Consider the following 144,179-nt stretch of genomic DNA (forward strand, 5'->3'; position numbering starts at 1 on the left):
TTTCTGGAACAAGCAAATATGGTGCATACAAACATATATGCACGTACACATACATATGCACATACAAACAAAAACAAAAAAAAAAAAAAAAGAAAGAGGTAAATAGAATGGTAAAAAAAAAGTAATTTCCCTTGTTCAGCTTACTACTATACTATGCAGTATACTTATAAATGCATTGCTCATAAAGAGATGTACTCGCATGAAATTAAATAAAATTGTGTAAAATAATTAATGTAAAAATTTGAATGAAACAGAAATGGGGAGTGATAGGATAAAAATAGTGTTTACAATAAGTGTGCACTTATGGCGCGTACTCGTGTAGTGGGTTATCAGCATTTCCGCTTACCCGTACCTACGCATTTCACGCATTTTATTTACAAAGAACATATATTCATATATATATAACACCATCAGGTGATAGGCGCGGTATATTTAAAAAGAAGCTTTTTCTTATGCAGAAGAAAAAAAGGAAATAATCGAAATTGTTTTATAAAACGAGGAGTTGTAATTGATACGCCTTTAGAAAAGATGAAAAACGTGCGTACCGTCAGGTATATGTATATATATGTCCATATTTATCCCTCAACCCCATTTTCCCAATTTCGACGGGACCCTATGAATACTCATTTTTCCATTCCTCCATTGACACATACGAAACTGAGAAGTTACAATTATTTAAGAACCACTCTCTCATTGACTCATACGGTTTTAAGCAAGTGCTTACTTGATTGTCATAAACAAACATTTCTTTTTCCTCCTGAACAGTATTAACTGTGTTCTGTTTACCCTTTTGGCTACTGTTCCCTCCTACCACTGCTTTGTTCTTTATTGAAGAATAGCGGTCGAAAAAATTAGTTACTCGAATATTTTTTAAATGCATGCTTTCCAATTTGTCAATTATGAATAAAGCCTTTTTTATTCCCCCATCGGTGCGCGTTTGTGTGTGAACAGCATTTTTATTATCGCTTCTCGTTATTACAATGTCAATTAGGTAAGGGGAATTAAAATATTTTAAAAAATGCGCAATTTTTTTTTTCCTGAGCAGGTCAGAAAAAAAATAAATAAATTGTTGGCTAGCTCTTGTCTGATCATTTTTAATATTTTCCTTTAAATCATTATTATGATATTCTTTTTTTATATATTTACAAAAATAAAATAAATCGTCAGGTAGTCTTTTGTCCATTTTTATATATAACATTTGCATTACCTGAGAAATGATAATCAATAATTCAAAGCTTCCTTTTTTCTTTATTTTTTCATTTTCTTCATTTAACACTTTCATTCCTCCTTTCATTTTATTGCAAAACATGACCAACATATTTTCCAGTAAGTCCGTATTACTCTTTTTATTTTTTAAAACAATTTCTACAAAATAAAAAGAGATGACTGAAAATGCACAATGTGGTAAATAAAAGTCAGGTATATTTGTTATATTATTTTTCGCTATTGTTAACAAATAGCTATATGTTATTCGTATTAACGAGTCAGGTAAATATGCAATATAAGAAGTCATATGGTCAGAAAAAAACTGAATAAGAATTATTACATGATTTTCATTAAATAGATTTAAATTTTTATGCACAAAGTTTATGGCATATTGTAAAAATTCTAAATTTGTAAGTTTCATATTTATAAATCCTTTTAAAAGGTATACGAACGTGTCAATAGGAAGAGATAATTTGGGGATATTCTTATTCAAAGAAGTTATTTCACTAGTAATAAAAAGGGGGATGTTTACTACTCCGTTTGCTATGCCAATTTCATTGTTTATTACAGTTTGTCCATTCGATGAACTGGCGCCACTATGTATTATATCTGTGCTACACGGCTTTTCCTTTTTTTCATTCGCTTTTTCTTTCCACCTGTCCGAAGCAAAATTATGGGCAATTTTTTTTACCTCCTTTGTATCAACTTCATTTTTTGTAATATGTAAGGACTCAGTGTTTTTACAAATCGAATGGGAATATAGTATCTCACCACAATTTATATATCCTGAAGAATTGTTATGATTTTTATGTTCCCCCTCCATGCCCTCCTGTTCAAGCAAAAATTTATTATATTTATGGGGAATTCCTCTATTAGTGTCTACCCTCTTATCAGACAAGTCAAAAGGAAAATAATAGTTTTCCCTATTCAGTATAAGATATAATACATACTCTGTAAAAAATGCGAACATGTTAGTTTTTTTTATGCACACATCGTGAAGACACGTTTCACTTTTTGGATCCTTTAAGAAATGATTATAATGATAAATTAAATGGAAAAAATGAACCAAATTTTCATTTGATAGTTGACCAATTTGGTTAACTACATTTTGAAAGGATAAAAAAAAAAAAAAAAAATCCATATCTTTGTAATTTAATGCAGACATATGTTTTAACATGTAAATGACGTAACTTATATTATTCCTCGTTTTGATATACTTTTTAAGATAATTAATAATTTGATGAAAAACTGTAAAGTTAATTTTGTTTATTGGAACTAATGCTTGTAATAAGTTAATTATAACTGTTGGATGAATACAATTCTTTATATTATTTTTTAAATAAAGAAATAAATTCTTAAAAACCCTATCCTTGCAAGAAAAATATGAACAAGCAATAATTACTTCTATAATAAATTCAACAGGCCACGAAAAGTTTAACATATAAGAAATTCTTCTAATTAATCTCCTAACCGTTTTTTCGTTTTCTATTTCTAAGTATTGTCTGTTTAAACTAAATAATATTAAAGCTCTAGCATGGTAACCATATTTCATAATGTTAATATATTTATCTGTTTCGTTAATAAATCTTTTTATCAGATTTTTATTATTTATATTAAAAATTGTGTAGAATTCAAAAACGTCCACTAAATTATAATATTTAAACTCATGTAAATTCTTCTTCAATTCTTTATTCAGTACAGCAACGAACGAGCTCTTTCTTATTAAATCCTTAAAATTTGCTTGCTCTTTGCACTTTTCACTCATATCAGATTGTAACATACTTCTCTTTACGTCCTCTATAGACCTTTTCAACTTGTTACTATAACACCTCTCTCCGTGAATATATCCAGGTATTTCTTTCTCCTTTTCGGTTTCTTTCTTCACATTATGCAGTTCCTTACCATTGGATGCCCCCACTGAGGGAATGTGTTTTCCCGAAATGGACGTCTGGGTAAACTTTTCCTCGTGCGGTAAATGGTGTAAGGATAGGGGGTCAGAAAAGATAACACTCTTGCACACATACCGCTTGATTAGCCTAACCACGTAGCTGTTACAGTTTCTGTTACTACTACTGCTGCTGATGCTGGTAACAGCGTTGCATGAGAGGGAAAGGCGGAATAGAGTCTTACTCAAATATTTGCATATATATGTTATATCATGCTCAGTAAAATTATGGTAGTTCACTGATATTGTATCATCAATGTAGTTGAAAATGTACTCATTAAAATATAAGTATTTATCATTTATGCATAGTATTTCTATAATTTGTTGTTCATTCAGAACTATTCGATTTGTCAAATTGTTAAGCACTCTGTTGTATTCATCTCTTAATTTGTTAAACTCCCACCTGGTACCACTAGTGGGGCTAGAGTTACTAATGTTATCATTGTCGCTGCTATCTGCACTTCTATTAATATTATTTTCCCCCCTTCGAGGAAATGCTAAACAGTTCAACCCGATATGATGAAAGAATTCTAAAATATAGATGAAATTGGACTCATTCAGAATGAGACTGCCCCCTTTTCCATCGATCGAAGTCTGATTTACTCTGTTTAAAAAATCCTCTTCAATTGTGTAATTCCTAATATTCTTTTTGTTCATATAAATACATAATTTTAAAAAATTAGAACTGTTCATATATTTTACTAAACTTTTATTTTCTTTTTTGTTAATGAAATAGTATAGCTTTTTCATATGTATAAAAGTTAAGGGTACATCGTCCAACATATATATGTTTCGTTTCAATGTTTTATTGTTATGACTGTTGTTCATATATGCTCCTTCTATTTCACCCTTTACAAATGGGAAAGGATTTTCCATTGGAATGTTCTCCTTGTTCTTGTTTTTTAAATCAAAAGAAAAGTAATTACCATGGGCTTCAATTTCTTCATATGGATGGTGTCCAACAAGATTAGCAGCTCTATCTACAAAATCATCAAGTAGGAGTGCATCCTCTGTTGAAGTACTATTTCTAACCAGGGGATAATATTCCTTAAAATGTTTGTTCCTTCTATTCAGATGAAGAATTTCCATCTTCATCTTTTTATTTAATTTCTCTTTTCTAAATTTTGCTCGACTCTTTCTTTCATAAAGGGGAATAGTATGCTCTACTCTAGAACTAGAACTAGAACTAGCGGAATGATAGCATTTAATGTTTTTCATAAGGCACAAAGAATTGACTAAGAGGAGCTTCATCTTTTCCGCTTTGCAAGAGGGGGTATTTATAATACCCACGCGTGTGTGTAAATATACGTAACATACATGCGTACGTATATATTTATACATATGTAGGTACATGTATATGTACGTATGTATATGTACGTATGTATATGTACGTATAATGCGTGGGATAAAAGTCATAACAATCTTTTGCAAAAAAATGTAGAAATTAAGAAATTAAAAAAATAAACAGGGAGAAGCGGAAGCATTTTTTTTGCATTTTTTTCAATTTTTTCTTTTAAGTGGATTAAATGTTTTGAAAATTGTTCACAAACGGGGAATACAAAAAAAAAAAAAAAAAAAAAAAAAAAAGAGCAAAAAAAAAAGAGGTTCAAAAGAAATCATAAAAATGATAATGTAAACATATTAAAGTAAAACATATGATGACATGTGCAGGTAAATTATCCTGAAAAAAAAGGGAAATATGATAACAACAGTAATTGCCAGAAATGCACGTGAAATGGCTTGAGGCAGTTATATACGATATGAGTATTATGTGATATAATATGCATAAATGAAATGGTAAAAAAATAATAAAATATAGGTAACAAGAAAAATAAACGCAAAAAGGCAATAAACGCAAAAAGGCAATAAACGCAAAAAGGCAATAAACGCAAAAAGGCAATAAACGCAAAAAGGTAATAAACGCAAAAAAGTAATAAACGCAAAAAAGTAATATAAGCAATAAAGATAATAAATGCAAGAAAGCAGGATTGGTTAACTACAAAGTAATTGTATGTTGATAAAAAAAAAAGAAGCAAATAACACAAAAAAAAAAAAAAATATAAAAATAATAATAAAATGCTACACTTTTAAAAGGGGGTTAAATCTAATTGCTGTTGTCGACACTCTGAAGGATGTTCTCCTTCGACGTCAGGTCCGCCAAGTCCTCGCTGTCGTTTTCGTTCTGCATTAGGGGGGGAGGAAGGGAAATACATGAACATGTATGTAGAAATAAAAAAAACTAATGAACCATGAGCAGTACGTTGTTAAGCATATAAGCAGTTGAACGAATGAATGAGTAAAATACTAACATATTATGCGCACACCTTTCTGATCTCTAAAATACGTTTAGGAATCGTATTAAAATTTTTTTTTTTTTTTTTTTTTTTTTTTTTTTTTTTTTTTTTTTCTCTTTTTTTTCTTTTCCTTTTTACCTGTTCTTCCTCGTCGTCGTCTCTCATCGACTCCATTTCATCCAAACTTGAAAAGATGTCAACACTATCCCCATTCTTGATATGCTCAAATATTTCGAGGTTTTTTTTCGTGTTTTTCATTTCGTTGTTCTGAAAAATAAAGAAGCGAGTAAAGGTGTACAAAGCAATGTGTTCATCAATAAGTGCTCAGGAATAAGAACTTATATATATTATACACATATATAGAAGAAGGAAAGTATAACAACTTGTGTGTGTATATGTGTATGTAGAGAGAGAGATAGAGAGAGAGGACGCATATGTATTGTTATTTGCACAGAAAAACATGTAATGGATGGAAACGATACAATATAATACAATCAAAAAATGAAACGTAGTAACAAGAAAAGGGAGTGTGTATTACAAAAAGTAATACTACAAAACTGAAGGGGTATTGTAACAGGGACACAAAAACATGGGCTGCACTATCAACGGTGCAGTATCTGGGCTGCAATATCAACGGTGCAGTATCTGGGCTGCAATATCAACGGTGCAGTATCTGGGCTGCACTATCAACGGTGCAGTATCTGGGCTGCACCATAGGATGCACTAACCTGGTCGTTTGGTATTCCCTTCTTATCCGTAAAGTATCTCCTGTGCACGCTTGGGAAATTGCAAAGCATGGCGTTGTTCTGCATAGTTGCATCGTCATTCCCGCTGTGACTGCCGCTGTTACTTTCACCGTAATTAGCGCTGTAATTGGCGCGATCATTTTGCGCACCCATTTTCAAGTGCGGGTGGGCATTCTGCAGATCTAGGAGAACAGACTGATTTGACAAGGAGTTGAATAGGACAATATTTTGATTTTTAATTTTTTGAATATTAAGGCGTTTATTTGTAATTTTGTTTAAATAATTTTGTTGATGTAATATATTTTTAATTAACATTTGATGATCAGAGTTTGTAACATCATATCTATTTTTTAAATTTTCTTGTAATTTAATAGCTCGACATTTTTGTTTTCTTAAATAGTCAATCATATTTTTCAAAATTATTAAATTGCGTTCATCTTTTTTTAAATCATTTTTTTCCTTATCTATTAATATATTTAAACTTTTTCTTTTATAATCAGTTGTTTTTATTTCTTTTTCTTTATTTATGTACTCTTTATTTATATTAATATTTTCAATATTTATTTTATTAATATCATCGATTAATTCTTTTATTTCTTTTTTTATATTTCGTATATTTTCTTTTTTATGTTTTATATCTTTATATAAACATATATTTAAAAATTCTAAATTTCGTCTCTCTTCTTTTAAACATTGATATCTCTTTAACTCATTTTCATAAACATAAGCCAAACATTTCATTTGTTTTTTCTTCTTTTCAATATTTTCTTTCTTTTTCTTTATATCTTCCTCCAATTTTCTATTAATCTCTTCTATTTTATACACATCCTTACTTTCAATATTATAATTTTTTAAGTCTGAATAATTAAAATCAATAAGTTTTGTGAAATATTTTTCTGACTGGATCATCTTTTTTTTCATCCTCTTCTCGTTTTCTTTTTGATTGTCTTTTGACTCATTCATATTGCCACTTCGCGTTTTATTATTGTGCACTTGTTGCTGATGCTGTTGATGCTGCTGCTTTTGATGCTGCTGCTGTTGATGCTGCTGCTGTTGATGCTGCAGCTGTTGATGCTGCTGCTGCTCTTCCTCCTTCTCCTCCTCCTCCTCCTCCTCCTCTTCGTTGTATTTACCATCTATGCCTTCCTTCCTTTTTTTTTTGTTTTTGTATTTTCCCCTGTCACTAGGAGTCGACCTTCTTCCTTCTCCTTTTCTTCCTTGTTCTCTCTCATCCCCATTCGCTTCTTTCTGCCTTTCACCTACTTGATTTCTTCTGCTTTTTCTTTTTTCCTTTTCGTCCCTCTTATTGCTTACATCTCTTTCTTCCTTGCTTTTTTTCTTCTGTGCATATTTTTTTCTTTCTGTATCCTCTTCTCCTTCACTTGGTTCCTCCTCCAACGTTTGTATAAATCGTTTTCCATGCTTTTCGCTCTTCCTTTTGATTTTCTTTTGGTTGTTTGCGTCCGCATTATCATCTACATCATTCGCATTGTTTATTATATCAGCCGAGTAGTCTATATCATTTACATGCCCCTGGTCGATTCGTCCATAACCATTCGCCCCCTTTGTGAAGAACTCCCTTCTGTTATCACCGCTAATATTATCATTGCCATTGTTACTACTTTCCGAGAAGACCTCCTCCTCCTCCTCATCATCATCTTTTTTTTTTTTTTTTTTTTTTTTTTTTTTTTTTTCCTTTTCTCCTCGGAGTTATTACCAACATCCATATGTGATATATTATCCTCTTTTTTGAACTCAAAGAAGTCAAATTCTGCATCCAATTTTTCATTTTCGTTATTTCCCCCCCCTCTACCTCCTTCTCCTCCTCTGTTTTCATTTTGTGCTATAAGTAAATCTCCAAAGGACATTTTGAATGAGTCCCGTTTATCTTTGTTGTTTTCCATTTTGTTGAAGGTAATGTTGTCTAAGGGGTTGTATAAAAAAAAAAAAAAAGCGAAATAAAAATTTGTTAACATACATGTGATCATGTATATATGCAGATCATAACTGTATACATATGTAGTGCATGCATCTGCTTGTATTTTCCGTTAAAGCTTACCGTCGAGCATCACCTCCTTCTCTGTTTTTATTGACTTCAACAGTTCAGGGGGAATGGTCAAAGGAATATTGATTTCTTTCTCCTTCCTCATTTCTACCATCTTATTCATAATACAGAATTGCTCGAAATTTAAAAATCCATCATTGTCCAGATCCGATATACTCCATATTTGCATCAATTCACAAATGGACAAGTTGGATGTGTTTAAATAATATTCACGTATAACTGTCCCTTCTATTTTTTCTTCATTATTTATATCTAACGTTTTAAATATTCTTTTATAATTTTCCTTTTCCCTTCCACTTATTTTCCATTCTACATTTCCATCTAAGTTTGATATATCGGAAAAGGATTTGTGTCGTATAATGTCGAAGCTTGGCAGGCAGGGGGGACCTGATAAAAAAAGGGGTACAATCAACAGAAAACAAAAAAAAATAAAATAAAATAAATAAAATAATAATAAATGGACAGTACTAAATATGATAAGAAAAATATGCAAATGAGGTCATATCCCACATGAACGGGGGCCTCCCACGAGCATACACCACATACACGACGTATGTAAATACATATGATTGCTAATGCACACGAGATAAGACCGCATGACTGAAAGACGGCATAACCTCGTTGCACATATAGCTGATCATGCCCCGTGGATGAGGTTCAAAATGAATGGGAGCAATATGTATATATAATATAAAGCAGCGGTTTTTGGTCCATTTTTTATAGTGTACTGCTTTCTTTCTTGCTTGCTCGCTTCCATATTTCTTTCTTTTTTTAATTCCTTACGTATATTTATTATTTCGGAGCTGAGGCTATTTCCGTTCTGTGCATGTGCAACTAGTCGACAACAAATGAAAAAATCTTCTAAAGTTAGATACCCCTTATTTTCAATATCGCTGTATTCCCAAATCTGTTAAAAGGAAAAAGGAAAAGGTGTATACGTTTTACCAATGTGCAAAAAAAGTAGGATGGCGTAACGGAAGAACACAAGCACAAAACATATTGTCCTTTTCACTTCCTCCATTCGTACATACATGTACACATATATACATACACACACATATGTATATATATATATATATATATGCAGTCTGTGCTATTCTATATCATCTATGCACTTCTTTATTTCCTTCCCCCTATTACTGAATGCAAAACGGCTATAGATAGGCCAGAATTTTGAAGAAAGGACGATGCAGTCTTGTTGTCAATAAAATGATTGTCAAATTTATCGTTCAAACTGCAAAGAGGAAAATATTTCAAAAGTTGAACAGATGATGAATATGTTAGAGAATACTAATGCAAGCTTTTGCATCGATTTATTACTGAACGATGTTTATTTATTTTTTTTTTTTATTCTTTCTTTCTCTTTTTCGTACTTGAACAAGTTGATGTAATAGAGATACTCCTCCGATGATAGAGTAATTCTATCCGTCGACCAAGCGTTATCAGAAACATTTAAGGAGTTGTTCATAACCATCTTTCTTACGTCATTACTAATACCACTGAAAGAACTATTCATTAATTCGTTTGTTTTACTATTTGTAGTAAACTCCTTTGAGTTGTTATATATCATGTGATACTACAGAAGAAGAAGATTATACAGATGATAAAAAAAAAAAAAAAAAAAAAAGTAAAACATATATTTATAAGTTTCACACTAACAGTTGTTGTTAATTTTTAACAAAGAATAAACAAACGATAAAATCGTATCGAATGTGATTGTGTACACATTTATACATAAAAAAAAAAGAAAAAAAAAAGTATATAGAACTTAAACATATCCTCATCAGAGTATTAAATGCAACAGTCTTATTTCGTGTAAACTGTAGTATGTGCTCTATCTTTATGTAGTTAAGTATTGTAGGTAAATCTTTTTTTTTTTTTCTCAGTCGTACATACGGCGTTCTATAGGTATTGAGGGAAACTCCAGTCATGTGTGCTACAAAAAAAAAAAAAAAATATATATATATATCAAAATAAAATAGTAATAATATAGTAACAGAATAGTAATAATATGGTAACAGAATAGTAATAATATGGTAACAGAATAGTAATAATATGGTAACAGAATAGTAATAATATGGTAACAGAATAGTAATAATATGGTAACAGAATAGTAATAATATGGTAACAGAATAGTAATAATATGGTAACAGAATAGTAATAATATAATGATAAAATAAAGCATGTATAAAATTAAAAAAAAAAAAAATAAAAAGCCCATCTTTTTACCCTATGCACATACATTCATGTATGTAACAAAAAATAAAAATAGTTTTCTAATATTCATGAACAAACATATACATGGGTAAAAGTCGTTCGCATGTTTTGCATATGCATTGGGATTAGAAATAAGAAACAAGTGCAAAGTGTAAGGAATTTGTACAACCCCTTATAACAGTATAGTTGTTGTATATATCATAAGACTAAAACAAAATAACGAGGGTGAAAGTTAAACGAAAAAAGGGGAAGAAAACGTACAATGTTTTACAATATGGTAAAAAATAAAAGAAAGGGGAAAAATAAATAAATTTACTCGCACAATCCATTCTTACACGTTCACTCAATTTTTAAAAACAATTGTTGCAAATATTTCATGTATGAGTAGCATACATATTATGTGTATATATATCTATAAATATTTGCATAAGTACTCGTACACATGTAATAATAAAATATGTGTATGAATACATATAGGCAATGGAAGCAGTCTGTGTTATTGTGCCATCAAAGCAAATCCATAAATTCTACACAATTTTATATTTTGTTTTTAAAATATTTCCAATTTTTTGGTGCATTACATTTTTTTTTTTTTTTTAATGGTTTGTAAACCTTCGGGAAAACTTTGATTCATCCAATATGGGATGGTTGTATAATTTGAAAATTCATACAGTAGTCAGAAATAATATTTATTTATTTTTTTCCAAAAGGAAAAATTAAAAAAGAATAATTTTGCTAACTGAATATTAATGATTAAATAAAATAAGATATACAACTTTTTTCAGGTTTTTGTCAAAAATAAATAAAATTGTGTATATAAACATGGTAATTCTATTAAAAATCTAGGCATAAAAAAAAAAATAAAATAAACACTCATACATATATAAACATATACATGTGTATATATTTATATATAAGTATTTATGTATGTACACATACATACATGAAAACATAAACATAGACATCTAAATGTATCGTAATAGTACGAGTAAGCGTAGACATGTATACATATAAGTATGCATAATCGTAAATGTAAACAAAGGCGTGCACACATAAACGAAAAACACACTACTTCCAATTTTTCCCAAATTCTAAATATATATGCGTATGTATGTATATGTTTGTATATATAGGTATATATATGCATATATGTATATGTATGTATATATATGTATATATGTATATATGTATATATATGTATATATATGTATATATCCTTAACAATATATTATAAATGTAATATCGAAAACACAAAAAAAATAAAACAGTCATAATAAAAACTAATCATATAACTAAAATGAATAAAAACAAAACAAAAAAAAATTCATTAAAAAATTTTAAAATATGATATATATAGAAACTCAAAATAATAAACAACGTGAACTGATATAATTTTTTTTTTTTTTTTTTTCCTACTCTTTATTATTTTTAAAATATGTATGTATTTTATTTTTTTTTTTTTTTGTTAATATTTATGTATAATTCTAAAAAATAAAGAAAAAAGGAAAAACAAAAAAAAAAAAAAAAAAAAGAGTACACCCAAGGGAATTATAAACTATATAAACAATATCGTTAATATTCTGTACACAAGGAAATGAAAAACAAAAACATAAGGAAGTAAACATAAGGAAGTAAACATATGGAAGAAGTAAACATATGGAAGAAGTAAACATATGGAAGAAGTAAACATATGGAAGAAGTAAACATATGGAAAAAGTAAACATAAACGTGAACGTCAATATAAACATGAGCGTAAATATAAACGAACTGTTAATTTAATGGTAAAATAAACAAAAAAAAGTATATAAAAGAAATATATGCGGGTATTGTGCATACGTTTTTAGACTCCACTAACATGTATATATATATAAATAAATGTATATATATTTATGTACGCATATATGATGTATGTATATGTACTCGGTTTTGTACACTTCTTACAAGTTGTTCATCAACATGTATATGCATTCATTTCTATATATATAACAACAAAATAAAATATAAAATACATAAAATTATGTACAAACTGAAAAAAAGGAAAAGGAAAAAAATATATCACCGCAATCTATACACATATATATATAAACATGCATACAGACATATATACAAGTACATGTATATTATGGTCGTACTGCGTTAATGAACGAAAAATATTGCATGTAATTAAAAAGAAAGGTCTTACGATACATGTACAATTTTTTACAAAATATTCGGAAAATTATGCACATAAACATAATATATATTATATACATACGCACGATAAGTATTTACATAATCATAATGTATGCATCTTACTGTAGCTGCAGGAGCATAGTTAAATTATGCGTTTGAGAAAACCTTTTTTTTTTTTTGTTCAACGTATGCATTTAATTAGACATACATATATATATATATATATATATATTCATATATATATGCATATTCATACATACATATATAATATAGTAAAGACAGATAACTGCTACAGGAAACATACAAAATGTAAATAGTGCAAACGCTCAAAGATTAGATATGATTTATACATAAAAAAGAAAAAGACAAAATATGCAAAATAAAAAAAATAAATAGAACTTCGAAAATCCTACGACGGGGGTACAGCTGTAGCTTGCATAATTATCGTCCATGGATACCAATAAAATTATTCAAGGACATACATGAATAAACATATATATATTTTTATGTTCATATGTTCATAAGCTTATATATTTATGTATATTCAAAAACTGGATATACCAAAATTGCTTATATATAGTAAAAAAATATTAAATAAAATAAAGCAATAGTAGTAATATGTCTAAATGAAAACAACTGTTATAATATAATATACAAGATAAAATAATATACGTGGTAATTATTATTATGTAAAAATTATGTCGTTTTCGAGCGAGATAAACTCTTTAAAGAATGATACTAAGGTTAAAAAGTAAAACAAATAAATAAAAACATAAATACATATATACATTTATACATTTATACATATATACATACATATATACATATATACATACATATATATATACATATATACATATATATATATATATATATATATATATATATATATATATATATATATATATATATATATATATATATTTACATATTTATGCACAAAATTAAAAATTCCTTTATACAAAGCAAAATAAAATACTTTTAAAAAAATTTGTTTTCACTATTTTGACAATCATATATATAATATATGTATATATTTATATATACATATTTATATATATAAATGTATATAAACAAACATGTATAAAGAATTATAAAGGAATACAAAAACTCGCTAGTAATTATTTTAAGGGGAAATTTTTTTATAATTTTAGGATAATTCGTTAAAAAAGACTAAAAAGGTTTTATATATATATACAATATGTATATACAAGTAAGTATATACATGTAAATATATACATATAAGTACATACATATACGTATATACATATAAGTATATACATATAAGTATATACATATATATATAAATATATAGAAGAATAAAATTTTTTAAGTTTCAGTTTTTAACAAATATAAAAATATATTTTACATTTTATATTTTAATTTTAATTTTAATTTTAATTTTAATTTTTTTTTTTTTTAAATAATTTTTCCTCTCAAGTTAAATATTCTTACTGGCTCATATTATTACATGTACGGGTTCATATTTTTTTTTTTTTTTTTTTAAATAAATAGTACTGCGCGTAGATACAAAAATATATATGCACGTATACATGTACATGTACATATAAATAATTTATGAACGCATAAATACATTAAAGATTATTTATATATAAATATATATTGTAGAATTTTGAACCTTTACATTTTCGTAAATTTAAAATAATTAAAAATTATGTATTTATTTTCTCATAAGGAATGCTGCTATATAATAATATGCATAGAGAATTCGAAAATTTAAAAATATGTTTATGTTCATATTTTAGGAAATTCAAAATAAGGATAAGAAAAAAAAAAAAGAAAAAAAAGCATATATAAATAGTATGTTTATTTTATAGAAAAAAATAATGTAAGTTTAGTTGAAATCGTTTTTTTTTATTTTTTTTTATTTTTTTTTATTTAAGCTAATGAAAAATGTAATATTCTGAATTATTTTGTGTTAAATTCGCATTGAATTAAGGGAAGAGAGTATTTATTTAAAAAAAAAAAAAAAATATGAACAAAGACAGCTTAATTGTTTTGTAGTTTTTTTATACATCCCTTAATTTTTTTAGCGTCGTATATGCAAATATGTATGTACATATGTATTAAATACGTTTGTGTTATATGAACATGTTTACCACTTGCGAACGCGCCATTTATGCGTAATAATTTTTTGCATTCCCATAATTTCCCTTGTTTAATATTAGAAGGGATAAGCAAATTATTACATAAAAATAAAGAAGTATATTGGGTCTTACAACTATAAAAAGACATAAACCTTAAACGCGCAAAAATTTAAAACGAAAAATCGATACAACCCGTAATTAGTAGAATAAACGTAGATCCAACTGCTACATATATGTAATATGCTAGTATAATAACGATTAAATAAAAAAAAAAAAAAATGAAAAATACTACAATGATAGGAATACTTTAAGCATATGTATAACGTAAAACAGTGAAGATTAAAAATTAAAAAAACTACCAAAATTGGGAAAAAAAAAAAAAAAAAATTCAAATGAACAAATCTTTTTCATATTTTATGTATGCACGTTTGGCAAAAAATCCAATTGAACAAATCTGTTTCATATTTTATGTATGCACGTTTGGTAAAATATCCAATTGAACAAATCTGTTTCATATTTTATGTATGCACGTTTGGCGATTTATATTATCTGCTGGCTATGAGTTTTCATTTTTAGTAATTTTTCACGTTTTAACATTCATTAATGCGGATCTCTTGTATCTCCCAATTTTGTACAATAAAATTTGTTCGTTGCGTTACGCATGTATGAACATGTACATGTTGTTCATGCATAAACGTATGCCTATGCATATATATTTATTTTTCTTATATATACATTTCATTTATACGTTAAAAGGGGGGAATCCTGCAAAAGGATTTTATATAGCTTATTTCCCCATATTCATTGCTAAAAATTAAATTACATATATATAATATATATTTCATAATCCTTATCATATTAAAAGGATAAGAAACTTATTTTGGATAGCTGAACAAATTATAAATAAACATGTACATCCTTCAAATCAAAAAAAAAAAAAAAAAAAAAAAAAAAAAAAAAATATGAACATGCAATGTTTGGTAAATTGTAGCCATGCTGAAGAGGGAAGTACAAAAATACAAATGCATAAAAGTATTTTTGTATGCTCATGCATACATATACTCTTACACATACACACATACATGTATATTATTTGCTAGTGGGTATACGTATACATGAATATTATAGCAAGATATGGAATTTCCCAAACGGAAATTATTGTTCATATCATTTGCTTCTTTTTATTTTTGTTAAACTTACAATATTTTCCTTGTTCCCGATACTTGTGTATTAAAAGGAATTCTTGGTCGAAAAAAAAAAAATAAATAAAACTGCAAAATGTATTTACTTTTTGTTACATTATTATTACTGATTTAGTTTATTATTTTTGATAAAACTAGAGCGAAAAAATAAGCAAAAATCGTACAAGAATAATACATATAATGGGGAGGGGGAGGAAAAAAAAAAAAAAAAAAAAAAAAAATGTTCACTTGAAAAATAAAGGAAAATTGTACCGTACCATAAAAAAATAGAAACACGTTAACCCATTAGCATTTTAGCAGCCGTTAGAAATGTTCATAAAACGTCTTATTATTTTTTCTTACTTTTATAGAAGATTATAATATATTCATTAAGAGGAATTTTAAGATTATATTTAACTATACATTTGTATATATATATATATATATATATATACATATATGTATACTTGTGTATTATGTGTGTGCGTATGTGACTTCATAATTTATGTACAACTCATATGTAGAGGAAAATTCTTACTGGGACTTAACATTATAACAAAACGTAGCTTAAAAAAAAGAAAAATTCAAATTTGAGTATTAAGCAGAACAAAACAAATAATAATTGCGTAATATTAAGCAGAATGGAATTATATATAAGCACGATGGGTAAAATATAGCATAGGAAAAAAGCAAGGAAAAAGAAGAGATAGGGAAAAACCAAACGAATGTTGTGGCCTATGCTTGTACATTAGTACATATATATATATATGTATATGTATACGCACACACACATATCCGCCCCGTCCATGCATATTTGCGCGTGTACATATATGCAAACATACTCAGTAGTACATGCAAGCGAACTTACACAATAGTATATACATATCCACGCTCATTCACCTTCACACGAGCATTTGCGTCGAAGCAGTGAATACATGACTGAAAGAAAAAAAATAATAAAAGGCGCAAGCAATGAACTCCAAATTTAAAGTGTTACTAAACAAACTGCTGAACAAAATAGGAAATGATTGTGCATCATATAAAAGAAAAACATCGTTCAAACATTTTAAGGATAGCTTACGTAGTATTGTTAAAAATAATAGCATCGAAAAGAGAAGTACATGGGGAGTAAATGCTATTTATTGCGCTAATATAAAACCCATTACGCATAGTTGTAGTAGTCGTAGAAGTAGTAGTAGTAGTAGTAGTAGTAGTAGTAGAGACAGCGATGGTGAAATGAAAGAAATTACAAATAAATGTATTATGGTGGACATGAGGAAAAGATGGAAAAATAGCATATTACAAAATTGTGTAGGAAAATATGGAATATTAAACGGAAGGTCTCTTTTTATATTGATAGCTATTTGTGGTTTGTATGAAATCCTGAACAGTTCGGAAAATAAAAACAAGAACAGAAACGATAACGAAAATGAAAAAAAAAAAAAAAAAAAAAATGTTCCTCCTTTTGGTTTGTTGAACAAGGCCGCACATTGTTGTGGGATTATGGCATATGTAGGTAACAGAGATGCCTCTAAAATTTTAATAGACGGAATTGAAATATTACAGAATAGAGGATATGATTCATGCGGTATTTCAACGATAAGTAACAAGAATGTATTAAGAACAACAAAATATGCAAGTAGTTCTACATCTGACGCTGTTGAAAAATTACGAATAAATTACATGAACAATCATAAAAATGATAGTATCGGAATTGCACACACAAGATGGGCAACACATGGGAGTAAAACAGATGAAAATGCACATCCACATATGGACTATGATGAAAGAATTAGTATTGTACATAATGGAATAATTGAAAATTATAGAGAACTGAAAAATTTTCTATTAAAAAACAAAATACCATTTAAATCAAATACAGATACAGAAGTAGTAGCAAATTTAATAGGTTACTATTTAGATCAAAAGGAAAATTTTGAAAATGCTGTTGTGTCTACTATTAAACAGTTAGAAGGTACATGGAGTTTTTGTATAATACATAAAGATTATCCGGACCAAATGATTTTAGCTGCTAATGGATCGCCATTACATATAGGTTTTAAGGATAACGAAATTTTTGTTGCTTCGGAACATTCAGCTCTTTTTATGTTTACAAATGAATATATATCTCTAAAGGATGGGGAAATACTTTCGATAAATAAAAACAATATAGACGATTTGAAAATATTAAAAAAGGTAGAGAGTATACCAGAAGTAATTATTCAGAAAACACCTCATCCATTTCCTCATTGGACTATTAAAGAAATACACGAACAGTCAATTAGTTTATCAAAATCTTTAAATAATGGTGGTAGATTTAGCATTCTAAATAATTCGGTTAAATTAGGTGGTTTAGATCCATATGTTGAAGATTTATCTAAAATTGAAAATATATTATTAATTGGATGTGGGACTTCCTATTATGCTGCTTTATATGCTAAATATATAATGAATTACTTGAACTGCTTTAATACTGTTCAAGTTATAGATCCAATTGATTTTAATATATCTGTTATACCCAAAGAAAAAGAGGGGATTATATTCATATCACAAAGTGGGGAAACTAGGGATGTAATAAAAGCATGCAAATTAGCAGATGATTTGAATTTAAAAAAATTATCTGTAATTAATTCTGTTGGGTCAACTATTGCTAATATGACTGGACGAGGTGTTTATGTAAATGCAGGTAGAGAAGTTGGTGTTGCATCAACAAAATGTTTTACATCTGAAGTATCTGTATTAACATTAATAGCTTTATGGTTTTTTCAAAATAAGAAAAATTATATATCTAATAATAAAATTAGTTCTCTAATAAATTCTTTACATAGGCTACCATTATATGCAGATACGACTATTAAATCCTGTGAAAATATATGTAAATTATTATCATATAAATTGTCAAATGCTAAATCTATACTTATCATAGGAAATGGTTTAAGCTATCCTATAGCTTTAGAAGGAGCCTTAAAAATTAAAGAATTAACATATATACATTCGGAGGGATTTACTGGAAGTTCACTAAAACATGGTCCTTATGCACTACTAGGTGGCGAAGATAATATACCCGTAATTATGCTTGTTTTTAATGATAATACAAAAACTGTCATGATTAATACAGGAGAACAAATTAAGTCAAGAGGTGCACATATCATTTGCTTAACTGATGATGAGAACCTGTGTAAACATTTTGCTGACGATATTATCCTAATTCCAAATAATGGTTTGTTAACTCCCCTACTGGGTGTAATACCACTGCAGATGATGGCATATTACACTAGTGTGAACAAAGGCAATAACCCGGATAAGCCGCGCTGCCTGGCCAAAACAGTTACAGTTTCGTAGGAGTTTGTGCAAGTGTATGTAAGTGGTCTGTGCGAAGTCCAAACTGAATGGTTTTAGTTGCATATACATAAAGTCATATGTATGTAAGTTTTACGCGTGTACCTTTTACTTTTTTTTTTTTTTTTTTGTTAAGTATTTTTTCCCTCTTTACAACAATTTGTTTCCAATTTTTTGGTCAAATATTTTTTAGTTCCCTTTTGTGCCGCACGCAATTTTGCATCATGCAACCCTCTGGCATGTTTTCTTTATTTTTTTATTTTTTTATTTTTTCGTTTTTTCTTTACATTTTTTCCCGTGCATTTTATCACCCCCAGTAATGTATCTTTTTTTCATTTTTGTGCTTCTCTTCTCCTACAATTTGTGTGTGTTTAATGGGCCTTGAAAAAACGTGCGATAAAATATATCCTAGCAGACATGTCCATGTACAGGTTTATTAAGAAACACAGTTTCGTAGTTACATTTTCACGAAGTTATCTTTGCTATCTTTGCGTTCAAAGGAAATTATGCACATAGTCATAAAAAAAAAAAAAAAAAACAAAATAGTGAGCACGATTTTGCAAAGTTAATCGGACTGATATAAGCTTTATTTTTTTTATTCTATCACTGCTTGAACGCTCCACCATCTGTTCTTTTTGGCCAACTCTCAGTTTATCATGTCAACGATCTAGCTACATTTCGGCGCTTGCCCATTTATAATTTTGTTAATCAAGCGCAAGGAGGAGAGGCGCAGTAGCGTGCTCGCGTCCTTTTCACTGTTTACATCAAACACGTATCCCCATTTAAAATATTGATATATATATTCTAAATTACAATAACGATATGCTTCTTTATAATCTACATAGTTATTCAAAAATAAATAGGTAAATATAAAAGAATGTAAAATTTGTGAGCATTTGTAAAAAATAAAAACTTCTGAATCGTTCAGGTTTTTAATTAAATTCTTCATTTTTTTCTGAACATTTTGATCTTGTTCAGGTGTTTCAAAATTTTTCGCAATATTTAATTTTACTTGATGAATGCGTTCAAAAATGTTTATAAATTTGTTATAAACAGTATTTTCTTCCTTATATAAATTTTTTATTTTATAATTTTCCACATAATTAAGACTACTTGGCAAATTTATATTTTTTTCTAAATCCTCTTTTTCTCTGTGTGTGTCTAAAATGTTTATTTCGTTGTTCCCGTAAAATATTAAATCATTGTTAAAGTGTTCATAAATTTTATTTTCCATAAGAATTCTTTCTATTTCGAAGGAGTTCATTCTGATTTGGGCCTTACTTTCGATGTTTCCATGGCTGTTACTACTGTTACTGCTGTTGCTACTTCTCTTCCCTATATTCATTTTTTCATCTCCCACTTCATTTTTACTTCTGCAAATAACCTTGCCCTGTTCAAAAAATTGAAGAGGCGTTCTCTTGTTCGGCTCCCCCTCCTCTTCTATATGGTAGAGCTCCCTTTTGTAATTAGACCCTTCCAATGTTTTGTGTTCTCCTTCTTTTAAATTTATAAAATCTATAAGATTATTTACAGATAATGTTAAGGGCATTTTTAATATTTCCATTTCTTTTCTATTTCTTAGTAGCTCCAGTTTTATCAAAAAGCACAAATCATAGTTTTCCAACGCAAAAACATTTTTCTTGTTTGTTAATAATATTTTGTCATCCACAAAAATTTCAATTTTATTTGTTTTTTCATTTTTCCGCAGATCAATGTTTTTTAAGTTAGCGAACTTTTTTAAATTTTGTTTGTTATCATTGAAGCAAATGTGCGAACAGAACCGCTTCTCAGGACTAAGAGTGTTAAACGTGTTAAGCCTGTTATTCATGGAATGCATGTTAAACGTGTTAAGCCTGTTATTCATGGTATGCATGTTAAGCCCGGTAGACCTGCTTAGAGTGTAACATCTTCTCAATGTACTGCATTTGCTACTAATGACAGAGCTCCATTTCATGGTATTAAATAAATAGCGGCATAAAAGTAAAGCTAAATATAAGGTATGAACCGGTTGAGGAGATGAGTTAAAGTCAACGATTAAATTATATATCTTATTTATTTATGCTCCTTTTAATTTTTGAGCAAAAAAAAAACATTAACGATAAAATAAAGTTTAAGTTCAAAAAAAGGGGGAAAAAAAAAAAAAAAAAAAAAAGATTAAAAAAAGGATTTAAAAAGAGAGTATAAAAGAGATTATAAAAGAGATTAAAAAAAGCGTGGAGCAGATATATGTATGCTCCGTCATGTTAAAATTTTTTCATCTGACTTTTTTACACAGTAAATTAAAACCCATATATATAAGTACATTTACGCATATGGTACATATAAACATATATGCACACAAACAACATTTTGTACGCATAAAACAAACGTTGCACTGGTTGAAAATGTCGAAATTAAAAAAATTTAGATGGGAGAAGCACATACGCGCGCTATTCCTATGAAAATGCTATATAGGAAGGGGGAAAAAAAAAGAAAAAAAAAAGGTAGGTATAAAATGGAGTGAAAATGAAGTGAAAATTGAGTATTAATGACGTAAAAATTGAGTATTAATGACGTAAAAATTGAGTATTAATGAGGTAAAAATTAAGTAATAATGAGGTAAGAAAGATAAGCACATATATATATGGTTCCTTAAACGTATACACATGGGACATATTAGAAATTCACGAGAGACATAAAAATGATTGTGTTATTAGTAGGCTTTAAAAAAAAAAAAAAAATATTAAAATAAAAAATTAAAATAAAATATTAAAATAAAATAAAATATTAAAATAAAATATTAAAATAAAATATTAAAATAGAAAATTAAAATAAAAAAATTAAAATAAAAAATAAAAAAAAAAAAAAATTAAAATAAATTAATAAATAATTAACTTGTGTAACATAAGAAGCATAAGAAACATGAAACGCATATAACAGCTCAATGCAATATGAGCAACATACAAAGATTAAAAAAAAAAAAAAAAAACTTCAAATTGAGCTAAAAATAGACATAAAAATATTTCGATGAGAATTACAAAACGCACATCAAAAATGGAAACAAGAATATATACATACACATATATGCACATACATACATATGTACATGCGTGTGTTCATGTTCATTTTTGCACATGCAATCCATACACATGAGTAACATCCCGATACAACCCTTTGTCATGGTTCACCTATAAGGAGGGCCTACAAAATGCTACGAGAGTAATAATGAAGGAAAAAAAATCATGTATATTGATGTATATCCTTATAAGGGAGAACTGTCAAGTGGGATGATGATATCTGAACATGTATTATAATACTAGTGGGTCAACGAGTGAGCAAACGACGTAGCCCATAACTGCGCACGCACCATTGGTACTCTTCTTAACCGGGAGAGAACCGATGGGAGAATCAAAAAATTCCAGACTGCTTCAACATTTGGAGCAAATACATGCTTTTGTTGTCATTTTCCTTCCTGCACTGTTCATAAGTATTGTGATACCCTTTTTTAAGCGCATCGACTAAAATTTTTCGTACATTCTGATTTTTCAAAGACTGTACGATAAAATTTTTTAAATTTATATCATTTAACTTTTGAACCTTATTTAAAAGGTAAATTATATCAACATCTTTTTCTTCTTTTATTGCCTCTGATAAATTATCAGTAGTGTTACCATCTTTATTGTCAATATTAGTGTTGTCAGGTTCTTTAGTTTTAAACCCAATAACACTTTTTTTTTTTTTTTTCCTGAACATATTTTCCCCCATATTACCTAGTCCAAAAAAATTATTTAGTTCTGAGAATAAATCATTCTGACCCTCTTCATCAGTTTCATCTTGATTATTTTCATTTCTATTATCACCAAAAAAATTTTTAAAGATACCTGAGAAAATAGAATTAGGGAAAAGGTCATCCATTTTATCCATATTTCCGTACTGATAATCATTGTTTCCATCATTTTCATCTGAAGAATCATCATTTGAGTCTATTCCATTCCGTCTGATAATAATTTGTGTATGTACATTGTTATCGTCATTAGTATATCTCCTTACTATAATGTTTTTTCTCTTTTTATTTTTATTACCATTACCACTGTTATTGATGTTACTACTGATATTTGCAGCTGCTGTGCCTTCATAAACACGACACTTTGAAACTCTCTTTATGATTTCCTTTTCATCCTGGCAATCATCATATTTTATCCTTCTTGATAATAATTCTTTTTTAAAATCGTTCAACATTTCAAAACTGTATTCAGGATGAGACGTGTACAAATTGTACAGATGGTTGTATTCATCATTTAAAGATTGTTCATTCTTTTTATTTACATTATTCGACTTGAACCGATGTAACGAATATAAATTATTCTTTATCTCGTATGTGACAAATTTTTCCAATATTTCAGATGCTTTTTCATAATCTCTTATATCATTTTTCATCATAGCTACTATTTTATGTAACATGTTTTGTTTTTCATCATTACTCAATTTTTTAAAAAAATTTATCATTTCGTTATACCTTATGTCGAATTCTTTATTTCCACTAGTGCTTTCATTTTTTTTTAAAAATTCTGAACCGTACAGAATTTTTATTGCATATCTCTTTATTACATCATTCGTAGTTTTGCAATCTTTTATGTATATATTTTCCTTCTCTAATTCATTCGTTATTTTTAAAAAACTTAATTCTTTCCTTTTTAATTTTTCAAAAATTTCTTGGCATTTGCGCTCAACTAGTAAATCGTCAATGTGTTTATCACTTTGCTTACTATTCCATTGACTCCCATCCTTAGCATCATGCTGACTGTTCATGTTGTATGTATAACTATCCTCCCTTTCTGATATACTGTTTTGATTGTCCTTGGACATATCTACAGAAGAAGCGCTTGACATATTGTAATAATAAAGAATTATATTATTTTTTAAATCAAAAAATATTTTTTTATTTTCAAGGAAGTCTAACCCTAACAGTACTATATTTGCATCCAAGTAATCAAGTTCGCTTTTATAAATGCTTTTCAGTTCAATTGGAATAAGTTCATTCAACTTAGATATAATGTTAATATTGTTTACTTGCACCCTTTGTGCTTTGCACTTGTTATTTAATATATTTTCAATTATAACACTGTTGTATTTCTTTTTTTTTTCTTCTTCATCTTTTTCGTTTCTCACTATCCCTGTGTTTTCGCTGTTTACAATCATTGTATTTGAACTGCCGGTGTCTATTATACCTTTGTGCATTTGCCCCTCTATGTTTACATGGAAATATTTAATATTGTTGGAGTAGTCATATAACTTAATTTCATGCACTTGTTCATTATTTTTAAAAAAGGCATCTACCGCGTTATTACTACTTCTATCACTAGCATCGACAGTAGCACTGATAGTACTACCTGTAACAGCATGCCCATCTTCCTCTTTTAATACTATATTCATACTGACCATGTCTAACATAAAACCGCTATACCTTTTGAAGAAGTCAAAGCCTATTAGACCATCAAAATTTTTGCCCAACTCATTGTTTCTTATTATGTAGAACGAAACAGTTCCATTTGTCATGTTACTCTTCATATTTATTACTTTATCTACCAATACTTTATTATCATTTAAATGTATTTCTTCCTTTACACTTTGAATATCATCATTATCATATGAAAAATGCATATGATCATTCCCATGATGCTCCTTATTATACCTATCACGCCAGTGGATTCCATAATTTTCATTTCTTATATCCCTCCTTCCCGATACCTTTTCCCCCTTGTCAAATATATAACTGTTATCACTACACAGATCTAAAATAAATTTATTTTCCTCATCATTAATAAAAAGCTTCGTACATAGGACGTCATTCCCGCTGCTGCTTTTAAATTTTTCAATAATTATTTCATTTTTATGTCCATCATTTTTTTTCACGTCTAAATGGACCTTTCTCTTGCCCCTTTCACTGCCTATGCTGCTACTGCTGCTGCTATTATGGAGCTTCTTACCTCTTTCGAATACCTTATTACTAAAATATAAATGCTTTGTTATATGCTTATTACTCGTAGGTAATGATGCTGTGATAAAATTATTGTTATCATTTATGTATAGTATGCTGTTGTTTACGTTTTTTCGTAATTGAAGAGTATCATAATACGCACATAATAATATGGACCATATAGCGAAAACAAATAGTAAAGACATTTTTTTTTTTTTTTTTTTCTTTGCTTTACTTTTTTTTTTTTTTTTTTTTTTTTTTTTATATAATAATCCTTATTTTTATAAAATTTTGGCTAGCCATAAGCGAATTTTTGATCGTAGAAAAGTATCACTATTAACATGTTTGAATTTTATTTTTTTCAAAACAAAATGTAAATATAACAATACTCGGAGCATTTCAAATTATTTCGTAAATTATGCTACACATACGAGTCCCCCCTTGTCATAGTCCTGAATGTATAGCAAATACGAATGTATGTAAACTCGTAAACTCATAAATACGTAAATACTTAAATGATTGAATGAACAAGTGAGAAAATGCATACATACATATATGCATACATACATATATACATACATACAAGCATGCGTGCGTACGTAGTACCTTTGTACATAAATAACGCATACCCCATAGATACACGTGAGCTCGCTCCTGTTTGTGAACTTGCGTTTCGTGCAAATTTTCTTGAAGGACATAGCTTTCGAAGCTACTTTTTTATTACTTTTTTAAAAACAAAGAAAAAAAGAAAAAAATAATAGAACGAAAAAATGAAAAAACGAAAAAATGAAAAAACGAAAAAATGAAAAAATGAAAAAAATGAAAAAACGAAAAAACGAAAAAACGAAAAAAAGAAAAAAAGAAAAAAAGAAAAAAAAAAAAAAGGATTCTCCTACATACATATATGCATATATATATATATATATATATATATATATAACATGTGCGGTAAGCGAGTGTTATTAACAAAAACAAAAAAGTCTACCTCTTTTTGCCGTGCATATTTAATTGGTTGGAAAAATGCAAATGATATATTTCTTCAAATACATTACAAGCTTAGAGAGGATTTATATTTTATGTATATATGGAAAGAAAAATTTATATGGCTCTTAACGGAAAAAGAAAAAATCAAAGTGTTATTTTGATTTTGCATCTTGTTCTTTCTTTTTTGTTTTATGTTTCTTATTTACTGTTTATTTTATTTTTTTTTTTATTTTTTTATTTTTTTTTATTTTATTTTATTTTATTTTATTTTTTTTTGTGACACTTAGCATAAAAAAATATTAATTATTATTCAAATGTTGGCCACTGAAATTTTTTTTTTTTTTTTTTTTACACAAACATCCGTATGTATAAGTATGTACATATATATACATATATATATATATATACATACATATATATATATACATACATATATATATATATATGGACGTACATACATAAGTACCCCCATACATGTATTCGTTTCTACGTTCGCTAGATAAAGTGCTGTAAAAAGGAGCACTTAGTAGAAGCGCAACGAATATGAATATAAGGCAAAATTTCAGGTGGTACCAAATGGGGGTAGATGATACCTTATTATTTTTTTTCTTTTCCCATTCCCTTCACTGGTTATATCGGTTTGCCGAATACACCGCCATCAGACTTCATCTCTTCCTCGGAGTGATTGTCTTGTTTCTCTTTTTGATCCTCCTGCTTTTTGTGAACTAAGAGAGATTTGAAAACACAAAAATAAAAAAAATAAAAAAAATAAAAAAAATAAAAACAAATAAAAACAATAAAAAAAAATAAAAAAAATAAAAAAAATAAAAAAAATAAAAACAAATAAAAACAATAAAAAAAAATAAAAAAAATAAAAAAAATAAAAACAAATAAAAACAAATTTCAAGTTTAACGGGGAAGTAATAGGGTACGCGTGTATACATGTATATATGTGAGGGCGTATATATATGCACGTATCTGTGTGCATATATATATATGCATGTATTGGTGTGAGTGTATATATATATATGTATATATATATGTATGTGCGTGCGAGTATGAGGAGGCATTGCGCCTCCGTGGTACTTACATGTTTCGTCCTTTATAACATGAATAACGGTACTCTTCAATTTGTTCCTAAGGAGAATACTCTTTTCCATTTCGTTGATATCGTCAGATAGCTTTTTTTGCAAGTTGAACAAATGACTTTTATATAAAATTTTATTTTGATATTCAGTCTTTAAGTCTTTTTTAGTGCTATTTAACTGGTTTATATTGTGTATAAGTATATGTCTTTTTATTTTCAAAAAGAGAATATACGTGAAGGATAATTTTATATTTTCTATATATCCCAAGTCTATGTTTAAATCATTTAGCATTTGTTTCAACTGACTTCTTTTTTTTTTTTTTTTTCTTTCTTTCTTTTGTACAGAGTTTTTGTCGTACATGCCCCTTTTGATTAAATTGATCAGTCGCATTTTTCCATTATTCCCATTTTGCACATTGGACTCACTGTATGCACTTTTTTCATGCAAAAAATTGAAATCATATTTTGCCTTAAGCAATTTTGTAAAAAACAACTTCATGTTTTCTACAGCTAAGGCAATTGTTAGTTCGTTGTAATCTTGTAAATAATTTCCTAGACTATTTTCAGCTATGCCAGTATGTTCCATTTTATCCGCAGTTATTGCCATGCCATTTTTATTTTCAGGAATATACTTATCAGTAGACTCTTTCCTGTCCTCCTTTTCACCATTTGTTACATTGTTGCTTATCATTTGATCATCCATTTTAATATCGTTCATCCTCTGACTCCTCATCTCCAATTTTTTCACTGACCTGTTCGGAAGCTGGTTGTTATACAGCTCATCGCTAATCCCATGTGCGCCGTTCATACTATAGTCGTAAAAATTTACCAAATTGGGCTGACTGTGCAGGAAATTATTTTGCATAAATTGTTGGTAGCAATAATGGTTGTACCACTGAACTTGTTGATTTATAATTTGACATATTTCATATTTTTCTTTTAAAATCCTGACCTTTTCAAATGTTTTGTCTAAACTATATAGCACTGCTTTATAATAAAGAAAAATATCTTGATCATTAATAATCATATCGTCAAAAGGTAAAATATACTCGTTATTTTTATTTAGTTTAATTTTTACATTTTGTTCACTCTCTTTTAGAAAAATAAATAAATATATTGATGTGATATAAAACAAGAAAAAGAAAAAAAGAAATTTGTTAAAAACTTCATATGCTGAAAATGTTTCGCTAGTCTGAATGTGATAATACAGCATAACCCAAGTTAAGAAATTTTTGCTGAAACAGAAAAATGCACCTGAGCCTGATGGAAACAAACGGAAAATTTAAAGTGAAATGGGGTTTAACAATACGGAGTAATATGGTGCAAAACTCTCTTTTGCATTTTGTACACTACTGCGCTCATACCCCTACACATTGTTGTGCTTTTTTCGAATTGTACATGCATGAATTTGTGCATATATATATGAATGTGTGCATATATATGAATGTGTGCATATATATGAATGTGGGCATATATATGAATATGTGCATATATATATATGAATGTGTGCATATATACAAATGCTAGCACATACACAGATGCTGGCACATATACATACAATAAACACGCCCGTGTGTGTGTGTGTGCTCGTGTTTTGTCCTACTCAGCAGGGACATCAACAAAACGAAGAAAAAGATGGATGCCGTGATAAAGAAGAAGTAATACTTGTACTTAACAAATACAGTAAAATAATTTATAAAAAAAAAGATATAAATTTTCAATATGACTACAACAAGAATAATATATGAAAATAAATTTCCATAAAACTTGCACACTTTTATCCTTAACAGGTTATTAATTAAGGATTTAAATTTGTCTAACTTGTTCACGCTAAACGTATCAGATATATTTCTATTTTTTATATGATCCACATAATCATTAGAATTACTAACTGATTGTAATGTCATAAAATTAAAGATAAAGAAGAGAATACAAATTATGAAAAAACACACATAAAAACAAAGTAAAAATTTATTTCTAACATAATATAACAAGTGCATTATTGAGAAACTGTAACTTAAAGTTATAATTAAAAGGAGTATCAAAATTATTAATTTACTCCTGTAATTCGTATTATTAAATTCGTTAATTTCCTGCACAAATATTTCTTTTTTTTTTCTGAACTGTTCATTATTTTGAATGCTATATGACACCTACCAAAAAAAAAAAAAAAAAAAAAAAAAAAAAATAGCTAGCTAGCCAAAATTAGGTAAAAACAGTAGATACATTGTTTGTGCCTAATTTTTTTTTCATTTTTTCTTTTTTTCTGTACAGCTTGCGTGCCTTACGTTTATTAACACAAACAAGTTGTGTTCAAAGTTGTAAAGTACAGAATAAGCATTGCAGTATTTTACAACTCCATTTTTGTCGTCAAACAAGTCCTTATACTGATTTAATTCTCCTTTTTCTAATGCAAAAACGGAAGTACAGGAAAAAATGAATAAAAGGGAAGAAATAAAAGCAAGAAACAAAATAAATAAATGAAGTAACAAAATGAATAAATGAAGTAACAAAATGAATAAATGAAGTAACAAAATGAATAAATGAAGTAACAAAATAACATTTGTAGGAAGGGATAGTAATGTGTTAAACGGGCATATAATAAACATATGCAGTTTTTTTTGAAAGTAGGTACTTGTGTCAGGTTCGTCCGATAGCAAAGGGTTATCCACTGTTACTTCTTCTAACACTGTATAAAAAAATTCGAAAAAAGGGGAAATTGTCCAAATGGCAAAAAAAAATTTTTTTTTTTCCCCGTAAATACAAATATATGTATTACATGTACATATTACCTTTTCCCCCTTCGCTTAATTTTACATATAAGTCATAAGGAAAAATATGAAAAAAATTCTCATATACAAATATATTGTTTTCCCTGAAATCAGATTCAAGCTCAAACAATTTTTTATTTTTTAAATTCTTCTTATTCCTCATTATGTTATTTATTACAATTGAATTTAAATATTCCAAATATTCGGAAGAATGTGTAAAATTGTCAAAAGATTTTTCCTGCACGTATAAGGAAGTGTTACACGCGCGCAAGCACGCATGTGTGAAGAGGTATAAACGTACATATATATATATATATATATATATATATATATATATATATATACACACATATATATATATATACATGTGAGAGTACATACTCGCGCACGTATGCGCCTATGTATTGAGCTTCCCCCTTTTTATTTTATTTCATAGTTTTTACCTCATTCGTTTCAGTTATGAAGGGTTCTTTTAATAACTTTGCATAATTTGCATTAATATGAGAGAATGAATTTCGATCAAAGAATATCTTCAGAACGAATACAATCAAAAATAGGGAAAAAATGAACATATTTGAAATTTTTAGAATGTCTATTCTTATACTTTTTTCCACGTCTTCGTAATGCTCTAAATTATCGTAATTATCCACATTTTCGTAATTTTCCTCATTATCATTATTCCCTACATCGCCATAGTTGCCATCCTTTTTGTCATTCTTTTCTTCTCCTAATTCTATTGATGCCTATAAATGTGGGTATACATTTTTTTAACGCTATTAGAGCGTGTCACTTATTGTACTATTGAGCTTTTTCATTTTACTAATTTTTTTTTATCATTTTCATTTATTTCGTTTTATTTTCCTTTTCTTCTTTTACAATTTTTTTATCCTCCCTCAAGAGAAAGAAATACTTCTTTGGTTTGGCCCACAGGGGGTTATTTAGCGGTTTAAAATCTATAGAAAATAAAAAAAAAAAAAAAAATAAAAATTGTTCGCCCATTCATATATGTTAAGTAAACATAGCAGTAGTAGAAGCAATATCAGATTAGGTATAGACAAGTTATTTTCTTCTAAATGCATATTTTTCTAGAGTATTTATTACTAAAAAGGTCACTGTAACTATATATAACTAAAAATATTGTAGCTGTGGATACGATAATAATCATCGGTATAAAGAAGAAGTTAAAAATTAATACAAAAAGGAAATTGTAAATGAATTCATTTTTATATTTCGAAGAGTCTGAAAAGGTGTATACTGAATTAAAGTAGCTGTTAAAATTTTCATCATCTGCAAGGAGAAAAGAAGAAATGGGTAATAGGGGGAGTGCACATTGGAAAAAATTAAGAAATTACGCATATGGATATGCATATGTATATACACATATATTCATATATATGTATATATATATGAGAATGCATCCATGTGTACGAAGATTTTGCTCATCTATTTAGGCCCATTTATCCCCTTACTTGAAAAGTAGTTAATAATTATGAAAAGTAAAAAACTAAGAAGAAATGCTAAAAGTACACAGTTGTATTGGATTGTTTGCTTTATTATTTTTATTGGAATAATAAACAATGTACAAAGTTTTGAAGACGCTTTAAGTACATTTAGGATTAGAAAAAGATAATACAAGTATATTAACAGTTCAAGGGTCTTTTCATGGAAGGAATTATATTCTATTGAGTCTACGCAAGAAGGGGGAAAAAAAAAAAAAAAAAATATAAATAAATAAAAGAGAGGAAGTGAAAGTTAAATAACATACATATATGTATATATGTATGCTTACATATGTGCAATGCATGCGTGTTGATTTCTTATAGTGTACCTATAAACTGCTGGTAGAGGATGTTTAAATTGATAAGTGCAACTATGCTTATCTGAAATATATTTTTTTTTGTCCTAACAATTTAAAAAGGAAAGAAGAAAATAATACGTCTGTAAGGAGCAGTGGCAAAGAGAAATGCCCCCTTTAGCTATACATTTGCGCATATATTTATTTATTCATGTGTCTATACACTTATTTAGTCATGTAATTATGCACTCATTCATTCTTATATGTGTGTGTTTTTTAACTCTCTCTTGTATTTTTTGATATTTTATTTTTTATATAGTTTAACTTTTTTTTCTCCCAGTCCCTATATATTACTGTAAATGTGAAGAGGTTGAATAAAATATATAGTAACCATTCAGTCCAGTAGTAATAATGCGTAACGCTTATACTTGTTTGTTCTTTAAAAATTGCCGAATTAAATAAATGATTAAATGAAATTATATAATCTTCAAAAAAAAAAAAAAAATAAAATAAAAAAAAAATAAATAATCGAGGAGATCAATGCGAATCTACATATATTTGCACAGGTATACACAAATACAGGCACAACCACACCTATTCATTAGCCCATGTTCCTATATACATACTCCCCCCGCTCCCTCATATACATGTAGACATATGTGAACGAAGTTGTGTGCATATTTTAAGTACGCCTATATGTACCTATATACGTGTTAGCATTTTTATTATAAAATTGTAAGGAATATTTAAGCGGACTTTTCTTCTGAAATCTGGAATAATTTATTTTTTCATAATTGCACATGCTATTTATTTTTGATAAATTATTTTGGATTATTCCTATATCGCTAAAAGAGACATATTTATTTTGTAAGGTATAAGATAATGTTTGATTAAAGCAGTTTATAAATTCATCATTACTATAAGTGTAGTATATACTAATTAATTTTATGTACAAAAATACATGGATGATTAATAAAACTATATTTATTATAAAGGAATAGTCGTATTCTTCCTTTTTATTTAATATTTTGTTTTGAATTCTTTCAAGATCTAAAATTTCGCTATCGTTCATCATTTTACTCACATGCGCACACACACGTATGCTTACATATATTTGCACACACACACACACACAATCACACAGGGAGAGAAAAAAAAAAAAAAAAAAAAAAAAACTAAAAAAAATATTTTTTTTTTTTTTTTTTTTATAGATCACTGAAAAAGTTACTTAATACATGCACACCCAAACATGCATGTATATATATGTACATATGATTATACATATTTGTACATGTATGTTCATATTTGCATATGTTCGTACATATGATTGTACATATTTGTACATGTCTGTTCATATTTGTATATGTTCGTACATATGATTGTACATATTTGTACATGTCTGTTCATATTTGTATATGTTCGTACATATGATTGTACATATTTGTACATGTCTGTTCATATTTGTATATGTTCGTACATATGATTGTACATATTTGTACATGTCTGTTCATATTTGTATATGTTCGTACATATGATTGTACACATATGTATATGCAGATATTTAGGACTTGAACAACTGTAAAAACAATTTTAGCCTTAAGCGTTGTTTCACCATGTGTAGGTATAGTGAGACATGAAATGGATGAAAAAATAAAAAAAATGAATAATAATATAGTAAGATTAGTGTGCTAAAGTTATTCTTATATTTTTTAATATTTTATATATGCACGTGTCAGGTAAGAATATTGAACAGTATAAATATCGATACAACATTAATACTTTCAATTGCAATTCTTTTTTATCTTATATCTAAAATGTTGAAAAAGGCCTTTCATTTTTTATGCACATATTTGCATGGTAGACAGGTGGAGCTGCTAAAAAGAGGAAAAAAAAATAAAAATAAAAATAAAAAAAAAAAAAAAGAAAAAGAAAAAGAAAAAGAAAAGAAAAAAATAAAATAAAATAAAGAATAAAGAATAAAATAAAAAATAAAAAATAAAATAAAAAATAAAAAATAAAATAAAAAATAAAAAGATAAAAATATAAAAAAATATATACACTAATACACTAATATATTAATACGAAAATATATGAATACTCTAATATATAAATACATGATGACATTAATCCATTAATACATGGATACATAAATACATGAATGCATAATTAGTTTTATACATGTGTAAATATGTGTATGTACCCTCGTGCATAAAAATATGAACGGGCAAGGAAAAAATTCAACTGAAAAACAATTTTGCAGAAGGGCGTTATAGTAACATATGGACTTTAAACTTTTTGTAAATCATTTTGTTGTATATGCAAGGTAAGGGAAAGAAGAATAACAATTTGTCATCTGAAAAGAGTTAAAAAGCAAGTAGAGAAAAAAAAAAAAAAAAATCAATAAAATGTAGAGAAAAGTGAATGAGGAAAATATTTTTACTGAAAGTTGTACGACTATATACAGTGCCTCATGTTACGTTTAAAAAAATGTGCTACTGCAGTGGTAACTGCTACGACTGCTGCAACGACGCACATGCATAATTATTTGCGCAGCTTTATTCTGTTCTTCTTATTTTTAAATAAGCAAAATGTACACGCAAGCGAGTTGCATATGAAAGAAATAAAAAGGTGTAATTTGGGGAAGGAGGGCATTTAGCAGGGAACACGCGATATGCTTAAATATGCTCGACATGCATGTATATATAGACATATACGTATATATATATATTTTTTTTTTTTCCGTTTTTACTTTTTTTCGTGGACGGATTAAAACGCATAACAGGGCAGTAGTAAGCAAAATCGTTGTTATCAATTTGGTCCAAATTTGTAAAGATATCATAGAAGGAATCTAAATTTTTTGGTTGTTCAGTTGACTCATTCATGACATTTTTACTATTTTCATCATAATGGTCCAGTTTTGCATTTTCCAAATGTTCATTATTTTCACATATCCTATTTTTTTTGTTTTTCTTTATTTTTATCACTATATATGGAGAGTCATAGTAAAAGCTCTCTTCTCTTTCCCTCATATGCTCTTTGTAGTTATTCGAGCAATACATTCCTTTGCTTTCGTTGTGGTTACCACTATCGTTGTTGATGTTGTTGTTGTTGTTGTTTCCGCTGTTCTTGTTATCACCTTCTTTGTTCTCTTTTGTACAGTCATTTTGTGCGTGATCACTTGGTACATCGTCATTTTCGCTAGTTCCTTCGTAAAGAACTTCCATATTTTCGTCTTTTTTATTTTCTTCATTACATACATTAAAATATATGTTGTTCTTTTTATGAATTCTTTTATGCGCAAAATTACGAGAGCTTTTCACGTATTTGCTTTTGTATATTTTTATAGGTTCTATCCATGTGCCTTCTTCATTTCTAAAATGAAAAAACGAAATAAGGATAATCGGTTTGGGCACGTGGCTAGAGGGGTCTGCATGCAGGGGCCAGTCAGTGCTTCTTGTGTACGCACACATATATATATGCAGATATACATGCATATAAACATATGAACAGATATGTATGCACGCATAAATAAGCGCTTGCACACGGTTGTAATAACCACTTGTGGACTTATTTCGTTCTCATCGTTCCTTTTTATTCTCCTTACTCTTTAAATTTTTCCGAGTACTTGAAGGAAATATTTAAATTGTTAACACGAACGTTCATGTTAGTTGCATATGTAAAATAAAGGGAGTAAAAAAATAACAAAGGATTTCTAAACATGGAAATATTGTAAATATTTTTTTTTCCCTTCTGTTCTTTGTTTATAATGTCTTTCAAATAGATTAATTTTTCTTTTATATTTGCAAAAAATAGGGTCAAATTTTTTTCGCCATTTGCTAGATATTCCCATTTTCTTGGTACCTTAAGAAGGGGAGGAAAAACACATGCGCATGGATCTATATAAATATATGCACATAAATATAATATATATATATATATATACATACATACATACACAAGGGCGCATAATTTTACGCCTGTGTGTTTCCCCATTCGAATTAGCAAAAAAAAAAAAATATTCGTGTGAGACTCACTTTATAGGACAGTAGATCATTTTCCATGTTTGAATAAAAATTACTCAGAGCCTTATCGGATTGTACGAGTTTTATAAAATATTGAGTGTCCCTCTTCATTTCGTTAACACAACACACCAATGTATTGTACTCCTCCGTTAAATACTTTACTGCAAAATGTATATTCAAACAGGAAAAATGAGTAAGTGAAGAAAATGGTAATACGTGGGGATATATATGCTGAGCAGTCGAACGGGCCCACATATGTATATACATGCATGAATACATATATACATATGTATGCTTATATCTGCTTATGTGCACAGTTATGAGTATAGGCAATGCCCTACGAAAAGATTATCTAAATACGCACATTTGGATGTAGCATTAACAGCGGGTTTTATAAAAGAACAGGAAGCGAAGTCATCGAAGGAGAGCAAAATTAACTTGAGTATACTTAATTTTTCATATCCATTAACAATTGAATATTTCGAAAGAAACACATGGTGCATTAATTTTATGTTATAACCCATTTGATATATATGAGCGACTTTGTTCTGTTGTAACATTTTAAGCATTAAATGAAAATTTTCTTGTATATATTCAGCTAGCTGTTTTATTGTCGAGATATTGCTAGGTATTTTTAATATATTATTCATATTTGATATGGCATTTTTATTTATCTTGTTTGAAAAGAAATTACTTAAAAATAAGAAAAACATATTCTTAGTTAACACCCATTTGGAGGGAAAGATCAGTTCCAAGAACGTTGACAGATAGCTAAGAAAGAAGTCGTTGTATCGTTCTTCCATTTTTTGCTCCTTTGTTTCCTTTTTAGCCCTCTCGGTGGTATGCTCCGTAGTCCTATCCGTAGTCTGTTCCATTGTATGCCCCGTTATATGCCCCTTTGGATTGTCGCTAACAACCTCACCTTCTACTTCACCCCTGTGTGCGTCTTTCCCATTCAACACATCGCATGTGTTGTAGAACGTTTCAACTAAGTAAGTCATGTCGTTAATCAGATCAAATTCTAAACTCACATTATCTAAGTGCATTTGTTCATTTATGAGGACGAAAAAAAGAAGAGAGAAGAAGATGCACCTCGAGTGGGTTTCACTATCACCTCGATCATCATCACTATGATTGTTTCCGCAGCTGTTAATGCAGCTGCTGTCGTCATTGTTGCTGCTGCTTCTTCTATGCACATCAGGCGTATGTTTATGTGTGCGACCAACCTTATCACATTTGCTCTTGTCGCCTTGCTGCCCCCATCCAAACGAATCAATAGCATAGTACAAAAAGGTCAAGTAGTCACGTGAGTGTAAGCTGAAGTCCATATTAACCCTAACAGAGTTTCTTATCAGATAAGGAGTCATTACATTAATATTGAAGTAGAATACTACAAATATTTTATATATATTATTTTTTATGAAATTTTCTAATTTATTACTTTCTTCTTCATTTTTAATATCTAATACGATTATATCAGTTAATTTTGCCTGAACAGTGTTCATGTTTTTTATGTCGAGAAAAAGGACATTGTTGTTACTGAGCAGTACTTTTGACAGTATAAAACTGTACTGATTCTTTTCTAAAAGGATAATTATTTTACTTTTTTCTTTTAAAATGGTATTAAAGTAGCTGTAATTATTAATTTGGTCAAGTACAGGAAGACAATTTTTATACGGGGAAATTTCCACTAAATTTTCTGTGCTCTCTTCTACCAAAATATCCACGCTCTTTTCTGCCAAATTTTCTATCAGTTTTTCTCCGTATAACTGTGGGACTGGGTGAAACACACCTGGCGCTTCTCCCACTTTGTAGATGGCACCATTAATGTTTGCATTTATAAAATTATACAAATTGCAGTATATGTTGTTCTTACTGATGCATATACTGCTTCCTAACTTTAAAGATACGTAATTTATAATAGAAATGTGTAGATAATTTCTTCTTACAATTTTGTCTACTACTATTTTGTAAAAATACATTGAAGGGTTCCTTAACTCTTTTAGGGGAATGTCATTTTTACTATTAATTTCACAGAATTCATCTTTCTCTTTTATTATATAAGCATTCCATTGCATTTGATTTTCCTTTATATTTTGTAACAGCTTTTTAAAAATTTTTTTTTTGCAATTTTTTAATTCAATTAATTTGTCTAAGTAGTACATTATGGATTCTTTCTTTTCTCTCTGTGCTCCTTTTTGTAATTTTTCTATTTCATCATCTTCAATGCTATCAGAATATTTACATGATAACAGGTCAGACTCATCGCTACCTTCTGATGACTCTTCATAGAATAATTTTTTTAATTTTCTTTTCTTTATATAAAGTAATTTATCTGATTCTTCTAGGTTCAGTATCAGTTCTTTTATTCTGTGTTCTTGCTTACTATGTAGTATTGCATCTTGGGTTCCCATCCTTGTGTTCCCCTCCCTCAGGTAAGTCCCCCTGCCACAACTATTATTGTCATTGTCATTACCGTCATTACCACTGCTACAAATACGATTACTATTAATTCTATCGTTACTATTAATTCTATCGTTACTATTAATTCTATCGTTACTATTAATTCTATCGTTACTACTAAAACTATCGTTGCTTCTAATATTACCATTACTACTTGTGTTATTGTTGCTTCTACCTCTGATTGTACCTCCGCTTCTTCCGTTCTTTCCCTTCTCAAACTGGGAGCTCTCCTCTTCTCTGTCTAGTTCATAAACCATTAATCCAAAGTGCTCATCACAAGTACTGTCATTCGTTAGGGTAGAAAAACTATCATATATTTCATTGAACTCATCGTATTCACTTAACAACTTACCACATTCACTTAATTCACCACAACAGTACTCCTGCGTTTTAGTCTCATAATTATTCCCTTGCAAAATGGTTTTTCCCCCTTCGAGCCTCTTCTCGTGAGAGGTACACTTTTGGTGTTGAAAAGGAGAAAACTGATTTGAATTTTTTTCTGAACAGGGATCATATGCTTTTTTTCCATAAGGACTATAACTTCCCTTAATTGAGATCAAATTTTTTTTTTCCGCATATACACTGTCATGTTTAATATGCCCTTCCTTTTGTAACCTTGTTTGTGCTTCTACTTTTTCTTTATTATGGACAATATCTTGAATCACTCTTCTCTCACTATGCTTATTGTAATTTCTAAAAAATAAAAATATGTCCTTCCATTTTATGCATTTGTAGAAAAATACATCCAAATATATACTCAGGACAAAATTTAAAACTAATATATGTTTGCTGTCAATAAATGATATGATATGAAAGTAAAAAAAATTCAAAATATCCTTTTCATTATTCTCCTTTTCCATACAAAATTGATAAAAAAATGACTTAACAATTTTTAAGTAATGCCACTTAGGGATAGTATAATTTTTTTTAAATATTTTTATCGTTTGAGTTAGTAAGAAGAATACATATAATAAGATAAATTTATTCTTCTTGCTTGACCCGTTCCAGTTTCTCAATGCCTCTTCATTTTTTTTCCTTTCCATATATCTCTCTTTTTGCTTAATTAGTTCTTCTTTCGCTTCTTGTTCGTTCAGCTTTTTATTCAAAAGGGCATTTGCTGTGTTCATGACCTACGGTTAGAGTAAGGAGGATGCACAGGTGAATCAGGTTACAAGAAAATAGGTGGACATGTAAAGCGGGGATGAAATGGATTGATAGGCAGGTAAAGCGGTTAACAAATGGATAGTAGAACATGTAAAGGTTTATGCTCCTCTTTCCACTGATGCACTGGCATAATTCATCTGTCGTACCTTTTGCTCGTATATTTCTTTCTCAAGAACAGGAAAGGAACAATCCATATTTATTTTTTTCACTTTAGTATAGTAATAGAAGAATAAATTAAGAATATTCTTTCTTTTATATTCACAAAAGAGCACATGATAGTTATGTGGTATATTGTCAAAGTTAATCTGTTTATAGCTGCTTATAAAAATATATATAGCACTCTTACAGCAGTGGACATAACTTTCATTTAATATACTATAAGTCTTCTCATCTATTCCTTTAAAGATAAAGTAGTAATTATTATCTGCGTAGTATTTTAGGTTATTCAAAAATGTTGATGTTAAGTCTTCCTCATTAATATTATTATCTTCATTTTCCTGTGTGGTATTCTTAGTATTATGTGTTAAGTTGCTATAGCAAGAAGGGTACATGCTACACATCATTCCATTTTTAACATAGACATAGTTTTTCTTCTCTTGCTTTACTTTTTTGAAAAAATATTTTTTCAATTGATAAAACGGATCGACACATATAATTATTTTGTCATTTGTAGTGTCTAGTATATGACAATTAAACATGACCATGCTATCATTGCAGAGTTTAAGTTGCTCGTACTCCTTTACAAAGGATGTGTTAAGGAAGCCTTCAAAATTTAGTGCGCGCTTGAGATCCTCCTTGGCAGCATCTTGCGCACTATGCGATTGGTCCGACAAGTCATATTCGTCGTAGTCGTCATACTCGTCATATTCGTCATACTCGTCATACTCGTCATATTCGTCATATTCATCCGATTTGTCATATTCATCCGATTTGTCATATTCATCCGATTTGTCATGTTCGTCCGGTTTGTCATGTTCGTCCGGTTTGTCATGTTCGTCTGGTTTGTCATGTTCGTCTGGTTTGTCATGTTCTTCCGATTTGCGGGATGTACTTCCCTCTATGCTTCCTTCAACGGAACTGTATGCCGTTTGACCAACTCTTTTCCCCTCAACATCACACCAGTTTTTATATTTATATTTTTCCAAAATTAATAATTTTAAAAATTTGACTCGTTCCTTGCGATCAAAAGAAGAACAGTAACAGAACAGAATAGACTTAAAGAGAAGAATTTTTTTTTTCCTCTTTATCTCTTCTTTGACATCTTCGCGGATTGAGAGTAGCTCCTCCTACGAATAGTATCGAGCGAGAAAAAAAAAAAAAAAAAATTAATTGAATTGATTAACTGGTTGATTGACTGATTTGGTTGACTGATTTGGTTGATAGGCTGCCTGATTGATCGAAATAAAGGGCGAACCCTGCTTATCACGTGTATTGATGGAACGAAACGTTAAACGTGCTCGAGGTGCAAGGTATATGGTGCATGGTACACTTGCTCTATTCGTTTTTTACGGACATACACGTACACAAATCTGTAATTTTGCTTTCTTTTTTTTCGTTTTGCACTTTTTCTTTTTCGTTTTGCACTTTTTCTTTTTCGTTTTGCTTTTTTTCTTTTTCGTTTTTCTTTTTTTCTTTTTTTCTTTTTTGTCAAACCGCAAACATGGCGAGGACGTCGGAGGGCAAAGCGCTTGTGCGCATAGCTTTTATTTTTTCTTTTAGAGAAACAATTCCTGTTTTTAGTTCTTTTATCTTCTGTAATTGATCATTTAGTGTTTGTTTCTTTTTAGCATAATCATTAATAGCAGTTATGAAGTTGTGTATTATGCGAATAAACTTGTACTTTAGAAATTTGTACACGTTTGCCATGTTCTCGTATTTTAATACAAGGTTTTTATTAACAGCAGCTTCGTTAATATTTTGGACTTTTTTTAAAAAGTAGCTATATGTGAATGTATTTTTTATGAAATGCTTATCGTTCTTTTTGTTTATATATAAATATAAAATTTTAAGAAATCCTATGTAGTTGTCTTTATTACTAAATTTAAAGTATTCAAAATCTTCTTTTGTGATATTTTTTAAATTATTTTTTGCCTTAAGTATATTTATTTTATATTCTATTAACTGACGTTTTACGCAATTTGTTAATCTCTTCAGTTGAATATTTGCCTTTTTCAAGTCACTGACTTCTTTTTTTCCTGTCTTGTTCAGGTTAAATAATTTTGCTAACAACTTTTTGCACTCATCTTTTTTGATATATAGAAACTTATTCAGTTCTTCTTCCACAAACATGTGGTACATGTCATATGCATGCTTAGCTAATGCTGAGATACATTCACCACTGTATACTTTTCCTTTTGTTTTATCTGTTTCTTCGTTAGGATAAGCTTCATCTGTACATGTTTTCTTTCTCTTTTTCTTTAGGACAATATTATTTAAGTTATGTACAAGGTTACAAATAAATAGGAATTCCCGTTTGTTCCTACACACAGATGAAGAAAGGCTTTTTGTTTTCTTTTTTTTGTTTTTTTTGTTTACCTCTTCTTTATGTAAAGGAATAGAGAGAAAAGAATAAGTTAGTCTATTGCGCACATAATTATAAAGAGGAATAGAAATGTTAAATGAAAATATATCACTCTGTTCAAATTTGTATAAATTTAAATATGCTATATAACAACTTTTAAATAAGTAGCTGAACTTTTGGTGATAATTATTATATAAAGAATGAAAGTCATCCGAAAAAAATAAAAAATGATTCTTGTCTTGTAGTAAAGAAAATATATAATTGTTGAAATTTCCTTCTATGATCAACTCCTTATGCTTTATAATATTTATTATTTCTAGATAAAAATCGTTAACAAAATTGTCATATAGTCCATCCAAATCACAGTTGTAAAGAACTTGGTCGAAGAAGCCCATATACTCATCAGTGCTTAACATATGAGAGAGAAAAACATTTTTGCATACTAGGGGAGTTTCCTTTCGGTGCTCCCACTTACTATGATCACTGCCTCTATTAGCGCTTAACAAACATATGGTACGGTTGTATGCCTCCCGTATCTGACTCTTCGTAGTATCCAAATGTTCACTCAAAAAAATAGAAGTGTATGTTTTATAATGACAGTAGATGTCAATTATTTTTGACAATAACACCTTCTGATGATTAAGAAAAATAATATTAGTTCTTCTTATGATTAGGTACGAATTTATTAAAATAATTATTTGTATTAAATCGTTATAGAATATTTCAATGTTTTTCCTTTCAAAAAATATATTCAAATCGCAAATACTTAACCTGTTGCTAGCATCATCACATAGGTTCGTCTTCTTTTCAAAGGACACAACATTATTACTATTCATGTTTAGAAACAAATCGTTATCATCATAAATCATGTATTTTCTAAAGTGCTTATCAATATTTGTTTTTATTATTTCCTCGTACTTTATTCTATCTTTATAATTAATAACGTCATTACAGAATATGCGGAACAGATCCTTTTTAAAAAAAATCAATATATCATTAATACTGTTAGTGCACTCCTTATCATATAGCAATAAATAATTTATTATATTGTTAATCTTGTTGATATGGAGATAGTATTTACTCTTCTCCTTTGTCTTTACTATTCCCTCAAATATATTCATAATGCACGTTATAAAACTATTGCACTCGTTTATTACTTCTTCACAAAAATTCTGCAGGAAGAATAGGGGGGGGAAGAAGAGAAGTATAAAGAGGTGTCAATGTGTATACACGTGTGGATATACTCCTTAATATATATATATATATATGTATATAGGTAAGTAGGTATATAAATATATGTATACGTACGCTCCCACGAGCGCACGAACAGAAGGCTCTACTCACATATTTAAGGAATAGGGACTCTATTATATTTGAATAGATGGAGTGTATGTCCTTCATTGTTAGTGTAGACACATTAAGAATAAAAAAGTTTTTGTATATTTTTTTAAAAGTGCTGTGATTACTTTCAGCAATCGCACTGTGCTTGTTGTTTAAGGTACACACAATTCTGTTCTTAGAAAACATTACTCTCCTATTTCTTTCAACGTCGAAAAAGGCCTGCAGGGAGGGAGGGAAGCGAAGCGCGTGCGTAGGTGGTGATAAGCGCGAATAAGTATTATGATATATGCACTCATAAGTGTAGTGTTAAGTAGTGCTAAGTACTGTTAAGTAGTGTCAAGTAGTGTTAAGTAGTGTTAAGTAGTGTTAAGTAGTGTTAAGTAGTGTTAAGTAGTGTTAAGTAGTGTTAAGTAGTGTAAGTAGTGTTAAGTAGTGCTAAGTACTGTTAAGTAGTGTTAAGTAGTGTTAAGTAGTGCTAAGTACTGTTAAGTAGTGTTAAGTAGTGTTAAGTAGTGCTAAGTAGTGTTAAGTAGTGCTAAGTAGTGTTAAGTAGTGCTAAGTAGTGTTAAGTAGTGCTAAGTAGTGTTAAGTAGTGCTAAGTACTGTTAAGTAGTGTTAAGTAGTGTTAAGTAGTGTTAAGTAGTGTTAAGTAGTGTTAAGTAGTGTTAAGTAGTGTTAAGTAGTGTAAGTAGTGTTAAGTAGTGTTAAGTAGTGCTAAGTACTGTTAAGTAGTGCTAAGTAGTGTTAAGTAGTGTTAAGTAGTGTTAAGTAGTGTAAGTAGTGTTAAGTAGTGTTAAGTAGTGCTAAGTAGTAAGTAGTGCTAAGTAGTGCTAAGTAGTGTTAAGTAGTGCTAAGTAGTGTTAAGTAGTGTTAAGTAGTGCTAAGTAGTGTAAGTAGTTAAGTAGTGCTAAGTACTGTTAAGTAGTGCTAAGTAGTGTTAAGTAGTGCTAAGTAGTGTTAAGTAGTGCTAAGTAGTGTTAAGTAGTGTTAAGTAGTGCTAAGTACTGTTAAGTAGTGCTAAGTAGTGCTAAGTACTGTTAAGTAGTGTTAAGTAGTGTTAAATAGTGCTAAGTAGTGTTAAGTAGTGCTAAATACGCAAACATGTTATGCTAATCAGGCATACAAGTGCCGCTAAACCCGCGTGTGAGTAGTGCTCAGAGCGCGTGGATACAGCGTAACAGCAAAACATACAAGGCGTTATTTGCCGCTTTTCATCTTTACATTGTGCCTTATGAGATTGTAGAGGAACTCCATAGTCTTCTGAGACCGTTCTGTTGTCAATGAAGAAATGTCGTCTATGAAGATAGTAACATCATGAGTAATTTCATCTTTCGAAAAATAGAACGATTTGTTCAATTTTTTAATTATTTGATCATAATGAAAAAGATAATTGAATCGGAAAGAAAAATTGAAGATATAATTTTTTTTTTTAGTATATGCATTTAAGTAATTGTATATACACAAAGACTTGGCTGAGTTGGAAGTACCCATAAGCATAAAAGGTATATTCAAATTAAATGATATATTTAAAAAGTTGACCACTGATAGAATGTTCATATTTTCAAAAAGGAAATAATTAGAATTAGTTATTAGCACATTATGCATTAGTTTACTTTTATCTATTAATATATTTTCACTTCTGAAAAACTTTTCTTGTTTTAAAATTTTATTTGTTTCCATATTGTAGTATATATGTACAAATGATGTATTTCGTGGTATTATAGATATATTATTTATGTATTTAAATATATAATTTTCAAAATTTGTTCTTAGATCGTTTTGCATAAAAGATGTAAACGTATATATAAAACAAATAGTTATGATGTTATTCAAGTGGTTATCTATTATTTTCTTATCCGATCCTTTTTTTTCCTTCAATATATTTATAAAGTATTCAATGAATTTGACAAAATGGTGTATCAGAGTATTTACGTGAATACTTATGCGCACTTCGTTGTCTTGCAATACCTCAATGACTCCTTCCTCTTCCGCATCTGCATCAGTTCCACCGTCTTCCGAGTCGTCATCTCGGAGGGGATCGCTCTCACTACTTCCAAAGCTTACATCACTATCACCACCATCATGCTCATGTTCTTTCCCCTTTGTCCAGGCTGACCTTTTTTTTCCCTTTTTCGAACTATTGCCCTTTGCGATCTCATCTGTTTGTTCATCTCCACCATCTTCTTTACCCTCTTCCATAAATCTGTCTGTAAGTCCTTCTCCACATTCGTCGGCGTAAAACAATTCACGTCCTCCTTTCTTCGCATGCTGACTACCATTCGACTGACTATTCTCAGTTGCATAATCTTCGCCATCTACTTTCTGTTCTATGTTGCCCTCATTTGTTCCAACCCTCCCATGATCTCTCTTCCTTCTGCGCACCATCTGAGTAGTATTCTTTCTTTGCTTCTTAAAAAAATTTAGAGTTTCCATAATCAAGTCTTCAAATAATTTTATGATTTTCTTTTTTGCAAATTTATATGTTTTTATCTGTTCCACTGAGTAAGTAATGAAGGAAATATAAGGAACAGTATGCTTGACATTAATATAATAAACTTTGTCAAAAATGTATGGAGAAATTTTACTTAAATTTTCGGGTTTATATATAAAGCATTTGTGATTGTTATCATTATTTTCCTTATTTATTTCGCTGTACATGTTTTTCTTTAATGTATAATTACATATCTTTTCTATTAGTTCTGTCTCTAGTACGCTTATAAGTTTTAGTACTATTTTACTTTTATGCCCATGGTGCAGCTCATTATTCCCTTTTAGGTTTAGCCTCGACTTACCTGGCCTACTCTCACAATTCGCGGCATATTCCCTTCCATGAGGGGGCAGAATTTCCTTCATTTCTCGCCCTTGTTCGAGGGACTGCTCAAGGGGATGTTCAAGGGGCTGCTCTGCTACTTGTTCTCCCTCCGTCTGATGGTTGACCTGGCCATATGACAAGTTCTTAGCCGATTGCGTTATTGGTCGTATAATTCCATTTCCCGCGGCATTCTTTAATTCGTCATTTACTTTTAATACCTTTTTTCTCATTTCTGCTATCCCTTTGGATTCATTTGTATGGCCTAAAATAGGCATATCTTCATTGTGAAGAAGAAACCGTAGAACGTCCTTCTTCTGGCAGTAGTTCAAGTTAATTTTTTGAAAGACGCACAAATTATATGGAGAATTCTTGATCTCTTCCAAATATTTTAAAAAATGATATAGAAGAAAAACAATAATACTTATCCCTGAAAAATTTTTTCCAACAATTAAAATGTTTGTAATTTTATTTCCTTTCCTTTTATCCCACTCTATACTTTTTTCCTTTTCATTTTTTATATTTATTATTTCATACATTTCGATAGCTTTATCTATTTGGTATTTCAAAAAGTTCATTTTCTTTTCTTTTTTTAAAGCTTCTATAACGTTATTTATTTCTTTTTTCCAGTATTTAGTAGTACGTGTTGGGGAATGGAAGTTTGTGTCAGACCAGATATATGATTCCCGTTCCTTTTTCCCCTTATGTTTCCCCTCTTCTGTCTCTTCTTTCTGTTCCTCCTCTTCTTCCTCTTCCTCCCCTTGATGTACCTTTTTCTGTGCATATTTAAGCATCTTCTCACATCCCTCCCTTGACATGTTAAATAATAAACAAGTATTTTTTACCACCTCCTTTAGTTTATGCATTCCCACAAAATGCGAACAGAATTTTGTTATCTCTTTCACAATGGCATATTCTTCATTCGACTTGCATTTGATCATGCAAGTCTTCACAACTTTGATGAGCTTCTGTATACTCATGTGTTTCCTGAGCGCGTCCTGTGTAGATGTACACATGAGAAAGTGTGTACGAGAGTATGTGTGTAGGTATGCACATAAATGAAAAGGGAAACACATAGACACATGTAAAAATGGGCAAACGCACACATATATACAACCGAGAAAACATGAACACATGTAAAAATGGAAAACATAAACATGGAGTTCTCCCTTGACATGCTTACGTGCTGCCTCAAGTAGTGATATGCCCTGTGCACTGCATTGGAGAGGGAGACCGCTCTGCTGCTTCCAAAGGAAAGGAAGAGAAGGTGAAATAGCGGCAATGAAAATGGCTTGAAGGATTGCAATAACGAAAAAGAAAACTGCAGCTTCTTCGCACTCATATGATAAGACTGGTCAGAATAGTAATCATAAAAAGGGATAGAGATTTTACTGAGTGAAACATATATAAGATGCTTTTTGTTTAAATTAATTTCGTTGTTATTATTTATAATTATGGAATTCTTCTTATTCATAAGATGATAATTTATGTTTGCTAGTTGTTCATTTAATAATGCTAAAAGGTCCGGTTTATAAACATCTATTTCATGAAAGAACACAGACACATTAGAACACAAACTACATGATATAAAGTTGAGTATTTCACTATTTAGTAAATTTATTTGATTAATGAAGGCATAGTGAAACCCTAGAAGCGTAGAAAAATTTTTTGAGTATTTCATTATGTACGTAATGTTATTATTAGAACAGAGAGTAATCACATTATTTTGCAAATATTTGTAAAATAAAAAGGTGTACTCTCTTTCGTGATATAACAAGTCCATTGAGTAGTTGTAGTTACCTATCAGTTCATATCGGTATTTCACATTATGATGAAAAAATCTTATGTAATAGTTGTCTTTAGTATAGTAGTGCTTTATTTGTTCTAAGTAGCTGTAACTGTAACTATAGCTCTGACCGCTCACACTACAGTTGTTATTCTGCGTTCTCAGTATGGATTCCATCTTTTCTTTCATGTGCATAAAGAATGCCAGGATAAATGATATGTTCTTTTTTTCCTCCTCACCTCTGTCACTGTTAATATTGTTGTTACTATTGCTGTTGTTACTATTTCTGTTGTTACTATTTCTGTTGTTACTATTGCTGTTGTTACTATTGCTGTTGTTACTATTGCTGTTGTTACTATTGCTGTTGTTACTATTGCTGTTGTTACTATTGCTGTTGTTAGTATCGTTACTTCCATTCCTAGTAGCTTTGTTCTTAGCATCGGCTTGCTTCGGTGGGTGCATGGTCCTGCGGACCTCCTCAACTATGCTGCTTATGTTTTGAGTGAGAGCATAAAGGACAAATTTATTTTTCTGCACATCCTGAAAAACGTACTCCAGAATGTGCGTAAAATATATGCTTAGCAAAATGAATAATACTTGTCTATTTTGTATTGGCATAAAAAAGAGATAGGTGTCCTCCTTTAAAGGGGTAAAGAAATTTTTACTATTGACGTATATCTGTACTGTTCGCATTAGCCAGGATTTAATTTCATTGTTAATTTGGTTTAACAGAAATTCTATCTTTTTAAATTTTATTTCTTCTTTAAATATGATTCTTTCATTATCATTAGTTAGAATCCCACATATAGCTTCATTTTGATAAATTATTTTTTTTACATAAGGAAAGAGTTTGTGTACATATGTGTTCAAACTTTTCAAATCAGTTAGACTTAAATATACATTTAAGAATTCTTCATCATTTAGGAGATAAAAAGAATAGTATTCTCTTCTCCTTAGTAATGTATTCTTTTCGACCTCTTTTATTATATCCTGTAACTCGATCAAAAAACCATTAAAATAGTTGAAGTCATATTCCTTCTCAATATGTTTAGTAACATGAGGATATATATAGAATTCTTCACACTGGTGTTTATATTTATTAATAATAAAATTTAACTGATCGATGTTTATAATTTTCTTTAGTTCGTTATTCTTATATCTCTCTAAATTTTTTAGGCATAACTGTATACTCTTAATAATTACTAAAATGTTCGTAAAGCCCCGAATTTGTTTAGACAGTTTATACATATCTTCGTAAATATGCTTACTGAACAAATTATTTTGAATTATAAACAAATCAAAAAGAAGGCTTCTTAAATCGGGTATAAGTTCGTTCACATTATTGATGATATACACTTTCTTATTCATCAGACTTACATCTATTTTATACTTTTTTAACGTTATCTTTATCTGTTCAAATTTTTCATTTATCTTCTTTTCCTTTTCGTACTCGTAGCATATTGCTTCTATTTGCGCCAAGCTATCCTCAAACTGCAGTTCGAATAGATGCCTCAGTTCTATCTCCCCGTACAAGTACGACAGGATAGGAGACGGTGGAATAGAGACTGGGGAAGCACCTGCAGTAGCAGGTGGAGTAGAGGCTAGAAGAGTTTCTGATATAACCTCTGACGTGGCCCTTGTTGTAACAGATGACGAAACCGCTGACTCAGCTTCTACTCCTTTGGAGTGATCCATGTGCACCCCTACTTCGTACATATCGGCGTGTTTCCCCTCGTGCTGCTGCTCATCCAATCTCCTGCAAAGATTTAGAGTGTCAATCGTCCTCTTGAAGTACTTTTCACTGTTGCACACAATGACGAAAAGCTTCAAAATTTTCAGAACACCATCATACATTTTGCAGAGTCTACTACATTTGTCATAAAAGTCTTTGTTTACGAAATTTTTGTTAATTTTTTTAAAAAAAAAGTTAATATTATCTATTTCGGTGGACAGAAGTTCTATATTTAAATTTTTTATTTTTTGTAATTTATATTTTTCACTACAGCAAATGTATTTGAAGAATGTATATATAGTTAAACTATTATTTATAAACATATTTTTCAATAAACTGAAATTTACAAATTCGTTTTTCTTTTTTTTCAATACGTTTTGATAATACAAGTATTTATTTACCTCTTTTTTTATACTCACTATTTTTAGCCTAATAAATTCTAAGAGTTCAAAAATGTAAAATCGTTTTTTCATTTCATCGTTCAGTATTACTATTTCATTACTCTCGTTAATGCGGAAGTATTTTTCCAGGATGTTGTTGTCAGAATGCTCATAGAAGTCATCCTTCTCAGAGGAAGTGAGAAGTACGATTCCTCCCTTTTCTTGAACACCAATGTACTGTGCTTCTTTTTTTTTCCCCTCTTCCACTTCTTCAACGTGTGCTACGTCCTTTCCAATGATCCGATTTTTAGCCTCTTCTCCATTTCCTGTAGGAGTTGTAACTCCTCTGGAGCAGTAGACCTGGTTAATATCACTAACAGGTGTAACAAAGCGGAGGGCTTCTACCATCTGTGGCAGGGAGTAGTTAGCGCTATTTGGAATCAAGTTACACCTGACTATGGTAAGCATATTTTTTATTTTCTTTTCAATTTGATTAATTTCGGATGATAAGTCTTTATATAAGTCGTTGAACTGTAAGTCATAATTTTTTTCGCTATGTAAAATACTTTTTAATGATATCATTTTTTGATTTATATGAAAAATTTTCGTAGTTTGATTCCCATTAATACTTATATAATACTTCTTAAAAAGAAGAAAGAGAGACGAAATGGATTCTATATTTTCCTCAATTTGTATTAATTCATTTTCAAAAATATTAACAAAGTAGATGTAAGAAACCAATTCATCAATGGTACTTGGTTTTTTATTAATAATAGTATAGGATGTATCTAACTTTTGTGCTAATTCTTCTATTGTCTTATTATTTAAAGAAGGTAAATAATTTATTAAATCCATCCATTTTTTATTTATATTTTTTAATAAATAATCTATCAATATACTGTTGTCTACTTTAAATATATGAATGCTAAATTGTTTGTTCATTTTTTTTATTTTGTTTTCTAACTCCTTAAAGGATGTGAACAAAAGTGAAACGGACGTTACGTCCATTATGTTTATTTTTTCAATCTCTATTTTTTCATATTTGTTATGTAATGCTATAATATTACTGAAATCTTTGCATGCATCGTACATGGAATCGTACAGAATTCTCATCTTATCCTTCAGCTCGACGTCCAAATTGTATATTGTTTCGTCTGCATGTATGAAGTTAAAAAAGTTCATGTTCTGTTTGTCCACGTCAACTGCATCAACCACGTCAACCGCATCAACCACATCCACCGCATCAACCACATCCACCGCATCAACCACATCCACCGCATCAACCACATCCACCGCATCAACCACATCCACCGCATCAACCACATCCACCGCGCTAATAGCTTTTCCGCTAACATCCTTCGACTCCGCCCGCTTCCTACCCCCCCTGGTAGTAAACACGACTTTGTCGACGAATATTTCCCTTTTGAAAAACTCTTTTACTTTGTAGTACTGCATGAACTCCTCCCTTTTACATATATGTTCTAAGCTCATGTTTAAGTAATACATAATAGTATTTATGAGTAAATCATATTCTGGAGAAATTTTTAATTTATCCTCTTCTATAGTTAAAGCGACACTGAAAAGACATATATCGTTATTTATTTTGTTACTACTGCTATTACTCTTACTATAAATGTTGATGCTATTTCCAATACTTCTATTTTCGCCCTTGCTATTGTTTTCTTTATCTTCATTTTTAATTAATTTGTAAGGTACATATTTATTCGTTGGCGATTTGGTCGTATTACCACTTTGATGTAAGTTTTTTTTTAATTCTTTATATTCGTTGAATACAGTATACCCTTTTCTGCTTTCTTTCAACTGATTACTTTTTTTACTATTGCTGAGTGTGTAGCCTTCCCCTCTTGCTTCCTCCACATCGTGCTTATTATTCTTGCTCCCATCAACCAGACTAATATGACTTCCATTCGAATTAACTTGTTTTTCACTTCTACTAACGTGGATGCCCTTCTCGCCGGAACTACTCCCCCTATCGTCCATTTCAAAATAGTTGTTCAACTGCTTGAGGAAGTACTCGTAAGTGTTAATGATGATTCCCTTCAATGTGTTGTCACACATGTACTGACATAAGCGAATAAAACGTTTTATATATATGCAATAGCAGTTGCTGAGGGCTATTTTGTTATAATATATATCTATACTTGTTTCATCTTCCTTCTTTTTATACATTTTTTTTTTATATATATTTTTCTGCCTACTTATTTGAGTCTTTCTTTGGACACTCCTACTCCCCATGCCCTTCATAAGCGCACTTCTGGGGGGCAGACGACCTCCGTTACTTTCATCTACACCTATTGAAGTACCGCTATTCTCACTTTCGTTTATCACAGTACCGCTATTCTCATTTCCGTTTATCACAGTACCGCTAACCACGGGACCGCTACCCCTTGACATATCTTCTCTTATCCCGTTTTTTCTCAAAAAATCGTTGAGGGCCTTGAGACAGTACTTACATATTATGTTTGTTATTTGTTTCAGCTTTCCCTTCAGAAATGAATCAAATTTTAAGAAATACTCATTTTGGAATTCCTTAAATTGTTCTATGTTCACATTATTTATATTTATATCCACTAATTTGAATTCATTCAATTCGTTTAAAATTATTTGTATTTGTATGATACCTTTTAAAAAACTGTCGTTTAAAAACAGTAAGTTCTCTTTTATATATGCTTTTTTCTTTTTAAATTTGGTAGACTTAATTCTATTTTTTAATAAAAAAAAATATTTATATAAGGGAAATTTCTTAATAAATTTTAATCCTAAAGCACTATTTAGTAATGTTATATGGTTTTTCCATTCATTTATTTCGTAAAATGTTGTTTCGTTCTTTTCATTTATCATAACTCCGTGTAGTGAGATAGACATGATTCCTATTTCTTTCTTGTTTCCACAGTCCACTCGTTCGTAGCGGTTGTTAGACAGCCTTAACAGGGGGAAAAAAGGCGTCCGTAAATGGGTATATATATGTGTGTATACGTGTGTATGTTAGTATATGTACATGGTATATGTGTATATATTATATGTATACGTAATATATGTACATGTATGTATGTGCACTTCTTTTTTTTGCCTATTTTATTAGTGAAATGTGTCTGGTAGTCTATTGTCAAAGAAACAAATAAATTAGCTAGTTGGCGAATTGACAAGACTGGTGAAGAAGAAGAAAGGGGGGGGGGGAGGAGCGAATGAAAACAAAGCCGCAAAAAGATGTAGGCATTGTCAATTAGAAGCGCATGAACAAAACGTGCAAAAAAGGGGAGAAGCATATAATAATAGAAGTGGAAAAGTAATGCCTAAAGTATTATGTGTATACAAATGATATGCATACACGAATTATGAACAATTGAATGTGAGGGAACACAAAATTTTACCTCCTTACATAAATAAATGCGTTGTTTTTTAAATTATTCTTCACAAATTCTATCAATTCTATGTGGTTCTGCCATTTGTTCACTATACTGAAGCTTGCTTCTACAATGTTCTTTGTCTTACTGTACGTATTTTCTTTTTCTTTTTCACTGCAATTTTTTCCCTTTTTCATCCAAATCGCATCGTAATTGTAGGGAGTAGGCGTCGTGGTACTAGTACCTGCAGCAGTACCTATAGCACCACCTGCCGCAACAGCTGCAGTGGGCACGTTTTTACCCGAGTGATCATCTCCCCTTATATTTGTTTTTCTAAGAGAGATTTTTGTTTTATTATTTGCGCTACTAGCATTCTCCTTAGAAGCAGCATTTTCCTGTAATATATCGTTTATTTCGAAAAAAATATCAAAAGCATTTTTTTCACCATCATTTATTTTTTTGCTACTAACACTGTCTTGCTCAAACGTTGATGTTACACCTATGCTCCTTTTCCTAGAATGACCTACTACTTTATTTTTTTTTTCATTACAAACATGTTGGTTACATGTGTTACTAAATTTAATTACTAGGTTTTTTTTTAGTGAGCTATAATTCATTATTTATTCCTTTCTCCTAATTCCTTTTTATTCTTGTATTTCTCCTTTTCTGTATGCCTTTTTTTTTTTTTTTTTCTTTTTTTTTTTTTATGAACATTTAAAAAGTGAAGGAAAGGAATAATATCTATTAACTTTATATAAACTTTGTATAAACTTTGTATAAACTTTGTATAACTTTTGTATAATCTTTGTATAAACTTTGTAAAACTTTGTATAAACTTTGTATAAACTTTGTAAAACTTTGTATAACTTTTGTATAAACTTTGTATAAACTTTGTAAAACTTTGTATAAACTTTGTATAAACTTTGTATAAATTTTGTATAAACTTTATAGCAACTTACATTAACATGTAATAAGGATTATACTTTTTAAGTTTCATGTTTTGTTTTCTTATTACAAATAAAAAGGTAAAAAAATAAAATAAGCGAATTATCTTTCTTACATATAGGATGGCGTTATATATGTAAACTTTTAGACAGCGAAGAAAGAAAAAAAAAAAAAAAAAAAAAAAAAAAAATAAAGCCTCTATATGTGGTTAGAAGTTATATTTTAAGCTACACTGTGAAATTTGCATAGAAGCAAAAAAGTGAAGAGGAAAAAAAGAGTAAAAGAGAAGGAATGAGGAAAAGGGAAAATGACAGATAGGAGTGATCAAGCAAATTAATAAGAGGACAAAAGGACGAACGAGCCAAATAAAAATTAAGCTTTTGAAGGGAGGGAAGACGCTTGATATTATAACATTCAACGTAATTTAACAATAGAATTTTATTTTTATTTTTTTTTTTCAGATTTTCAAATGGCATAGACAAAGGAGAAAAATGAGAAATAGGGAAAAGTATAATTAAGCATACTATATTTGCCTCTTCAAACATTTCTATATTTTCAACTAAATTCATATGTTAATTTATTTCTTTTCCATTGAGACTGGTATTTATTTTTGTGGTTTCACTTCCTTCAAAATTTTCATAATAGTACTCTATTCTGAAGGATTAACACATATAGCTTATATTAAGAGTGAAATAATAAGTAGTATAATTCTCATAAATGGACACCTTTATAAGAATTTGAAAAGGATTATAAATGTCGACGATTTTGGAAAAATGGGCATCTCTTTTGTTCTGCTATGTATGCATGCACAAATGCATATTCATTGCGCTTATGCAAGGGCATGCACACTTTTATATACCAGTGAATGTATACGAGCGTGTACCCGTTCATACGTACGTGCGGGCATATGTGTATATATATGTGTATATTATGTGTATATATATGTGTATATGTATGTGTATATATATGTGTATACGTTTCAGCATTTTCTGTTAAATTTTTTGAGCTCCAAGAAAAAATGCACCTTGAAATGATTTGATGCGTAAAGTTGTTTATTTAAAATTTTCTTATGCCAATTTATAAATGACAGTGAACAACTTTTTTCAAAATTGTACCATATTGTATTATATGATATATTCTTTTTTTTTTTTTTTTTTTTTTGACTGATCAACATGTATCGGCACTTAGAATTCATTTCAAGAATAACAAAGAGCATCATGGCGTGTATGCTCCAAAAAAAAAAGATAGAAATGAAAAAATTATAATGAAAATATAATGAAAATATAATGAAAATATAATGAAAAATAATGAAAATATAATGAAAATATAATGAAAAATAATGAAAATATAATGAAAAAATAAGGAAAATATAATGAAAAAATAAAAAACATTCGTAAGTTTTACTTTTTTATCATTTCCTACTATAAAATAAAAAATAATTACATGAGCGAATAACTTACTATTTAAGAGCTTATTTTAATATGAAACAGTGGTTAAGCGAAAAAAGAATTTGCAAAAATAGTAAGAAAAAGGTGAAAAGGCACAGGGATTGGGATTACATGTAATCATATAAATATATATATATTTGTAGAATTGTACGTATACACATACAAACGTACGTTTCATGCACGAACATATACCCGTATACTCACATACCCACACACATGAGTAGCACACACAGCAACAGAAAAAATGAATATGTTTTTTAACAAATTTATAAAAAGCACAAAAGAAGATAAAGGAGGAGAAGCAAAAAAGAAAATTTGTTGTGTTTGTTTAGAAACGAAAAAATTAAGAGACGAGTGTATCATAAATTTGGGTGAAGATCAGTGTAAAAAGTTTATTGATGATCACAATCAGTGTTTGAGGAAAGAAGGATTCGATGTAAAATAAAATTCCCTACATTTGTTGTTTTCACGAACCCGCGAATATAGCAAAGTACGTATATATATATATACATACGTACATTCATAAAGTCATACAAGTATACATATCCTTTTGTCCCTCTCCTAAAATATCTTTTAATGTACATGAATTGTCCTTCTTATGCGTGTATATATTTTTTTTTTTGATTTTTCAAGGGAAAGATTGAAGATGTATATCATTAAGGTTTTGATGAGAGTTATGCAGTTTGTTTTTTAATTTTATAAATGCATTCATATGAATGCATAATTTTATACCCATGTGCACATGTGCAACACTCAGAGTGGAAACATAAATATTTGTGGAGGTATCGGAATTAGTTTAATTTTCCTACCCTTGTATGTTTTTCAGTTTTGAGCTAAGCAGTATTTGTTTTAATTCAATCTATCTTCTTATAAATATTTGTGTGTATTGTGTACATAAGCGTATTTACACACATTTTAATAAAATTATGAACTATTCGTAATTATTTCCTTTGTTTTATTAAAGGGGAGAATTTCTGTGTCAATGAAAAATATCCATTTTATATGTAAAAAAAAAAAATAAATAAGGAACAAAAGATTTTTGAACTCGTTTAATTCGCCATATTTACACACGTACATATACTCATACAATCAAACTGACTTATGCGAGTACAACAATTGCATTCACAACTAAAAGAGGACAAGACAAAGAGGAGATGCTTCGCTTAAATTACAAAATTGGAAAAAATGTCCTGACATGTTCAGGAATGGTAAATAATTGCAAAATGTTTAGGCAATATGTTACCCATACAAATGAAATGATAATTGGTAGGGTTAATAGTCCCTTTAAAAATAACTTAACTACAATTGATAAAAGTAGTACATTTCACAATAGTGGAAGTAGTAACATGTGTGTACATACAAAACTGAACAATAATTTTAAAAGGTTTTATAATCCGCGGGCACATATCAATTGGACACTTATTCGATTTAGACATAGGGTATCACAGTTAAGAAAAAAAAAATTAAAATATAAAAATCACTCAAAGGTTGCTTTACGATTTCGTTTAACAAAATTTGGATGGGAAAGATTACAGTCAGGTAGAAATGCAAGTAAAAAAAATTTATCAGCTAAAAAGTGTAATGAAAAAATGAAAATAAAATATGTTTCAAGAGATGACATAAAAAAGTTCAAGTTCCAAATGCAAAGTTATGTATTAAGAATAAGAGATTCACCCGTCGATTATAACCCTAACATAATGAGAGCTCGAAAGTATTTTCCCACACATTTTGGTTAGTTTGTTCATTGTGCTTGTAATGGAACAATTATAGGATATTACTAATTTGCGTTAACGTGTGTGTTTTTCCGTATATGCGCATACACATATATATATTGACGTGTGTACATTGACGTGTGTACATTGACGTGTGTACATTGACGTGTGTACATTGACGTGTGTACATTGACGTGTGTACATTGACGTGTGTACATTGACGTGTGTACATTGACGTGTGTACATTGACGTGTGTACATTGACGTGTGTACATTGACGTGTGTACATTGACGTGTGTACATTGACGTGTGTACATTGACGTGTGTACATTGACGTGTGTACATTGACGTGTGTACATTGACGCATATAAATTTATGCGTGTGTACTGATGCACATATATTAATATGTATGTATTTATATTTTTTTTTTCTTCTCCAAACTAATGAAGTATACTTAATTTTTATGTGAAAATTTAAAAATATTTTGGTATTAAAACTTGTAAAAAGGGGGAAATAACAACTGTATTTATAAAAAATGCGACAAGTGTTGGCGCGTAAAAATTGCAAGAAAAGCACAAAGGGGGGAAAAAAAAAAGAATATAAAAAATGGATGAAAAATATGGATAAAATGGATAAAAAAAAAAAAATTAAATCAAAATATAACTAGGTGGTTGTGAAATATATTCATATACACATATATATGTGCATACACACATACTTGTACATGCACGTAGGTATAATATTTTAAAAAATGGTAAAATTCACTGAGAACTTTTGCCCTCCTTATCATCCAAATTGCCCTTTTGATCATAGCCTAACCTGGAAAAAAGATAAATTAATATATGACAAAATGATATGTGTAAAAATGGGAAGAAAATAAATTTGCAAGTTGTAGCATAATATATCATACAAATATTTCGTTGTTCCTTTAAAATGTTTTATAGAATAGGCAAATTGGGAACAAATCGTTTGTGAATCTTGTTGTAAACACTGTATTAGCGTAGCACACACGCGGGATTTCATACGTATGTGTATATAGATATATATATATATATATATATATATGCGTGTGTATATGCATGTGTGTGCGTATGATTGTACTACTTATTTTGTCTTATTGTTATATACATGTGTGTATCCTTTTCTTTATTTTCTCCCTCATTTTATTAACCTTTTCAAGTTGACTTTTTCTAGCCACCATGACCACATGGTTAAATTTGGATTTCTGAATTCTGGGATATTGTACTCGCTAAAATAAAAAAAAAATAAAAAATCAATTCAGTTCCAGACAAATAAAATTAAAAATTTACCTGAACATGCAAGCACTTAACCACTTTTTTTTTTTTTTTTTTTTTTCAATATTATACTATCTAGCTAGCTGATCTAAAATGACAAAAATGCCTATAGTCCCAAAAATGCTTTTCGAAAACCAATTTTTTTTAAATATAAGGTTGTACTTTCCCATTTTTATAAAATATTTTTATTATTAGCACATCTGAGAATTTTAATTAATTTTATCGTAATTTTTTTTTTTTTTAATTCAACTACTATTATGACTGTAAAACAAACAACTATGGATAATTTGAGGAAAAGGCAAATAAGTTAACGTGTGTTTGTTTTGATAAATTATCCTCCTTCCGTAATTGCGTGCAGATCTGTACGCATATGTAAGTTCATAAGCGTACGTAAGGACATACATATACATATATTCATATATATATATATGTATATATATTTATATATATAATTCTAAAAGCATATATTTCAGTAATAAGAAGAAATTTTTTTTTTTTAAACAAATAACGTACGTCAAATCTTTAATTTAAATCTAATTTTAAAAATAAAAAATTTTAAACGTGAAGTATCTTGTGCCTCTCCCCATGCAACGTATGTGCTATATTATGTTGTTGTATTAGCGTAACTATGAATATATACATGTAGGTGTATACATATAGAACATGCGTATATACGTACGTGAATACATACAACGCGCGTTTATACGTACTTATGAATGTGTATATATATGTATACATTTACAAACATACACACAGGTAAACGTTTAAGTATTGTATGCAAAATTTTAAGAATTAGGGGGAAGAAAAAAAAGTAAGTGCACAAAATGAAGTAACATGTCACAGTATCATATTATGAAAGTGAGTAACATACATTGCATAATTTTATTTTATTCTTTTTTAAAAAATAAAAATAAAAAAAAAAAAAAAAAAGGAAAAAGAATGAAAAAAGGAAAAAAGAAAGAATGAAAAAAGGAAAAAAGAAAGAATGAAAAAAAGAAGAAAGAATGAAAAAAGGAAAAAAGAAAGAATGAAAAAAAGAAAAAAGAAAGAATGAAAGAAAAAAGAAGAAAAAAAAATTGTAAGGTTAGGTGTTATATAACAAATGTTTGTAAAAACATAACAGACGAAAAGGTTTGTACAAAATAAAGGAACAAGGAACTTTTAAAGAAAAAAAAGGATTCTTTCTTTTTTTTTTTTTTTTTTTTTTTAAAAATAAATACAATATATTTTCTGGAAATATAACGTGCACACACACTGACACTTTAACAACATTTTATAAGTTCTCAAATAAATTATGTAAATACTTCAAATAAATTAGGAAAAATTTTCAATATATTACTAATTCAGTATCAATATGTGAACACAGTTCACGGTGCCACAGTACTTTTTAAATTGTCAACACACTGTAAGGTAATAACAAAAAAAAAAAAAAAAAAAAAAAAAAAAAATATACATATACATATAATGTACACTTATGCATGATTTACTTGAGAGCAAAAAGAACGTATATGTTAAGCCGCTTTGAAATGAATTCATTCGTATTCTTATTTTGTGTATTTTTTTTTTTTTTTCTCTTACACTCCCAAATATTTTGATTTCGTTTGCCTGCGATTCGATCTAATTAAAAAAAAATGAAATAAAAAAAAAAAAAAAAAATAAAATAAATGGTAATTGATAAATGATAATATAAATGATAAATGGCAAAATAAAAAAAAAACAATAAACGTCGATTGGTAAGGATGGGAATATATATCTACACTCATATACGTAGAGCATGTCGATTTGTCAATCCACTTATCAGAAAAAAGCTTTTTTTAATAATGGAACACCAAAGTATAAATGTAGCGAGCGAAAAAAGCAGAGCAGATTTATTCTCTTTTCATCCTACTAGAGCCAAAATATTCCTTTCTGTATCGTCCTCAGTGTTTTTGATTGAATTCCTTATCGCTTTCAAATTATTATAAATCTGTTTCAAGTTGTATTTATTTTGCAATTTCTGAACAGGACAGAAAATATAAAATAAAAGGAATAAATTAAAATAAAATGATAAATTAAAATAAAATGATAAATTAAAATACAATGAATAAATAAACAAACAAATTTATAAATTTTGGTGTAATATTGGAACAGTTGGACAATGAAAAAATTAAATATACGAACGCATATTCAACGTTACACGTATCGAAACACAGTGTTCTTCTTACATATTGCCCAAACGAGTTAACATAACTTTTTGTGTTTTCAATTAAGTTTTCATTGTGTTTTCCTTTCAGCAGCTAAATGGTAGAAGTAAGAAGAAAAATAGGAATTTGTATAAAATGTGAAAAGAATGGATGACAAAGAAAAAGGGCATACGTTTTTTCCAAAGTGAATTTAACAAAAATGTGTATCACGCTTATGTTACGTGCATATATGTGTATATATCAACAGATAAAATCATCAGAATAGAAGAATAGTATAAGGGTCTTTATTCTGCTATGAACGCAAAAAGTTATATGTTAGCGTGAAATTTTTTCGCAGTTACTGCTAGTAGTTCAATCATTTTGTTTTTGCTTCTTTCCACCTAAAAAAAAAAAAAAAAAAATGGATGCATAAATGGATGCATAAATGGATGCATAAATGGATGCATAAATGGATGCACAAATGGATGCATAAATGGATGCACAAATGGATGCACAAATGGATGCACAAATGGATGTATTAATGGATGAATATGTGACAGAAAAGCGTTCTCCAAGTGTATATGTTCAAGGTGAAGCTATCCCTTTTCATTTAAAATAAATAATAAGGGGAAATAATCATATTGCATGTATTGCGCTTATTGTACATGTTGTACTTATAGCGCATATTGCGCCATCTTTTTTTATTTTCCAGTTTTCCTAAACCTACTTCTACTTCGTTAGACAAACTATTTCTTTCCGATATATCACTTCCACTCTCATCAGATGAGGATGAGCAAGACGAAGAGGAATATGATGGTTCATCCTGCGCTTGTAAACCTCCTTCTTTTGTGTACAATTTATAATTTAATTTTTTTTTTTCCACACTTACATTGTTGGTATTATTAAAGTATATGTCATCTCCCTTAATATTATTTTTTACCTTATCGACGAAAACTACATCCTAAGGTTGAATATATGCATGAGAGTGTAATCACATGTACGCAGGTACATATGTAAATATGCATAAATGAATATATACATGTGCACATCTACTTCTATGCAATTGCAAAGGCATATATGCTTGTGTCTTTGCACCTTTTTACTCCATCAAACCTTTTCATTACTTCTCTCTTTTTTGTCATTGTCCTTGTCATCACAAAAGCTGCAATTTATATGCTGCAATGGGGAAAAGGTGTTAATTGAGTTAGGATATAATTTACAGTTTTTCTTCTTTTTTCTTCTTTTTTCCTTTTTTTTTCTTCTTTTTTCCTTTTTTTTGTTTTGTTTATTTTTAATATATTTTGCTTAAGTACTTCGTTCAGGGTGCGCAGCTGATCTTCAATAACTTTGATCTGCGGTTGGAAGAAGAAAAAAAAAAAAAAAGAAATAAAAAAAAGGAAAAACAAAAAATAGTTGTGCCCTTTGGCTAACTGGTAGTTATATTTTATTTTACATTATATTATATTATTCTGCACTGGCATGTTTTATTTTTCTTTTTTCTCTTCGTGTTTACCTTTTCGTGCAACATGTCATGATACACCTCACCAGTTTTGTCGTTCAATGATAAGTTACTCACTTCCATCTTTTCATTATTGTTTATGTTCTTATCAGTTGCTGATCTTTCTTCTTCTTTTTCTTCTTCTTCCTCTTCTTCACCTTCTTCTTCATTTTCTTCTTCATTTTCTTCTTCATTTTCTTCTCTCTTATTAATAGTATTCCCTTTTTTGTTTTTTTCAACTTGATCTGCAATTTTTCACAAATTAAAAAAAAGGTTTACATTTCGAGCAAGAATATATTATCGTATTGCATTTTGCTTATCTCTTCTGTGTTCGTCTTATTCTTATTTATATTTCTTTTGTTAGTCGTTTTTTAGTCTTTTTTTTAAATAGCTTTTAAGGGTACCCCTTGGGATGTAAGTCTCATTTTGCGCTTCCTGCAAGGGTGAAAAGAAAAAAAAAAAAAAATAGCAAGTGCGGACGTGGACATAGTTTTTATGTTTATAAAAAAGAACATGATAATTGTAGAAGTAGTAGTAGTAATGGTAGTTGTGATAGCAGTTGTAGTGATAGCAGCTGTAGTGATAGCAGCTGTAGTGATAGCAGCTGTAGTGATAGCAGTTGCAGTGATAGCAGCTGTCGTGATAGCAGTTGTAGTGATAGCAGTTGTAGTGATAGCAGCTGTAGTGATAGCAGTTGTAATAGTGATTATAAACACTGGAAAGTTTCGCTACAAGGCATTTGAACGGTCGATTGGGAGAACTCACATTATTGAACTGAGAATGCAAGTTACTCAGACATAAAGATAAATTTTTTTTCCTTAAATTTTTCAGCATAATAGAGTGCTTATGTAACTCCTCCTCCAGGTGCTGGATGTCCTCTTCCAATATCATTCTCGACGGTTTACAGGAGCTGAAGGCACGAAGAAAAAATAAAATGAATAAACAAAACTACTAAATGAAATAAATAAATTAATTAAAATAAAATAAATAAGTAAACTAAAGTAACATGAATACATAGAAGTAAGCATAAAAGATATGCAAGCGGGGATGCGCTTGTGATTGCTCTATATATTTAAGAAAAAAAAAAAAAAAAAAATTACCAATGAGGGTCTCTTCTTTTTACGTTAAAAATATGGGCTTTAATGTTCTTCATCTTTTTTCTCAAATTATTTATTCGGACAACTGTTTGTTTTATCTGCGCATTTTGTCGAGATGCATAAATACGAATGTAGGGGAGAGTCAAGTTTGTACATGTGTGCACGAGTGTGCTGGTGCATATATTGACTTGAAAAACTAGGCTGAAGATGTGATTTGTAACTCGAGATGGGTAATCTATGTATACAACAAACACTGAAACACGCACAAATGAAAAAATGTAATAAATGAGAGTTTCGAAATGATCTACCTCCTCGAAATTTTCTTTGATTATTTCCTCAAGGCTTGTGACGTACACAAGCTTCTCCTTTTTGGTCTAAAAAAAAAAAAAAAAAAAATACGAAAAAAATATAGAAAGGTATAAAAAGGTAGTGAAAAAAAGAACATAAAAAGTAACAACGTTTATTTTTTGCATGTTTCGTTTTGTCATTTTGTCCAAATATTTTTTATCATTTTTCCTCAATTTTTTGTCCTTTTTTGCCGCTCCTTTTATTTTCCTTCCTTACGTAATCATTTTCCACAACAAGAAATTTTATCTTTTCAAAAAATTCCTCAATTAGGTTTTTCAAATTTAAGTAGAAGATATTTATGGTCTCATGTCCCTGGAAAAAAAAAAAAAAAAGTTATGAACAAGCAAGGTTTATTTGGAACATATATAAATATGAGACCACATCAATAAACCAGCATAAGCGGGGAAAATGAAAACATACAAGCGTGCGCTAATTTTCATGGCGTATTTCCTCCATATGTGACATCCATACATATACATAAATAAATATATGAATGTAAATATATATGTAAATACAAATGTAAATCTATCTACAAAAATAAATAAATATATATATATATATATATATAAATAAATAAATATATATAAATAAATAAATAAATATATATATATATATATCCAATGCACAAGGACCCGTTTTTCCCTCTTCGGCGCGTACCTCTATGATCATATTTTTTGTCTGCATAAATATGCTATCAATTGCATCCGCTGAAATGTCTGCTCTGTTGAGGTTAAACAGAACCTTGTGATTTATGTTTTCCTTTTCTCTCAACGATTTAATTTCATTTTTATATTTTTCTTTTTCTTCATTCAAATTGATTATCTGCTTGGCAAGTACTTTCTTGACACCATTCAGATCATGACTAGACAAAATTGTTTTTCCTAAAATCTTCATTTGATTCCTTAATTTTTCATTTTCTCTTTCTAATTTTAAGTTTACTCTTTCATAGTCTAAATTGCTCATTTTCGAGGGGTTATATTCCCCAGGCTTGCTCTTTGCTAGTTGTTCTCGGAGCCGGTTGCACTCGCTCTGTGCAGCGCAAAAAAAAAAAAAAAAAATAAAATAAATAAGAAATAAAATAAGATTAGCAATAGTGATAATAGCAATAATGGAAATAGTAATAGTAATGATGGTAAAATGCATCATTTGCTAGTCGCGCACCCCCAGGTGGGAATGAATACATGTGCACACACATATAAGTCTGCACACGCACACATATAAGTCTGCACACGCACACATATAAGTCTGCACACGCACACATATAAGTCTGCACACGCACATATATAAGTTCACACACGCACATGGGCGTTTACGTATCTACACGCGGATTACCTTGTACAACTTGGCTAGCTGATCCAGGTTTTTGTTTTGCTTGCTGATGTCATCTACTCTGCTGTTGAGTTTCCTGACTTTTTCATTTAATGAAGATACCTCTGATGGTGGGTTTGAATCCTTGTCTGATAATTTACTAGAAGCTTCAGTAGAACATTTAGTTATATAATTTCTTATCTCATCATTGTACTTTTTTCCTTTCTGTTCATGTATACTGTTATCATATGAAGACATGTAAATGTTATTGGGGTATACAGCCCCAGCTGATGATGTGGTTACAGTTGTAAAGCCTGTAACCGCATTAGGGGTATTGTTATTTTGTAAAGGGTATCTGTAAGAGACTTCGTGTGTACAAATAGGTTCATGCTGTTCCAATTGTGATTGCGATTTAGATTTTCCTTCTGATTTTCCCTTTGCTCGTATATGTGCTTCTATCTGAGAATGGGGCATGGATTTCCTCCTCCTCAGACTTAACCCTTTCAGAGCGGAGACACTCCCATTTTGAGTGCTCAAACATGAACGAGGAGTAAAAGATCTTGTCCTAATAAAAACATTGTTAGATTTGGGTAGAAATTGCTTATTCATATTTACATCGTTATTATGAAATGCATTTTTGTTTAAACCTTCTAGAGATTTGTTTTTATAAATCAATATTTCCGTTTTATATTCTTTGGTTGATTGTTGTTTAAGACAATTTTTGGAAGAACTACTACTATTACAGAAGAACCCTTTTTTTTTACTTGATGTACGTGAACTGTTATAAAATTTGTTTTTTGTTTTTACACAATTGGAAGATGTTCTTCTATGTGGTATTACCTGAACAATATTTTGTACGTCCATAATTTTGGGGGAACCGTTTATACAAACTTGTTTTAGAGGCGTATGAGACATTTGAGGCATTTGAATCGTCTGAGGGGTGTACATGAATGCCTCTGGTGCGATACCAGGTCTTTCCGGCATATCTAACTGAACGAAATTATTTCCATAATTGGCAGCATAACTAATACTGTTATTGTTGACGTTGCCCATACCGTTAACACTACTATTACCGTTACTGCTACTTCGCGTGACAATATGACTGTGTGCTGGATTCAGAAGAGTGGATATAGGAACCTCCTCGGAAAATGGTGTCTGCCTTGTAGTTACAAACATGTTATTGTCATTGTAGTTAGTATCCACGTACGGGTAATTCTTAACCATGCTTGTGAATTTCGTTTCGCCCACTTCACTTGTTACAATGTTTGGCATGAACTCAACCTTATCTTGAACGTTATAAAGAACACCATTTGAATACATGTTATTGTCACAGTGTATTTGCTTTTTATATGGCTGATGGTTATTGTATATGTTGTCATCATTTGTCAAATTGTCATTGTAGGGACCACTGCTATTAGCACCCTGGTCGGCAAAATACACGTTTCTATGTCCATCTCTATTCAAATGTATGCTACTATTACTATACATGTCTTCATTTATGTTTCTGTTTGCGTTTACGTTTTTGTTCATGTTTACGTTTTTGTTCATGTTTACGTTTGTGTTCATGTTTACGTTTGTGTTCATGTTTACATTTTTGCTTTTGCTTTTGTTTTTTCCAGTTTTATGTTCATTCTTATATTCGACATTGCTCGGATCACCTCCGTTTTCCATAGGTATATATCCCTCTGCTTCGTAAACATTGAATCGCTTAGCTGTTTTGTTCTTCGACTGTTTGCTAAATACATGTCTCCCCCTTTGAGCAGTACTCTTTTTGTTTCTCTTCTCATAGGTAGGTGAATCATCATCAGTATTGAATATTTTGTTTTTTGAATTTTTTATATTTCGTTGTTCTCCATTAGTTATAGAATTGTAGCTATTTTTATCTTCTCGAGTTACTATATTCTTTTTACCCAAAAAATTGGGTATGCTCTCAGAATTACTACCATCATTGTTGACATTCATTTTTTTATCTGAACATTGGTTTGATCTGCTTGACTCTCTCCACACAGGGCTAAATTTATTCAACAACGATGTTGTTAAACTATTTATAATATTGCTTTTTGGTAAATCTATGACTACTTCCTCTTTTAACCTCTTTGACCTTTTTGAAAATACACCCTTTTTAAAGGCACCACCACTACTGTTACCATTGTCATCATCATCGTACTGAGCTTCATCAACATCGTCATCATACTGAGCTTCATCAACATCGTCATCATACTGAGCTTCATCATCATTTGCTTCGTAGTAGCTTTCCCTTGTACGCTCATTACACTCACCATGTTGACTACCCCCCCCCTGACAGTTACTTCCAATCTGATTGTCGCATAAAATCATGTGTGTTTGGTTGCTTAGCTGAGTACTGCGCCTATTTCTGTACATATCATTTTTCTCATCTGCATCATTTTGTGCAAGTTTTTTTCGAAATTGTACAGGACCAGAATATCCTTTATATAAATTATCCTGTGATAACATTTCGTTTGGCACACCCAACTTATCGGTGTTACCTTGTTCTTTATGCATTATCATGTTAACTGAAATTTAATTTGTTAAGTAAGCTCTTCTTGTTAAATTAGTGTTCATTTGAGTAGGTTTTTACTATATTATATTATACTTTTTATTATTATTATTATTATTATTATTATTATTATTATTTTTTTTTTTTTTTTTTGTTTTATTTTCTTCTGCACTATTCGCGATTATTTCGTTTTGTCTTTTTGAGCGCACATTTATCTGCCGTACTAAGAAGTTTTGCAGGCGTATATGTGCACGTTTATACATATGCTCGTTTGTACATGTGTTTACATATGTACATGTATTTACGTTTGTGTGCGCAATATGTTCCCCTTTTTTTCGTTAGAGAAATACATGCACCTGTTTTCATACAAAACTTGAAAAGTCATAAAAAGGCACAACAATGCTATGAGGAAAAAAATAGAAACAAAATTAAAATAAAATTTTAAAAGAATCTTTGCATTAAAATTGAAGAGGGAGAAAAGACAAAATAAGGCTAAACTGAAAGGCGGAAAAATATTATAAATTTTTCGAATTGTTACAAGGACGTGTATGTGCACGTTTTACCAAAAAAATAAAAAAAAGAAAAATGGAAAGAAAATAAAAAAATATGCAAAAGTGGATAAAAAGGGTATACTTATGGAATGGGCAAAATGGGTAATAGTTTGTTGTAAAGGAAGAATTTTACTATCTGACCCCTTCTCTTATGTTTTTATACTAAAGGGAAATTATTACAATTAAAAAAAAAAAAAAAAAAAATATTGTACAGTACAATACATTACAACTCAGTGCAGTACACATAAATGCGCTTAAGCAGGTGCAAAATATGCAAAAATACATGTGAATACTCGAAAAATCCATAAAATGTAGGTTTATATAAGTACTTATGTACGATAAGAGTAAAATGATCCATACTTTTTTATGTTTTATTTGATACATTTATGTGAGTTTTAACGATCGCCCATAATTTGGTGTCCTGACAATGAGGAGGATATTAAACCAACACTTGAGCTGAACCTCTATTTTATTACATTTTATTATAAATCATTATATTCTGTTTCATTTTACCTGTTTTTATTTTACCTTATTTCATTTTCTCATTTTTTTTTACCAAATGAACAGAACAATGAAATATAAAAAAGGAATAAAAGTTGTCCCTCCTAAGTGCTACTCCACTTACGTTCATGAAAAAAATAAAATTGTGTATTCATATTCATCATTTGTCTGCGCAAAATTTATATTTCCCATGGTGGTTTCCGTTTTAGGATAAAAATATTTTTTTTCTATTGTGCGTTAAAATCAATTAAATTAACAAGTACAGAAAAAATAAAAATAAAAATAAAAAAAGATAAAAATAAACATAAAAATGAACAAAATTAAAATGAAAATATACATAAAAATGAGCAAAAATAAACATGAAAATATACATAAAAATGAGCAAAAATAAACATGAAAATATACATAAAAATGAATAAAAATAAACATGAAATTACACATAAAAATAAATATAATGTATGCGTACACATTCACAATGAATATGTCTAAAGATGTTTCGTGGGGCGCATACACAAGATCACATACACATATGTGATATGCATAGGTTTTAACAATATATGTTTCTTATAAATAAAATACATCTTTGTTTAAAAGAAAATAAAATTTCATTGAGGTATTTTTTTTCTTTTTTTTTGCTGTTATAAAAGCATATAAAGAACAAATAAAGGTAAAAGTTATCATCAGATAATTTTTTGTTCTATGTGCATTTTTTTTTACAGTGTAATGGATACATGTACATATATATATATATACACACGCATATATATACATATATATATATACACACGCACATATATACATATATATATATACACACGCATATATATACATATATATATATACACACGCACATATATACATATATATATATACACACGCACATATATACATATATATATATACACACGCACATATATACATATATATGCACCTACATATGGGGCATTTTAACGAGGGTGCAAAACCTCACCAGTCAAGTCACTGTCATATAAGACAATTTCCTTCACTGCATTGGTTTCTGTTTTAATTTCAATTTTTGTTTTTCCTTTTGCTTCAATTTTTCTTGTTGTTTTTTTTTTAACGTTTCTTCTTTCTCAACAATAGCTATAATATCGTCGATTTTTTCCCTCTTTTTTTTTTTCTTTGATTCATTATTTAACAAGAGCTTTAGTTTTTCATTCACGCCAATTACCTGCGGGGAGGGGGGGGAAAGATAATTAAAAAAAGAAGGTACATGTATGTAAAAGTTTACATATGTGCATGTTTACTGTAGGTATATACTATATGTACATAAACGTGTATATATATATATATATATATATATATATATATATATGTGTGTGTGTTTGTGAGTGTACAAATTAATACGCTAGTATGTATACAAAATATGCAAGCCTTTTCGCCTGTAACATGAAGACAAACTGTCCATATTTACATGAGCAACAGAATGGAAATTTTCACTGCGTTGTGCATTATTCCTTTGCCCATTAGTTTGCACATTCGCTCATATATCGCTCATTTATTCGTTCATTTTTTTTTTTTTCTTTTTTTTTTTTTTTCATTACACTACTGTTTTCTTTGTGTTTTTCACCCAGCTCGCTTTGCGTAACCACATTCAACGCATCGTTCGGCTTGCCTTCCCAATCATCTTCTCTCTTTAGCGAATCATTGATTTCATCTTTTATTTCCTTTTCCTTTTTCTCTTTCTTTTTTTTTTTTTTTTTTTTTTTTAATTTATCTTGGTTTTCAACATCATGAGGGTTGTTTTCACCTGTACTGTTCAGGTGATTTTGATATATATTTTCCTTGCAATGTGCTCCCACTTGTGCTACAATATTTTTACCTTCAGCATCAACATCATTAACGCAATGAATATTGTTTACACTGTCAGAGAAATTCGGTGTGTCGTTTTTTGTAAATTCTAACAAAATACTCTCAAAAGTATTTTTTTCTCTTTCTTTTTTTGATTTTTTTTTTTTTTTTTTCTGCCTGCTTTTGTTTGCTTGCACTATTCGCATTGATCGACTTGTTATTATTATTGCTCTTACTTGACTTATTATTACTGTTTATTTTACTACTGCTGTTCGCATTTATTCTATCATTATTCATTTTATTGCTTTTTTCCTCATTTTCCCTATGTTCCTCGTCTTCCTCATCATCCTCATTTTCATCATCGTCCTCACTGCTATCTTGTACCTTTTTTTTTTTCTTCTTTCCCTTTTTTTTTTTTCCATTTCCATTTTTCCCTTCTGCTGAATTCTTATCTTGATTTTGTAGTTTGTCAACTTCATAAAAAAACTCGTCATACTCATCTACCATGTCAGCCCATGAAGAGTATTTGCTTATCTGAAAAAATTTTCAAATAAATCGTCCTTTATATGCCACACAAGGGGGAAAAAAACACGCACGCTTGGTATATACGTACGAGCACACAGATATGAGCACATGTACAACTAAATACACACATATATACATGCGCACATATACACACACGTACATACATGCGCAAATATACACACACGTACATACATGCCCACGTACACACACACGTACATACACATGTGCATATATATGTTCTATTCGTTGTTACGTCAAAGGAGAAATTGCTCGCATTTTTTTTTTCATTTTCCTTTTTTATTTGGTCTTCTTTCAGTTTCTTCGACTTCCTCTTTATCTTATCTTCTTGTCTTAATATGTGAAACATGTTATTCTTGGCACTCATCTTTTCTGAGCACTTTATTAAATAGACTTATATATATATATATATATATATACGTTTGTGCGTATTTGCCTGCACATAAAAAAGAAGAAATGAAATAAAAAAAATAAAATAAAAAGATAGCAGCAACGATAATAATAGCAGTAACAATTACAACAGCGTCAGCAACAGTAACGACAATTCACGTGCAAGGAATGTTACGTGCGCCCACGCAAAAAAAAAAAAAAAGAAAGAAAGAAAACAAAGAAAGTACTGAAAGTAAAAAATGAAAAGAATGATAAGAAAGAAAGAAACAAACAAAGAAACAAAAAAACAAAAAGAACGATATAAAATAAAGAAAATATTCTCTATATTTTACATGTCAACATTTATGCAGATATATTGGTGCATATATACAAACACATAAACGCGCGAATCCATACATGCACACACATATACATATTGTCCGTGTGTAGGTGCCTATACAGTTCGGCGACATTCGCTCATTTTATCGTATACAAAAACACATATTGTCATACCTTTGTTCGTAAAATTAGCTGTTCATAGCTGTACATAAAAAAAAAAGAAAAGAAAAGAATACTATCTAACATTAAGGGTGAAAAAAAGAAAAATGCATTTTTTACTTTTTGCCTTTATGTTGGCTCTAATTGAAAGAATGAGCTTGAAAATGTATTATGGTACAAGGAACACTCCCATACGGTTTGGAACGTATAACATGCGTAAGTGCGTACCTAAGTACGTACGTGCTTGTATATGCATATATGTATATACATATGTACAATGCGCAGCTGGATTAAACGAAAATGAATAGATATATGTACTACTAAATCAAGGATACGTATATAGCTACATATTTCTGTACATTTCTACTATCTGCTAAACATATGAGTTTTACCTTTGTAATCCAAAGGAGAGCAATAGCTCTAGATGTTCTTGGATGCTTCTTAATTTTTATAAAACTTTTTTTTATTTTTTATGTTAATGTTATTAACGTAAAAGCTGAACAGAGGTAATAAAATAAAAGAACTATTGTAACGTGAACGCCGAATAAGTTCCTTATAAAATTGTCATATATATATATGTATATACATACATAAATGTAAATAGAAAAAAGGAGGTTATTATAATAATACCCCTGTATTTTAAATTATGCAGTAATGTACTACTAATACTGCTACTACTACTATCATTACTGCTATTACTACTACTACATCAGCGTAGCTAATTATACGTACTTATGTATAACCGTACATTAAATTTTCACTAACCCTTTACTTAATAAATTACGAGGAAACCTCGGGCTCTTTTCGTTACTTGGTGCAAAAATAATAAAGGAGGGAAGAAAAAAAAAAAAAAAAAAAAAAAATGGTAAGAACGGAAGAGACGATATGAGATAAATTGGTTTATGAACATGGTAAGGTATTATATACAAAATATGGTAAATGTAATAAGTGAAAAAATTTACTAAAATAAAATATTATCTTTAACTCGTAGTAGCAAATTGCCCAGTTACATATATTAACATATATACGCATATAAGTGTATATATCGAGCACATACACATATACATTTGCATATCTATATATATGTTCATACATATGCATATATATATATATATATATATATATATATATATATGTATGTATGTTCATACATGTGAACAAACATATATTTGTTCATACATGTGCATATACATATATTTGTTCATACATGCGCATATACATATATATGTTCATACATGCGTATAATCAGCTTTGCTGCTGATGGGAAGAACATTTTGCACATGAACGAGTTTGCGTCGTTCTATTTTTGCAGAGTCTATTTTCAGCGTAATAATTTAATTTTATGTGAACTAATAAAGATGCATAAAACAAATTATAGCACAGTTTTTTAAATAACGGCGCTCTCATTTTAAAAAAGAACTTTAGAAAAAATTAAAATAATAAAAAATAAAAGTACGCAAACTGCTATTTTACCTTAATTTTTTTTTTTTATTTTTATTTTGCACCAGAAAAAGGAAAAACGCAGTGCATTTATTAAGTGCTTAAGATAATTTTTACCTGTTTTTCCGATTTTAGCTGTATTTCATTTTTACAAAGTATTGCTCTTTTTTTGAAAAGAAGCAAATAAGAGAATGTATTTCATTGTTCATATATACTTATCGTCACACCAGTACGTACTCGTATGCGCATCCCAATACTCATATTCCTGTCCTAAGAACAAATGACAAACACAGAAGTGCAGCTCACATATGTTTAAACGAAAAAAAAAAAAAAAAAATGTTACAAGTTGATTTGCTTTCCTCTAAATGGATAAAAGACACACATGCAATTTTAATATAGATATTTTTTAATTTTATAAAAAAAAAAAATAAAATAAATAAAAATGAATTCGAACAAAGTCCTTTGCTCCATTTTACACGTTAAAACGAGTTATCACTTTATATATTTTTGTTTTTATTTATTTTTTTTTTTTTTGTCAGCTTTTATATAAAACAGTCTAATTTGTTACGCAGAATTTTACTATCACAATTTGCTGTTTTTTATTTCTGCCCTCTTTTTTGTATTTTATTTTTTTTCATTCTATTATACTGCATTATACTCTGTTTTTCTTTATTTTATTTTTTTTCCTTCAATTATTTTATTTTTGTGGCTTTCGCCCCGTCACCCGGTTTTACGCCTGTCCTGCAAATATGAATGCTCAAATGTTGAAAGAAAACGAAATCAATGATATGATTTTAAATTTAATAGACAAGAAAAAAGAAGTTTTACCTAAGAGAAAAAAAATTAAAAAAAATGCAAAAAAGGAAAACTTTGATAAAAACCAAATGAAAAGGTTAATCAGAAAAAAAAAAAAAAAAAAAAAAAGTGAAGAAAAAAACAACGAACAAATTGCAAAATTACAAGGAGTGATATTACATGTTCATATAAATTTTGTTCATTTTACTTTCACATTTCTTCTCCCTTTTTGCTTTTCCCTTTTTTGTCAATTTGGTACTTTCCCTTTTTCAGTAATGTAGACGCTTTTTTCAAAGAGCAAGAGCAAATATACAAAAGTGAAGAGACGAATACAATGGAATACATAATTAACGAGGCAAAGGATAAGGAAAAAGAAGTAAGCTGTTTTGTTACTTTGTAAAAAGGTGCACTCAGTTCTTTAAATAAGCATCACTTATATAATTTTTCATCATCTTCACATTACATTTTACTATATTGTACTGTATTATATTTCACTATATAATATTCACTATATTATATTTCACTATATAATATTTCACCACATTATATTTCACTATATTTTATTTTAATTTTTTTTTTTTTTTTCCCCCTTTCTCTTTACTTCAAACAAGCTAAATGACTATTATACGTATTGCCAAAACTTTAAAAAGGATTATAACAACAATTTCAATGATGTTATTAAGCATTCGGAGGTTAGATTCTTTTTATCATTGCTATGATGTGCCTAGTAGCTGAAGTAGATGCTGCTCTTTATCTTTTTGCTTGTTCCTACCACTTTGCAGGAAATTAAGAAAGAGCTTAAAGACCTGCACATTGAGTATATAGATAACAAAATACTCCTGGGTAAAAAAAAAATAAAAAAAAAAAAAAAAAAAAAAAAAAAAATAAAAATATAAAATAAAAAAAAAAAAAAAAAAATAAAAAAATAAAAAAATAAAAATATAAAAATATAAAAATATAAAATAAAAAAAATAAAAAAATAAAAAAATAAATATATAAAATAAAATATAAAATAAAATAAAAAATAAAAAAATAAACTTCTAGTCATACACTCACAATATTTTAATTTGTTTATGAGGCAAAAGTGTACATACGCCCAGAAAATGCCATCAATTATTTGCCTTGACCCTCTAAAAGTGTATAAGCGTCCACGTATATACGCATATGTATACACATAAATATAAATATAAATGTATATATGTGTATATGTGTATATATATATGCCACGGGCGTACTCTTTTTTTTCTTAGAGAATAAAAGGAAAATGGAGTTGGATGGCATGTTCAATTTTTACAAAGAGAAACTACTAGACATTAAAAGGCAGTGGGATAATAAAACCTTTTGCGACGAAAATTTAAAAAATATAGTTTATGATATATTAAGCGTAATAAATTGAGCATTCATAATTTGTGTAAATACCCTTGTTCAAGGGTCTTTGTTTTTATGGACCATTTTTGACATATTTTCGTGCCCTTCTTTCCTCTCTTGTATAATTTCGTAAAAACTATAAAGCAATTACTTATTTATGTACATGTAAATATTTCTAAAATGCATACATGTGTATACATACAATGGCGCATTTGTTTTGTTCCAAATTTTTTATTTGCACACACCAATTTAAAATATTGATAGATGTGTAATAAATAATTAAGAGAAAAAAAGAATACAAAATTTCTTAGTCAAATATTCATATATAATTTTTTTTTGTGCTATTTAATAAGGTACTTTAATGAAAGGTACTTTCCTTTACTTTTACGAGCCATATTCATATGCAAAACGAAACACAAATTTATCAGCGTTTAATGTGCACATATTAAAAAGGAAATATTCTTCAAAAATGGAACTGTAGAGATGTGCATACGTGTATAGCTCACTAATTTGGCCATATCCCCAACGTGGTAAATAAACAAACAAATGAATAAATGGTTGAATGAATGAATAAATGGTTGAATGAATGAATAAATGGTTGAATGAATGCATAAATGGTTAAATAAATGCATAAATGGTTGAATGAATGCATAAATGGTTGAATGAATGAATAAATGGTTGAATGAACGAATAAATGGTTGAATGAACGAATAAATGGTTGCATAAACAAACAAATATATAAACACATATGTTAATACATAAATGAGTGAATAAACGAACAATTATATGAACACATACGTAAATACAATAAATAAATGAATAAAAGGGAAATACGTAACCTCCACGCTCTAACAATAGAGGTGATGAAATATGCACATGAGAAGGTCTACACAAAAAAAAAAGAATATATACATATATGTATGTGTGTGTGCACGAATTTACACCACATCAATCATCTTCCCCATCATCGTACATTTTTTTCCTGGGCTTGTTAAACAGCTGAAGAAAAAGAACATATTGCCCATTTGAAACAAATCGTAGTATTAACTTAAATTTTAACTGAGTTTTTTCCATATATTTTTCCTGCGAAAAAACATACGCATTTAAAATATCTGATTTCATAAGGAGCTTTTCAAATTTTGATATTGTTTTTTTATCTTTATTTAAAATATTTGTAATTAAAATACAATTCTCCGTTATATTATTTAATTTAAGAAAATTTATCGAACAAAATTTTACGTTTTTTGACAAAAACATATTATGACTTAAATTTGAGTCAATTTTATGGTGAAATATTTCATTCATCTCCTTTGTGCTAATAGCATTAAACTTATAGGAAAAATTATTAATTCTCTTAAAATTTTTACCCTCCCCGTTGATTAATTTATCGCACTCATAAAATTCACCAGACCTTTCTTCACTTTCACCTGACTTCTCCCCATTTTTACCTGAGCTTCCCGTGTGTGCAACTGACTTTTTCGCATATTCACCTGAACGTTCATAATTTTCGCTTGACGAAATGGATACAAAACTACTTGCATTCTCATTAACATCGAGTGGCATAGTTTCGAAAAATCTTTTCAAATTCTCCTTTGCCTGATTTACTTGATCTATATTTTCATCAATACCTAAGAAATACACATCGTTTAAATGTTCATTTTGGCCGATATATACTTCATTTAACACATTATAAAAAATTGAAGGAGAGTGGATGGGAAAGGTTAAAATAGGATAATTAATACTAGGTGAACCTCTCGGAATGGACCACAAAATACTTAGTATTTCGAGTAACACCGTTCCATCATTACAAAAGGGGTCAATAATATATAATTTTTTTTTTGGATTTATATATTTGAAAATATTTATTTTAAAAATAGCTGATGCAACTATGGTACTTTTTAAGGAATGTTGATTTTTATATGCTACAAATATACGCTTGTTCAAATCATTACTTATATTTATATTTATTTTCAATTCATTATATTTAAATAATACGTTTATTTTTAATGGTTGTAATTTTGATGGATCTACCTTTTTCTTTTTTAAAAATATATTTTGATCTCCATTTTTTTCTATATATAACTGTTGTTGTCTTTTAATTACATTCAAAATAATATTTTTTAACATGCACGTATGGTATAAGCGAGATTTTATACTCCTTATATTTATTTGCGGTTCAACAAAAACATTGCTAAATGGAATGAACGCACACCAATTTACATTTTTAATATCATTTATAAAATTATTTTCATAAGCACAATAGGAGTTGTGTATTTCCAGTCGAATTTGTTCAACCGTTCGACTATTTATAAGTAATTTGTACAAATACTGCAAATTAGATTCAATTTCCACATTGTTCTCACTAAAAATGTGAACGTATTTTTCATCGTAAATCCGTTCTAGCGATAATATGTTATCATATTTGTATGGAACGACACAACAATATTTATACACTTTCTCCTCATTATAATTTAACAAGCTCTTAATACCACTGTGAAACCTTTTCCAGTTTTTTATAATTTTTGTGTTCATAAATATTTTATTTAAATTGTACTTCATGAGCATTTTACATTTTGCCATAATTCTGCTACGTAATTTCCTTTTTTTTTTTTTTTTTTTCTATAAAAAAAATTATTAACAGTTCATGTAAAACGAATGAAAAAAAAAATAAAATGAATTAAAATACATGCATACATATATATATGTATATATATAACATGTTTTTATTTAAGAATATATGGTTCTTTTCACTACATATCAGGACGAATTGGTGCATAAGATATACGCACTTTTGCATTATGATATTCAGCTTTGCTTAAATTTTTAGCTGATAATCGAATGTTCGTTTTACCGTTTTTGCACTATTTATAGAGCCAACAATATGTACACCGATAATCATAAATAAGGGTACATAAGTGTGTATATGTGCAAGTATATATATGTGTAAGTATGTATATGTTTGTATGTATATACGCAATACGTATATATACGCACGCGAGCATACAGAAGCGTATGTGTATTCGTGTAATTTTTTTTTTTTTTTTTTGAGCTAGCGAAATTTCCAAAAAATAAAGCTTTATTCTACAGAGACTTTCAATTTGAAAAAAAAAAAAAAAAAAAAAAGGTGAAAAAGGGAAATGAGGTAAAAAAGTAAGAAGAGTAAAAAAGAAAGAAGAGTAAAAAAGTAAGAAGAGTAAAAAAGAAAGAAGAGTAAAAAAGTAAGAAGAGTAAAAAAGAAAGAAACGTAAAAATCTACACAAATGAAAAAAAAACAGAAAAATGTAAATATCTACTGGATTTAATAATTGATGAGGTTGCAGGAAAATAGTTCACATGTTTTACGTAACGATGTTAACATAACTTTGTTCAACTCAAGTGCAAGGGACATTTCTGTCTCCATTATGTGTTAAAGAAAAAAAAAAAAATATATTGCTTTGCTTCTTTAAATTCGTACATATAGATATCAATATACAAACGTATATACATACATGTATATATATGGACAAATAATGCCACGTGCGTGATGGAAATAATAATAAAAAAGCCATATATAGAAATATTTGAAAAGATATTAAAGCTATTTGCATCCGTTTGCGAAAATTTGAATTTTCGATTAACGCGAAATAAACTGGAGTTAAGTGCATCCAATAACTTAACTAATGAATTAATTATTCACATAGACAAAAAGATTTTTACCGTAACTAGCATCAGTTGTGATATCAAAAATGCAAGTGGTACAGTCAGCTCAAAAGATTTTTACAATTCCATATTTAGCAACAAAATTGTAAAGCAGTTAAGGTCTAATAGTAATAGTGGCAATACTTTCAGCGGTAGTAGATATTACATGTCCGGTCAGAATAAAAATGATGTAAATAGCACGAATAACTGTGATGGGTTCAAACATGTTCAGAGTGGAAATAACAGCGGCATCAATAGTGGTAATCGTAAAACCAATAACAATAGTATCTCTAATAACAATAGTATCTCCAATAACAATAGTATCTCCAACAATAATAGTATCTCCAACAACAATAGTATCTCTAATAACAATAGTATCTCCAACAACAAGTGTAATTTAAATGTTTCTAAACTAATTATAAAATTTAATAACGAAGAGAACGCAAGTAGTACTCTAGAAATAGCTGTTAAATTTAAAAAGTGTAACACTTATTTTAGTGCTATATTAAAGGTAAGGTCCTTTAGCAGCTCACTGAAAAATTGTGTATATAAAAATGAATCAATAATACAAATAGAGCCAACACTTTTTCTTCTTAACTTGAAAGATCTAGCCAATGAAAGAAATATATTTTTAAAAAATACAGATAATTCATTTATTATTTGTGCAATAGAGACTTCTGACTTTAGTTTAAATAAAGAAAAAGTCAAAAGAGAACAATTTTTTTACAACAATAAAAAAATATGTATTCCTTCGAGTAAGACTAAATATTTTTTTAAAAATAAAAAGTTTGGAGATCATAATATGTCACTCCCCCTTAATGAGTTAAGAACGATAATTAAATTTTGTTCTGATATGAATTTATTGTGTTTATTTTCAACCAAGAATTTTAAAGAACGCGTTATTATTTATTTTGGAAATATTATTACTCATATTTTAGAAAAGAATAAAAAGAAAATTTCGGAAGTTCGGGCGGAGAGAAAAAAAAATAAAAAAAAAAGAGAAGCAAAAAGAGAAGCAAAAAGGGCGCAAAAAGTAGAGTCAAAAATAGGGGCAAAAAAAGACACAATAAATCAAGGAAAAATGCAGACACAATATCGGACAAATGATACATTTTATCAAAATGGTAACAAGTGTTATAGAGACAATAGCTCAGAACATTCCTCTTATATTCCTTCCGAGGATGAAACCTCCAACTCGTGTGTTTTCTATTTATCAGATGACAACAACTCAAGTGACGAATATGATGAAACAAGCTTGGAAGAAATAGATGATAGTGATGTTCTTTTTTTCACTTCTGAATACACAAAAAAAGACTATTCTTCTAACGAAAATATGAATTACAATAATATTATAACAGGTTATATACATTTTACATCTTACTTTAACATTTCTTGTAATTTTAATGACTATGATTGCAGTAAGGAAGAATCTAATCATAATAATTTTGAGGATGAACTTTTCAATGATCATACTAATGTTTTTAGACACAGAGAAAAAAAAAATGGTATAACTGGAAGAGGTGATAAAGACTCAAAAAAGGAGCCGCAGCAGGAGGGCGCACATGTATGTAGTACCAGCAATGGTATTAACAGTAGTGGCAGTAGTAGCAATGTTTGCAATCGTAACAGTAATGATGAAATGGACCGCTCCAACGACAATTTTAGCAACCACCGAAACGATGGCCTGAGTTATGAGTCAACCAACACACACAGTACAGGTAATACTAATTTTAGGAATGATGCAAATAATTTGCAAAAGTGGAAAAGTGTTAACATTGAAAAATGTGTGAAAGGAGAATACATGACCACTGCATGCAAATCGGGTGCGGTGAATACTAGAAGTAGAAATGGTATAAATGGAAAAAATAGTAATGATATTAAAAATGGTAATAATAATAATGGATCATCATTTTTTACAGACTATAGGGAAAACAGTACATCGAAAAATGAAATTAGGGAACTCCTCGAATCATTTTGCAATGGTGAAGAAGTATGGAATGCAGGCAACTTTGTGAAAAGTGATAATTATGAACAAGTCAGCTACGGAACGAATGGCGAGACAAAAGGAAGAACAGAAAGCGGAACACAAAGAGGAACAGAAAGCGGAACACAAAGAGGAACAGAAAGCGGAACACAAAGAAGAACAGAAAGCGGAACAGAAAGCGGAACAGAAAGCGGAACACAAAGAAGAACAGAAAGAGGTACAGAAAGCAAAACAGAAAGAGGTACAGAAAGCAAAACAGAAAGAGGTACAGAAAGCAAAACAGAAAGAGGTACAGAAAGCAAAACAGAAAGAGGTACAGAAAGCAGAACAAATGACGGGGAGGAAGAAGATACACGCGAATTTGATAAATTCATCGGAAATAACGAGGTAGAGGATGGGCTTAAGTGCAGATATAACACCAATTTTAGAAAGTTTAATAGCGAACAGGAAAATGGTAAGAAGAGATACGAAAGTAACAGTGGAGATACTTATGGTGAAGCATATGAAAAGTGTAATGTGGAAAAAATGAACGAAGGATTTAATCAGTATGAAGAATTAAATTATGATAATTTTATAAGAGGAAATAAGAACATTTCAGACACATATAAAAATATTGACTTACAAATAAAAAAACTTAGTGCTACTTTAGGAAATTTAAAAAAAATAGATACATATAAAAAAAAAGGTACATTGCATAATATGCGGAATAAGGAGGACAGATCTTTTTTCTCAAATTCAAATGATTTAAAATTGAAAAGGAAAAGAAAAAATGATGCTGACCTTTGTGAAAAAAAAATAAAGAAGAATAAAAAAAGGTCATCAAAGGAGATGGTATATAATGATTTTCAGGAAGACAGAAATGTTGATTATGATGATAATAATAATGATGATGATAATAGTGACGATGATAATAGTGACGATGATAATAGTGACGATGATAATAGTGACGATGATGATAATGATGATAATAACGATGAGGCTGATAATAATAATAATTATTTTTTTCACACTGATGAAAGTATTAATAATGAATGTAACTCCACCGTAAGCGATAGTTATTATTCCTTAAGTGACGACATAGGAGTAGAAAGTAAATCAAACTTGAATAATGAAAATATGACATATAACAACTATTTTGATAGTATATATTCAAAATATCATTTGTATAATAATTTAAAGAAGTTGGGAAATAATTTTGATGGAAATAACAATATGCAGTTCTATTCTTCGGCTAGAGATGAACATAATACTTATGGCAATTTTCGTCCTTTACATTATAGAAAAAGGGAAAATTATAAAAGAACGAGTACTGAATTCGATGATGATGTAGTATTGATAAAAAATCAGAAAAAAAAAAAAAAAAATCAGCACAATTATAGGCATAATATGTAACCATAAAATATAGTCATAAAATGCCTTAATATAAAAGTTGTACATATAGAAAAGATTGCAGTTGTTTGGGGGATAATCCCCTTGAAGTATAAAGAATCAGGGATGTAATGAATAAAATATTATTTTGAATATGACCCAGACATTGACCATTCTGTATCAATTCCGAAATTTTTTTTTTTTTTTTTTTTTGTTCAACCCCCCTTCTATATAGTAATTATAAACTGAACATTTATCGTTCTCATGAAAAAGAAGGCACCTTTTTTTGAAAGTGGTGTTTCTGCTACTAGCGCTTGTTTGAGGACTCACGAACATACTAACATATTAACATATATATGTGTATATGCATATACACATATACATACATGCGTGCATATGTACATATGTGAATATATTATGGCTACATTTAAAGGCAAATTTAAATTTATGTGTCACCTTCATTCAACCTGAACAATTCAGAAGTTGCCCATTTTTTAAGAGTGCAGATATCCAGTGCGTATTTTTTAGAGGACAGGAATATTTAGTTTCATATAACGTTTACCTCCTATACGAACAAATAATTTTCAGAAAGAGTCTATTCCATTTCTCTCTTTCTTGAAAAATATCACTGTACTATAATTAAAGGAATTTTTTCTTTTTCTATTGCACACATTGTGCATGCAAATAAACCCTTTTTGGAGCAAAAAAAAAAAAGAAAAAGAAAACTATGACCATTTTGGCTAGAAAAAAAAAGAAAAAAGAAAATTATGACCATTTTGGCTAGAAAAAAAAAAAAAATAAAAAAAAAATAAACATAAAAGTGAACGTAAAAATGGGTATAAAAATGGACATAAAAAAAAACGTAAAATACACTTAAAACTTCACACAAATATACATGAAACTTCACACAAATATACATATAACTTCACACAAATATACATGAAACTTCACACAGATATACATGAAACTTCACACAAATACATATAACGCTTACCGAGAAAGCGCTAATCACCTGACCAGTTCATAACAATTCGAAAAGGGGGAAAGCAGAGAAAAATTAGGATCATCATTATTTTTAGGAAAAACATTCCAAAGTCTTATGGTTTCATCAGGAGAACCAGAGGCTACAGATGTACCATCGGGACTTAATGACACGTATAATACCCTTAATTTATGACCATTTAAGGCGGAAATTTTTTTTAATTCAGGATAATTCCAAAGAATAATTTGACTGAGTGAATAGCTGTGTGTTGATATAAATTCATGAGTATTTTTAGACCATAAAATATTGGACACTTGAGAATTTGTGCTAATTTCGTTTATACATTTTCCATTGGTAGTATTCCAAAAAAATATTTTCTTATCAGCTGATCCACCTCCACTAGCTAATAAATTATTTTTATGTGGACACCAAGAAATAGCTTTTACTGCAGCTTTATGTTTTGTAAAATGAAAAAGAGATTTATTTGTATTATTATTTTCCCAAATTAATATAGAATTATCATTACTTCCTGAGGCTAATTGTTTTCCGTTATAATTCCATTGTAAGCCACATACTTCGGATTTGTGTTCTGTTAAATGTGCATAATTATTTTCCTTGCATCGAATGTCACAACTAATTATTGTATTATCTCGACTACCTGATGTTAAAGTATTATAATACCAACATAATGCACCAACTCTTAAATTATGATTTTTATATTTTCTAATCTTAACTCCTTTTTCAATTTCCCAAATTTCTACAACACCATTTGATAATCCAACAGCGAGATGGTTTCCAAATATATCCCATTTCACTGATGTTACTGATTTTTTATTTTTTTCAATTTTTTTTTTTTTTTTTTTTTCATTTCTTTTTTTCCCTTGTATTTTATTTAGCACAAATATTTCTTCACTTGTACATGTTTCATTATTCCATATACATAACTTATCATTCAAAGCAACTGCTATTATATTTTTCTTTGACCAATCCAGTAAATTCAGATAAAAATCATCTACCAAATTTGGTGCACTTAAAACTCTGTATGGCTCTTTACAAATTTTCCTCTTCTCCTTTTTATCATTGTTAAAGATGTGTAACGGGTAAGAAAAATAAGGGGAAGTAATAAAAGGATCATTTATGCACACTTTTTTCTTATTTTCATTCAAATATATGCATTTCCACGCGTTTTCTATCAGTATATTTTTGTTAACAAGCGCATTATCTGAACTATCATAGCGAAAGCTGTCGTTTTTTCGAAATTTTTGAGCTATGCGTCCCCTAGCATTATGATCATCTGCATACTTTTCCCTCTTCTCTCTTTGACCTTTCTCATAGGAAAGGAAATCCTTATTTTCATTATTTTCATTATTATCATTATCATTATTATCATTATTATCATTATTATCATTATTATCATTATTAGCATTATTATCATTATTATCATTATTATCATTATTAGCATAATTAGCATTATTATGATTATTATCATTATCCTTATCATCATCCTTATCATCATCAACATAATGACCATTTTTATGGTAACCTTTTTGTCCCCTTTTACCATTTCTCGGAATAGTATTTCTCTTTAATGTGTATTCATCTATCTGTATGTTGAATTTATTCTGTCTACTATATCTAGTCTTGTAGACATAGTTCGTACGTACTTCCCCTTGTTCACTGTCAAATTCATATTCTTCTGACCAATTATTCCTAAAAATAATTTTATTCACATTTTCATTATATAGCGAAAATTCTCCCCAGGAATTATTTGGCAAGCATAACTGATTTCTTTTAAGTCCCTTTAATATTTTTTCCGAAATGTTTTTGGACCTGTAGTGATTGTTCACAGGATTAGGATTCATTTTTGTTATGTTCCTTCATCTTGTTTTATTTCGTATTGATTCATTTTGCTTTATTTCATTTTGATTTATTTCATTTTGCTTTATTTCAATTTGCTTTATTTCATTTTGCTTTATTTCATTTTGATTTATTTCATTTTGATTTATTTCATTTTGATTTATTTCATTTTTCTTCCTTTCATCCTTTCTTCCTTCCTTACTTTTTTTTTTTTTTTTTTTTTTTTTTTCTGTCTCCTTAAAGGTTTTCAAAAAATATTTCGCGCCATATGTGTGCACATGTATTTGTCACACAAGGCCATAATAAATGGTTATGTTTCTTTTGTTGTGTTCCTATGTTTTATGCTTTTGCACATAACATGTAGCTTCTTCCTTTGCATAGGTATATATACATATATGTGTATACGCCTTATAGGAAAAAGGTTCTATACGTCCACGGTAAGGTTTATCGTCCGAGTCTTTTATTTAGATGCAAGAATAAATTACAAAGATAAGGTTATTAATTAAAAAATTTATTTCATATCATGTATTCTTTTACAATTTAATAATTTTTGAACACACACATTTAAAAGAAGTATATATTTCCCTTTCGCTGGAGAGAAAAATATAAAAAGAAAAAAATAATAATAAGCACAATTTAGCTTTAACTGAAAGGGAACAAAGTAAGTTATGCAAAAATGAGATTTATATTAGATCATGTGCATTGCTATAATGACTATTCATTATTGCTGCTACTTGTCCTACAATGATAAACTGTTATAAGCTTCTCTTATGCCTCACTATGAACTACTTTTGCCTTTTTCCATGTAACAGTTACGTAGGGAAAAAACGTGCATCTTTTTAAATCATTATATACACATATATGTACATGTGTGTATATTTATACATGCATATATTTATGTATAAACATGCTTTATTAAAAAAAGGAAGCTTATAGTATGGGTCTGCCTATTCCCTATGAACTACTAAATTCAGCATGGAGTTCTATGAATCTTACTTCACACATAACTGTTTAGTATTGTCATTATAAAAGAATTTAACCGTTTCAAAACTTTTTATCTATCAATTTTTGTTTTTTAAAAATTATTTTTAAAAAATGAAAAGTGGAGCATTATCATCGCAGTTTCCAATAAAAAAAAAATGGTGAAAAAATTATAGCTAGAAAAAAAAAAAAAAAAAATGGTAAAAAAAAAGGAAAAAAAAAAAAAAAAAAAATGGCAAAATAAAAGGATAGAAAAAACAAAAAAAGGGGTAAACAAAATAATACTACCATGTAAGGAGAAGTATAGATGCACATAAAATCATGTGTATATAAAAAAAAAAAAGGAAGCTCTTAAAAATATGCTGTAAAATTCGTTTAACATTCCCATTTGAAAAAAAAAAAAAATGCTTATTTCGATGTGTATTTTGTTCTACTCAGCAACATGCATAATAGCCTCAAGCAACGAATGTGTACTCAAAGTTGTACATAAGTGCGTATATAATGTATGTATATGTACACGTACGTTCAAGAAAATGTGTATTTATATATATATAATTTTACGAAAATGTATGCATATATAGTCCCATATACTTATGCGTATATTCAAAAACAATAGCAGCTAAATGTTCACATCGTGCATTAACAAAATGAGCGTACGAAAAATGATGAGGTGTAAATGTGAGCATTTTAAACAACAGTATAATAATTTATGGAATTCAAAAAAGTTACATATGTTTAATTATTTTTCTTTTTTAAAATATTTTATACTGGTAATTTTTGAAAATTCCAAGTAAGTTATATATTTAATTTATTGTCCATGTGTTATCTCTTTATCCTTCTCTTTTTTTATTTTAATTTATTTTATCTTTTGTTGCGAATTTTGCTCCTCGCAACGACATACCTCTCAATATTCCTTGTTATCACAACTTCTCAATAGTAATCCAGTGGAACAAATAAATATAGAGCTAATAGCAGTTATTGTAAATGCTACACAACCACATAATGCTTCAGCTAAACTGCAAAGTATATTTTTTTCACGCGGAATCTCATATATTACGTACACTGGACAGTAAGGTCGGTATACCGGGTCATACGTGTAGTACTGTTTGTAGTACATTGTGCTAAACTTTAAAAATATAAAAAAATAGGAGAGTGACGATTGTGCAGATATATAAATATGTACATATATATATATATATATATATATATATAAAATATATTTTGAAGGTTGAAGTATGCCGGAGTCCTGGTATTGGTTTACGAATAAATCATGCTATAGACTTGTTCTTAAAAAACATAGAAGCTCTTATAACTTGTGGAGGAAGACACGAAAGTATAACAAAACAGAAAAAACAAAAAAAAAAATTTTAATTTTAATTTAAAACGTTCATTGAAAAAGAAAAAGCAAAAATATTGTTTCATAAATTATCAAAAGTTATGTATGTAAGAAAAACTCTTCCCCCTCCCCCCCCCAAAAAAAAAAAAAAAAAATGAAGAAAAAAAAAAAAAAAAAAAAAAGGTGTGCATTTTTACTGAGCTACATATGTAAATGGCCAAAAAATAGCTTTCTATTTCTCTCTCTCTATTGATCTTTTTTTTTTTTTTTTTTTTTTTTTTCCTTTTATGGTGCATGCATATAATATTTTTCTTTAATTTTTGGCTATAAAAAAAATAAAATAAAATAGAAAAATACTCATAAATGAAATTCTTAATGATATTATTCTCAAAAATAGAATTATCAAATTGAGCATGAGGTATAAAAATGACTCTGTCTAAAATATTCAATCATATTTATATGTTTTATATATGGGATAAGATTGCTAAGTACATTATTAGTAAGAGTGCGATTAAATATAACATACTGTAAAACATGCATATTTTGAGAAGTACACATTTTTTTTTTTTTTTTTCTTAACTTTACTTGTTGTCCTGTTGTCCGTTCTCCCTTGCAAGGATTTTACACACAAACAGGTACAAATATATATATATATATATATATATATATATATATTATATATATACATATAATGAGTAAATTAGTATGAGCTCGCAAAAGAATGAATGTTTCTGCTTTTTGGAAGTTCCTAAATGTGAATTAGAAGCTATTCTGCATAACAAGGGGGGAAATCTAATTTCCCACTTGTCAAAAACGCTGAAGGGAAATAACACACTAATATTAAAAGAAGTATATTTAAATCATCATATTCTTACTGTCTTTTAAAAGGTTTGTCTACTTAAAGTTGAAATGAGCACAAGTATACAAGCATATAAATATGAGCAAAAAAAAAAAAAAAAAAGGAACAACTAAACAACGGAACAACGGAACAACGGAACAACGGAACAACGGAACAAATGTGTACAAAACAATCTGATCATAATGCGAACAAAATGTGAACAACAAAAAATGAACAATTAAGGATCACCTGTCCAGTCAGCATATTTTTGTTCATATATAATTAAAAAAAAAAAAATGTTGAATATTTGTGTAAAATTTTTGAAAAATATATTATTAAAGGTTATAAGTATACTATAATTTTAAATGAATGCTGTTAATTACGAATATATAGTTTATACATATAGAATAAATTATCATTAAGCGCTTTTTCGTGGTGAAATGGCATTATATACTAAGAAGAAACAGAAGTTCATACGTATGCTATATCTTCTTGAGGACTCTCTCCATACATGTATATACATATATAATATAATATATATATATATATATATATATATATATATATATATATATATATATGTGGGTTTATATATGTATATGTTTGCTCATGATTACCGCCCTATGTGCATATGAATATGTATGGAAGTTCATTAATTTCGTTAATCTTTTTTTTTTTTTTTTTGTTTTAATCGAGCGTATGAAATTCCCGCCTGCAAGCTTGAAATATTCCAATTTTGAAGAAATTTTACAGAGCCCTAATCCTTTTGAATATCTTCTACATTCTTGCATACATTGAACACTTTTGATTTAGGTTTCATTAAAAAGGGAGGTTTAACCTTGGGAATATTTGCTATGTCATTGGTTTCTTTAAATAAATTTTTTTTTATCAAATTGCCTACAATTTTGGAGGGAACTTTTGGTATAATTTTTACTAGAGATTTTTCTGTTAACTTCTTTGCACTAGATTCAACAACGTTTTCTAAAGAGACTTTACTCAATAACTTATTTGATGTAGACTCTTGCTTCTCCTTCTCCTCCTTCTCTTTTTTTTTGGAATTTATCACGTTTAACGAACCTTCCGATTGCGAACTTATATTTTTAGAAAGTATTATTGCCTCATCATGAGAAGTGGCATCATCTATGATTCCATCTTCCCTTTTTTCCTTATGATTATCATGTTTCTCCTCATCAGAGGCATTAGCATTTTTAATATTATTACAATTTCTGTTTCCTTTATTATCTGACTCCTCTTCTATTGATACAGTACGGTTGCCACTACTTTCTTTACTTGCCACTTTTTTAAGAGGAAATTCTTTTAATGTTGATAAGTTTTTCATGTTATGTAATTGTTTTATGAAAAAATTTTTTTTTATAAAAGCCTTTTTCTCCTGCATATTTTTAATGTTCTTCATTTTAAGTTTTGGAAGAGTTTTCATGTTGGTTGCTTTGTTTCCATGAGAGGTAGTATTTTGCTTATCTTGTTTAAGGGGGTCTTTTTCTTCTACATTTCCCTCTAATTGTTCGTCATTCTTTTCGTGGACTTCTTCCTTTCCATTCCCTTCTTTAGCTCCTTCATTATTCCCATTATTTGGTACTTTAATTTCTGCCTTATCCTCCTTTGATGCCGCTTCCTTTTCTGCTACTTCCTTTTCTGTCTTCTCCTCTCCCCTATGCCCATTCGCAAAAGATTCCTTTTTGATTAACCGGCCCTTTTTAGGATGACTTTTTATTTCCTTCAAATTTATAGCTCCATCTTTGGGTTCATGAGTTTCTACTCCCTTGTCAATTTCGACAATTTGCTCCTTTTTGTTCGTACCTTCATCAAAACCAGACTCTCTACTTTTTGTTATAACCCCATTTGGCAATTTATGAATGATTACTTCTTTTCCTATCATCTTAGACTGTTCTTTACCCTGTTTCACTTCTAATAAGCTTGACAACTTATTCACGTCAAATGAGGAATCCTTTTCTTCCGTTTTTGCATCCAATGTTAAATTGGACAACTTCATACTTAATTCTTCCGGATTGGAGGGCTGCTTTACTGTTTTCTTGTTATTATGAATGTCACTACTACTGTAATAATGGGAGGAACTCACATCGTTATCTTCCTCCTTTTTGGTTTCTTCCTCGTCAGATGATCCAAACTGCTTTTTTCCATCGCTTTCCTTTTTATATTTCTCCATCATATTTATTTTAAAATTATTTTTCATAAAAAGTAATGATGAAGTTCCTCTTTTGAGACTTATTTTTTTTCCGTGCAAAATGCTGACTTTTCCGTTTGTTCTCTTAGAGATGGCTTTTTCAGTTTTTTCCTTTTCCATTTGTTGTTCCCGTATGTTGTCTTCATTTTTAGGAGTTTCTATATGGGATGCGTTGTGTTCACCTTTATGTAACAGTTTTTGTACAATATTTCTCTCATGGGAATCTTTCAAATTTGTATTAGATACTAATGAATGTTCAGGCTTATCCAAAATTTTTCCTATATTTCTCCTTACTGCATTTTCTATAAATCCTCTTTCATTTGGGATGTTTTCTAATTTTTGAGCAATTTTCATACTACTTTGAATTTTTACTGGTCTTACTGATTTCATGGGGGGGACTTTCTTCTGTGCCATGAGCACTGCTTTGTCTTGTCCATCTGAGCACGCGCCTTTCCCTGCATCTCCGTCTTCTGCTTCTACACTTGGTTCTACACTTGGTTCTACACCTGCTTCTACACTTGGTTCTATACCTGCTTTTACACCAGCTTCTACACCTGCTTTTACACTTGGTTCTACACTTGGTTCTACACTTGGTTCTACACCTGCTTCTACACTTGGTTCTACACCTGCTTCTACACTTGGTTCTATACCTGCTTTTACACCAGCTTCTACACTTGGTTCTACACTTGGTTCTACACTTGGTTCTACACCTGCTTCTACACTTGGTTCTACACCTGCTTCTACACTTGGTTCTATACCTGCTTTTACACCAGCTTCTACACTTGGTTCTACACTTGGTTCTACACCTGCTTCTCCACCCCCCCTCTTCTCCTTCCTCTCGTCGTCCTTTTTAAAAGATACACTTTTTTTAATAGACAATTTTTCTCCTGCTTTTTTTATGCATCCCTTCTTTATTTCTTCCTTTTTCTGATGGTATTTATCTCTACTTTGTATGTCTTCATATGTGTGTCCATCCTCTTGTTGTATTTCCAAATTGTTAGTACTTGGATTATTAGAATAGTATTTTCCTATCTTTTCATTTTGTTGTAAGCATGAATTCATTTTTAACGGAGCACTGTTAAAACTCTCTTTGTTATTCTTTAAAATCATTTTTTTTATGTCAATTTTTGGTGAAAAAGCTTTTTTTAAAAAATTATTCAAATTTAGGTTCTTCTGTTCCTTGGATTTGTCGCTTTTGTTTATAAAACTTTTCGACAAAATGTTGTTCTTATTCGTGCTCCTGTTTGTACCATTATTCATATTGTTATTTATAGCATCATTTATACCATTATTCATACCATTTTTTATGCCATTATTTATACCGCTATTTATAGCATCATTTATACCATTATTCATACCATTATTCATACCATTATTCATACCATTATTCATACCATTATTCATACCATTATTCATACCATTATTCATACCATTATTCATACCATTATTCATACCATTATTCATACCATTATTCATACCATTATTCATACCATTATTCATACCATTATTCATACCATTATTCATACCATTATTCATACCATTATTCATACCATTATTCATACCATTATTCATACCATTATTCATACCATTATTCATACCATTATTCATACCATTATTCATACCATTATTCATACCATTATTTGCGTTTTCCTCTTCTTCCTTTAATTTATTTTCCTCACTTGTGGTTGTCCTCTCCGTGCTACTACTGCTGATCTTTTTTACTATCTGCAAAGCCTTTTTTTGCATCATCATCATTTTATTAATTTTTAATGGTATATTCTTACTAAGTACAATGATGGACTTCTTTTCAACAAATTTTTGATCATTGCAATTTTCTTTTTCCTCCTTATATAGTAATTCTGTTCGTCCTTTTAAATTTACCCTATCTAGCATTACATTTTTCTTCATAATAGTAGTAATATCACCACATGCACCATTTGTATCCAAGTAACTATCTTCTTTGTTGGCTTCCCTTGTTATATTGAACATTTGAAATTTTACATTTCCTATAGCATTGTCAGAACTCTTCATTCTTTTAGTTTCATTACTTCGTTTATTTTCCCCTTCTACCTTTGTGATTTGACTTCCACTCATCTGAGCATTCATATTTTTAAGTGGAAAACCATTTAAATCAATTTTATTTTGCTTAAAAAATTGATTATCTAACAACACCCCTACTTCTAATATAGTCTTTACATGTTGTTGTTCACTTGAGGGGGGGGCATCATTCTTAGTGAAAGAATGTAGTTCCTTTTCTTTTTCTTCTTTCGTCAACACTTCCTCATCATCAATTTTTTCGCATACGTTTAGCATACGTTTTTCTATTTTTTGTTTAGGAGATAATTCCATCGAATTTCCTTTTTCTTTACCATCATTTAGTTCCTTCACATGTAAATCTTTTATTTGTAAGTTTTGAAAATGGTTCTTTTGCTCAATCAAGTGAAGGTCATTTTGCCCTATATTATTCTCCCCTTCTTGGGAATTCTGATAATCAGATTTTAAGGCATTACCATAATCGGCATTATTCCCACTATCACTGCTACCTCCAGGGTATTCAATATTCGAACCATTAGGTGCAGATGAGCAGCTACTTTTCCTTGTCAAGGTTTTCTTTGCTAAAGAGCAATTCTCCTTATTTCCTTGATTAGTTCCCTTATTTATTACTTTACTTTTATTTATCATTTTATCTCCTTCCTTACGATTCATATTGTATTCTGTTTTCCCGTTCGACCAAGCAAATTTTGGAATTTTGTCCCCTGATAGTGTAGCTAGTCTGTCGTTTTTTCCATCATCACGGGAAAGATAACTACAACTACCACTACTTCCTCCTCTGCTGTCGATTATGTCTCTACTACTTTCACCTCTTCTACCGCTGCACATGTACCCATCTTTTGCTCCTCCATTAACGCATCTCTCATGCGAAGCATTAGAATCCTTTTTATTCCCCTCATGTTTTAAACTACTATCATGCAGTAATTTGTGATAATTGGTTTTCATATTATGTACAAACTTAAATTCTTTAGATGGGCTTAAAAAATTTTTTTTAGCAGTACTATTCGAAAAATTTTCTTCATCTCTATTTGGCATTCCATTCATTGTCTTTACTACCCTTCCATAACTAAGAGAGGATTTATTTGCTTCATTATTATGTAATTTCGTTTTTGACACAGATGAGAATAAGCTACTTTTCGAGGGTGATATATATCCCTTTGTATAAGACTCCTTATCGACTAAATTTTTTTCATCAGGATTTATTTTTTTTATTTCTTTATTTACTGCACTCTTACTATTAAAACTTGTTATGGAGCTACTAATATCTGCAGAGCTTACTGAAGGGATAATTTTTTTTTCTTTTTTTTTTTTTTTTTTGTTCATTAGATAATAAATTGTCCATATTCAACAGAGAAACTTTTTTTCCCTCTTCTGTTTGTGTTTTCATTTTTTCCATATTTTTATTTTTAAGTGGTGCATTTTTCATATTCCTTGATACTCCTAACAGTTCTTTTTTGTACTCCTCCTTTGATCCTTTTATCAGTTTGTATTTGTTTTTCACGCCGTTGTATATGTGCTGTTCCCTTTGAGCCATTTTATCGCCATAAATCTTCTTATCCACATAGGCCTCTTCACCCGTGTGAGCCGCTTTACCATCATTAGTCAATTCACCTGGATGAGCTGCTTCATCCACATGAGCAATTTTTTTTGGTGTGTCTTCCTTTTCCCTTGTAGAAAGCATTTTCAAATGATCAGCATATTTTTTGCTATTTTTTTCTTTTATTCTTGTAAAATATTCAATATCATCTACATCACTTTCGCTTAAGACCGTTTCGTCATATACACTTTTGGTGCTACGCCTTTTAGCGGCACCACTTGCATTACTGTTTAATTTGTTTTCATAATTGTATATACTTGACCCCTTTTTTTTTTTATACTCCTTTATATTTTCCTTCAGTATGTATGTATTATTAATGAATTCATTTTCACAGAGAGATACCTTTTTTTTTTCCATTTTTTTTTTTTTTTTATTATCCACCATCTCCATTGTCACTTCCCCCGCAGCCACATCCTGCACTGCCGCTTCTTCATCTACATGACTATTACACGTCGATCTACTTGTCCTTCCTTTTTTACTTTTCCTGAGGAGAATATTAGTATGAAGGATTTCATTTCTCATAAGTAGTTTTGTCGGAGCATTCTTTGTTCTAATATGCTTAAACAAAGCATTAAAGTATAGTTTATTCTTTTCATAATTCACACACACCTTTAAAGGACAGTTTGTACTTGTCAGCATATTATTGCTTCTGCTCAAATTAACAATATGACTATTCCTTTTATTTATACTATCACTATTATTTATTGTAGGTAATTTGGTTAGCACCTTTTGCGCTTTATGCAAATTTTTCATTGATTTTTTAATTTCGTAAAATTTTTTTATTAGCTTTTTGGATAAATTTACATTGTTTAGCTTATTTTCTGCATATTCACTACTTTTTTTTGCAATCTTCTTTTTTTTTTTTTGAATAATTTTATTTTTTATGCGAACAAAGGGGGGTACCATTTTGTTATTCACACATACACTGCTGTTCATAATTTTTTCTTTCACATTTGGATTGGTGTTCATAATTTTTTCTTTTTCTCGTACTCTGTTTGTGTGCTCAACTTGAGGTCTGACCGTCCCAGGGGTGCATTTATTATGTGTACCATGCGCATCGCGCATATTACGTTCATATGTCCTACTTTTTTCTCTTTTCCTTTTTAAATATGCAACTTCGTTCAAGTGATCATCACACGAAGCACCTGAGGAATGAGCATTATTTATTTTTCTTACTTGTCCAAGGAATTGTACGCTCTCTACATTTTTGAGTTTGTCTATAATGTCATTTATACATGAACTATTATTATGGGTAGTATCTACAATTTCGTGTAAGGAATTATTTAAAGAATTTTGTTCAAAATAGTTTTTTACCATTTCTTCATTATTATGAGTTTTAACTTTTTTTATATGTCCTTTAACTTTTAAACGAAATTTTTCCTTCTTTTTAAATTCTGTAACTAACTGCTTTTCATTTTGTATAATTTCTTTCATATTTTTCATTAATGCTATATTTTCCTTTAGATTTTCTTTTTTACATCCTATACCTTCTTCAATATCATCATCGTTTAAGGTTATTACTGTAACCAAATCGTAAAGTTGGTCGTCCTTCCCCTTTACTAGACCTTTTATCTTTGCCGCACTCATATTTGAACAGGAATCACCAGGATTGTTCTACTGGTATAAGTAGTTCTACTGGTATGTGTAGTTCTACTGGTATGAGTATTTCTACCGGTATGAGTAGTTCTACTGGTGTGAGTAGTTCTACCGGTATGAGTAGTTCTACCGGTATGAGTAGTTCTACCGGTATGAGTAGTTCTACTGGTAAGAGTAACTCCACTAGTAAGAGGTGTTCTACTGGTCAATTTCGTTTTACTGCCACACCTGTTTCTGTTGCAATGTTTATGTAAATGTATTTCATGTAATAAATGCCTAATTCGCTGTTACGTTCCGTATTAGGCTTCTTTAGACCACATCAGGGGAGTTTCAACATGCCCATGCAAGTGTATCCATGTATGTACATACATATATGCCAAATATTTTGGTAAAATATCTTCCGTTTAATTGTTCTTTTTTCGTGTATCATTATTTTTTTTTTTTTTTTTTTCCGTAATATATTATATATTAAACAACTATTCCTTTTTCTACTCTTTTAATGATATAAATTTCTACATAGTAAAAGCATAAAAAAAAAATTTAATTTTTTTAATTTTTTTTTTATTTAAGGAGGATTATTCTGCGAAGAATTTTTCTCTTTTTTCTCTTTCAATTTTTTCCTTCTCAGCGTGGTGGGAATATTTTTCCTAAAAATAGCGAAAAAAATGCGGAAAAAAATAATGAAAAAAATAGGGATAAATGTGTACGTGACTATATTGCTAAAAATTCCAAAAAACCTATTTAACAAATTTCCTTATATAGATTTGTAAGTAAAAAAGAGAGAAGCGAAATAACGAAACATTCAAATATCATTTATTGTGTAATTTACCGAGATCTGTGCTTATTCGGAGGACTCTTAAATTTGGTTCTTTGTTCAACTAAATTATGCTCATGTATATATTCTAGGCTCTATTAAGCAATTAAATGAAAAAAAATGACAAGCCGAGTACGTAAAAAATTCGTTTTTTCTTTTTGCTACCATAAATATACATAGAGGAAAAAAAGCACGCAAAATGAAAAGAGCAAATAAATATGTATAAATATAAGAAATACACAAATGAATATATAAATATACGGATTATTAAATATATAAATTAAAAAAATAAATAAATAAATAAATAAATAAATCGAAGTACAAGCTCGAATTTATAGGCTTAAATAAAAGCGACAACAAATTTAACCAGGCAGAGGTTACACACAAAAATTTTGAAAAATTAATGTACCAAAAAATATCTTTTTTGCAACAGATCAAAAGCGTTGTAAGTTGCAAATAGCGGGTAAGCAAAAAAAAAAAAAAAAAAAAAAAAGTAAAATAAAATAACATAAAATAAAACAAAACAAAATAAAACAAAACAAAATAAAACAAAAAAAACATATATATATAAAATAAATGAACTGAATTAAATAAATGAAATAAACGGATAAAACAAAAAAAAAAATAAGTAAAAATATGACTCATTCATATAAATATAGGGGAAAAATTATGACTAAGCCATATAAATTTAAGCAAATAATTATGACTTGGTTATATATATTTAAGGAAAAATGATGACCCAGTTATATAAATTGAAGGAAAAAATTATGACCCAGTCATACATTTTTAAGGGAAAAATCACGATTTTATAATGCAAATTTAAAAGAAGAAAAAAAAAGGAATATATCTGCTTCCATTTGTACACAAATTTGAGAAAAAAAATGCCGTAACACAATTGCATAAATGTAAGGAAAAATATTATAACATTATAATACAGAGCTATAGGGGGAAATTATATCTATTGATAAATATTATTTCCTTCGTAATTTCTCCATTTTTTAACTACTTTTCTAAGGAATCTTCTTGAATAAATGTACTCCATCTTTTTTTGTTGTTACGTTTGATGTGATATTACGTAATTCGCAAGAAGTAGGATGTATCATAAATATGATTACTTAAATGGTGTGTTCTTAAATTTTCATTCCAATTTTAAAAATTCTCTGTTTATAAAGTTAAAATTATTTTCTTCTATTATGGAAAAATATATACTTACATATTATACTCAATAAAATATCAGAACAAATTTTTAAACAATGGGAAAAAAAACAACAAAAAAAAAAAAAAACATGTACATGTAAATATATACACCAGTATAATGTACAAGGACTTACGGAAATCACTCTTTGCAGCTTAACGTACATGACAGATTCACATAGCGGTTTGCTTCGAAATGGTGATGTGTTAACAAAACGAATAAACAACATGTTCCATTTATTTGAAGCGGTTGTATATTTTTACATTTACGTAAAATTTATTCATCATTATAGCTTATATGTTCTTATTAAAAGAAAAAAAATAATAAATGAAAACAAAACAACATTATTTTAATTGGGGGAATAGATTTGCTTCTACGAGGAAGGAGTATTACAATTTAAAAAAAAAAAATGGATTGTCCAAAGACATGAAAATTTTTTTTCTTTTTTTTTTTTTTTTTGCTCTTTTTTCGTTCTTTTTTCGTCCTTTTTTCCTTTTCTTTACTATTTTAACTCACCGCCGTTTTGTGTGTTGCAAAATGTAACCCGTTTAATTCTCATAAATGGACTAAAATACAAATAATCAGATACGGTTAACTTTCTCGTAAATGTTCACGTTTTAAAATTAAATGTTGAAAGGAACGCGTAACATTAAAATGTTAAGAATAATTTAAATATGTTATTTATCATATCACAAGACTTTTATATAAATTTTTTTTTTTTCTTTTTTTTTTTTTAAAGAATGGAAATTTGGGTGAGAATTTCTGCACCCCTAGGAGACTCCTTTATATCTATTACATGGGAGTTCATAAGGAATAAAAAAAAAAAAAAATTTAATATCTTCAGTTATAATAAATTTGAAAAAGAAGTAAAAGTAAGAGAGTCACACGTTACTTAAAATGATATTTATGTCTTAATTATATCACAATAAAATTACCACATATCTATGTTATGCTTAGCACGTTTATATTACGCAGACAAGTTAACCTTTCCATCATTCTATTATGTACGTGCAATGCAGCTATTTCGTTATATTTACATATATATATATACATATATATATATATACATATATATATATATACATATATATATATATACATATATATATATATACATATATATATACATACATGCATTTCTGCACTTTTGCAGCGTTTTACTTCAATTCACTTTGCACACAAATGAAGGGTGTTTTTTCTTTATTTTCTCTTATTTTTCTATATTCTATCATATTTTATTTTTTTGTTCAGACCATACCCATAATAACTGTGGTATCCCTGGAATAAATGTTCTTCCCAATATAACATAAACAAGCATATCCCTTCTTTTTTAAAACAATAATTTTCAAATTTATAAATATGTTTACCCATGTTATGAAGGTACTAATTTTGTTATAAAATATAACCTGTTCATAATTTTATAAAAAAGGAAAAATCTCTAATTGATATGATACATTTTTAAAGAGAATATTTAAAACATGTTACATTAAGCCAACTTTTTTTTTCACAAAAAAAATAAGCATGCGTTTATATGATGACAAAAGTTTCATGTTTGCAGAAAAAATGAAGGGAAAAGAGAAAAAACTAAAAATAAAAATGATACATAAAAGTATATATGTAATATGTGATATTGAAAGAAGAAAAATTAATTCGCTATATAAAAAAAAAAAAAAAATTATGTACATTATTGTATTAAATAAAACAAAAATGTATTTTACATTCTCACAGTTTTATAATATATTATTTAACCGCTTCTTCTTGAGCATATTTGTATACATATATTTCTACATACATAATATGATAATATAATATACCAAGCTTCATAACAAAAAAAGGAGAACGTCAAGATGTATTTTATACATATGCATGTACCAAAATATATATGATGGCACACCCCTCAATTCCCCTTACTGTAGAATACATTTTCATTAAGGCTATAAAAATGTAAACAGCTTCTTATAAAGATGATACGTAGGTACAATTCAACAATTTGGTACATAAATTTTAAAACTTCTTATTAATAAGGTCAGGAATAATTATAATGTACAATTTGTTCATTAAATAAAACGTTCAGCAAAACTTCTTAAAAAAAGCTGTTATATTGTTGAATTGTTTTTCACGCACTTTATGACTAGTGCATGTATACCATCATAGGGGGATGTATTAACTTCTATTCATATTAGGAGCACTACATAAATATATATACATACATGTATACATACATACATACATACGTACATACATACGTACATACATACGTACGTACATACATACACAAGTACATATATACATACTACATACATACACAAGTACATATATACATACTACATACATACTCAAGTACTTATATACATACGTACATGTATACATACGTATATATAAACTTATATATACCTGTTCACGTACATCCGTATATTGCATTAATGAGGATATAGCCCTACGCTAATAAAACTATACACAATATGCACATAAAGAATGCAGTATATTGTTATGTACATGTGCAGTAAATCATAGTATAATTTATTTTGGGTCATTTTTTTGCCATTTTGTTAGATTAATTTTTCCCTTTTTTTTTTTTTTTTCATTTTATTAAGATTCTAATTGAAAGTAAATTCACATGAACAAAATTTTGGAAAGATTAAATTCTCAACATATTACATTTTTTATGCTGTTTTTAATTAATTTAATGTTTGGGGAAAACGCATTATTATTAATATAACATTCATATATAAAATAATATAATGGAATATTACATAATATAATACTATAATAATACACCTTTATATATATATATAACTACGTAAGCAACTGTTAAACCATTTTTCAAGTTCTTGTGAACAGTTTAGAGAGCCACATATATTTAATTAAAATATACATTATTATATATACTCATATGTTTGGTATAACACGTTTGCAAAGAAACAAAAGCAGAAAAATAAATTTTAAAAAAAATATTAAGTTTGGTACTATAAAAATAAAAAAAAATGACGAACAAGAAAGTACAATCCCCAAAGGAAGAAAGCATTGCTAAAATGCTTATTTGTAAAGTAAAATAATTTTTTTTTTTTTTTTTTTTTTTTTTTTTTTTTGCATAAAATGTGAGAGGGGAAATACACAGTTTATGTGATTTGTTGTATGTACATGAGTGTTATACTTAATTTTTTTTTTTTCATATTAAAAATTGCGTAAGGGGGAGATTGCGAATAATTCATAAGCGCATAATACATATGTGCGCGTATGAATGTAAGTATGTTTGTATGTTTGTTTGTATGTATGTATATATATGTGCGAGTGTGCACAGCGGTTAGTAAAAGAAGTGGGCATGCACATTTTACAAAGGAAAATTGAACAAACATATATTATTTGAGATGATATAGTTTAATAGTGGGCTATTATGGGAATTGACATAAAACCGAGTGAACCCATTTCATTTTATATATTTTTGCTAAAATGATATAACATGTTTAGTAGGCGAATATATTCATATGAACAAATATTATTTGGGAATGTTGTGTGTATTTTGAATCATTTAACAAGTTATTGCATGATGGGGTAAAACATATGTAACCCCGCAATAACATAAAAGACTACACCACATGAACATATAATACGTTTTCCCATATTTACGTTAACGCACTATCCCTCTCCTACTTAATACACTATACTGTCCCTACGTAATATACTACATCACCGCTACATCATATACACTACCCCACTAACCTTTTCCACCTGCGCAGGTTCACATTGGAACGAAAAACTTGGAAAACAAGATGAAAAGATATGTGTACACAAGAGCGAAAGATGGAGTACATATAATTAACTTGGCCAAAACTTATGAGAAGTTACAACTAGCTGCAAGAATTATAGTAGCTATTAGTAACCCAGCTGATGTAGTAGTAGTGTCAGCTAGACCATTTGGTAGTAGAGCTGTATTAAAATTTGCTCAGTACACAGGTGCACAAGCAATAGCAGGAAGATGGACTCCTGGTATGTTAACAAATCAAATTATTCAAAAATTTACAGAGCCAAGATTATTAATAGTAACAGATCCAAGAACAGATGCACAGCCAGTTAAAGAATCATCATATGCAAATATTCCGGTCATTGCTTTATGCGATTCTGATTCCCCTTTAGAACATGTAGATGTAGCTATACCATGTAATAATAAAGGTAAAGAATCAATTGCACTTATGTATTGGTTACTAGCACAAGAAGTTTTATATCTTAAAGGGACCCTACGAAGATCCCAACCATGGAGTGTTATGGTTGATATGTTTTTATGGAGAGACCCTGAACAATTTGAATTGAAAAATTTGACAAATGAAGAAAATGCCCCAGTAGCTCCTCATTTAGCGGATAATCAGTTCGCTACGGAAGCTCCATATGAAGAATGGAACAAGAAAGAAGAATGGAATGACAATGCAAATGAAGAGTGGAAAAATCCTATCACCGCTGATGAGTGGTAAAATGAATCATGCGGATGGGCATTGCCCAACTTCCTGCACGTGTGCTTGTGAATATGTGTATGCATATTCATAAATGTGTGCCGGTGTACAGTGTTCGTTATACTACATACCCGATGACAACATTTTTTTACCATCTTGTGATAATACGTACCAATTGTTTCACAAAAATGATGAATGTTATATATATATATATATATATATATATATATTTATAACTAGTGAAGAGGTGCACATTAAAGAGAATATTATCTTTTCATGATATGCTAGTTGAAAGAGGACACGCACTTGAAGTTTTGAACTTTCCACGGTGCCAAGTTGAGGATATGATGAAATTCGCCAAAAGTGTGAAATATAAATGCACATTGCATTAATGTATATATATACAATAATTATTTTATTGGAGTTTTCTCTACCACCCTTTTAACTAAGAATTTCCTTTTTTTTCCTTTTTTTTCCTTTTTTTTCCTTTTTTTTTTTTTTAAATTAACCATATATGTATGTATATATATAAATAAAACTAAAATTTACGTCAAATCTTAATTCATAACGAATTATGTAGAAAAAAGCAAAAAAAAAAAAAAAAAAATCTCATTGCAGTTTTCTTATTTCTTGCGTGAACAAGTCAGACTTTTTTTTATTTTTTTAAAAGAAAGGTGCGCATGTTATTGTACCGTTTCGAGCATTTGTCTGTTAGATATCTGTTATGACTGTATGTTTGTGTAATAATATTCAGCGCGTTTTAGGGGAAACGCAAAAAAGAGAAGATAAGCAAAATTAAGCAAAGTTAAGAACATTGTATGATCAGGTAGACAATGTATAGAATATAGAGAATTCTCAAAAGGTATGCTACCACATTTGTAATTGAACTAAATGCATACATATATTTGTGTACATGAGCAAGTATGCAAAAAAAAAGAAAAAAAAAATTGGGCAACGTACATTCTCGAATTTGCGCATTCGTGTATCTGTATATGTATCCGTATATTTTTTTTTTTTTTTTTTTTTTTTTTTTTGCGCCCACGTTTCCTGCTTGTAGATTAATTTAATACTCATTCATTCATAGAAAAAAGTATGTATGCTTATAAAGAGGAGTCAATGTTTCTGCAAAATGGAGCGTATCATGACTTGTAAATTATGTTAGCTTTGTACTACTCATACTGAAGTGGCATATATATATATATATATATATATATATATATATATATATATATGCGTAAAAACGTATTTTACAGTTAAAATCTACTGCACGCCTTTACTATCACATTGTACGCCTCATCCATAACTTAACAATGAACTACACATGTTGTGCTTTTCCTAATTCCACATGTGAAAAGGGTTTATGTTTATTATTTTTTACGTATGGGAAAAATGAGTAAACGTGTATATTATGCATACACAGTTAAGTGAAAAGAGTGCCTTCTAGGGAGTGAAACTTGCAGGGTATAACTGTTCATTCATCCTACAAAATTAGCTTTTTATGAATAAAATATCGTTGTATCGTTGTATCGTTGTATTTTTTTTTTTTTTTTTTTTTTTGCATTCGTTTGGCATTTTTGGTTTGCATTGACCTTACACTCTTTTTACTTTTTCTTTTTTTTAAAAAAAAAAGGATGTTTGAGAAAAACGTCCTGACCCTGTTCATACAAAAAACCACGTTTTGCACATTAACTCTAAGAATATAAGCAAAATGGAGAAAGTAATATTTGAAAAATTTTGTACCGAATTCAACGCCTTACATATACATTTGGATGTAATCGATTCAACACAATTATATAGTAGAAGGCATCTGAAAGAATTTATAGATGATGCAAAATTAAAAGATGACAAAAATATAATTATAGTTAGTTGTAATTCTCAGACGAATGGAATTGGTACAAGGGACACTAAAAAAAATGTAGATAGAAAATGGCTATCTGAGGAAGGAAATGTATTTGTTACTTTTACTTTTCTATGGAATAAAGAAGATATACAAAAAGTAAGTTGCTTAGGTCAAACCTGCACTGTTGCTATAAGTAAAACTTTAGAATGTTTTCATTTAGTTCCTCGTATAAAATGGATAAATGATGTTTTAGTAAATGATAAAAAAATAGCAGGATGTCTTGTTAATTTATATTTTTTGGATGATATATCCCTATCATTATCAAAAGACTATGTGTGTGTAATGGTGGGTATTGGTATTAATGTACACTTAACCGATGATAAAAACATTTTACATAATAAGTACACATCCATAAAAAAAGAATTACTAATAGATTTTAACATTATGCCTTTAATACCATCAGTAGAAGAAGTAACTAAAAAGTTAATAGAAAATTTATATTCATGCATTCATAAATTACACGATGATGGATTTTCTCATTTTTTAGATTACATTACAGATAGATTATTATACAAAGGAAGGAAAGTTATAATAGATCAAGATAATACTGAGGTGGTTGGGTACGTACGGGGAATACTACATGATGGTTCGCTCATACTTCTAGATGAAAACAATGATACTGTTCATGTAAATACGGGGCATCTCCATCTCTACAACAAGTGTTAAATTGTTCGTTTCTGATTTATGCGCATTGTGTCCTTCATGGGTTGGAAGTTAAGCGTGCAAGGTTTAAGGTACATATACATATACACGCATGTTTGTACATATGCATATGTACAAACATGCACACATACATAATGGCATATTTTCAGCGGCCCTTTCTAACAGAAGAGGGAAAATATTCTAAATTTTTTTCTCAAATTGTAAACAATATTTCTCCATTTTAAGCATGTTTGCTCAGCTACTTTACTTTGACCATAAGGATTGGCGCTTCTAAAACGTACTTAATTAATTACAAACATTGTTACGAAGTGAATTATGATAAAACAAAAGGGAACAGTGAGCAGTCTTATTTTATTTTCCCCTATTTTTACCCATTTCGTTTATTTAATTTTTTTTTATTTTTTATGAACACATTCAAAGAAGTATAAACTTTAATCTTTTTGCAGATATAACGAATCTACCCCCTCACCCCCTTATATTAGGGAGGACATTTTCAAATATAATTTATTTTCCCATTTCTACATCAATTTATTTTCCCATTTCTATATCAATTTCTATTTCTATTTTAACATCAATTTCTATTTCTATTTTAACATCAATTTCTATTTCTATTTTAACATCAATTTCTATTTCTATTTTAACTTCAATTTCTATTTCTTTTTCCGTAAGAAATGTGCTTTACAGTGTATAAATGGCACATTGATTTATTCGGTATTTGTATGTGCATATAAGTAATAAAATAAAATTTATCTCAGTTCTTTACATAGTTTGGGCACAGTGTTACGCAGTTATGCAAAGTGCTCAAGGGGAAGGGGTATATAATGGGGGGAGGAAGAAAAAAAAAAAAAAAAAAAAAAAAATAAGAGTTATCATTATACAAACATATAAGTTATATTCACACGCCCAATACTGCTAATATATAACTGAACAATAAACATTTTTGATATATTTTATTCTCCTTATTCTTATTATTTTTTAAAGCGTCTTATGCATGTTGCTCCTAATCAAAGCCTTCCCTTGTTTCTTGCAATGATTATTGCCCCTGTTAGAAGCTGTGTAAATATGATAGCTTGTAAATTTCGGTTAGAAAGCATCTCTTTAGGTAGTATTTAACATGCACATTTTTAACTTGGAAAAAAGGGATAACCTCTTTCATTAAATGGGCAAAGCTTGATTCGTCCTTTCTTCCTTTCACTTATTAAAATTATTACTAAAACTATCATTAAAACGACCATTGTAGCTTTCACATCGGTTCATGTTTTCTCCATAATAATGTCCATTACTCGCCTTCATCATGAAGCCGTAATTGTGATTGGCGTTCCTGGTTTCTTTGTCGTTACCACTACCACTACTGCTACTACCATTCCTGTCATGTATTTCCGAACGCACGTCTGCGAAAACTGTACTGTTGCTACTGTTGATGCATCAAAAGCCGCTACTAGTAAAATTGTGCTGCTTATCATTGGTAGTATTATTATTATCCTCTTCACTAAGCTTATTAAAATTGTTTTTTTCAAAATTTGGGTTCCATTTTTTACTGTTGATTAGGTTACATGATGTAGTACTTCTCTCATGATTATCAGCATTAGCGGTATTGGTAGCATTGGATGCATTTGCACTCTCTAACTTGTTGTAGGGCCATTTTGGGTCATGACCAAAACCACCTGAATTGTTCATATTTTTATTCCAATTAGGGTCATCAAAAAACTTGAGGACACAGTTAGACTCATAGTTTTTTGCATTACCACGTAGGTTATATCCTTGGTGTATGTTATCGATACATTTGCTACCCTCAGCACTTCCTTCCCTAAAGAATATTCTATTTTTAAAATTGTTCTCTTCATTTCTAATAATAGAAATAATATTATTTAAAAAATTTTCCTTTATGTTTTTCTTTTTTATTATATCGTGGATGTCAATTTTAATTGAAATTGTGTCATTGTGTAAACAATTTTTTAGTATACCCCAATTGTTGTAACCGAACCAAGGGTAGGTAGAAAAATCATAAGAGCAATATTTTTGTTTTCTGTACATGCCACAAGAGACTGAAAATATAATATCACAGAAACCTGTGTAAGAAAATAGAAGATCAATAGTATTATGCTCACACGTTGAATCCATATTATTATTTATATTAAGTAAAATAAAAAATTCTTGAATCATTGTTTCTGTTTTGAATTCTGGGGATACTACAAAATTGTTCTCACTAGAACATAATAATGATATTTTTTTTATATTCCATTGAATTGTTAAAATGATTTTTTCTTTTATCTCTTCAGGTGAATACTCATGTCCTATCGTACATGAACTTATATCGTTTTCACTTATGCTCCCTTTTGATAGAAAACCACTTCGGTCAGGTACAAAGGAATGTTTGTTTACTCCTTCTTCATTCAGTTTTACCATATAACTTTCATTATTACTTCTATTTCTTTTTTTTCCTTCAAAGATGTTAGCAGCGCTAGGAGGACGGAAAGAATCATATTGGTTATAGCTATTAGTACTACTTCTATTGCAGTTATAACTGGGGCATATGTCCTTCTGACTCCTGTTTGTAGTAGTTACCATGACAATATTGTTATTTCCGCTACTTCCAACACCATTGTCATTCGTTGTAGTGGTAGTGGTTGTCGTAGTTGTTGTTGTCGTGGTGGTAGTGGTAACCTGGTTTCCATTATCGTTACTGCTACCACAGATACCGTCGTTAATACCTCCACCGCTGCTAATACCTCCACCGCTGCTAATATCTCTACCGCTGCTAATACCTCCACCACTGCTAATATCTCTACCGCTGCTAATACCTCCACCACTGCTAATACCTCCACCACTGCTAATACCTCCACCACTGCTAGTACCTCTACCACTGCTAATACCTCTACCGCTGCTAATACCTCTACCACTGCTAATACCTCTACCGCTGCTAATACCTCTACCGCTGCTAATACCTCTACCGCTGCTAATACCTCTACCGCTGCTAATATCTCTACCGCTGCTAATATCTCTACCGCTGCTAATATCTCTACCGCTGCTAATATCTCTACCGCTGCTAATATCTCTACCGCTGCTAATACCTCTACCGCTGCTAATACCTCTACCGCTGCCAATATCTCTACCGCTGCTAATATCGCTAATATTTCCCGCAGTGCTGGTGATACGCCTCGAAGTGTGAGTCTTTTCTACATTCCCTTGCATATAATTCATCCCGTTAACTCCTTTGCGCAAGTTGCCTGCACTTGTCAGCACAATTTCATCCTTCTGCTCTTTCATGTTACACATAAATAATTTTTCACTCCTTTCTTCACACATAGAACTTGTATTGTTTTTAAAATTATAAAAAAAGGCATCAACAGATTCAAACAAGTTGCTCTTGCTTTTAAGATTTGGTCTTCCGTTCTGTAACAATCCTCCGCTTCTCCTAACAGTGCTGCTAACTCTACCACTGTTTACACCTATGATTCTACCTCTATTACTGCTTACACCTATGCTTCTACCTCTATTACTGCTTACACCTATGCTTCTACCTCTATACTGCTTACACCTATGCTTCTACCTCTATTACTGCTTACACCTATGCTTCTACCTCTATTACTGCTTACACCTATGCTTCTACCTCTATTACTGCTTACACCTATGCTTCTACCTCTATTACTGCTTACACCTATGCTTCTACCTCTATTACTGCTTACACCTCTAACATATTCTGTAGCCCTTTCATCGGGTGTTCCATTTCCCTTGTTGGTTGAGTGCCTACTCTTTTCAAAATTAATTTTAAAATATTTAAGTAGGTTAACTCCGTTGTCTTTTAGTATAGTGCTAGGTTGGTAAGGATACCGCTCTGCCCTACCATACGTGCTTTTGATTATTTCATCTTTTAATATATTATTTCTACCTATTCTTACCTTTTCAGGGTTAACGATAATTGTATTTCTATTATGTTCATCACTCTGATCATATGTACTTACATAACCATTAGTATCCATCGGAATGACACTACTACTACTCTCATTTTGTTCTTTTTTTTTTGTCTCGACAATTTTGTAATAGTTATCAACACACTTAGTATTTTCTTTATTCCTGTACTGGTTCATAAATATTTTTTGTAAAAGTGAAATATTTTTTTCACTAATGGGTTTTTTTTTTTCTTCATGTTTATCTATATTGAATTGAAAAATGGAATTTCTAATTTGTCCACAGTAAAATTTATTCGATATATTCAGTTTATTTGATATATTCTGTTTATTTGATATATTCTGTTTATTTGATATATTCTGTTTATTTGATATATTCTGTTTATTTGATATATTCTGTTTATTTGATATATTCAATTTGTTTGATATATTCTGTTTATTTGATATATTCTGTTTATTTGATATATTCAATTTGTTTGATATATTCAATTTATTTGATATATTCAATTTATTAGACACATTCAATTTATTTGATATATTCAATTTGTTTGATATATTCAAATTGTTTGATATATTCAATTTGTTTGATATATTCAATTTGTTTGATATATTCAATTTGTTTGATATATTCAATTCGTTTTGTTTTTTTATTATTGCATTATTTCGACTACTGATAGATGAGATGTACGTATTATCTTTTTCCTTTTCACTGTATTTTAATATATCTTCATAACAAATGAGTTTATTATTATTGTTATCACTTAAAAGATCTTTATTAACATGTGCATAAACTCTTCGATCTAGAAACAAATTTTTATATTTGTCATTTCCATCCTCTGGAACATTTGAAGTGAGCACTTTTCCTTCAGAAGTGGTAGTTGTAGTAGTAGTCGTAGTTGTGGTAGTTGTAGTTTTAAAAATGTTCATATTATTTTTGCACTTACTACAGCATGTATTATTATTATAGTTGCATGAGGTGCATCTGCCATGGTCCTTCGCCCTGTCATACTTACTAAACAAGGACAGGGCCGTTAAACTCCTTTCCGCCATTTCGTTTTTGTCTTTTCCGCGTATTAAATGGAGGTTATTCGAAGGGTTCGCCAAGTTAGAAGTGTTTGCCAAGTTAGAAGTGTTTGCCAAGTTAGAAGTTTTAGAAATGTTTGCCATGTTAGAAGTTTTAGAAATGTTTGCCATGTTAGAAGTTTTAGAAATGTTTGCCATGTTAGAAGTTTTAGAAATGTTTGCCATGTTAGAAGTTTTAGAAGTGTTTGCTATACTAGAAGTTTTAGAAGTGTTTGCCAAGTTATACTTATTCTCAGTGTTTTCTGCGCTATGAGGGTTAAACATTTGCTCAATTTGCTCGCAAGCAATTTTAATACCCAAATTCCTACTGCTGCTGCTCGGAGTTTCCTCATTTAGGCTAAAAGGGGCCAACTCCTTTTTTTCTAAATTGCTATCGTTTCCCTGAACACGTTCATAATCTTTTTTTTTTTTTGAGAAAACATGAATTGGCCGCTCGAGGTACTCCCTTTCACGATTGTTACGGGGGGCGTTCAAAGTACTTCCACACCTTCGTGCTGAAGAGAGGCAATTTCCCTTTTCACAATGGGCCTGCAACGATATAGATGGAAAAGATGGTATAGATGACAAAGACGATGGAGATGGCAAAGGAGGTATAGAATGCAAAGGAGGTGTAGATTGCAAAGGAGGTGTAGATGGCAACGGAGGTGTAGATGGCAAAGGAGGTGTAGATTGCAAAGGAGGATTAGATGACAAAGGAGGTGTAAATTGCAAAGGAGGTGTAAATTGCAAAGGAGGTGTAGATTGCAAAGGAGGTGTAGACTGCAAAGGATGATTAGATGACAAAGGAGGTGTAGATGGAAGGAAGGACGATGGTAGTGGAAGGATCATTTTGTTGATTCCCCTATTTATATCCTCGTTAGTTGAGTTTACTTTTTTGTTAAAACATAAGAATTGAGGTGAAAAGTTACGCAATTTTCCCCTCAATCCAGTCTCTGTATCTATGTATGGGCAGGTATAACTTTCGTCCCTTGTGCACTCGTTAGAGCTATGCCCATGATTGGAACAGCTTACTCCACCGTTATCACCCTCCTTACTGTTGCTTCTGGTGTAGCGATTTCTGCTTCTCTCTCTGCTTCCACCACCCGTCTGAATGTACTCCACACTTCTGCCAAACTTATACCCATCAAATAGGTGTTCAAAGAGGCGTTGATCCGTATATGTACCATCCGCAAGGGCACTTACAACATCAACAGTAGTGTCTTTTTGACCATCCTCCTTATCATTAAAATAAATCATCTCCCTAGTTTGTGATATATCTGAATTATTTTCCTTTTCGTTTTTTAGTAAAATAAAATTTTCATCACTCATTATATTTGGATATTTTACCTGAACTTGTTCAGGATTATACAAACTTTTTTTTTCGCCAATATTAAAATTTGTTCCCTTTTTATCATAACTTATAGTGTAGCTTCTATTACTACCATAATAGTCATTTGTGCATACACTGTTGTCATACTCTTTGTAAAAAAAATTTGAGGTGTCCAGTAAAACTGTATTGTCAAAATGGGGTAATATCTTTTTTAATTTTTTATCTTTCTCGCCTTGATCACCTTTTAAATCAGTGCTCCCGTCATTACTTTCCACATTGTTGTGTATTACACCATCGTGTGCTGCATCACTATGTGCTGTACCATCATTTGACAACGTGCTTATGTAGTTTATTAAATCCGCGTAATGCTTCCCTTCCTGTGGTACACTAATGGCATTACTGCTGCTACACATATTTGAATTGTTACTATATAATGAAACGTTCTTTTGTTCTCCTTTACTCGTTATCATATGATTACCCTGTTTTGCATTATACATACCCAAATCATTATTATAATAACTCCTTTGATTTATTACATTGCTAAGTATATTATTGCTACTACTTCCATAGGAGTAGTTTACAACATCATTGGTCATATTAAATATTTTTTCCTTTTCCCATATATTGTCATTTAACTTTTTAACAGTTAAATTATTAAATGCCTTGTTGTAATACCCTTTTTCAGCACTTTCCAACGGTATTATATTATTTTTTTCTAAAAAAATAGCTGTTTCTTCATATTCTTTGGATTTACTACTTTTATCCTTTGGTATATCTAAATGACTATATATATGGGAAGTAGAACGTAGTTCGCATTCCCCACACTCTGTATATGTTCCTCTCATTTCGTCTAACACATTTGTAAATACTATATCGTCTTTTTTTACAATTCCGTCTTTATATTTATTGTACATGCGTAAAATGTTTTCTCGTGTGGGTATTGTTAGGTTGTTTGTTGGTGTACTTCTCTCATGTACTTCACTTAGTGCAGTCTCTACTGCTTTTTCTATTGTACCGTGTCGATATTCACTTGTTAAGTTTTCCCCTGCTATGAATGCGTCGTTCTTAACTCCTCCGCTGTTATGACCATGACCTTGTAGAGGAAGTAGTAGTAGTTCCTGCTGATGTAGTTCATGCTTCTTCTGTTGTAACTCTTCATCTTTTTGTTCTTTCTCTTTGTCTTTCTCCACCACCACCTCCTCCTCTTTTCCATTCTCATTTGAATCTACGCAGTTCGTCTGGTATCTTCCCCCCTCATTCCGCTGTTCGTTCATATCGTTACTAAGAGAGCATTCATTATTTAAGAAATTCCATGGTACACTGTTATTAGCGGAGTTTGAAAATATAATATTATCTGAGCAATACATATCGTAAAATAACTCTTCTTCATTTTTCTTCTTACAGTTTGGATAACAGTTATAATCTTCGATTTCTTTTTCCTTTTTACCGAAAGCACATAGAAGCAATACATTTTTTACCTTTTCATCCCCTTCCCCCTTGTGTTCTCTCTTAAGCATTTTTGCTCGCTTCGTTTCTGTTCACCAGTAAAGATGCAATAAAGAAGGAGAAATAAAAAAAAATAAAAGGGAAAAAAAAAATAAAATAAAATAAAATAAACAACAAAGGGGATGAGAAGAGTAGTAGTGACGTGATTACACTTGATGAAGCTTCAACAAAACGTTGAACTGCACAATTGCACAATTGCACAACTGCTCAACTGGTTCTCTTAATAGATTAAGATATCTACTAATGATCAAGTAAGAAATTTATATGAAAAAAAAAAAAAAATTTAAGAAGCGAAAAGAAGAACAACGCTTCCACTAACTGCAACTGTAACAGCTGAATATATGTCATAAAAATATTCAAGCAAAAAAGGGAAAAAAAATAAAAATTAAATAAATAGATAATTAGATGGACAACAAATAGACAATTAAATAGACATTTATATGGATACTTAAATAAATAGGAAAAAAGACGAATAGATTAATGAATGGATTAATACAAACTGTGTTAAATTGCTTTTTCAAAATGTGCATATACAACACATAGACATCACCACAAAAAAAAAAAAAAAAAAAAAAAAATATACGTAAAAAATGAAAAATAGCATTATATGGTTAACAAATTATATAATAAAAAATATAAGATAAGGGTCCAATATGAGTACGTTATATTATATTAATACATAATAATACATTGCTCCAGGCTCTTGAACATTTTTCTTTAAAAGAATTCATCATTTACAAGTAGTCGCGCTTTCGTGTGGCAGTAGGCCGACGGGTGTGCGCTTATAAAAAAAAAAAATAATAATATGTAAACCGCGAATGAACGGCCAATAAACGAATGAATGAACGAATGAACAATGTATAAACAAATAAGCGAATGAACAATGCATAAACAAATGAGCGAGTGAACGAATGAACAATGCATAAACAAATAAGCGAATAAACGAATGAACAATGTATAAACAAATAAGCGAATGAACGAATGAACATTGCATAAACAAATAAGCGAATAAACGAATGAACAATGTATAAACAAATAAGCGAATAAACGAATGAACAATGCATAAACAAATAAGCGAATAAACGAATGAACAATGTATAAACAAATAAGCGAATAAACGAATGAACAATGTATAAACAAATAAGCGAATGAACGAATGAGAATACGTTCCCGCGTTGAGTGTACGCAGAAGCACATCGTCTGTTCTCCTATTTCCAAAACCACATAATTACCAGAAGTAACATCATACAACAAACATGTATGTAACATAAAAAATTAAGAATAGAATGTTAAAGAATAAAATTGCGAATCCTATTCTGCTGTGTACAAGAATGTGAGCATTTCAAATGATACACTTTTTTTTTTTTTTCTTTTTAACACATTCTATATGTTCTTTTTTATAATCAGAAAAAATCAAAAAAAAAAAAAAAATAGAAACAATCATTATAAAAAATATTATACTCAAATATAAATTTCCTCAAAAGGAATGACGTAGAATATGCCAAATATAAAAGATACGAATGAAAATAGAGATATACAAATGGGGAGATGAGAAGAATAAAAAAAAAAAAAAAAAAAAAAAGTGCCAAGTGTCGGGCTTGGAAATTGCTGGATGTTCTGCGCTTTTTCACATTTCAAATATGCAACAGCTTCAGAGTGAAAAAAAAAAAAAAAAAAAAAAAAAAGAGGGTACAATAAAGCAAAGCAAATGTAAGTGTAAATGAATATAGAACACCCAAGAATGCTATTTTGTTACATATGTCGAATGCGAATGGAATAAAAATACTCATACGTAAAGATAAAACTACTATAATATTAAGAAGAATACATGCATGAATGCATACGAGCATACGTAATACATGCATACATAATACGTGCATACGTAATATGTGCATACGTAATATGTGCATACGTAATATGTGCATACGTAATATGTGCATACGTAATATGTGCATACGTAATATGTGCATACGTAATATGTGCATACATAATACGTGCATACATAATACGTGCATACATAATACGTGCATACATAATACGTGCATACATAATACGTGCATGCATATATATTAGCTATGTCACATTATTGCGAAAAATTGAAGAGAACTTTTCGTTTTTGCATTAACGCGTTCAGGCGACATCATGTTATACAGATAAGGGTGTTTGAAAATACTGTATCTTGATATAGAGAGAAACAAAAATTCGTCTTCCTTTATTTTATTATTTTTGCCTTAAGCAGTAAGAAGTCTAAAAAAAATATTGTCATGTTCCATATAATTTGAAAGCATTGGTTATGTATTGAAAATATGTATTCCTTGTATAAATTTATTACATATCTCACATTTGGTACATTTTTGCTTTTTTATACATCTCCATGTTTATTCTTTAATTTTTACATATTTATTAAGTAGTTTTTATATTTTCTCATTTTTTTACTTTATTATAGTGTGTTATGGTTTGCTTTATTTTGTATTACTTAGTTTTATTTATTTTTTGCTTTCTTCTTGCTCCTTTCCCTTCCACCACAACATTTGTCAATTACGCTCCAACAGGAAATATGGCAGTTCGTTTGACTTACACATAAAGTACACAATATCAATTGCCTTTTTTTTTTTTTTTTTTTTTGAGAAAAAATAAAAGAATCCGAACGTTTTCCTGAACATGCTTGAATTAACTATACATATGAGTATACATACATATATATATATATATATATATATAAACGAAGTTCGATATAACGCTTTTTTATTATACGTCAGGAGAGTTATAAAATGCTCACGTCTGCTTATAAATTGGAGCATTTAATTTTTACTTTATGCTTTTTTTTTGAACGTTTTGAACGAAATGTTTGTTAAAGTTTCCTCCATTACATGGTTGTTCTGTATTTAAAAACTGACATGATATAACACGTAGCATTAACTTGATTACTTTGTTTATAGAATAAGTGAGACAGAGCGCGCAGAAATGAACAAGTAAATTTACTAAATGGTATAGCACGTTGTATAGTACTTAAAAAAAATTTTATTTTTTAATAAACAAATTACACATAGTTGTAGAAAAGGGAAAAAAAAAAAATAGAAATAAAAATGTACAAAAGAGCAATTATGCAAATGTGCAAATGTGCAAATGTGCAAATGTGCAAATGTGCAATACATGTATATTAAGTTAAGCTGTTTCCAATTTTTCCTTCCAATTTTTACGAGTTTATTAAGACAAACATATGGAGGTTTATTTTTCGAACATAACTACATACATGTGTGTAGGTACATTTTGTGTACATCTCCATCCATTTGAGTGGAGAGGAGGGGAGAAGGGGTTAACGGGAGCGCTTCATTCGATGAAACAAGTTTGTTAAACGTTTATCGGTTACTCGCATTACCAAGAGAGGAGTGTCATATGTGATATATGTACACCAAATGCAAACATATATGCCCGGTACATATCTCATGATACTAGGATAGTGCAAATAATTTACCTGAAAAAATGATGCGCGTTGAAGAATAAACCAAACGGCTACACCCTTGCCAGTCCCCTTTAAAGCGGGAAGCATGCATACACATACATACGTACATATATGTAAACATTTATACACATACATACGTACATATATGTAAACATTTATACACATACATACGTACATATATGTAAACATTTATACACATACATACGTACATATATGTAAACATTTATACACATACATACGTACATATATGTAAACATTTATACACATACATACATATATACACATATACATACGCCTCTTTCAGTTTATTACATAATTCAATTTGGTAAAAAGTTAAAAAAAATAAGCTAATCAAAAATTTCCATCCCCCACAACTCGTAATTATGCAAAAGCACAATTAGGTAATGTGTAAGCGCATGCAATTAGGTGGACGTGTCAGCAAGTTTAAGTTTACGGCACGCCTTTTGAAACACATTTTTAAATTTGTGTAACGGAAGGACATAAGTGCTCAGAAAATTAAATGATGATGAAACTTTTAATAAGGGCCTTGAATTTAAAAAAAGTAGGCAAACTCTTAACACAGAAATTTATACATATGAAAATACATATATATACAAACATATACGACATGCAAAAGTTGAAACAAACGCTATCTACATGCTAACGAATGTCCGCATGCACACACATATCAACAAAAAATAAGATATGAAATAGAAAAACAACTACAGCGTGAAACAAAAAAGGTAACTCTACTTCTTTCAGCGGAGGTGTCCCCACAATGTGTATGAAAATGGACATGGAATGGAAATGCACACATATATACCCAGGTGCTAGTGATTTTGTAAACCGAAAAAAAGGGCACGTTAGAAGGGGTAAACCAAAAAGGGATATTTAGATAGGTTTAAGCAATGTAAAAGAGCCTAAATGATATACACTAACCTGTATAAGCCAACTGATACTAGTCATCCACTATGCACCAACTACGCACGGTCTGAAAGCTAATTTCTTTTCTTTTTATCGAAGGATATTGCCTTTGCTATATCCTTGGTGAAGTCGTATCTGTTTGTAGCTTTGCCCATGGATAGCTGCTCCTTTGAAGAGACACCGTATTTTCCAATATTTTTTTTTTCCATTTTAGTTTTTTTGTTTTTGTCTATTAAGTAATTATTTCTCTTTTGTAATTGATTAATTCCATAAGCGCTATTTTTAAAAGAACTTATAAGCATTTTTTTCCTTTTCATTTTTTTAGCTCTTCTTAAAGATTTCTTTTCTTTTTTAGTAAGTTCCTTAGACTCTTTTACATGACCAGGTTTACACCTTTCCTCGGGTAATTTTTTATTTGCATTGGATAAAATGAGAGGTGTACTTTCCTCTATATGTAAACAAGCGACTTTTTCATTTGTCTTAGTTAACAATGCAGGTTTCGGTATATAATTATCATTTGATAAGGAGTTACAACAATGCATTATTTTTTTAAACAAATTTATTAATTCAATTTTTTGTAAATTCATTTCTTTATTTTTTGATTGACTATTTTCAATTTCTTCTTGATATTTCTTTGTGTATTCATCAAGTAAGTTTGTTTTACTTTTACAAAAATTTAGTTCATCAAAATTTACCTCCTCATTGTTGTTATTACCATTAGTGTTACTACTACTATCATTGTATGACAGATCTAAATCTTCGATTCTTTTTTTTTCCACATCATCGAACAGCATGTTTTTTATTCGTTGTTTAACGACCAGTTCTATTTCTTCATTCAACAAATTTTTTTTTTGACCCATTACGTTGTTCCGTAAATTGCCCCTTTCGTTTTCTCTATCATCATTATCACTTCCTTCTCCCTCATCACTGTTCATTCCATATCCTACTGTTTTACTTATAAATGCGTCGTTATTATTATACGTGTTAACTTTCGGTATATCGACGTTCAATTTTAAAATGCTATTTTTGGGGCGATTAAAGCCATGCACTTCCCCTGTCAGGGACCAGTGCTTTTTTTCAATTAACTCTCTTTCGATTTTTTCTTTGTCCATCATTTTGATGTCCGCTCCGTTCATCTCGTCGTCCTGGTCATCAACTTCCACTTCATCATACATGTTCATCTCGTTTAGTTCCCTTTCGATTTTTTCGTCCACCCTTTTACCCTTTGCCATGGCTCCCCGATCTCGTCCCCGTTCCTCCGCGTCCTGTTCTTCCTCTTCTTCGCTATAGTCCATATCTGCCGTGTCCTGCTCTTGCTCCTCCTCCTCCTCCTCCTCCTCTTCTTCTTCTTCTTCTTCTTCTTCTTCACTATCGTCCATTTCTTCTGCTTCTTCCCCCTCTCTATCCGTGTAAAAATCTTCGTACCTGAGTTTGTTCGTCTCCTCATAATTGCACTCAAACTCGTTCAAGTCGTATTGGCTGTCATTTGCATTATCCGAGGAACTATCTAATGAACTGTCATCCGAGTGCTTATCTAATACTTTGTTTTCTTCTTCCTCCAAAAACTGCTGCATCTCGTCCATATTAAAAAATCGATCTTCAATCATAGTAGCTTCTTCCTCTGTTTTATCCTTTTCATTCGTAGTATTAGACTTTGAAGCGATTTTTATCTTTTCCTCTGCTTTATCACCTTTGTTTGTTGTCTTGCTCATTTTGTTCACTTGGACTATATCTCCGTTACCTGCCTGCCGCTTTAATTTTTTTTTTTTCTTTTTTTCATTTTGTTCATTTGTTCCACTTGTAATACTAAGATGGGTATTTTCTCCCTCTTTATCATTTAGTATATTTTCAATATTTTTTTCAAAGCTATTAAAAAACTCAAGCAAATGATGAAGTTGTTTTTCTTTTATTATACATTGAATAAAATGCCAAAGTTGTTCTGAGTCAAAATCTGACTTGGTAATACAAATATTACTCACATGAAATTCATTATAAAAAAATTTTATTAATATATTTGAAAAATATTCAATCATTTCTATTAATTCATTTTTCTCTACTTCGTTAACTTTACTTGATGAAGTTTGTAAGAACAACTTCTCGCTGTTCTTATTTAACGAACTGATTAAGTCCGTGTAATTTTTTACCTTTATTTGCTCCATATGTTTTACGGCAAAAGCCTCTGATTAGGACTCATTTTCAGTCGAGTCTCGTATATAAACATAGGCGTACGCTCATGAGCATTACGAACACATGTACATATATATGTACATATACATATACATATACGCGTACATATACCCGTAAATGTAATTACTTCCAATAACTTAATAGTAAGCTCTTCCACAACAATTAAAGGAAAAACTCTTAATTACAAGATTTAAATTTATTACAAAAGAAACATAGCCTGTTTTATATGACTGCACAGTCATTTAACGAAACGGTATGTAGGGAAGCTTCAAATATATTAAGAACTTCCACCACTAAAAGCACGGGATGAACTTACAAATGTGGTACATGTTCATAAGCGCATTTAAATGAATAAACAAATATACATACATATATATAAATACATACATATAAATAAATACATACATATAAATAAATACATACATATAAATAAATACATACATATAAATAAATACATACATATATATAAATACATACATATAAATAAATACATACATATATATAAATACATACATATAAATAAATACATACATATAAATAAATACATACATATAAATAAATACATACATATATATAAATATATACATATATATAAATACATACATATAAATAAATACATACATATATATAAATACATACATATATATAAATACATACATACAGTGAGCAACTATTTTAAAGCCCAGTGTTTTTCGTTAAAATCGCGGCATTCCCCTTAGAGCAGCATATGCAAACATAAATGCAAAAACGTGGCAGGAAAAATAAATAAAAAATAAATAAAAAGTAAAAAATAAATAAAAAAATATAGTTAATATATGAAGAAAAAAAGAAAATAAACAATTCACACGATTTCATATTATCAATGAGTATGCTTTTAAAATAAACTTTCCCTTCGTGGCTTTTTTTTTTTTTTTTTTTTTTTATAACGTCATTTATATGCCATTTTTTGGCGCCATTTTGTAATGTCACATTATTATTATATTGCTTGTTCATATAAAAAAAAAAAAAAAAAAATATTTTTAAGCTTTAAACTTTCTGTTTTGTATTTTCAAAATATTGAAAAAATGGAAATCTGTGAGCTTATATAATTCTTACTTTTTTTACCGGTTGAAATGGAAAAGAATATTTTATCTCCAATTAGAGGTATTATATGTATACATACATATATATATATATATATATATATGTGTGCGTATATATGTATATGTATAGGTGCATAAACATTTATATGTAAAAATGTACGGGTACATGTGTTTACATGTTTACATACATTCGTCATTTACTCAAAAGGTAAGGACAAATTGTGTATGGATAGTATTCTGCATATATTTTCACTATATATTACGGTGTAGTTAAAAGGAAGTGCAACGATTAACAAACGTTTTACAACACCCTAGGGCTATGGGCGTGTTGCAAAATATTTGTGTTACTTGACCAAAAACTGGAGTTCTAATAGCAGAAGTAAAAGCAGCAGGCGCAGGCGCAGAGGCTGTTACGTGCGCTACATTTGAATTGTCTGCGTCCATACCCCGAGAGCTTCTTTTTAATATGTTCATACATAATATAAAATATACGATATAATGGCACAATCCTATAAAATCGCACAGAATGATATATAGTTGTACATATATAAGTGTATGCATGTATACGTGTATATGTGTGTGAATATGTATATCGGTATGCATATTTTGTGGGCTAACTAATTTTACATATTACTTAACTCACAAGCAACATGCTACAGGAATATGAACATGTAATGTGCGATGTTTGGCATTCATTACACTAAGATTCAACTGCAGTGAAACAGGGGGGGTCGAATATATAGCTAAAAAAATATTTCGTTTAAAAATGTATAATAGCAAGGTATTCTACTTTCTTCTCCTCTCTTTTGTTTTATCAGTTTTTTTTCGTTTTTTTTTTTTAATTTTTTGTTCAGTTTTTGTTTTTTTGTTTTTTTTGTCTTCATGTATAAATATAGTCTATTTGCTATTAAATAGCGAGTGTTGAATCCCCCCCCTTTGTGTTTTACTTTATTTTGTCCTTTTAAATTTCCCATGTTTTGACAAAAGAAAGATATATAGCTTTTAGCAAAACAATTTATTGTTATTCATTGTTCTGAGTTATGTTACATATTTAAGTGTTTTACATTAACATGAATTTTATTTATAGACATCTTTTGAAAAAATTTACAAGCCTTGTAAAAAATCAAAATTTTTTGTGTATTTAACTGCTATTGTGGGTCTTGAATAAATGATGCATCAACACTTCAGTAGGAGAGTAGCTACGAACGGGCAGCTCGTTAGATGCGTAACAGAATTATTGAAAAATTTTAAGTGCAGAAGGTCTGAAAATTTAAATATGGGTGTACATACAAACATACATATGTATGTATATACATATGAATACATTTGCTTATGCGCCTAAGTGTGTACACATACAAGGATAACTCCCCTCCCTACTACGAAAGATGCCTCGAAAAAAATTTTCCCCTTTTTGCGTAACTGGGAAATAAGCTATTGTTAATTTGGTAGCACATACTCACAAATTTTTCAATGAACATTTTTATTACATAAAAAATAAATATAGACAACACAACAACAAAGTGAGCAAAGTAATTTATAAAAACACTTATGTAAAATTCTAGCATATAAAACAATTTTTTAAAAATATCTCTCATTTTTTCTTTTCTTTTAATGCATAATGTAAATGTTTTTCATTCCTCATTTGGAGCAAACGAACATTTTACGCAACTGCACATCTTGCGCTTTAGTGTGTTTATAAATGTCCAACTACATACATTTAAGTTCTTTGCTCATAAAAGAGTACGAACTTATGCGCAATTATGAAAATTTATGTATATGATTTTTCACACAAATGGTTTGCCTTTTTTTATGGGCTTATGATGCATGTATATGCATATATATATACATTTACGTATGGAATAATGTCATTTTTCTCTTTTTTTCAAATAAAAAAATTTACAAAAAAATTAAAACAGTAAAATTGAAAGACAGTAAGAGAAGTACAATAATTTGTAGCCATTTATGTTTTCGCTTTAAGATGCCAGTTCACGATAAAAAAAAAAAAAAAAAAAAAAAAAAGCTAACAGGCTGGCAAGATGACATACTGGCAAAATGTTAAGCTGCCATTCCCCCAACTTGTCAATCAAGAACAAATAAGCATACACAAGGATACATACATACACGTATGTACCAACTAAATATGGGTAAATAAAACAAGGGGGAAACTTGCATTTTTTCGTCATGCTGACTTAACCTTTTGTGTTTTTTTAAGCACATTTTAATGTTGTAAAAAAGCTGAGTATTGAAACTAAAAAAAAAAAAAAAAAAAAAAAACGACATCGTAAAAACGAACATAGGTACAGGTTAATACGAATACCTTACACACATGTACAGTACATACAAATATATAAAACACATGCGTAAACACATGTACAGTACATACAAATATATAAAACATATGCGTACACACATGTACGTATGGTTGTTTTCACTCTGCACAAAAATGTCGTAAGGCTTCATATTTTTATTTTATCGAAAATGTTCTAGTGATATTTAATATGCATTAAGCCATTCACAAGATTGATATATTTTAATTTAGTTTAATTCAGTTTGATTTAGTTTAATTTAGTTTAAATCAGTTTAATTTAGTTTAAATCAGTTTAATTTAGTTTAAATCAGTTTAATTTAGTTTAAATCAGTTTAATTTTCAAATGGTACAACATTCAAATATCTCACTAGTGCTCACCATTTAAATAAAACATACCTATGCTCAACTCCATTGTTTATTCAATTCATACCATAAATTTTTAAGGAATTATTATTTTATTTTTGAACTTGGTTGAGGACTCAAAATGGTAAGTACTGGTCCCTAAAACAGATGTTTGCAAAAGTCATTGAAGGTATAATCAATGAATACCTTTTATAAATTCGTACAAAAATAACTGATACTGTCATGTTTATTCATATCACATATTACGACGTTATAAAAAGTAAACATATATGAAAAATTGGAGGTACATAAATACCTTATGTTTGCCTGGAAAAAATAAAATTCACCTGAACAGACATACAAAGGGAGGAAAAAAAAAAAAAAAAAAAAAATAAAAAATAAAAAAAAAAAAAATAAAATAAAAAATAATAAAATAAAAAATAATAAAATAAAAAATAATAAAATAAAAAATAATAAAATAAAAAATAATAAAATAATAAAATAAAAAATAAAAAATAATAAAAAATAAAAAATAAAAAGAGCTAACAAAGGAGCGAATAAGAAAGAAAGTTTGCCTTAACCGCTTTTCCAGTTTTTCAGCTCTTTTAAATTACGAAGATGAACAGTTAAAGGGGTTTCCCACGTATTTACAGGAAGAATATATGCCATTCTGTGCTTGTGTGATATTATGTACATATGTATGTATGTATATATATATATATATATATAGATAGATAGATAGATAGATAGATAGATATAGATATAGATATAGATATAGATATAGATAGATTGATATAGGTATATAGATATATATGTATGTGTATATCTATTCATTTATTTATTCGTATTTGTGTGCATGCCTCCACTCGCACGAAGATTCCGCCTGAACGCGTGCACACGTTAGCGTATATCAAAAAGCACACTCAGGCGGGATGAATAAATTCATCAAACTTTCATTTGGTAAAAATGGAAATAGGAGATTTTTTTCGTACCGAGGATACAAATTTGATAAAATTGGAGAGAGTCAGAGCCTAAGTGCTGAAGAGATCCAACAGTTAGACAAAGTAAGTATGGTTTCCCTGAAAACATTAAAAATACCTGACCATGTAAGGAATAAATTATATAATTTAGCTAAACAGTTCATAAAAAAAAAAGATTTGGAAAAATTAGGCCGTTTTATGGCCAAAAAAATAACAAGTCGAAATTGTGTGGAATTGCCAAGAGTTCTGCCATCCAAGTTATTATGTAGCACAGAAGAGGAAAAAAATAAAATAGAAAAAATGCTAGATAAAAAATCTTACAAATGCTTAAAAAATTTTTTATTACATTATAAAAATAAACCAAAAGAAATGGAACAAATTGCTTTAGCACATGCCGAAGACACTAGACATAAAGTAAATATTTCTTTTTTTCCAGAAGCGTCTATTGCATATACAATACATAATTTTAATGGGCATTATGGAATTATATATAGAATACTAAATGAAATAAGAACACGAATTACCGATTTTACTCCGAAGTATTTTTTAAATTATACATCCGTACCAGCTGCTGGTATTATAGCTGCCCACGAAATTTTTAATTATACTTTCGATATAATTGTAACAGTTGAGCCATCAGAGCATTTAACATCCATATCAAAATATATGGTTGACAGTATTCCAAATGTAAAGCATCAAATGCATTTATATGAAAATGTTAATTCCTTTGATTTAATTTTGTTGTCACATACTTTATTGTCAATGTATGATTATAATTCGAGAAATTTGTTTATAAAAAATTTATGGAATAGATTAACAAAAAACGGCATAATAATAATTGTTGAACATGGTACACCAACAGGATTTCGTATGCTCCATTCAATAAGAGAAATGTTCATTACAGAATTAAAATATGATAAATTTCATATTGTTGCACCGTGTCCACATGAAAGTATTTGCCCATTATCATTAACAGGAAAAGATTGGTGTCATTTTTCACAAAGAACACATAGATTATCTCATCATATTTATTGCAAAGGTAGTCGTGCAAAAAATGTGCAAGAAGAAAAATTTTCTTACTTGGTCATAAGAAAATGTGAAGGACCCAGAACAAAATATCAATCTGAGTCAGAAGCCTTAACTGTTCAGGAAAAATCTTTTTTTTGGCCAAGAGTTGTCATGCCAACAATAAAAGCTGGGAAACATGTTCTGATTGATGTTTGTTCTTATCCATATAATTTTGAAAGACTGGTAGTTACAAAAAGTTCACCATCAATTACAAATATGAAAACACAAAATGGTACTATTCTTAAAGGTTATGGTTATAAAAATGCAAGAAAATTATTATGGGGGGATTTATGGAGATTTACAAAAAGGATTAGTAGACCTGATGCAAGACTTTACACCCCTGAAGCGACAAAGAAACATTTATATCGTTTGTATCAAAAACAGAAAAAAAGGCAAAATGGCCAAGCAGTCGTTGACAGCAAATCGGAGGGGTACTACACATCCCGCGAGATACAGTACTATGGCACCTGATAAGTTTAGAAGTCGAAAGATCGAGAAGATGATAAGTCGAGAAGATGACAAGTCGAGAAGATGATAAGTAGAGAAGATGATAAGTAGAGAAGATGATAAGTAGAGAAGATGATAAGTAGAGAAGATGATAAGTAGAGAAGATGATAAGTAGAGAAGATGATAAGTAGAGAAGATGATAAGTAGAGAAAGTAAGAGAAGTAGAGAAGATGATAAGTAGAGAAATGATAAGTAGAGAAGATGATAAGTAGAGAAGATGATAAGTAGAGAAGATGATAAGTAGAGAAGATGATAAGTAGAGAAGATGATAAGTAGAGAAGATGATAAGTAGAGAAGATGATAAGTAGAGAAGATGATAAGTAGAGAAGATAATAAGTAGAGAAGATGATAAGTAGAGAAGATGATAAGTAGAGAAAATGATAAGTTAAAAAATTTCAAGAGAGGAGCAACGTGAAGAGGGGTGAACCAGCTTGTAGAAGCCATCATTATCCTTAAGGTATTTTTCTAGGAGAATGGTATTCCTCAAAAGATGTCATAATAGGTGTATGGCATTCAACAAAAAAATTGATTTGTAATGGATTTACTACGATGCGAATGTTTTCATTTTGTCGGTACGATTTACTCTTTTGCACTTTTGCATTTTTGTCACCATACCGCATTAGCCCATGTTTACCTCATTTATCCGGTTTTGACCTTTTTTTGTGAAAATGCTTACCAAAGGATTAAAAAAAAAATAAAATTTGCTAAATTCTTCCAATTTTTTGTAAAAGCTATCTTTTGGTGTAGTACGTTTGTGCTTTGGGCATATACGGGTAAATACTGTCGCGCGATGATATATATATATATATTGTACGCTTGCAAATTTTCGTAAAACTATTTTTAAAAACAATGCATTTATAAATATTTTCCCTTTTTTTCAAAATTGACACTGCTTAGTTAGCTAGCAATTTTTTTTTTTTTTTTTTTTTTCTCCCTATTTGCATTACCATAACAACCTGTTAACATAATTTCCATGTGTATATGTGAACACATATACCATACTCCTCTTTTTCTTAATATGTCTCGATTAAAATATGGGTCATTCTTAGTAATACTAAAAAGAGGAATAATTTTATTTTTTCCTTATTTAATGAGCAACTTAGCTAAAATGTCAAAGGGCGTTAAGTTCACATGGTATTATTGGCATCAGTATGCACTGCAACTTCAGAGGTATGTACGGTGAAAGACATTCAAGAAAAAACTAAAGCAGCATAAAGCAATACAAAATGGTACAAACAGTACGATATAATGAAATTTAAAATATGATAAAACATAAAAACGAAGCGAATGAGCAAAAATCAGTACAAATAACACACCACCGTTCTGGTGTTACTTCTACATAAAAATGAAGTCCTTTTTGGTATTTTTTCTCAATAATTAAGATTTATATTTAAAAAAAAAAAAAAAAAAAAGTCTCTATATTGCAATAAAACAAAAAAAGTTGTTTACATAGCACTTATTTTATTATATATATATATATATATATATATATATATATATATATATATATATACAAATTTTTTTTTTTACTTTTTCATTTATTATTTTTTATTCTTTTTCATTCTTTTTCATTCTTTTTTTTTTTTTTTTTCTTTCTTATACACAATAATGTAGTTTTTAAAGAAATGCACAAAGGGTTAAAATTTTCATAAAATTTAACATTCTTTAAAACATTATATTATTATATATATACATATATATAGACGTACGTATATATACATATACACGTACATACATATGTAAAATTAAAACAAAAATACATAAAGATAAAAAAAAAAAATAAAATAAAACACATGTTAGGTTGAGAGATACTTGTGTAAGTTCACGATCTCTCTCTCCTTGAAGGGGCTACAATATGCGCACAACACATATGCGTATAGGCACATACATAACTATATACATGTTTCATTTTAAACTTTTGTCAAATGGAAAAATTGGCATGTTTGACAGGGTTGACAATAGTTTGCCTTATGATCGCACCTTGGCCCCTGCGTAAAGGATGGTCCTTCGAACTGTCTTAGTGCTGTCTTTTTATGAGCATCAGTAGGTACATATACGTACACACATGCAAGTATATACATATATACATGCAAGAATGTACATACATGAATATATGTTTATATATATATACATGTATATATGCACATATACACGCACACATATACGTATGTGCATATATTCACATACATGCGTTTTGCTTTCCTAAGCGCTGGAAAGTCTGGGTAAGTCCTTACCCCCCTTCTTCCTCTTCCACCTTATGCTAGCTCTCACTTTTTCTTTATCAATTTTTTCACCTTCTTATTACTTTTCATAATATTTTTGTTTTTGATATTTTTTTTGTTGAATTGTTCCTTTTTTTTGTCTACTTTTTTGTTGGCTATTTTTTTATTTGCATCTTTTGACTTAACTATTTTCTTATTTGCTCCCTTGTTGTTTAACTGCTTTTTTTGTTGTGTACCTTTATTTTTTAATTTATTTTTTTTATCATTTTTACCACTGTTTTTTTTTTTGTCTTTTGTGTTTACATTTTTTTTATGATTATTTTTATTTTTCTTTTTATCCTCTTTTTTAACATTCGATTTTTTTTTCATCTCTTTTTTTCCATTAACCATCTTTCCTTTAGCGAGTTTATTTTTTCCTTTTTTATTTTCATTCTTCTTATGTGCTTTGTTAATCAGCTTTTTCTTGACTTCCTTTTTAACATTAGAACCTTTTTTAACTACTTTATTATTTTTATTATTATGACTATTATTACCAGCACTACTTTTCTTTTTTGAGCTTTTTTTCTTCATTTTCATATCTCCAACATTTGCATTTTTATTTTTTCCTCCACCTGTTCCTCCTCCTGTAGCTGTTGATTTTTTTATCTTTTCATTTTCATTAGCTTTATTATCATCCGATCCTTTTCCTCCTTTCTCTTCATTTGTTTCATCATTTTCTTTTCCTTCTTCTTTTACATCCCCATTAACTTCATCCTTTCCTTCTCCTGTAACTTCATCATTAACTGCACCACCTTCTGCATTTGTTTCTTTTTCTTCTGCCTCGATATCCTTTTCACCTTTCGTAATAAAAGTCATAACATTGGCAGCAGATAAACTTGGCTTTACTCCAGTTTCGATAAAGGACACAATGAAATCGTTCTTTATTACTAAATGGGATCTGGCTATTTTCTCGTCATCCTTCAAACATCCAAGTTCCTTCATCAACTTTTTATCAACATCGCACAGCAACTCGAATGGCAGTTCGAGTTTATCCTTCCACTTGAGCTAGGGGGAAAAGAAGAAAAAAAATAATAATAATAAAACAAAATAAACGAAATAAACGAAATAGACAAAATGAACGAAATAAACGAAATAGACAAAATAAACGAAATAAACGAAATGAACGAAATAAACGAAATAGACAAAATAAACGAAATAAACGAAATAAACAAACGAATGGACATAAAAAATGAACACACAGATCAAGGCAAAATTAATATGAAAAAACAAAAGGAAGAATTAAACTGGCAATGTCAATACGCAGAGGCTAAACAAACGTAATGTAACGGCATAAAGGCATTATAGTCTTTTATTGTTCCTATACTTCACTATTTCTTTTCCTTTTTTTCTCCTTTTTTCCCATTTTATGTTTTTATTTTTGTGCCTACTTGATCCTCAGCACTGTCTGCAGATAATCCGTAAACAGCGTAATTGTTGCTTTTGAATTCTTCATACTTTTCTTTAAAAAGTTTAGCCTGTTCTGTACATCCAGGTGTATCGGCTTTGGGGTACATGAAAAGGACAATACCGTTCAAGTCCTTATGCTTCTCAACCTCAGTTTGCAGGTTCGTTTGTTCATTCTTTTGGTTTAACAACGCAATGTTTAAAACTTCGTCTGCTAACTTGGTGTCTGTATGAGGATACAAGAGCGAAGAAGAGAGGGGGAGAGGGGGGGGGGGAAAAAAAAAAAAAAATGGAAAGATAATTTACCGCTTTCACCTTTGCATACTGGCAACAATATAGATGCAGATGTGCTACACGTGTGTGTGTGTGTGGGTGGGTGGGTAAGTGTTCATATGCGTATGTGTATATATGTATATGTATATATAAACGTATACACGTGTACGGAGGTATGTACGAATTACTTTTATTTCATTTTATTACACATCCTGTTTTTTCTTTTTTTTGCACTTCTTACTTTCTATCATCTTGTCCTATCGTACTAAAATTTATTTATATAATTAAAAAAAAAAAAAAAAAAAAAATTCTACCAGTAGTATAATTCAGAATATTTCATAGATTTTAAAACAAAATATATTTTTAAAATATTTTTTTTTAGAATTTTGCAACAAAAAAGGAGTAAAAGTATTTTTATTCTTTGTACACACACATATATGTATATATATATATATATATATATATATATGTATATATATATGTATATATATATATAATATCTGTTACACTTTTTATTAAAAAAAAAAAAAGAAAAAAAAATTTATTTAAAAGAATTATGTTTATTATATTTTATATATAAACATGAAAAAATTTTAAGTACAAATTTTTATATATCCATATATATTCGAGAAAAAAAAAAAAAAAAAAAATTCAAAGTTTAAAAAAAAATTCAAACAAATTTTTTTTTTTTTTTCTTTTTAATACGTATGTTTAAAATTATTAATTATGTAATAACTGTTTGGCAATTGTTCGGTAATTGTTCGGCAATTGTTTTGCAATATTTTGGTAATAGTTTGGCAACAGTTTTGTAATAGTTTGGCAACAGTTTGGCATTAGTTTGTCATTAGTTTGTCATTAGTTTGTCATTAGTTTGTCATTAGTTTGGCATTAGTTTGTCATTAGTTTGTCATTAGTTTGGCATTAGTTTGTCATTAGTTTGGCATTCGTTTGGAATTAGTTTCACATTAATTTTTCAACAGTTTGGTAATTTTATGATAACAATTTGACAATAGTTTGTCAGTTTTATAGTAATAACAATTTGTCAATTTTCTGTTGACATTTTGATGATTTTTTTTTTTTTTTTTTTTTTTTTTTCTTCACATTTATCCTTTCATATATGAATAAATTGGTGCTAAAATATAAAGATTTAAAAAAAAAAAAAAAAATGAGTAATATATTACGGTATACAAATTGAAAGAAAAAATGTAAAATTGAAATAATAAAAGTTGAGTAGTGCACGTATTTTTTTTTTTTTTTTTTGACAAATGTTCCATTGAGTGTCTTTTATAGCGTTTTATTTATATATTGATTTGTTTTTTTTTCAAAAAATAAAAGAAATAACTTCACATAATACATGTATATATGCTTATACAGATGAGGATGTGTGTATAACTCGTACACACGTATGGATATATACATATATATATATATATGTGCATATGGATGTATGTGCATATATATATATATATATATAAAGAATAAATTTGTTCAATTCGGGTTTACATTTTTAATCAATTTTTTGTTTTTCCTTTTTTCCATTTTTTATCATTTCCTTTTTTCCATTTTTTATCATTTCCTTTTTTCCATTTTTTATCATTTCCTTTTTTCCATTTTTTATCATTTCCTTTTTTCCATTTTTTGTCATTTCCTTTTTTCCTTTTACCAATGATTGTTAGACTTTTTCTCTGCCTATTCTTCCTTCATTTTTTCCATTAAATTATTTTTTTATAATAGAAGTGGTTTCGTCTTGCAGTCATGCAAATTTGTTACAGCATGTTATTATACTAAATCTTTGCTCTTTCATGGTAAAAGACTTTTCATTATGATGTGCTGTTCATATATATATATATATATATATATATATATATATTTGTAAATTTGATACTATTTCGTATATGCATACGAGTTGGGGGTGAGGGGAAGTATTATATAAGTATGTACATGTGTATGCTTTTATGTGTGCGCATGTTTGTGTTTATACGCATATGTACACACACACTTAAATGCATACGTTACACACTGACTCCTTTTTTTTTGCAAAGTGCAAATAAAATTTGTTATTAATACGCATAAAAAAAAAAAAAAAAGTCGAGTATTTATTCAGCTTGGAAAATTGTAACAACTGGGTTGGAGAAAGTTCAGGTGATTTACAAACGTGTGTACACATTTGCATAGATACATATATATATATAATATTTGTATATGCATATGTATACATATTTGTGTATAAGTATGTATATGTGTATACTTCTTCAATTTGTAATTCAAATGGGAGAAGGGTGAAAAAATGCGCACGAAATTATTTCATTTTGTTATGTGTATATTTATTTATGCACAAATATACACATATATCTGTATACATAAAAATAGGGAACACACTTAAATAAAATTAAACAAAATTATGAACAAAGTAATGCCCTTTTTTAGCGAAATAAATAATTAACAAAAGTCGACGAACTTGTACCGGCAGCAGTGTGTATATATATCTGTATATGTATCTGTATGTATATGCGTATGTGTGTGTATATGCGTATGTGTGTGTACATGCGTATGTGTGTGTGTATCTGCATGTGTATGTCTATGTATGTGTATGTATATGTCTATGTATGTGTATGTATGTGTGTGTGTGTGTGTACATATTCATATGCGAAAAGAAGTACCGTCGAAAGGGGTTTAAATATTACTAACAAAATGCTGTCTGAAATAAAACAAGACAAAAGGAGACTTATTTGGCAATCCTTTCGTTGTGCCAGTTTTCTCTCTCCTAAATAATGAATTTCTTGTTCCAAAACAAACAGTTACATTTTGGAAAAATAACTCAAACAGTTTGCACGAATAAACGGTAAAACATTTATAACATTCCCAATCCAATATACTTCAAATATTACTTCATATTTGATTAAGCCCAACAATCCTACTTCTTTCACCCAGTTAAGAGGGACATTCACAATGTTTTGAAGGAATGTGTGCAAAAATGTAGCTATGTTATTTTGTTCCTTTTTTTTTCTCTTTTTTTTTTTTTTTTTCATATTTTTCCCTGCACTGTTCATATTTTTTGCGCGCTAGAACATTTTTGGCTAGTTAGAAAACCATTCTTGGTGAATTTTTTTTTTTTATAAAAAATAGAATAACCTGCGCTGTCTTTTCAAATATAATAAAAGTGCTTACAGTTAGTAGTAAAGTTTCACTTAAAAAAAAAAAAAAAAAAAAAAAAAAGACCTCCAATAGTGCTAGTAATGTTAACAGCAATGGAAATGGAGTACTATCGTGTGCACTAATTTGACGCAAATCATAAATACGCGGGTATACAACATACATATATAACACGCGTACACCCATGTGTATATAACACGTGTACACACATACGTATATAACACGCGTACGCAAGTTCCTCACGTGTGTATTTGTATGCGTATACATAAAACTATGCAAAAGGAAAAGCTAATCCCCAAAAAAAAAAAAAAGAAATAGCCTAACAAAATAGATCATTCCGAACTATTTTTTATTAAAAAAGAAAAAAAAAAAGAGTGTTATGCTCATCAAATTACATGACTTGTAACGTATTTGATTCAATGCAGCCAAGATATTCATTATTAATTGTAGCAATGGCAAACATATTGGATAAGTCATATCGTATACCTTGCAATTTTATTCGTACTGTTGTTTGCGGTTTTATGTTATAGTCTCCTGACGAAAAACAAGGGTAGTGTGTGTCTTCTGAGTACTCAAAATATTTCGGAATAGCTGTCCTCGAAATAAATATTTTTAAAGGCCCTGCCTGAGCAAAGAAGCCCAACTTATTAACGTCTGTTACGACAGCATCGAGCACCTAAAAAGGGGGGGGTGGTTAAAATAAATGAACATAAAATAAAATAAAAATAAAAGAGGATTAAGGAAATGTAAATATACGAAATGTAAATATACGAAATGTGAATATACGAAATGTAAATACAAGAAATGAAAACGGAAATCTAATGAGAACGACATCGTACCGCACGAAAATAAAAGGGAGAAAGAAATAGCCAAATAAACGTGTGACAAAGATGTAACAAAAAAGAAGCATAACGCTAACAATGAATATGAAAAAAAAAAAAAAATCCTTATGAATATATAAACACATATGTACAATAATGCACACGCGACGCACTAGTCGCTTTCTTCGCGGCTTCCAATTGAACGAACTTATATATATTAGACTTACTTCATCCTTAAATGGCTTAAAAACAATAGCTTGATATTTAACCTTAACAACAATCATTCCTGTTCCATCCTGAACACGTCCAGGTTCGCTATGTATTATTCTAATAACACAAATGATATACCCATATTTTGCATTACATTGTCCTTCAACACTGTTTCTTAGCATATCTTCTATGAACTGTTGATATCTTGGTCCCAACTGACTAGGTTTTATAATGACATTTTTCCATTCCTCGATAACAAAGTACATCTTATAGGCTATCACTGTACTTTCACATATATACATATATACATATATACATATATATATATATACATATATATATACATGTGCCTATACTAGTCACTGTGAAAATTGTAACTTTAATATATATTTTTTTTTTTCTTAAATACGCGAAAAATGTTCCTTACTCCCTTTTCTTTTTTTTTTTTTTTTTTTCTTTTTTGGCTAGCTTATTTTTTATAAAAAAATAAAATACTCAGTTTATCATCTCGCTCTTTTGAAAAGATTAAAGAACATGAATAAGGACTTTTTAAAAAGGTAAGAAACTATAGAGCAATGTACACTATTTATGTATTGATGTACTTATAGAATGAATTTATTCGTCCAACTCTATTAATATTGCTTTTACGCTCTTTGGTTAAAAAAAAAAAAAAAAATGTATATAATTTTGAACAATATATATATATATATATATATATATATATATATCATAGTAACGCTCTTAGCCAACCTATTTAAACATAAAGTGGAATTTTAGTTAGCATATTTAAGCTTTTTTGTAATAACTTTTTTTTTTTTTTTTTTTTTTAAGCTTACAAAGGCTAACACCGCACGTAAGTTTTTCCTTTGCTTTCGTTCGACTGAATATATATATATATATATATATATATATATATATATATATATTCACATATAGCATATACGTATGGTATATTTATATACATATACACATATACGTATGGTATATTTATATACATATACACATATACGTATGGTATATTTATATACATATACACATATACGTATGGTATATTTACATATATGTAAATGCATATGTATTAATGTGAGCCTTTTCCCATTTCAAAGGCTAAGAAAAAATAAAAAAAAAATCGATGCTACACCGTTGTTTCTCCTTCTAACTGCAGTTAATTAGTGTTCTTACATGCTTGTAAAACGTTTACGTTTACGTTTACGTTTACGTTTACCACATAGTATTGAAAAAAAAAAAAAAAAAAAAAAAGAAAAATAGTTAAGATCGGGAAATAGTAACAAACATTTTATTTACAATTTTTACCTTTTTCTGGGCCTTTTTAACGAATTTAAAAAGAGCATAATTCTGAACAACATAATTATGCGCGCATGTGTAGGTAGATAAATATTATAAGTAAAAGTTATGAGCATTTATATATACATATACATATTTATGACATCGTTTGGTCTGGCATATTGGTAATTACGTTAGTATATATTACTCATAGAGATGGGAATAACAGCCGGAAAATGTTGCAAATATATTAGGAAATACTTTACGAATGGACTAAAAAAAAATATATTACCATATTTTATGTACTGTAAAAATAAACCTTTTCTTATGAACTCAAAACTAGTGCAAAAATATTCCTTAGATAAGGTCCCTAAAAATGTTCTTAACAGGTTAAGGCTAAAAGATAGAGATGGGAAACGAGGAAGAATTTATGTAAACTGCCTCCGCACCCCTCCATATAGCATCGCTATTGCGGAACATTTTTTTATTATCTTTTTGACGAAAGTCATGTATACTTTTTATTTTTCACGGAAATGTCTAATCATTAAGAGTTGTTTTATTTCGAAATTTTTTTATAGGTATATACAAGACAATAGAAGGCTAAAAAATGATGATATGTAAAAAAAAAAAAAAAAAAAAAAAAAAAAAAATTTAACCTATTTAAAATGATGAACAGAATATATAAATTAAATTACATAATAATTCAAAATTAATGTAATATGCAAATAAGTATAAATGATCGCATTTGTATAAGTCCAAACTACACCGTACGCGTATTTTAACAAATACGAAGAAGATTGATTGGGATAAGAAAAAAAAAATTCCGAAAGTTATGTTCTTAAAAATGTATATATTGGACATGTAGACATGTAGTTTTTATTTGAAAACTGCTAAAAAGGCAACAAGGTAATTAGTGAGAAATGCCCACATAAATTAATAGCATATGGGTGCACAGTTTAGCTGCAAATGGATCCTTATATGGGTAGTTAAAAACACAGGCACCTGTTCACATTAACCACTCCTTTCTCAGTATTTTCCTTATTAAATATTTTCGAATGAAGAAATCCATTCCTAAATATTCGACAGCTTCCATTTCAAACTTACAGTTTGTTTTATTCATTTCATGAACTTGATTTATAATGGTTGAACTATTTTTTAAATTATTGTCTTTTAATAAATTACGTATAACATTTTTTTCCTTTTTTGTTAATGCTAAAAGAGATTCTTTTGGGAACAATGTCATATCTTCTGAGCACATACCAACCCACTTAATATTTTTGCAAGAATACACGCCCTCTTCATTAGTTTTACATCCCTCTTTATAACTCAAGAAGATGCGAATACCATACGGGTCATAATCTCCAACATAGACACACTGCAGATACAAGATGAAGAAAATATACATATGTATGTAGGAGCAACTGTACATATATGAACCCTTGCGCATAGGAAAAGAGATATTAATATATGTGTATGTATATATATACATATATATATATATATGGGTGTACATGTGTATATATGGGTGTACATGTGTATATATGGGTGCACATGTGTATATATGGGTGCACATGTGTATATATGGGTGTACATGTGTATATATGGGTGTACATGTGTATATATGGGTGTACATGTGTATATATGTATATACACATGTGTATGTACATTTGTATAAGGACAAGAATAAGGTAACATGGGTAACAAAGATAGGTCATATTTGATCACCTCTAAATGAAACAGATCCAAGAGTTCTCTAAGAATTTTCCTAGTGGAGTAGTCTGGAAACCCCTTTCCAGTTATTAATATGCAGGGAAGGATCTGCTTGGTGAAGGGGGTGGGGGGTAATGGTGGTGCTGTATATATGTATGTATACCGGCATATGTATATATATATATATGTATGGGTACTAGCTTGTGTATATGTGTATGTAATCATTTTTGGCACTGAATGTACAGTTCTTTATAGTACATTCCATATCTTATTTTCGCAGAGTTTCTGATAGAGGGAATACTTTTCTACTACAAGTATGTAGTGAGCCAAGCTCTCTACATGATCAACATTTAAAAGATATTCATTGATCATTAAGCCATATTCTGCAAGTTAAAAATGAAAAGACACTTAATCTGATTAAAATATTTTTGCATAGATAACTTTATCGTAAACTATATTATCTACTTTATTATCAGTTGTCATCTTTTTTTTTTTTTTTTTTTTTTTTTGTTGTCCTATACAAATAAATATACAAATTTATTATGCATGGTATTATTGTCCAAAATATGCAATCCGTACCCATGTGACATAGGATTAAACTTTCGTTGTTTTTCCTTAGTACAAGTAACCCAGCTATACATCCTGTACAATCAATAAAAAATATCTCCAATTTCTAAAATTGTACATATAAATAATTTAAAGATATTTTTAAAAGATTGAATATCTGGAAAATAAAATATATGAACAGGAAAGATGTATACATAGCTACATGGTAATAAAAACAATAACACTCATTTCATTTTCTCCCGAGCGTATATATAGTAAAAGGTGTGAGGACAACACAACATAAAATAAAACATGTACATGTGCAGGTGGTATAATAAGCATATAGAAATTATCAGCATTTTTTGGAAAACCTTTTTCTGACGCATAAATGTTTAAGGACGATCTCGGAAATCCCAGAATATGACAAACGTCCTGAAAAATTTTGAAGGATTCATTTAATAAGTGAATTTTGTTTGAACTTACTACTATCATTAGTTGTAAGTATTGCTACGGTCACTACCATTATAATTAGTTCTATCATGCATGCTATCATTTGGTGCTATTGATACTATTGTGTTTGCCATTGAGCTATTTGGTTTTACTTTTATATGCCTGTTGGTTTGACATTGCTCATTGAATAAATTATAAAGTCTGTAATAAATTTCCCTTTGCGTGCAGCTTTTTTCCTTAATTACAAAAAAGCAGAAACAAAACAGGTGAGACAGAAATGTGAGACAGAAATGTGAGACAAAACAGATGAGACTCCTATTTTTCAGAAAAATCATAAGTAGTCTGTATGCATGTATTTTTGCTCAAATGTTTTTTCATTTTGTGAAACCGTAAGGATCATGCCATTTATTAGCTCTACGACTGACAGTGCTGCGAATGAACGAAGAATATACGAAAAAAATGTAAACTGTTCCAGTAATGTAAATTGTGCCAGTAATGTAAACTGTGCCAGCTGTATCAACGACACTTCGAATGTACACACATCGGGGAAGATAAAGAATGAAAAAAAAAAAAAAAAAAAGAAACATACTTCTGGACAACTTCACTAGTTTCTTATCGAAAAGGGCAATGGAATATTTCTTTTCAGAATTGTTTTTAAAAATGTCAACATTAATACATAACAACCATGAAACTATGTGAAGAACAAAGTCCTCAATTGCTGCATAAAAACAAAGTTGATTAAGAACGATTATTTTATAAAAAAGTTATATTTTTTTCAAAATTGAAAAAAAAGAAAAAAGAAAACATATTAACCTTCAAAAATGGTATTTTTATCTATAGAATTATAATTCATCGTTTAGCAGAAAAGACAAAGTCATTTGTTTGTTTGTTTTTTTAAGAAAGGGTAAAGATGCTTAACAAAAACAATTCATGCAAAGGAAACTGTTCTACAAGTGTCTGCCGATGTATATATACATATATATAACTACCCATGTATATATGTATATATACATATATCTACCTATGTATGCATATATATATATATATACATATACACACACAAAAAAGAATTAATATATGTATACATATGTACATATAAGCAAAAAATTATGAAAATAAAAAAATAAAAAAAAAAGCGATACCACCTACCACAATATACTCTAAATGTATGTACAAGTCATGCATAAAATTGAAAAAAAAAAAAAAAAAAATAAATTTCACATAGAGCTTTTTATTACTAATAAAAGTTACAAGAGTACTAATTTTCATATTGTTTACACTAATATATAAATGTATAATACCAATACTAATATACATATAATTATGTTAATAAAGGTTTGTTTGCTTCATTATGCTTAGGAATTCCTCTTGACTAATTTCTCCATCCATGTCTTTGTCAAACTCGTCAATCATGGCTTGTAATTCATCATCGGATAGGTTTTCCCCCTATACATATATTCACACATATATATGTGCGTATGGGTGTGTATGTTTAAATGAAGAGGATAACAAAATTGAAATACATAATTTGTGTGCATTCTTTTACAATATCTTTTTTCTTTTGTTTTTTTTCTTTTCTTTCTTTTTTTTTTTTTATTCTTTTCTCTGCATTTTTCTTTCCTTTGTCATGTCTCACCAGTTCTCTGGATACTCTTCTCAAGTTTTTTAATGAAATTTTCCCTGCAAAAATTATTTATGAAAAGGGAAAAATAAACAACAATAACAGCAGCAGCAGTAGCAGCAGTAGCAGTAGCAGTAGCAGCAGTAGCAGTAGCAGTAGCAGTAGCAGCAGTAGCAGTAGCAGTAGCAGTAGCAGCAGCAGTAGCAGTAGCAACGATAACTACAACTACAACGACAAAAAGGAAATCATATTAGCTGCTTTCACAAAATGATCATATGTTGTACCATAGAACAAAAAAACTTGTCCTTATGCAAAAAAAAAAAAAAAAAAAAAAAAAAGCCCACACACATATACACCCACCACGCCATAAACACACGAAACAACTATGCACCTACTCATTCTTAATAAATAATATTACCCGTATCGTCATCATCAAATAGTTTGAAAGCTTTTATTATTTCTTCTGTTGGATCCCTATCACTAATTTTCTGCGTCACTACGAAAAAAAAAAAAAAAATGAGAAATAAAAAATGAAAAAATAAAAAATGAGAAATAAAATATGAAAAAAGAAAAAATGAGAAATAAAAAATGAAAAAATAAAAAATGAGAAATAAAAAATGAAAAAATAAAAATGGAAAAAGGAAAAAAAAAATACATTGCTTGTACATGTAAAAATGCAAAACTGCCATATACACGAATTTAAATGCCCAGTTTTACATGATATTCAAATAGCGACAAAAACGAAGAGAAATAAATTTATAGTTCTCTAATTTTGTTTAGTTTTAAAGATCGAGTAAATTGTATTTATTATCTGGTTTTTATATATAAACATATATAAGCTCATTTAATCAATATCCTATTATGCATTATTGTTCATTTGTTTGTTTTACTAATGTCCAAAAAATCATTGTAGTCTATGTATCCAGAATTGGTTTTGTCATATTCTCTCATTAACTCTATAACATCTGCTTTTTTTATATCAAATCCAAGAGCTCGTATAGCTACCTAAAGTAAAGTAATGAAAAGACATAACAAGTAAAAATCAAAAAATTATCGTAAAGAAATATTTACATACTGTTACATTTTTCGCTCAAACTATAACAAATGAAGAAGTAAAAACAGTTACCATATAGCAAAATAAAAAAAAAAAAATAAATAAAATAAAATAAAAAAACGGAGGTAAACAAAATGGGTAAAATAAATAAATAATAAATAAATTATTAATATAAAATAAATAAATTATTAATATAAAATAAATAAATACATAAATTATCCCCTTTTCAAACTATTCTCAAGTGTACTTAGCAAGTCAGAAAACACCATTAACAAAAATGCATATAAAAATAAAGCTTCATACCTTCAGTTCATGATAATCGATTTTCCCAGTTTTCTCTGTATCGAATAAATCAAAAGCTTCTTTAATTTCATTTTTCTGTTCATCCGTTATTTCATTTCTACCCCTTCTCCTATTACTACTTATGGGTCTATTGGTAATTGCTCTTGGTGTGAAACTCGTAACTTCGCTTTTTCTATTAATCATTAGCTTGTAATAAAAAATATAAAAACTAAAACAGGGCTAAAAAATGTTTACATGTATGTACATATTATATATACAAATTTACTAACTATATATTGTGATGGGCAAAATAGATATTAATACTATAAATTATCTAAAAATAAAAATGTGTATAATAATGGGTGAAGTGTAATATGGAAAATAGAGAATTAGCTCTTTATCATAAATGCTATTGTAGTTCAAATTGGGAAAAAAAAAAAAAAAAAAAAGGAAATTTACTTTTAAATATCAAAAAGGGAAATAATTAATATTACCCTTTTTTCTGTTAGCTATAAATGTATATATTCTTAAACAATTTATGTAATGCATAAAAGTTTGTATGTTTATATATTGGTATATGGGTGTATATGTGGATATGTGCGTGTATATGTGGGTATGTGCGTGTATATGTGGGTATGTGCGTGTATATGTGGGTATGTGCGTGTATATGTGGGTATATATGCGAATTTACTGCTAATATGCGAATATATATGTATATATAAAGGCAAAAAAAAAGAAAACGCAAGGCCTACTAAAAAATAAAATTGCAATAAAAATCAATTTATCCCATATGCTTCCTTTTTAAAGATATTTTAAATCAAAAAAAAAAAAAAAATTTGTACGTGTTAATACAATGGAAAACATAATCCCTTCAACGCACGAAATAATTTTATATCTACGAGGAGTGTGTATTTTAGGAGAAAAAAATAAAATAAAATGAAGTGGTATAAAATGACGTAAAATAAAATGAAGCAATATAAAATACAGTAAAATATGATAAGTTAAAATAAAATAAAGTGAAATACAATAAAGTAAAATATGATAAGTTAAAGTAAAATAAAGTGAAATAAAATAAAGTAAAATATGATAAGTTAAAGTAAAATAAAGTGAAATAAAATAAAATAAAGTGAAATAAAATAAAGTGAAATAAAATAAAGTGAAATAAAATAAAATAAAGTGAAATAAAATAAAATAAAGAGAAATAAAACTAAGAGAAATAAAATTAAGAGAAATAAAATTAAGAGAAATAAAATAAAGAGAAATAAAAGTATAATAAAAAAAGATATGCATAAGTGTAAGCAGGTACTTTCAAAAAAAGGCACACTTAACAATTAAGCATTAACCAAAGGAAAAACATTTAAAGTTGAATAATTACTCGTCGAGTTAAAACATTCAAAATGTATATGGGATACATAAACAATATGTTTTTAATTGCAATGTAAACGTAAATTATCCTCAGTGCAAATATTAATAGGTGTAAATGTGTACATTATTAATATTTTTGCAAACTTTCACAATGAGAGAAAAAATCTTTTAAATAATTTTCCCTTCAATGGATTTTTTCAAAATTCGACATTATCGGTCCATAGGCTAGTGCATTTATAGGTATGCATATATGTACCTATTTATATATATATATCAACTATTATGCCATGGAAAATGGTAATACATTGCACGTTGGAAAAAAATAAATAAATAAGAGAACATATAATAAATAAAAGAACATATAATAAATAAAAGAACATATAATAAATAAAAGAACATATAATAAATAAACGAACAAATGAAGGTGCAAGCTTTACCATGTTGGGACAGTTTGACGGAAAAAAAATAATTAAATAATGGTGAAAAGAGCGTAATTTATCAACTACAACATTTCTTTTCATACTTACTGATTATCACACCGTAACTGTTCTACGTGTAGAATTACACATTAAAATATTTTTAATCCATTAGCTAACTTTTTTAGAAATTAAAATTCTTTTTTTCAGAGCGTTTTAATTTTATGTAGTCATTATATTACATTCTGCCGTGAAATTTTTGAAAAATGGTGAACGAAGAAATGGGGGGGCAAAAAAAAAAAAAAAAAAAAAAGAATTGGACAAAAATTTCTGAACTGCTCATAAAAATGTGAAAATAATATGAACTTGCAATAAATAAATAAATAAATAAAAATATATAAGGATACACATATGTATATAACACATATATACTTATTTAATGCACATTTAAATTCGCGTACAATCGCATAATGACCACATGTATTGGTGTACTCTTCTTATCGTATTATTCCAATTCGGTGTATCTCTTCAATTTTTTTTTTTTTTTTTTTTTTTTTTTTCTCTTCCTTTTTCTATGGTTTTAAGTCTTTCTTTAAGGGTCCATAATATTTGATTTTTTCTTCACTGGTTTGGAATCTTCCATGGCCTATTTTGGATGAAGTATCAATAAATTTAAGAGCAATTTGAGCTACGGCATCTCTTGACACTTGTGGTACCAATGTTTTTCTCAAAGTAATGGGTCTTTTCTTTGTTCCAGCTACACAACCTTTTAATAAAATAAAATCTTCATTTACAATACCATAATGTGGAAAGCCACCCATAGGAGTAATTTTTTTTTCTGTAATATCAGCATCCGTGGATGCACTATTTTTATCTTTTTTTAAACCAATACGATAAATTTTTTTATTTCTTTCTGTTCTATGAAAATATCCTTTCTGACCATGTCTTGGTACTTGAAATTGAACTCTAGCTGGATGCCAAGCACCTATACAAGCAACTTTTCGTAATCCTCTGTGTGTTTTTCTTGGTAATCTTTTTACTCCATATCTACTAACAACACCTTTTGTACCATGCCCTTTTGTAACACTGATAACATCAATCATCTCGTTGTCATTAAATACAGTGGATACAGGTAAATTCTTTTCTAATAAATCCTTAACGAAATTGATCTTCTCTTTCATTGTACCTCCATTTATCTGAATCTCCATAATATGTGCCTTCTTCATACGTAAAGGAGTTTTTGATGGTTGAGTATGACAAACAGCTCTAAGTATGGTGCAATATTTTTCTAATCTTTTATAAAGTAATTCTTTTGTCGACTGGGGAATATTTAAACTTTTTGTAAATGCTTTCTTATCACTATTATACCAATTTTTATAATACCTCCTTCTAAACTCATCGGATACATGATTAGCCCATACTGTAGTTAATATTCTTAATCCTTTGGGTGTTTCTCTATATCCTATCATTCCAACAACAACCATTGGAGCACATTCAATAATTGTGCATGCTTCAAC

The 144,179-nt window shown here is 29.2% G+C and overlaps 29 protein-coding genes across 29 annotated transcripts in view; 9 read left to right on the top strand and 20 right to left on the bottom strand.

Annotated features, from left to right (window-relative positions):
• Positions 1–613: 613 nt before the first annotated feature.
• PmUG01_10036200 (conserved Plasmodium protein, unknown function) lies at positions 614–4,402 on the bottom strand (the record flags this gene model as incomplete). The annotated part of the gene is made up of 1 exon (XM_029005559.1): positions 614–4,402. The coding sequence occupies one exon, from the start codon at positions 4,400–4,402 to the stop codon at positions 614–616; it is 3,789 nt and encodes a 1,262-aa protein (XP_028862136.1).
• An 853-nt stretch (positions 4,403–5,255) lies between these two features.
• Positions 5,256–10,187, bottom strand: PmUG01_10036300 (formin 2, putative; the record flags this gene model as incomplete). The annotated part of the gene is made up of 10 exons (XM_029005560.1): positions 5,256–5,333; positions 5,584–5,712; positions 5,984–6,067; positions 6,174–7,894; positions 8,005–8,115; positions 8,251–8,643; positions 9,040–9,163; positions 9,397–9,490; positions 9,630–9,832; positions 10,149–10,187. 10 exons carry the CDS (start codon positions 10,185–10,187, stop codon positions 5,256–5,258), a joined length of 2,976 nt encoding a protein of 991 aa, XP_028862137.1.
• Positions 10,188–16,906: 6,719 nt separating this feature from the next.
• On the top strand, positions 16,907–19,276 carry GFPT (glutamine--fructose-6-phosphate aminotransferase [isomerizing], putative; the record flags this gene model as incomplete). The annotated part of the gene is made up of 1 exon (XM_029005561.1): positions 16,907–19,276. One exon carries the CDS (start codon positions 16,907–16,909, stop codon positions 19,274–19,276), a length of 2,370 nt encoding a protein of 789 aa, XP_028862138.1.
• Positions 19,277–19,940: 664 nt separating this feature from the next.
• Positions 19,941–21,227, bottom strand: ATP12 (ATP synthase mitochondrial F1 complex assembly factor 2, putative; the record flags this gene model as incomplete). The annotated part of the gene is made up of 1 exon (XM_029005562.1): positions 19,941–21,227. The coding sequence occupies one exon, from the start codon at positions 21,225–21,227 to the stop codon at positions 19,941–19,943; it is 1,287 nt and encodes a 428-aa protein (XP_028862139.1).
• A 1,433-nt stretch (positions 21,228–22,660) lies between these two features.
• Positions 22,661–25,435, bottom strand: PmUG01_10036600 (conserved Plasmodium protein, unknown function; the record flags this gene model as incomplete). The annotated part of the gene is made up of 1 exon (XM_029005563.1): positions 22,661–25,435. The coding sequence occupies one exon, from the start codon at positions 25,433–25,435 to the stop codon at positions 22,661–22,663; it is 2,775 nt and encodes a 924-aa protein (XP_028862140.1).
• Positions 25,436–26,843: 1,408 nt separating this feature from the next.
• On the bottom strand, positions 26,844–32,941 carry PmUG01_10036700 (conserved Plasmodium protein, unknown function; the record flags this gene model as incomplete). Its single annotated transcript, XM_029005564.1, has 13 exons — positions 26,844–26,938; positions 27,304–28,560; positions 28,904–29,453; positions 29,589–29,707; positions 29,936–29,989; positions 30,093–30,309; positions 30,515–30,814; positions 30,948–31,024; positions 31,173–31,358; positions 31,541–31,759; positions 31,900–31,973; positions 32,192–32,351; positions 32,569–32,941. The coding sequence occupies 13 exons, from the start codon at positions 32,939–32,941 to the stop codon at positions 26,844–26,846; spliced, it is 3,681 nt and encodes a 1,226-aa protein (XP_028862141.1).
• A 1,192-nt stretch (positions 32,942–34,133) lies between these two features.
• PmUG01_10036800 (conserved Plasmodium protein, unknown function) lies at positions 34,134–54,066 on the bottom strand (the record flags this gene model as incomplete). Its single annotated transcript, XM_029005565.1, has 11 exons — positions 34,134–34,219; positions 34,616–35,238; positions 35,471–35,727; positions 35,901–36,049; positions 36,253–39,481; positions 39,662–40,801; positions 41,169–43,208; positions 43,381–43,596; positions 44,599–47,184; positions 47,370–53,028; positions 53,477–54,066. The coding sequence occupies 11 exons, from the start codon at positions 54,064–54,066 to the stop codon at positions 34,134–34,136; spliced, it is 16,575 nt and encodes a 5,524-aa protein (XP_028862142.1).
• A 2,020-nt stretch (positions 54,067–56,086) lies between these two features.
• On the top strand, positions 56,087–56,287 carry COX17 (cytochrome c oxidase copper chaperone, putative; the record flags this gene model as incomplete). The annotated part of the gene is made up of 1 exon (XM_029005567.1): positions 56,087–56,287. One exon carries the CDS (start codon positions 56,087–56,089, stop codon positions 56,285–56,287), a length of 201 nt encoding a protein of 66 aa, XP_028862143.1.
• Positions 56,288–56,996: 709 nt separating this feature from the next.
• On the top strand, positions 56,997–57,578 carry PmUG01_10037000 (conserved Plasmodium protein, unknown function; the record flags this gene model as incomplete). Its single annotated transcript, XM_029005568.1, has 1 exon — positions 56,997–57,578. The coding sequence occupies one exon, from the start codon at positions 56,997–56,999 to the stop codon at positions 57,576–57,578; it is 582 nt and encodes a 193-aa protein (XP_028862144.1).
• A 736-nt stretch (positions 57,579–58,314) lies between these two features.
• On the bottom strand, positions 58,315–59,018 carry PmUG01_10037100 (conserved Plasmodium protein, unknown function; the record flags this gene model as incomplete). The annotated part of the gene is made up of 3 exons (XM_029005569.1): positions 58,315–58,372; positions 58,725–58,802; positions 58,921–59,018. 3 exons carry the CDS (start codon positions 59,016–59,018, stop codon positions 58,315–58,317), a joined length of 234 nt encoding a protein of 77 aa, XP_028862145.1.
• A 1,197-nt stretch (positions 59,019–60,215) lies between these two features.
• On the bottom strand, positions 60,216–67,790 carry PmUG01_10037200 (conserved Plasmodium protein, unknown function; the record flags this gene model as incomplete). Its single annotated transcript, XM_029005570.1, has 15 exons — positions 60,216–60,251; positions 60,427–60,465; positions 60,737–60,844; positions 61,053–61,124; positions 61,373–61,411; positions 61,738–61,971; positions 62,124–62,186; positions 62,324–62,362; positions 62,524–62,753; positions 62,913–62,943; positions 63,022–63,418; positions 63,609–63,979; positions 64,170–64,265; positions 64,611–64,982; positions 65,286–67,790. The coding sequence occupies 15 exons, from the start codon at positions 67,788–67,790 to the stop codon at positions 60,216–60,218; spliced, it is 4,632 nt and encodes a 1,543-aa protein (XP_028862146.1).
• A 2,044-nt stretch (positions 67,791–69,834) lies between these two features.
• On the bottom strand, positions 69,835–71,553 carry PmUG01_10037300 (conserved Plasmodium protein, unknown function; the record flags this gene model as incomplete). Its single annotated transcript, XM_029005571.1, has 4 exons — positions 69,835–70,023; positions 70,397–70,674; positions 70,880–71,177; positions 71,422–71,553. The coding sequence occupies 4 exons, from the start codon at positions 71,551–71,553 to the stop codon at positions 69,835–69,837; spliced, it is 897 nt and encodes a 298-aa protein (XP_028862147.1).
• Positions 71,554–74,242: 2,689 nt separating this feature from the next.
• On the top strand, positions 74,243–75,684 carry PmUG01_10037400 (conserved Plasmodium protein, unknown function; the record flags this gene model as incomplete). Its single annotated transcript, XM_029005572.1, has 5 exons — positions 74,243–74,385; positions 74,562–74,664; positions 74,900–74,980; positions 75,071–75,131; positions 75,539–75,684. 5 exons carry the CDS (start codon positions 74,243–74,245, stop codon positions 75,682–75,684), a joined length of 534 nt encoding a protein of 177 aa, XP_028862148.1.
• Positions 75,685–76,604: 920 nt separating this feature from the next.
• On the bottom strand, positions 76,605–78,236 carry PmUG01_10037500 (conserved Plasmodium protein, unknown function; the record flags this gene model as incomplete). Its single annotated transcript, XM_029005573.1, has 1 exon — positions 76,605–78,236. One exon carries the CDS (start codon positions 78,234–78,236, stop codon positions 76,605–76,607), a length of 1,632 nt encoding a protein of 543 aa, XP_028862149.1.
• A 943-nt stretch (positions 78,237–79,179) lies between these two features.
• PmUG01_10037600 (conserved Plasmodium protein, unknown function) lies at positions 79,180–82,710 on the top strand (the record flags this gene model as incomplete). Its single annotated transcript, XM_029005574.1, has 1 exon — positions 79,180–82,710. One exon carries the CDS (start codon positions 79,180–79,182, stop codon positions 82,708–82,710), a length of 3,531 nt encoding a protein of 1,176 aa, XP_028862150.1.
• A 984-nt stretch (positions 82,711–83,694) lies between these two features.
• On the bottom strand, positions 83,695–85,530 carry CDC20 (cell division cycle protein 20 homolog, putative; the record flags this gene model as incomplete). The annotated part of the gene is made up of 1 exon (XM_029005575.1): positions 83,695–85,530. One exon carries the CDS (start codon positions 85,528–85,530, stop codon positions 83,695–83,697), a length of 1,836 nt encoding a protein of 611 aa, XP_028862151.1.
• A 1,880-nt stretch (positions 85,531–87,410) lies between these two features.
• Positions 87,411–87,623, bottom strand: PmUG01_10037800 (conserved Plasmodium protein, unknown function; the record flags this gene model as incomplete). The annotated part of the gene is made up of 1 exon (XM_029005576.1): positions 87,411–87,623. One exon carries the CDS (start codon positions 87,621–87,623, stop codon positions 87,411–87,413), a length of 213 nt encoding a protein of 70 aa, XP_028862152.1.
• Positions 87,624–89,437: 1,814 nt separating this feature from the next.
• Positions 89,438–96,119, bottom strand: PmUG01_10037900 (conserved Plasmodium protein, unknown function; the record flags this gene model as incomplete). The annotated part of the gene is made up of 2 exons (XM_029005579.1): positions 89,438–94,193; positions 94,285–96,119. The coding sequence occupies 2 exons, from the start codon at positions 96,117–96,119 to the stop codon at positions 89,438–89,440; spliced, it is 6,591 nt and encodes a 2,196-aa protein (XP_028862153.1).
• A 5,002-nt stretch (positions 96,120–101,121) lies between these two features.
• RPS2 (40S ribosomal protein S2, putative) lies at positions 101,122–102,603 on the top strand (the record flags this gene model as incomplete). The annotated part of the gene is made up of 2 exons (XM_029005580.1): positions 101,122–101,184; positions 101,875–102,603. 2 exons carry the CDS (start codon positions 101,122–101,124, stop codon positions 102,601–102,603), a joined length of 792 nt encoding a protein of 263 aa, XP_028862154.1.
• A 1,687-nt stretch (positions 102,604–104,290) lies between these two features.
• PmUG01_10038100 (biotin--acetyl-CoA-carboxylase, putative) lies at positions 104,291–105,148 on the top strand (the record flags this gene model as incomplete). The annotated part of the gene is made up of 1 exon (XM_029005581.1): positions 104,291–105,148. One exon carries the CDS (start codon positions 104,291–104,293, stop codon positions 105,146–105,148), a length of 858 nt encoding a protein of 285 aa, XP_028862155.1.
• Positions 105,149–106,336: 1,188 nt separating this feature from the next.
• Positions 106,337–112,962, bottom strand: PmUG01_10038200 (conserved Plasmodium protein, unknown function; the record flags this gene model as incomplete). The annotated part of the gene is made up of 3 exons (XM_029005582.1): positions 106,337–106,536; positions 106,585–108,594; positions 108,684–112,962. 3 exons carry the CDS (start codon positions 112,960–112,962, stop codon positions 106,337–106,339), a joined length of 6,489 nt encoding a protein of 2,162 aa, XP_028862156.1.
• A 4,450-nt stretch (positions 112,963–117,412) lies between these two features.
• Positions 117,413–119,497, bottom strand: MPP10 (U3 small nucleolar ribonucleoprotein protein MPP10, putative; the record flags this gene model as incomplete). Its single annotated transcript, XM_029005583.1, has 1 exon — positions 117,413–119,497. The coding sequence occupies one exon, from the start codon at positions 119,495–119,497 to the stop codon at positions 117,413–117,415; it is 2,085 nt and encodes a 694-aa protein (XP_028862157.1).
• Positions 119,498–124,189: 4,692 nt separating this feature from the next.
• PmUG01_10038400 (mitochondrial ribosomal protein S22 precursor, putative) lies at positions 124,190–125,776 on the top strand (the record flags this gene model as incomplete). Its single annotated transcript, XM_029005584.1, has 1 exon — positions 124,190–125,776. The coding sequence occupies one exon, from the start codon at positions 124,190–124,192 to the stop codon at positions 125,774–125,776; it is 1,587 nt and encodes a 528-aa protein (XP_028862158.1).
• Positions 125,777–128,079: 2,303 nt separating this feature from the next.
• PmUG01_10038500 (merozoite capping protein 1, putative) lies at positions 128,080–130,001 on the bottom strand (the record flags this gene model as incomplete). The annotated part of the gene is made up of 3 exons (XM_029005585.1): positions 128,080–129,078; positions 129,462–129,703; positions 129,992–130,001. 3 exons carry the CDS (start codon positions 129,999–130,001, stop codon positions 128,080–128,082), a joined length of 1,251 nt encoding a protein of 416 aa, XP_028862159.1.
• A 3,293-nt stretch (positions 130,002–133,294) lies between these two features.
• On the bottom strand, positions 133,295–134,200 carry RPB7 (DNA-directed RNA polymerase II subunit RPB7, putative; the record flags this gene model as incomplete). The annotated part of the gene is made up of 2 exons (XM_029005586.1): positions 133,295–133,579; positions 133,952–134,200. The coding sequence occupies 2 exons, from the start codon at positions 134,198–134,200 to the stop codon at positions 133,295–133,297; spliced, it is 534 nt and encodes a 177-aa protein (XP_028862160.1).
• A 1,234-nt stretch (positions 134,201–135,434) lies between these two features.
• Positions 135,435–135,839, top strand: PmUG01_10038700 (conserved Plasmodium protein, unknown function; the record flags this gene model as incomplete). Its single annotated transcript, XM_029005587.1, has 2 exons — positions 135,435–135,607; positions 135,797–135,839. The coding sequence occupies 2 exons, from the start codon at positions 135,435–135,437 to the stop codon at positions 135,837–135,839; spliced, it is 216 nt and encodes a 71-aa protein (XP_028862161.1).
• A 385-nt stretch (positions 135,840–136,224) lies between these two features.
• Positions 136,225–138,777, bottom strand: PmUG01_10038800 (topoisomerase, putative; the record flags this gene model as incomplete). The annotated part of the gene is made up of 9 exons (XM_029005588.1): positions 136,225–136,593; positions 136,944–137,036; positions 137,187–137,311; positions 137,508–137,570; positions 137,846–137,906; positions 138,077–138,160; positions 138,392–138,435; positions 138,514–138,642; positions 138,738–138,777. 9 exons carry the CDS (start codon positions 138,775–138,777, stop codon positions 136,225–136,227), a joined length of 1,008 nt encoding a protein of 335 aa, XP_028862162.1.
• A 473-nt stretch (positions 138,778–139,250) lies between these two features.
• Positions 139,251–141,085, bottom strand: CEN3 (centrin-3, putative; the record flags this gene model as incomplete). Its single annotated transcript, XM_029005590.1, has 5 exons — positions 139,251–139,370; positions 139,561–139,604; positions 139,964–140,041; positions 140,436–140,550; positions 140,903–141,085. 5 exons carry the CDS (start codon positions 141,083–141,085, stop codon positions 139,251–139,253), a joined length of 540 nt encoding a protein of 179 aa, XP_028862163.1.
• A 2,149-nt stretch (positions 141,086–143,234) lies between these two features.
• RPL3 (60S ribosomal protein L3, putative) overlaps positions 143,235–144,179 on the bottom strand; it is a gene marked incomplete at both ends in the record, with an annotated part of 1,161 nt that continues 216 nt past the window's right edge. Inside the window, one exon of the mRNA XM_029005591.1 lies at positions 143,235–144,179. This exon is cut by the window's right edge and continues 216 nt beyond it. Coding sequence (XP_028862164.1) covers positions 143,235–144,179 — 945 coding nt within the window.

The sequence above is a fragment of the Plasmodium malariae genome, assembly GCF_900090045.1.
Source record: "Plasmodium malariae genome assembly, chromosome: 10".
NCBI lineage: Eukaryota > Apicomplexa > Aconoidasida > Haemosporida > Plasmodiidae > Plasmodium > Plasmodium malariae.